This window comes from Lactuca saligna, chromosome 4, assembly GCF_052625555.1.
Source record: "Lactuca saligna cultivar CGN05327 chromosome 4, ASM5262555v1, whole genome shotgun sequence".
Lineage (NCBI taxonomy): Eukaryota > Viridiplantae > Streptophyta > Magnoliopsida > Asterales > Asteraceae > Lactuca > Lactuca saligna.
Genome location: NC_136420.1, coordinates 239297435 through 239441613, shown reverse-complemented (window position 1 = coordinate 239441613; position 144179 = coordinate 239297435).

The window sequence follows — 144179 nt, the reverse complement described above, 5'->3', positions numbered from 1 at the left end:
CCTCGGTATCCCAGTCACAAAACTTGGAGGGCACTCTCGAGATTGAAACATGCCTTTGAAAAATTCATTGAATCTCAAAGAATCTAGGAATTTCTAAAGACCAATAAAACCTAATATCTAATATTTCGGTTTTCGTGGTGGAAATTGGTGAATCGTCATTCACCTACCTTTCAAATATGGTATAGCTTAGATTACGGCATACCTCTTCTAAGTTATATTATATTGTGATTGGATCCTAGCCTTAATATTACATTTGGGTGTTTTATTAAGGACTCTCTTAAATCTATACTAAACTTGTTCTCCTCTTTCAGATGTCTTCAAATAATGCTTCTGGCTCGAATCCTAATGGCTCCTTTACTCTTATGAATCTGTGTGGGAAAGTCACCTTTGATGGATCCAACATCAATGAATGGATCAGAAACATCAGGATGATTACCCGCTACGAGGACAAAGAATATGTCATTGACAAGGAGCTTAAGGATATTGATGAGACCACTGCAACTCCTCAGGAGATCGCTGACTTTCTGGCACATGAAAGGGATGCTACGAAAGTAGCATGCATCATGATGGCCACAATGACAGCAAAACTCCAAAAGTCCTATGAGGATTTCTACCCTTATGAAATGCACCAAGATTTGATGGAAAGATACCATCAAAGTGCACGACAAGAGTGGTACGAAATCATCTGCTCCATGATAACAACCATGATGAAGGACGGGGATTCCGTCACGAGCCACATGCAGAAAATGCAAAGGTATGTGGATCGATTGCTGAAACTTAATGTGAACCTCCCTGAGGAGCTAGCAATAGATATAATTTTGCGCTCCCTACCATCGTGCTATGATCAATTCCGCATGACATATCACATGAATAAGGAAGAGGTCACTCTCAGCAAACTTCAGGGACTTCTCAAGACTGCAGAAACAGGTCTTAAGGGGAAGTCGGTTGCTATCACTCCTACTCCAAACTCAACTCCAGTTTTGGCAATCGGGAAAAGTCGAGGGAGGAAGAGAAAGAGATCTTCAAAGGGTACCAAGGCTCGGACCCTTGATGGCTCTTCTTCAAGTGGAACCAAGAAAGGTTTCATTACTCCTTCTTCTGACCCAAAAGAGGCTGAATGCTTCTATTGCCATGAAAAAGCTCATTGGAAGCGGAACTGCCCAAAATACCAGCAGGATGTGAAGGATGGGAAAGTCAAACCCAACCATGCAGGTATTTACACTATCATTTCTAATAACTCACCCCATTCGAAATTTTGGTCCTTGATATCGGTTGTGGTATTCATATTTGTTGTGACTTGCAGGGACTAAGAAGAAGTGAGGATGTGGAGCAAGGAAGAATAAACTTGATCATGGGGAACAGGAAAGCTTCACCTGTCACCAAGATTGGAGTTTATACTTTATCGCTAAGTAGTGGGTTTAGTTTAGATTTGAATAAGTGTTGTTACTCGCCAGGAATGGCAAGAAATATTATTTCCTTTTATGCTTTGTACAAACAAGGGTTTACCTTTTCGTTTAATAATGAAGTTGGTTCTATTGATGCTTTCTTTAATAATGTTCTTTATTTTAAAGCATTACCTTGTGATGGTGTGTATGAAGCTGTGTCTGTTGTAGATAACTCAGGAAATAATGTTTTGTGTATTGATTCTACTAATAATAATAACTTGGATAAAGCATCATTATGGCATTGTCGTCTTGGACATATAAGCAAGAAACGCATAGGCCAAATCCAAAAGGATGGAGTCTTGGAGTCATTTGACCTAAAGTCAAATGATAGTTGCGAATCATGCTTACTTGAAAAAATGACAAAGTCACCCTTCACAGGCTCGTGTGAAAGGGGTGAAGGTTTGTTGGACCTTATACACACGGATGTGTGTGGACCATTCAAACATGCCACAAGGGATGCTAATCGTTATTATTTGACTTTTACTGATGATTACAGTAGATATGGATATGTCTACTTAATCAAGCATAAGTCAGAGACTTTCGAGAAGTTTAAGGAATTTAAACAGGAAGTCGAGAATCAATTGGGTAGGAACATTAAGATGCTTCGATCCGATCGGGGTGGTGAGTATCTTAGATCAGAGTTCCTCGACTATCTAAGGGAATGTGGGATTGTCTCACAATTGACACCTCCCAGGACACCGCAGTTGAATGGTGTGGTTGAGAGGCGTAATCGAACCTTGTTGGACATGGTTCATTCCATGATGAGTCGAGCTTCGCTACCAATCTCATTCTCGGGGTATGCCTTAGAGACTGTCGCCCATATCCTTAATCTAGTCCCTACAAAGAAAGTTGCCAAAACTCCTCACGAGATGTGGACTGGTAAAGTACCTAAACTAGACCACATCAAGATTTGGGGTTGAGAGGCTTTCGTGAGACGCGAGACTCATGATAAGCTCGAACCCCGAAGCGAGAGGTGTATTTTCATCGGCTACCCAGAGCAATCCTTTGGTTACCTCTTCTACAGACCTAGTAACAATGTGGTCTTTGTAGCAAGAAGAGGAGTCTTTCGAGAAAGAGAGTTTATAAGCCAAGGAGACAGTGGGAGGCAAATTGATCTTGAAGAAATTCAAGAGTCAAGTGGTGATGGAACTTCAAACTCTATCCCTCAACTTGAGGAGGAAACTCCTGTTGAGCCAATTGACGAATCTGTACCTCTGAGGTGTTCCACGAGAGTTAGGAGTGCACCTGAGCATTACTATGGATTCCATATTACTGCAGAAGGTGAGACACTTATTAGTGATGGAACACTAGTAAGACAAGATGACCCTAACAGCTACGAGGAAGCCATGGCAGGCCCCGAGTCTGCTAAATGGAAAGAGGCTATGGATAGCGAGATACAATCCATGTATGACAATCAAGTTTGGAACTTGGTTAAGAATGTACCAGGTCGAAAGACTGTAGGGTGCAAATGGGTCTTCAAGAAGAAGACCGACATGGATGGTAAAGTACACACTTATAAGGCTAGACTGGTTGCAAAGGGCTTCTCTCAAATTCCTGGAGTGGATTATGATGAGACCTTTTCTCCGGTATCCAAGATTAAGTCTATTCAGGTTCTGTTAGCCATAGCCGCATTTCATGACTATGAAATTTGTCAAATGGATGTCAAAACCGCTTTCCTTAATGGAAAGTTGGCTGAAGATGTTTACATGAGTCAGCCAGAGGGTTTTGTCAGCAACGAGTACCCTAATAGAGTGTGTAAGCTTGAGAAATCCATTTATGGGTTAAAGCAAGCACCTCGCAGATGGAATCTTTGCTTTGATGAAAAGGTCAAGGAATTTGGATTTTCTAGGAGTGAAGATGAATCTTGTGTGTATGTCAAGGCTAGTGGGAGTATAGTTAGCTTCTTGGTATTGTATGTGGATGACATACTACTCATAGGAAACAACATTCCAACCCTGCAGGAAGTAAAATCCTAGCTTGGAAAGTGTTTCGCTATGAAGGACCTTGGTGAAGCTGCCTATATTTTAGGGATAAGGATCTTGGGAGATCGGAGTAACAGACTAATTGGACTTAGTCAAAGTACCTACTTGGATAAGATGCTGAAGAGATTCAGAATGCAAGACTCCAAGAAAGGAGAGTTGCCCATCCAGAGTAACGCCAAACTGAGTAAGACACAAAGCCCTAGCACTGAGGCTGAGATAGCACAAATGAGTCAAGTACCTTATGCTTCGGCTGTAGGATCGATCATGTATGCTATGACGTGTACTCGACCTGATGTAGCTTTTGCCCTGAGCATGGTTAGCAGGTTTCAGGGGAACCCTGGCAAGGCACACTGGACTGCGGTAAATAATATTCTCAAGTACCTACGAAGGACTAAGGACTGGGTCCTTACCCTCGGTGGGAGTGATGACTTGAGAGTTGTAGGGTATAGTGATGCTAGCTTCCAAACTGATAGGGATAATTTCCGCTCTCAGTCGGGCTGGGTCTTTACCCTAAATGGAGGAGCAATTTCTTGGAAGAGTTCCAAGCAAGAGACAGTGGCAGATTCTACTTGATAATCAGAGTATATTGCAGCTAGCGAGGCGGCAAAGGAGGCGTTATGGCTGAGGAACTTCATTGGAAACCTTGGAGTTGTACCAGCTATTAAAGAGCCAATGGAAATTTTCTGTGATAGTGAAAGTGTTGTTGCCTTAGCCAAGGAACCAAGGGATCACGGGAGATCCAGACACATCGACAGAAAATACCATTTCATTAGACATCGGATCGAAGAAGGACTCCTCGTGGCAAAGAGGGTATCATCAGATGAGAATCCGGCAGATCCCCTCACGAAGGGACTGACTCGGGTTAAGCATCTCCAGCATGCTTGGAGCATAGGGCTGAAGGATGATATTAGATTTAGTAGTTAGATAACCTCGAAATTTGTAAAGCGTAATTGACATCTAATGATGAATAAAAGTGTTTTATTTATGAGTAAAGAGTTGCTATCTCTTGTCGATCATTTACTATATTTCTTTTGCATGTTTTGACTTCCAGAATAGTTTTTGTTTGCTATAACATATTATTCAAACCTCCACAGTCGGTCATATGTCGGAAGTAGATATGAATCAAGACTGTCATGTTTGGTTGTAGAGGTCCTGGACAAGGCTACAGCAATCATGAGTGCTCAAAAGTTCTGAGCATTGGACTCAACCGACGCTCACTAGAATCACTACATGGAATTCTATCTCGAGTGATCGTGAGACGGTAATATCGTATAAGTCTTCAAACCTAGAGATATGATTTGTTACTTACAAGTTGGTTATGCATTGATTGTACGAAAAACGCATTGGTAACTCGATGTTATAAATCGCGCTCTTATGTATAATTCAATGAGTGGTAGAACAAACATATGAGTCGAAGTTTATCTGTTCCTTCTTGGATTAGAAGCTGATATTTGGGCCCCTCGATGACTTTGTTTTGAACTATGTACCGGGCCCGGTCAGAACTAAATTGATGTGTTCAATGAAGTTCTTTGTCAAACAAATCGGAAATCGGGAAACAAACTGTTGGACAATAAGTAAGACATTGTTCCGTGTATTTGTCCGACTGATATCTAGAACAGAGGATTATATGATCACTTATCTTAAATGGCGTACCATCATCTTCTCAGTTCCGAGAAACCTTGTAAAGAGCTACGATTGCCGATCGGTTCCTGAAGTCATACTTTCAGTAATAGTTATTAGACTTATCCAAGTGGGAGACTGTTGGATAAGGTGTCTAAGTCGATAACTATTTTTGGTATGTACTTGACCCGACCCGACATGGTCCATTTCGGTTGCATGGCACCGTGCAATTGGATAGACTAAATGAGAGAAATAACACTTGGAGATTATTAATATATTATAAGTTCTAATATATTAATAATATTATTGATTAGTTTGATCAAGAATTAATTTAGAATTAATTATGTGATCAAAAGATAACTAATTAAATATATGGGTTGATTATGTAAATCATCCATATCTTGTATAGTGGGCTAAGAGGCTCCATGGATTATCAAGTTGGGTTCTACCCATAGGATGCTCCATGGATGCTCCATGGGACTTACAAACCCATGGGTCATGGAAATGAAGAGTCATGACACATTAGGGTTTAACCCTAGATGTGTCAACACTATATAAGAAACATGTTCTCCACCTAAAATCGGCTAGACTAAGAAACAAGAGGGCTTGGCCGATTTTTGAGAAGTGTGTGTTCTCTCATAAGTTTTTCCAAGAGCATTTGGTGTTGTGTGAAGCATTTGAGGCATCACACTTGGGGTGCTAGGCTCACAAGGTTTCAAGGAACACAAACAACAACAAGGTAAGTTATTCTATCTATACTTTAAATTAAAATTGTTCCCCATGTATGCTAGATAGGAATATAACCTTGGAATTCAACTTTGCATGATAATTAAACAAACATAGATCCAAGGTTATTAGGGTTGCATGTACACTTAGGAAGTGTTAGAATGCTCAAAACCCATCAATTTAGTGAGCAGATCATGATTGTTCTTGATAAAGCACCGACAGCCAAAGATATGCAGAAGGGAGATAGTCGGCTTACAAGCATTCATGGCTTCATATGGTGTCATATTGAGGTGTAGATTGATGATGCTACAATTTTGAGTAAAGTAAACAGTGGACACAACTTCATCCTAGAGATAAAGTGGAAGATTTACAAAATTGAGCATCGATGAACCAGCTTCAACTGAGGTTCTGTTGCGTCTTTCGACCACACCATTTTATTGGGGGTATAGGGAGCTGAGAAATTGTGATCAACACCTTTCTCGGAGAGGAGTTTCTCAATGGTGACATTGTTTAATTTCGAATAATTATCACTTCGGATTTGACGAACAAGCAGTTTCACTAGAACTTCAATTCCTTTAATAAAAGTAATAAGTTCTGAGGCGGTTTCTAACTTGAGCCTGAGGAAGAAAACCAAGGTGAACCTTGTAACATCATCCACAATCACAAGAATGTATTTCTTATGATGTAGACTTTCTACATTGGGGAGTCCATATAGATCAATATGAAGCAGTTCTAACGGTTTCGAGATCGATTTTTCAATGATGATAAGATCACCTTTCTTCGATTGCTTCCCACACTCACATGCAGCACATAGATGATCATTTTCGAACTTGAGGAGACACAAACCTCTAACCATTTCACTGGAAACAACATCGTTCATATATCGAATGTTTATATGAGCACAGATTCGATACCATAGCCAGCTGACATCAGGAACTGCCTTTAACAGTAGACAGAGGTAAGGCTTTCCAACAATCATGCTGATGTCAAGAGCATACATGTTCTTGTTGCGATTTGACTTGATTAGACATTCTTTCCGGTCTTCGGACATGACATAGTTGTGTTTCCTGTAGAATTCAACTTGACGAATTGCATCAGTAAGTTGAGCCACACTGATTAGATTATGATTCAGGTCAGCTACATATGCCACGTTTGATAGATAGAAGTTTCCATTGGTGAGGATGTCATAACCTCGGATTTGAGAGTTAGAGTTGTTGCCATACATCACATAGCCATCATTTGGTGAAAGTTTGAGATCACGCAGAAAGTCTTTCTGCCCCGTTATGTGCATGGAACAAGCACTATTAATATACCATATTATATCTTGTTCCGAAGCACAAAGTCTCTGCAAAATTTAGTGAAATTTGGAGTTTTTAGGCTCCGAGTTAGGTTTTGGGACCTAGGCACGGGCTTTGGACTTTGGTAGTGACTTTTGAGCAACGGGTTTCTTGGAAGACTTGTTCTGGGATCCTTTGGGAAAGAAACAAAATGTCAATGCCTTTCCGTTGATCCATAAATCATATTCAACGATATATTGTTTTGGAACAATTTTTCTCGGACCGACTGTTTTAAAGGTGTAGGAATCACAACGTATCTTGAGGTTGCAAAATCTTTTTCATCAATCTTAGCTCTCCACTAAAAAAATCGAATTATTTGAAAATGTTTGAGTGATAGAATTTTTAACCAAAAGTTCTTTGTCTACTGTTTTTGATGGTGCATTCGGTTTTGAAAGTTGTTGTGGTTTAAAAATCATACCATCAGATTTAGCAATAAAAATAGAGGAAACAGTCTGAATAGAGTTATTTCTCTTGGATCAAGTATCAATAGTCTTTTTCAGAACGGGACTAACAACTTTTTTTTGAACAACAGGACTAGGAAGGATGGATGGCCTTTTAATAATCTTAATAGGCGTAATTGTTTTATGGCTCCTAGTGGTTGTGCTTATAGTCTGAGATACTTTCTTTTTGGAATTCTCAATGAACCTGGAATTTTATCTAGGCCTAATTTCCTTTTTGAGTGCATTTATGGCTTCTATCTTAGGATCCACGACATATTTTCTATTCAATGAAGGTTTCTTCAAGGAGTATGATGATGACTTGGAAGTTTGGCCAATAGATGGGTTGTTAAACTTGGGTTAGATTGGAACCAAGGTGGTTTTTGAAATCACTTGAGAGTCCATAACACATGAATCAGATGAATTATCACTTATGGTTTCTACATCAGCGTCATTTTCTAAGGATGCCCAAACAAAATTTGATTTTTCAGAGTCAGGTCTAGTTGTCACCAGAATAATTTACTCACCAAGGCAATTGTTAGGAGGACTTTGGTTCAGAATTTGAACTACAATGTTGGGAATGTTGGTATAAAATTATGAGGTCTGATTTAGGTCCAGGGGTATCAAAGGCGGAAAAGGTGTGGAATCAGGACACTTGACAACTATTGGTTGAAACTCAGGAATCGGGGAAGAAAAATTGTCCAAGGTCTCATGAAAGGGTGACAAATGTGAGACAAGGGTATCCGAATGTTTGTGGTTCGAAATGTCTCCCATAAAAGTTTGATTCAATAACTCCTTCAAGGGATGAACAATAGGTTTCATAAACTCGCTTCCGAGACCAGGTGCTTTAGACCAAGGATGAAGGAAATTGTGAGTCATCCTTTCATTTGCTTCAAGAATATCTTTGGAATTATGTAAAGCATCTATTTTTGGCATTGAGATGTTTTTTTATCAGAAATCAAAACATTTCTTTCAGAATAAGTGATTTCACCTTTGTCTTTTAGAATGATACATTCATCTTTTGACATTACAAGTTCATGTTCTAAATACTCTATTTTAAGCTTCTTATCCTCGAAATGTAATCTAATACGACTTAATTCACTCTCCATCTTCTCACTAGCTTCTATGGAAGACTCATAGGATGTGTAAATGATGTTCATATTTGGTTGGATCTGGGTTAGATATGGCTCACAAAGAGATAAATCAAAATTATTATCAGTAATCATAGATTTTACCTATTGAACGATTCTTCTACCGGGTAGGTCGTTAGTCTTAATGTAGCAGTAGTTTGGTTTAGCATTATCATCATCTTCCTCTGATCCAGATGACCAGTAGCCTTCATCACGTTCGATAGTTTGTCTAGCCATAAGACACATGTTTCTACCAGTACCCATATCATCTTCATCTCTAAATGACCAATATCCTTCCACATCTCTCGACACAATGATAACGAAAGCTTTCTTACTAGCAACAATCTCTTGGGATCGATGTTAATAGTATGCAGAGTCCTTGATCTTGGGTTTTTGTGGTGCATCAGCCAAGCAGTCTTTGGCAAAGTGCTTTGCATGACCACACTTATGACAAACAATTTCTGGTTTGTCAGACTTTGGAGTCTCGTGGGATTGCAAGGAGTGATTTTTTGTTGGAATGTTTGGCTTGTATAAAGGTGGAATTTTGGAAGGTTTACGATAAGGTTGGGGATAACTTTGATGAGGATCTTGGAAATAGTTGTGGAATGGTTTGTGAGTGGCATTGAAAGGATGTTTATATTTCATGGAGAGTACAACAAACTCTTGTTGAAAGCGTAGTTTGGAGTCCATTGCTTCAGGGTCGAAGCCTCCATCAAAATGATAGTTTTACATGCAAGAGCAGGTAAAGCTTGTGGAGAGGGTTGAGCAGGTGGGATAAATAGGATAACAACTTTGAAAGGGTCAGAAGTAGATATGTTTTGAACTTGAGGATCATAAGAAGTGATAAGAGCAAGAGGACCTCCTGAGAGTTCTCTTAAAGTTTGTGCAACATTTGATTCATGACCTTGAAGCTGATCAAAACAGTTGGTAAAGCTTCAGCTTCTTCAAAGATCCATTACTCTAAAGACATGATTTCAGGTTTCCCCATCATTTACCATGACTATTGATGAACTTGAGATTGTACTCTACAGGAGTTCGGACAATTCAATGAGTTGTCATGTTATTGACAACGATTTGGTATCTGTTAGAGGCTGAGGCAACTGATTCATCGTCAGTTGTGGTGAAAGTATCGAAATCCTTGATTACGAAAGTTAAACGCTTATCTTTCATGTTTTGTGATCCCTCGAACAGGTCTTGGAGAGTGTCCTACATCTATTTAGCATATTTGCACAACTTAATGTGTTCAAAGAGAGAAGGAGGAACACCAAACACCATTTCAAAAAATGCAACTTGATCTGTATGCAATTTCTCGATGTCATCAGCAGTAAGAGGTGCTTGATGTTGTTCATCCTGCCCCATCATAGTTGCAACATCATCTCTCATAGTTTGTCTCCTAGGAACATGTGGACCTTCTATAATGGATCTCCAGATAGCTTCATCTTTTTCTTTTCTAAGTAAGAACTTTTCCACTTTGACTTTCCGGTGATCATACTCTTCAACAACTAGCAATGGGGCACGACAAGGGCAATCCATGCTATTTGTTATTTTCATTAAATACATTTGTTGAGAATTAGGAGCAGCCACAGAATCTAAGATATAAGAGCAGAAGCGGCATATAGAAGAACTTATATCCTAAACACAAAAATGATTGAAATATCAAGGTAATTTCGAATCAAATATAATATTTTCTTGTGGATTTAAAGGACCACCAATCAAGCTCTAATACCAATTGTGAGTACAAGAATCAATGTGCAAGGAAACTATGAGTATAATCAAAAGCAAAGTACACAAGTAATAAATGAAGAAACTATGAGTATAATCAATGTAAACACTATAAATGAACAAGAAGAATGTTGTGAAGGGTTTTTAGTTGAGAGAAAAGTAAAAGAGAGTTAAGAGGAATATTTTCTATCTTTAAAGGAACAATCCGTGTATTTCTTGTCATTAAAATCACTCATTATATAGGAAAACGAGGTACATCGTACAAACTTTAATACATTCCTAGGACTGGATAATAAACAACTTTTTATAACTGACTATCTAACATTGAGTGTTTGTATCGATTGGATACACTTCAAGTATAAAGAATAAAAGCAAACTAATCTAAACAAATAAGAATAAAAAGTAAATAACACATGATATTCACCAAATTGTCTTTCACCAAGAAAGATTTTGTTTTCACCAAGAAAAGGAGGTTGTCACAAGGACAGACACAAAGACGATCAATGATTAAAAGATGTAGAGATACATTAGGATTTCACTCTAATGTTGAATATCTACTAATATATACAACTATATCCCTTGATTGAAGGGATTGTATCTTATCTATACTAAGAACCGATCTTCTGATGGGTTTTAGCCATAAGAACTTTCCTATGTGCGCATGCAAAACCCTAATGCTCGGATCTAGGCTTTCTAATTAAACATGCTTTAAATCCAAGACTTCTAATGCCTAATTAGGTTAAATAACAACATTGAAATAGATCTAGAACCATACCTTTGAATTCCCTGTTGATCTTGTTGTCTTGGAGCTTCTAGAGTCACAAATGTCACTCCTCTAATGGCTTACAAACACCAATAGCAAGAAAGATGATTTAGGAGAGAGGAGAGGGTAGGAATTCGGCCAGAGTATCTCTACTTTTTATGGTGTGTCGAATTCCCTCACCCCTAGGGTCTATTTATACTTGTAGACTCCTTAAGGATTGCAGCTTTAACCCTAATTGGATAACTTAGACTTTAAGTTAATCCATATCCTTTCCTTGATAACCCTATGGACGATTTTGGCTTATCCAAGCCCTAGAAATCGTCCATCCTATCTTGGATAAGGATTTATAGTCTAAAGTGTAACTATCAAACAATTGATAGTTTATACCCTTTTATTTAATTAATCTCTTTAAGTCACCAAATTAATTCCAATTAATCTATGACTTATATTAATCAAATAACCATATATTATTCCTTATAATATTTACTCTCTCTTAACAAATCATCCATCAAGTTGCTATGGTGAAGGCAACCCAAAAGGACTATGGACAACCGGGTCAAATACTTGTCTAATACAGTTGCAACCTTAGACACTATTCCAACAGTCTCCCACTTGGATAAGTCTAGTAACTATAAAAGTACAATTCGGTTTGCAATTGTAGCTCTCAAAGACGCTGTCAAACTCTGATCTAATCAATCTTGTCCTTTAGATAAGGGATCGTACAGTCCTCTGTTAGATATGATGCTGACAATCCTATGGAATGGTTAGTCTAGCATTTGATTTGTCGATCTCTGATTTATTCGACATAGAACTTAATCAAACACATCAATTCAGTTCTGACCGGGCCCGGCACATAAGTCAAATCAAGTCATCGAGTGGCCAAGATATCGCTTTTACCTTTTGATAAAAGTTACAGATAAACTTCGACTTATATGCACATTAACCAACTATACACAACAATGCGTTTTATAACACCAAGTTACTGATGCGTTTTCGCATTATCAATGTACAATCAATTAACAAATAATAAACCATGTATCTAGGTTTTAAGACTATATGATATTATCGTCTTGCGATCACCTTTTATATCGTATTCCATAAAGTGATTCCAGCAAGCGCGGGTTTGTTCCAATGCTCAAATCCAGTTCATAAGCACTCATGAACGTCGCAACAATCTTTTGCTATGTCTAATACCATTTAGACAATCTACGCACCAATTCACGACAATCTTCATTCATATCTACTTCCAACATATGAACGATTGTGGACAATTTGAATAATTCGATTATTCCTAATAAACTCAATTATTCTGGAAGTCAAAACATGCAAAGTGAAACAATAGTTAAACAATTAACATATGACAGTAACTTTACTTATAAATAAAACTCCTTTATTTAATCATCAAATGTCTATTATAAGTTTCTAAAACTATCTAATCTATACTAATATCATCCTTCAGCCCAATACTCCTAGCATGCTGCAAGTGCTTAACCCTACTCAGTCCCTTCGTAAGCGGATCTGCTGGGTTATCTTCTGATGATATCCTCTTAACTATGAGTTGTCCTTCTTCTACACGATGTCTAATGAAGTGATATTTTCTGTCGATATGTCTTGATCTACCATGATCCCTCGGTTCCTTGGACAAGGCAACCGCACCTTCATTATCACAGAAAATCTCCATGGGCTCCTTTATGGCAGGCACAACTCCAAGATCACCGATGAAGTTCTTTAGCCATATTTCCTCCTTCGACGCTTCGCTCGCTGCGATGTACTCTGATTCGCACGTTGAATCAGCTACGGTTTCTTGCTTGGAACTCTTCCAAGTTACTGCTCCTCCATTTAGGGTAAAGACCTAGCCCGACTGCGAACGATAGTTTTCCCTATCGGTCTGAAAATTGGCATCACTATACCCTCGCACCTTCAAGTCATCACTCCCTCCAAGGACTAAGAACCATTCTTTCGTCCTCCGAAGGTACTTAAGGATGTTCTTTACCGCAATCCAATGTGCTTTGCCAGGGTTCCCTTGATATCTGCTAACCATGCTCAAAGTGAAGGCTACATCAGGGCGAGTACAAGTCATAGCGTACATGATTGGGCCAACTGTGGAAGTGTACGGTACTCGGCTCATTTCTGCTATTTCAGCTTCAGTACTCGAACTTTGAGTCTTACTCAACTTGGCATTTCCTTGTATCGGTAGTTCTCCCTTCTTTGAGTTTTCCATACTAAAACGTTTTAGTACCTTCTCTAAGTAAGTATTCTTACTAAGTCCAATTAGTCTCTTACTTCTTTCTCTTATTATCCTTATTCCCAAAATGTAAGAAGCCTCTCCGAGGTCCTTCATAGCAAAACACTTCCCGAGCCAGGACTTGACTTCTTGCAAAGTCGGGATGTCGTTTCCTATGAGTAATATGTCATCGACATATAGAACGAGAAAGCTTACTATACTCCCACTGGCTTTGATATATACACAAGATTCGTCTTTGCTTCGTACAAATTCAAACTCTTTGACTTTCTCATCGAAGCAAACATTCCATCTGCGAGACGCTTGCTTAAGTCCATAAATGGACTTCTCAAGCTTACACACTCTATTTGGATGCTTTGGATTCACAAACCCCTCTAGCTGAGCCATGTAAACATCCTCAGCCAACTTTCCGTTAAGGAAGGTGGTCTTGACATCCATTTGCCAAATTTCATAATCATGAAATGCGGCAATTGCTAGCATCACTCTAATAGATTTAATATTCGCAACTGGTGAGAAGGTCTCATCATAGTCAACTCCTGGAGTTTGAGTAAAGCCCTTCGCAACCAATCGCGCTTTATACGTGTGCACATTCCCATCCACGTCGGTCTTCTTCTTGAAGATCCATTTGCACCCAACGGTCTTACATCCGGGCACATAATCAACCAAATTCCAAACTTGGTTATCGTACATGGATTGGATCTCGCTATATGTTGCCTCTTTCCATTTCGCAGACTCCGGGCCTGCCATGGCTTCCTTATAGCTATTAGGTTCATCAAGATTTACTAGTGTACCATCACTAATATACGTGTCCCCTTCGGTAGTAATATGAAAACCATAAAACTGGGGATGAACTCTAACTCTATCGGAACGTCTAAGAGGTAAGGACTCGTCAATCGGTTCAACCGGAGTTTCCTCCTCGGGTTGAGTGCCAGCGGTAGAGGTTCCTTCATCTATCGACTCTTGAATCTCTTCAAGTTCGATTTGCCTCCCACTGTCTCCTTGGCTTATGAGTTCTTGCTCTTGGAAAACTCCTCTCCTCGCAACAAAGACAACGTTGTCCTTCGGTCTATAGAAGAGATATCCAAAGGATGTCTGCGGGTAGCCGATGAAAAGACATCGCTCACTTCGAGGTTCGAGTTTGTTGTGAGTATCTCGTCTTACGAAAGCCTCGCAACCCCAAACCTTGATGTGTGCCAACAAGGGAGCTTTCCCCGTCCACATCTCGTGAGGTGTTTTGGCAACCTTCTTAGTAGGGACTCGGTTAATGATATGGGTGGCAGTCTCTAAGGCATACCCCCAAAAGAAGATAGGTAGTGAAGCACGACTCATCATAGAGAGAACCATATCCAATAAGGTTCGATTTCACCTTTCTGCCACACCATTCAACAGCGGTGTCCTAGGAGGCATCAATTGCGAAACTATTCCACACTCCTTGAGATAATCGTGGAATTCAAGACTTAGGTACTCTCCTCCTCGATCGGATCGAAGCATCTTGATTTTCCTGCCCAATTGATTCTCCACTTCATTCTTGAACTCTTTGAACTTTTCAAAGGTTTCTGACTTTTGCTTGATTAAATAGATATACCCATATCTACTATAATCATCGGTAAAAGTCACATAGAAGCGGTTCCCATCCTTCGTGGTTGATCTAAAGGGTCCACATACATCGGTATGTATTAGGTCCAATAGCCCCTCACCCCTTTCACAAGTATTCGTGAAGGGTGACTTAGTCATCTTTCCAAGTAAACAAGACTCGCATGTATCATCTTCCCTAAGGTCGAATGACTCCAACACTCCATCCTTTTGGAGTTGGGCTATGCGTTTCTTGTTGACATGTCCAAGACGGCAATGCCACAAGGATGCTTTATCCATACTAGTGGAAGAATCAATATTCAAAACATCATTTCCTAAGTTATCAACAATCATAACAGTTTCATATATTCCATTACACGGTATAGCTTCAAAGTAAAAGAAACTATTTAGATAAGCCAAAATAGAACCATTCTCATTATTAAAAGAAAATCTAAATCCTTGTCTATATAAACCATGAAATGAAATGATGTTTCTAGCCATTTCTGGCGAATAGCAACAATTGTTCGAATCTAAACATAAATTATTCCTAAGCACTAAAGAATACACTCCAATCTTGGTAACAGGCGACGATCTTCTGTTCCCCATGATTAGATTGATCCTTCCTTGCTCCACATCCCTACTGTTGGGTTTTGCGCAATCTAACACTTCCTAAGTGTGCATGCAACCCTAATAAACCTTGGATCTATGTTTGTCTAAATACATGCAAAATAATAATTTTCCAAGGTTTATAACCTATCTAACATGGCATGGGGAACATTTCAACATAAAAGAGTTAGAAGAGATTACATACCTTTTGGTGAGTTTGGTTCTAAGAAGTTTGAGGGCCAAGCACCAATAGTGTGAATGCCTCAAATGGAATCACAAACACCACAAACTCTTGGAAAACTTTGAGAGAGTATACAGCCTTGTATAAAATCGGCCACACACATGCACACACACACACTAGTTCACTAGTTTTCTCTTTTGCTCCATTTCATGCTCCATAAGCATGCTTATATAGTGTTCATGGTTAGGGTGAAACCCTAATAACCCATGTCTTTTCCTTTCCAAGGATCCATGGGTTAAAAGCTCCATGGATCATCCATGGACTCCCACATAAGCCTAGCCCATTAACAAATGAGTATTAGCCCACACTATATAAAACAAATAGCCCATAATCTAATTAGTCTTCCTTTTAATCTCTAGATTAATTCATAATTAATTTAAGGCTAAAACTAATTAAATAACGTAACTTCATATTAATATATTATAACTCATAATATATTAATAAACATATGTGTATAACTCTAATAAAATTATCCATAATAGTTTGGATGAGATGCAACCCAAATGGACCATGTCGGTCGAGTCAAGTATATACCAAATAAGTTATGGGCTTAGACACCTTATCCAACAGACTCCCACTTGGATAAGTCTAATAACTGTATTTGCCTATAACTTTAGGAACCAACCAGCAATCGTAGCTCTCAAAAACTCCCTCGAACTATGAAGAATCTGTCGAACTATGAAGCGCCATTTTAGATAAGTGATCACATAATCCTCTATTCTCATGATATCAGCCGGACAAACACATGGAACTATGTCTTGCTTATTGTCTAGCGGTTGTTTCTCGATTTTCCGATTTGTTTGACGAAGAACTTCGCTGAACACATCGGTTTAGTTCTGACCAGGCCTGGTACATGGGTCAACGAAAAATCATCGAGGGGCCCAGATATCGCTTCTATTTCTAGAAGGAACAGATAAACTTCGACTGATATGCTTGTTCTACTACTTATTGAATTGTACACAAATGCATGTTTTATAACATCAAGTTACTGATGTGTTTACGTGCAATCAATGCACAACCAACTCATAGGTAACAACTCATATCTCTAGGTTTAAAGATTTATATGATGTTATCGTCTCACGATCACTCGAGATAAATTCCATGAAGTGATACAAGTGAGCGTGGGTTTATACTAATACTCATAACTTATGAGTACTCATGAATGTTGCAGCAACCATTGCCATGTCTAAACACCTTTAAGGAATCTACAAACCCAATTCATGACAATCTTGATTCATACCTACTTCTGACGTATGATCGATTGTGGAGGTTTGAATAAATTAATTATTCTGGAAGTCAAAACATGCAAAACTGAAACAATAGTAAATAATTGACAATGATATTAACACTTTACGCATAAATAAATCACAAATTTTATTCATCATCAAACGTCGATTACATTTTACAAGTTTCAGGAAAACCATCTAATCTGTAAAACTAATATCGTCCCTCAGCCCGATGCGTCTTGCATGCTGAAAATGCTTAACCCTTGTCAGTCCCTTCGTAAGGGGATCTGCAGGATTCTCATCCGACGATATCCTCCTTGTCACAAGGAGTCCTTCTTCAATCTTGTGTCTTATGAAGTGATATTTTCTGTCAATGTGTTGGGATCTGCCATGATCTCTTGGTTCCTTGGCTAAGATAACTGCACCATTGTTGTCACAGAAAATCTCTATAGGTTCCTTAATAGCTGGTACAACTCCAAGGTCTCCGATGAAGTTCTTTAGCCATATCGCCTCCTTCGCTGCTTCACTCGCTGCTATATACTCTGATTCACAAGTCGAATCAGCCACCGTCTCCTGCTTGGAACTCTTCCAAGAAATTGCTCCTCCATTTAAGGTAAAGATCCAGCCCGACTGAGAGCGGAAATTATCCCTATCAGTCTGAAAACCAGCATCACTATACCCTAATACTTTCAAGTCATCACTGCCACCAAGGGTAAGGACCCAATCCTTAGTCCTCCGCAGGTACTTGAGAATGTTCTTTACCGCTATCCAATGAGCCTTGCCAGGGTTCCCCTGATACCTGCTGACCATGCTCAAAGCAAATGCCACATCAGGACAGGTACAAGTCATAGCATACATGATCGAGCCAACTGTGGAAGCATACGGTAATTGGCTCATCTCAGCTATCTCTGCCTCTGTACTCGGACTCTGAGTCTTACTCAGTTTGGTATTCCTTTGGATCGGTAAATCTTCTTTCTTGGAATTCACCATGTTGAACCTTTTCAACACCTTATCCAAGTAGATACTCTGACTAAGTCCAATTAGTCTTCTACTCCTTTCTCTTAATATCCTTATCCCTAGGGTATAGGTAGCCTCCCCTAGGTCCTTCATAGCAAAGCACTTCCCAAGCCAGGACTTAACCTCTTGCAAGGTTGGGATGTCATTTCCTATGAGTAGTATGTCATCCACATACAGTACCAAGAAGCTAACTATACTCCCACTAGCTCTGACATACACGCAAGACTCATCTTCGCTTCTCGAGAAGCCAAACTCTTTTACCTTCTCATCAAAACAAAGATTCCAGCTACGAGATGCTTGTTTTAATCCATAAATGGATTTCTCAAGCTTGTATACTCTATTAGGGTACTCTGCACTTACAAAACCCTCTGGCTGATTCATGTACACATCCTCAGCCAACTTTCCATTAAGGAAAGCGGTTTTGACATCCATTTCCCATATTTCATAATCATGAAATGTTGCAATGGCTAACATAACCCTAATAGACTTAATCTTTGCTACCGGCGAGAAGGTTTCATCATAATCAATACCTTGAGTTTGAGTAAAACCCTTCGCAACCAGTCGAGCCTTATAAGTATGCACTTTTCCTTCCATGTTTGTCTTCTTCTTGAAGATCCATTTGCACCCGACTGTTTTACAGCCTGGTACATTATCAACCAAGTTCCAAACTTTATTGTCATACATGGACTGTATCTCGCTGTCCATAGCCTCCTTCCATTTAGCAGACTCCGGGCCTACCATGGCTTCCTTAACACTGCTGGGTTCATCCAAATTTACCAGTGTACTATCACTAATAAACGTATCACCTTCCGTAGTAATATGAAAACCATAATAAAACGAAGGTGTGTTCCTAACCTGTGTGGAACGCCTCGGAGGTACAGACTCGTCAGCTGGATCAACAGGAGTTTCCTCCTCAGGTTGATTGCTAGTGTCTGAGGTTCCTTCGCCAATTGATTCTTGAATTTCTTCAAGATCAATCTGCCTCCCACTGTCTCCTTGGCTTATAAATTCTTTCTCGCGAAAGATCCCTCTTCGTGTTACAAAGACCACATTCTCACTGAGTCTGTAGAAGAGGTAGCCGAAGGATTTCTGTGGGTAGCCGATGAAAATACACCTTTCACTTCGGGGTTCAAGCTTATCATGTGTTTCACGCCTCACGAAAGCTTCGCAACCCCAAATTTTGATGTGGTCCAAATTGGGAACCTTCCCAGTCCACATCTCATGAGGTGTTTTGGTAACCTTCTTTGTAGGGACTAGATTAAGGATATGGGCGGCAATCTCTAAGGCATACCCCCAAAAAGAGATTGGTAACGAAACTCGACTCATCATAGAGCGAACCATGTCCAACAAAGTTCGATTACGCCTCTCAGCTACACCATTCAGCTGTGGTGTCCTGGGAGGAGTCAATTGTGAGACAATCCCACACTCCTTAAGATAGTCAAGGAACTCGGTACTAAGATACTCACCACCTCGATCGGATCGAAGCATCATAATGTTCCTGCCCAATTGATTTAGTACTTCCTGTTTGAATTCCTTAAACCTTTCAATGGTTTTAGACTTATGTTTGATTAACACATTTTTAAAGAAAGCATTAATACCACCACATTCATTATCAAACGAAAAGGTAAAACCTTGTTTGTACAAAGCATGAAAAGAAATAATATTCCTCGCCATTTTAGATGAGTACACACATTCAATGGTTTTAGACTTTCAATGGTTTTAGACTTGTTTGAATTTTTGGTGTTTGTATTCTTTTATTCTTATTAATAAAGTTTGCTGAGCTTTGGCTCTTTCAAAAAAAAAAGTAGACATATCCATATCTACTAAAATCATCAATGGTTTTAGACTTTCAATGGTTTTAGACTTGTTTGAATTTTTGGTGTTTGTATTCTTTTATTCTTATTAATAAAGTTTGCTGAGCTTTGGCTCTTTCAAAAAAAAAAAGTAGACATATCCATATCTACTAAAATCATCAATAAAAGTCACATAATACCGATTAGCATCCCTTGTGGCGGTTTTGAATGGCCCACATACATCAGTATGTATTAGGTCCAACAAACCCTTACCCCTCTCACAAGTTCCAGTGAAGGGTGATTTTGTCATCTTTCCAAGTAGACAAGATTCACAATTATCATCCGATTTAAGGTCAAATGATTCCAAGACTCCACTCTTTTGGAGTTGGCCTATGCGTTTCTTGTTTACATGTCTAAGACGACAATGCCACAATGATGCTTTATCTAGGCTAGTAGAAGAATCAATATACAACACATTATTTCCTAAGTTGTCTACAATCGACACAGTTTCATACACACCATCACAAGGTAATGCTTTAAAATAAAACACATTTTTAAAGAAAGCATTAATACCACCACATTCATTATCAAACGAAAAGGTAAAACCTTGTTTGTACAAAGCATGAAAAGAAATAATATTCCTCGCCATTTTAGATGAGTACACACATTTATTCAAATCTAATTTTAACCCATTATTAAGCAACAAAGTATAAACTCCAATCCTGGAAACAGGTGAAGCCTTCCTATTCCCCATGATTAAGTTTGTCTTCCCGTGCTCCACATCCTCACTTCTTCTTAGGCCCTGCAAATCAGAACATATGTGAATACCACATCCTGTATCAAGCACCCAAGAGTTAGAATATATTGAGTAATTAGACAATATGGTGTAAATACCTGCATGGGTGGGTTTCACTTTCCCATCCTTTAGATCCTGCAAGTACTTAGGGCAGTTTCGCTTCCAGTGTGCCTTTTCATGGCAATAAAAGCATTCAGCATCCTTGGGAATGGCAGAAGGAGTGGCAGAACCGTTCTTGGTCTTTGATGAGGAGCCTTCAAGAGACTTTCCCTTGGTACCCTTCGAAGGGTGCTTCCTCTTCTTCCCTTTGCCTTGCCCAATAGCTAAAACAGGGGTAGATGTTGGAGTAGGAGTAGTAGAGGTAACAACCGCCTTACCCTTAAGACCGGTTTCCGCGATCTTCAAGAGCCCTTGAAGCTTGCTGAGGCTAACTTCCTCCTTGTTCATATGATATGTCATTCGAAAATGATCATAACAAGAAGGCAAGGAGTGCAAAATGATGTCAATTGCCAACTCCTCGGGGATGTTAACATTCAGCTTCAGCAAACGGTCCACATACCTTTGCATCTTTTGCATGTGGCCCATGACGGATTCACCGTCCTTCATGCGGGTAGTTATTATGGAGGAGATTATTTCATACTGCTCCTGACGAGCACTCTGATGGTACCTTTCCATCAGGTCTTGGTGCATCTAAAAAGGGTAGAAATCTTCATATGACTTTTGGAGCTCGGCTGTCATCGTGGCCATCATGATACATGCCACCTTAGTAGCATCTCTCTCATGAGTCCTGAATTCAGCGATCTCCTCAGGAGTAGCAGTAGACTCATCAAGTTCTTTTAACTCCTTATCGAGGACATATTCCTTGTCCTCATAATGAGTAACCATCCTGATGTTCCTAATCTAATCCATGAAGTCGGAACCATCAAAGATGACCCTCCCACAAAGATTCATGAGAGAGAAAGAACCAGTTGGGTTAGAGCCTGAAGCATTAGTGTTGGAAGACATCTGAAAAGAGAGTAAGTTTAGATTAGATATATATAAGATCCTTAATAAGACACCCAAATGTAATATTAAGGCTAGGATCCAATCACAATATATTACACTTAGAAGAGGGATGCCGTAATCTAAGTAATAATATATTTGAAAGGTAGGTGAATGACGATTCACCAATTTCCACCATGAAAACGATTTGATTTATTAGGTTTAATTGGATTAGAAATTCCTAGATTCTTTTGAGATTCATTGAACTTTTCAATGGCATGTTTCAATCTCGATTGTGACCTTCAAGTTTTGTGACTGGGATGCCGAGGATCACAAAACAAGGTGTGAATAACCATGCTAATTCACTTGGTACCCTTAATATTATCACCTAATCAATGTGCCGGTTAACCACACACGCTCCATTGATCTATGACAAACATTAAGTCACCCTTCGTGATCCTTACTAGTCCTAGTTAATGTGTCGGTTAACCACACACGCTCCACCAACGACTTGGTAAGGTACAAAGCGTGAATTCCATGGACTAGCACCATGTTCACATTTTTCCTAAAATAACTAAGATTGGGAATTAAAAGAGTTTAGTTATTTTATAATATTCATTATACTTTTAATGAGGATTTAAAGTCATTGTTCTACCCGTTCGGCTAACGACCCTCCACTGGTCAAGCAAGCGGTGGGTAAGAGTATACACCCATTAAGTCGCCATTTTATAGGCAACAACCTTATACCCACCTTATAGACCGGCTTCGTGAATGAGGCCTACTAATGGTAAAATGACTTATTCTTATACATATATATAATAATTAACCATTAATGTTATAAATAATATAAGGGTTGAATTTTAACTATTAAAACTCTAAGGGTTGGAATTAAAGTTTATTAAAGTGTGTGAAACTTTACAAATTCCAAAACTTGAGGGCAAGTTTTGTAACTTTGCAAAACTCTTCATTTCATAACTTATGAATTAAAGGTTCATAAAACGAAGACTCTTCATTTTCATGTAACTTATGTGTTTTAAGAGTGTGTTAAATAAGAGTGACCTTTGGAAATCCATAACTTGAGGACAAATTATGCACTCCATTAAAACACATAAATGATCAAGAATTAATTCTAAACAATTCAACAAATAATTTCTATCATTTTCTAAATTCATAAGAACATGAACATGATCATCAAAAATTCAAGAATTATATGATCACATAAAATCATGGAATTTTGATATATGCTATTGTAAATGGATTAGAACAACCATTACACCAACTAAAATAAGTTTTATAGCACCAAAACAGTTTAGGGTAATGTTTCTAGTCCATTTCCAGCAGCAAAAGTCGAAAAACTACACTCTTTCGATCCTACTCGTCGAGTGCATGAACTCACTCGTCAAGTAGGTTGAAGTTTGCCTTGGACTCGTCGAGTCCCCCCAATGGACTCGGCGAGTCCACCGTGCAGACAACAATGATTTCGACTTTTTTCACTATTTTACATCAAGTATCAAACAAGCAAGCCTAGGCTCTGATACCACTGTTGGGTTTTGAGCAATCTAACACTTCCTAAGTGTGCATGCAACCCTAATAAACCTTGGATCTATGTTTGTCTAAATACATGCAAAATAATAATTTTCCAAGGTTTATAACCTATCTAACATGGCATGGGGAACATTTCAACATAAAAGAGTTAGAAGAGATTACATACCTTTTGGTGAGTTTGGTTCTAAGGAGTTTGAGGGCCAAGCACCAATAGTGTGAATGCCTCAAATGGAATCACAAACACCACAAACTCTTGGAAAACTTTGAGAGAGTATACACCCTTGAATAAAATCGGCCACACACATGCACACACACACACTAGTTCACTAGTTTTCTCTTTTGCTCCATTTCATGCTCCATAAGCATGCTTATATAGTGTGCATGGTTAGGGTGAAACCCTAATAACCCATGCCGTTTCCTTTCCAAGGATCCATGGGTTAAAATCTCCATGGATCATCCATGGACTCCCACATAAGCCTAGCCCATTAACAAATGAGTATTAGCCCACACTATATAAAACAAATAGCCCATAATCTAATTAGTCTTCCTTTTAATCTCTAAATTAATTCATAATTAATTTAAGACTAAAACTAATTAAATAACGTAACTTCATATTAATATATTATAACTCATAATATATTAATAAACATATGTGTATAACTCTCATAAAATTATCCATAATAGTTTGGATGAGATGCAACCCAAATGGACCATGCCGGTCGGGTCAAGTATATACGAAATAAGTTATGGACTTAGACACCTTATCCAACACCTACTTCTTCTTAGTCCCTGCACATTTTAACAAATGTGATAACCACAACCGGTGTCAAGAACCCAAGAAATAGCATGATTAGAATCGTTAGATTTAATTGTGTATATACCTGCGAAAGATGGCTTGATCTTTCCTTCTTTGATTGCTTGCAGGTATTCTGGGCAGCTTCTCTTCCAATGTCCTATCTTGTGGCAGTGGTGGCACTCTGCCTCCTTCGGGTTAGGATAGGGCTTAGTGGGATCAACTTTGGTCCCACTAGAAGAGGCACCATCTCGGGCTTTAACCTTGCGATAGTTCTTCGATGAAGCCTTCCTCTTCTTTTCCTTTCCGTGACCAATTGCCAAGACAGGAGCAGCAGACGGATTGGGAGTAGGTGCAACAGACTTGTCTTTGAAGTTGCTCTCAGCGACCCTCAAAAGACCTTGGATTTTGCTTAGGGTGACCTCCTCTTTGTTCATGTGGTAGGTCATCCTAAATTGGTTGTACATTGGAGGCAAAGAGTGAAGCACCATGTTGATCACCAAGTCTTCCCCAAAGTCAACATTTAACATGCGAAGGCGATTGACATACCTTTGCATCTTTTGCAGGTGCACGGTAAGAGATTCTCCATGACCCATCTTAGCGGAGATCATGTTAGTGAAAATCTCATAACGCTCTTGTCTCGCGTTTTGGTGGTATCTCTCCAATAAGTCTTGATGCATCTCGTATGGATACATGTCCTCGTAGGACTTTTGGAATTCAGAGTTCATGGTGGCAATTATGATGAAATGTACCTTCGTTGCATCTCGCTCATGAGTCTCAAAAGCGGTGATTTCAGCCGGAGTAGCGATTTCGGGGTTGATCTTCTCAAGCTTTTCATCGAGGACATACTCCTTATCCTCATAGCGAGCAATGGTGCGAATGTATCTTATCCATTCGATAAAGTTCGTTCCATCAAAGGTGACCTTTTGGCAAAGGCTCATCAACGTGAAAGAACTTGCAGTAGCGTTGTTTGCGTTCGACATCTAGAGAAAGGACAAAGATAGATTAGAATTAGAATCCCTAATTATCACCCAATAAGAAAAACTAGGGTTAGGATCCAACAATAACATTTACATATTAGAAAAGGGATGCCGTAATCTAACATGAAAATAAATTGAAGGTAAGTGAATGACGATTCACTAATTCTCCATTACAAAAGCTAGACTATTAGTCCTAAGTGTATTGAGAATTCCTAGGTTCGGATGAGATTCATTGAAACTATTCAATGTCTTGTTTAAATCTCGATATGCCCCTCTTGTTTGTGACTGGGATGCCGAGGATCACAAAGCGGGTGTGAATTACCACGCAAATTCACATGGTGCCTTCATTGTAACGATCACCTATTCGATGTGCCGGTAAACCACACACGCTCCATCGAACAATGATAAACAATGAATCACCCTTTGCCACCTTTGCTTAGAACCAATTAGTGTGCCGGTAAACCACACACGCTCCACTAACTTCTTAACAAGGGTGCAAAGTGTAATTTCATGGGATTGCATCAATTCACTTTTCCTAAAGTAACTAAGATTGGGAAATTTTTAAAACGTGTAGTTACTTTTTATTACTTATTATACTTTTAATGAGTGGATGAGGTTGCCCTATCCTACCCGTTCGGCTAACGACCCTCCACCAATCAAGCAAGCGGTGGGTGTGAGTGTACACCCATTAAGCGCCATTTTATAGGCTGCAACCTTATACCCACCTTATAGATCGACTTCGTGAATGAGGCCTACTAACAGTAAGACTAGCATTTAGTTATACATATATATATATTATTCTAGTAATATCATATTAGTATAAGGTTGTGTTTTAAACCTTTTAAAACGTACGGTTTTAAATTTAAGTTGTCTAAATTAAAACTTTTAGTCACAAATATAAATTTCAAAACTTGAGGGCAAGTTTTAAACATTTAAAACATGGAGGATCAAATAACAAATAATTCCAATTAACAATTAATATCCTAATTATCTATATTTGATTTATCCAAGATTTCTTTTAAGATAATTATCAAAACAATTAATCAATTATCATATAAGGAAATTAAATATTTTATTAGATGATAAATATCTTTAATTAGATCAAGATTATAGTCATATATATCAAAAAATCGGATTAGGGTTGATCTAATATGATTAAGGTAAGTTTCCATAAGATAAACATGAAAAAATCCCAGTTTTGGCTAATCCTGACGCCTGGACTCGCCGAGTACACAAAGGGACTCGCCGAGTCAGGGCAACTCGCCGAGTCCACTTTGGAACTCGCCGAGTCCATGACTCAGAAACCAAAAAATCGAATTTTGCAGGTTTCTTTCAGTTAATCAAGCAACAATTTAAAGAAAACCAAGATAGGCTCTGATACCACTGATGGGTTTTAGCCATAAGAACTTTCCTATGTGCGCATGCAAAACCCTAATGCTCGGATCTAGGCTTTCTAATTAAACATGCTTTGAATCCAAGACTTCTAATGCCTAATTAGGTTAAATAACAACATTGAAATAGATCTAGAACCATACCTTTGAATTCCTTGTTGATCTTGTTGTCTTGGAGCTTCTAGAGTCACAAATGTGACTCCTCTAATGGCTTACAAACACCAATAGAAAGAAAGATGATTTAGGAGAGAGGAGAGGGGAGGAATTCGGTCAGAGTATCTCTACTTTTTATGGTGTGTCGAATTCCCTCACCCCTAGGGTCTATTTATACTTGTAGACTCCTTAAGGATTACAACTTTAACCCTAATTGGATAACTTAGACTTTAAGTTAATCCATATCCTTTCCTTGATAACCCTATGGACGATTTTGGCTTATCCAAGCCCTAGAAATCGTCCATCCTATCTTGGATAAGGATTTATAGTCTAAAGTGTAACTATCAAACAATTGACAGTTTATACCCTTTTATTTAATTAATCTCTTTAAGTCACCAAATTAATTCCAATTAATCTATGACTTATATTAATCAAATAACCATATATTATTCCTTATAATATTTACTCTCTCTTAACAAATCATCCATCAAGTTGCTATGGTGAAGGCAACCCAAAAGGACTATGCACAACCGGGTCAAATACTTATCTAATATAGCTGTAGCCTTAGACATTATTCCAACATCTTCATCACAATGATACCATATCTGCTATATATTTGGTTATCTGTATCGTTACCTAATATACAAAAGATTACATAGAATAAACTATCTATCTTCATGCTGACATTGATAGTCTTTATAGGTTAGCGCTAATGGTGATGTATACGCTGATGCTAATAGATAGCGCGTAGAGTGTTTAACTCATCAGATCATAAAGTGTGACCTTACATCCACACCTAAAGGAGATAAAGGGACCAAAACTTCTACTTGTTACACAATGTCCTCTCACTTGTTTTGATAACTCCAAGTAGCAAAACTTCACAATTTTGTAAAAGTTATAAAAGCTTTATAAAATCATGGGGTGGCATTTTGTAACACCCAAAAACCTAGGTATACCTTGTGAACCCTAATCTTTGAGCAATTGTCCATTTTGGTCCTTGATAAAGGGAAGAGTGGTAGACGGGTATGTGGGGCGTACTAGAGTGTACGCTCAGCGTACTCGTGTGCGTGTTTGATCGCGGAGGTCCGTCTAGTATGTCGGGAGTACCAAGTTGTACGTGGGGCGTACCAGGCCTAAAATGAAGCACTAGTCTTAAGTGATCCCCCTATTTAAAGAACGTTATGGCCTCCTTGCTGGCCACCAATTCCAGAGACTTATCCTACCCAAAACCCTAACCCTTGTTCTTGTAGCAAGAGAGTGGCTTTGAGAGCTTGTGGTTGTGTTCTTGAGCATTAGAAGTGGAAATGAAGCTTTGGAGAAGAAGGAGTGAGAGCCCAAGCACTTGGATCTGAGCTTAGCAATGAGAGAAGCTTCATTTAGAGGTAGGAGCTACATCCTGGAGTTGAGATCAAGATCCCGATTGCGAGATTTTCATTCATTAGCATACGAGATGAGTCTTCTCATGATACTTTCCTTAAGTGGTAAATCTTATGTCTGACCAGAGGGTCTTATGTGCATAAACTGTGTAATGAGATATCCAACTATTTACTTGTGTTATGCATATTAAGTATTATATTGTGATGCTGAGTTGAGGGACCGGAAGGTCCATCTGAGTTGTGGGACTGGAGGGTCCCATTGAGACACATCGACCAGAGGGTCTAATTGAGTGATAGTCTCGAGTGGCTAATGTGTTGTGTGTGGTATTTTGGGGAACTCAGTAAGCTTCATGCTTACCGTGTTATGTGTTTCAGGTCTTATCAGGATCAGAGAAAGAGTTATGTTTCGAGGATCCTCGATTATTAAGCAGACAATTATGGAGATGCGTTTTGTAAATTAAATAACTGAGATTTTGTGAAATGCGTTATCAGAATTATATGAGTTTAAAATGGAAATTTTGTTTGGATATTTACGGTGTTACAAGTTGGTATCAGAGCCTTGGTTTGATGGATTCGGATGCACCTTCGGGTAAATCTGGACTTAAACTGAGGTTTTGAGGAAAATTTTCAAAAGAAATGATTTTCTAAAACGAGCAAGAGTTTCGAAGAGAAAAACGAGAAGGAACAGTGTGTACAATCAGCTAGACCCCAAACGGTGATTTCCTAAAATACCCTTACTTTTGTGTTAAGAGATATTTATGAGATATCATGCATGCTAGAGATAGGATATGTATTTCATAATTTAGGACTACAGTGGCTTGAATTGTGATGCCTTAGCCTAGGAATTGTTGATATTTGTGATTTGCTTTTGAGTATGTGCGGAGTGAGAGTATCCAGCAGAAATTCATTTTAGAGAGGGATTGGAGTAGAGGGGTAATCTAGGAGAGATATCTTGATGAGCATTTGAGGTGTCTACTGAGAGAGTAGTCAGATGCCCATGTGGGGTAAAGTTGCTTGATTTCGGTGATATATTTTAAGCATAACGAGAGAAAGTGGGTAACAACCTAGAGTGGTTTTACATGTTGGTAGAGGTTATTCGATGCTCGGATGCTGCTTGCTTCGTGCTTTGCGGAAATCTTGATGATGGGAGTCAGCTACTAAGTGAATATGATGATATTCAGGACGTAGATGGTTGGCATCATAAGGACTTCTTCAGCAGATGATGGCGGGGAAGTGTGAGAACCTAGGGAGAGCTTAGGGGAGGGTGAGCTTAGCCAGATGAGTACGTTGACAGAGGAGAGTATCTCGCTGGAGAGCAAACATGTGTGACGAAACTGGTGATTGATAAGGTTGAGCAACTACTTAGAAAATTTGGGACGATCCATGTGGAGGGTATGGGTAGATGTGGCAGGTAGTATGGGCCCGTACTATTGAAAGCAGAGGACCCATACTCGAAACAGGGAGAATTCCATAGGTTCTAAGTAACAGATTGAGAAGAGAGAGAACATGGTTCAAGTGCCATGATTCATAGTAGATTGAGAGGTGACCACTTGGTTCGAGTACCACGATTCGTGGCGATTAGTGTTTCTAGTTCGCCAACTATTTTGTGGTGATTGATCAGGCTGAGATCAGTTGTGATAGAGTGTCGGGCTAGAGGGCCATGTCGATAGATTTTTAATGGAGCATACCTGGAGAAGGAATCAATTTAGTTTCCAAGAGATTTATTGGTGAGATGCAAGTGGGAGTCGCAAGACACAAGGATGAGTAGAGATGAGGCTTTATGGAGAATTGCGGACTGAGTTGAGTAATCGTTTGATAGTTGAGATGTCACTTTTTGTGAAAAAATTTGCGTTGTTCCCGTTTCCTGGGAGAAGAAAAACGAGATATTGAGCTTCTGGTTTCAGAGATGGAGGTAAACCCCATGGAGTAGCATAGGGTTGCAAGCTTTTCACTAGACTATTTGGGAAATATGTTTGTTGTGAGGTATTCCTTATACCACAAGAGAGCGATTAGTGGAGACTGAGAGGATGACAAAAAAAGATGCCTTAGTCGAGTTAGGCATGCTTTTAGCAACGGTTTCAAGTGATCAAGAGGAGTATATTGGGGCGGTGGCCCTCGTTGTTATGCTATGTATTGGTTGTGGGAGTGAGGTCTCGTACTTTAATGATGATTCCTATGTTGGTAGGGTGGTTGAGGAGTTGGATACGAGGTGTGTGGTACTACATTATCTCCGGACCGAGATTCAGGATTGTTTTGGAATAGTTAGGGTAGCCGGTGGTGTGTCAGCCTGAGGCTTCAAGATGACTAGAGGCGGTCACGTCGAGAGGATTATGAGATTTTTTCCTGAGTTACGAGATATATGGAGTTGTTTGGATTCCATCAGGAAGATCATTGATGCAACTATGTGGTACATTCCAAAAGTTAAGTGTGATGCACCCGGAAGCTATCGGTGGAGTAGACTGTGGGTATGCCAATTGGTGATGGGTCGAACCCTGAGTGGGGGAGGATTGAGTATTTTATTAAGTGGATCAGAGATTTGCTTAGGTACTGTTAGAGAGCTCTTTGTGCAGACCTATGATGCGGACACAGGAAATCAGGGTTATTGGTGGATGAAGTGAGGTGCAAGGTGGGATGATGTACGTGTATGTACTTAAGAAAGGATGAGTGAATCCATGGTAGGTGGCCGTTGGTCAGAGAATTTATTGTGGCCAGGGATTTTCGGGTTTGCAAATGTTGAGTTCGAGGCGGTTGGGTCGCTGAGTTCAGGGGGAAATTGCTGAGATTTGTGGGCATCGGTATGGATTGTGATCTATACTCCAGAAGGGGCAACAATTGAATAGTCAACTAATTTCATAGTCGGTATGAGTAGTTTCGTATGGGTGGTGATTAGTAGAGAATCGAGCTTCAGATTTTTGTCAACATGTTTTTAGTCGATGGCGATTCCTCCATGTTTTAATTTGTGATATTGGGGTATTTTGAGATTTCGAGTAGCATGAGTGAAAAATCTGTGGTTGAGGCAAGACATCGTGAGATGTAGGTATAGTGTACCGAGGTACCCATGTATGATGTCCTAAATTTTTTTGGTAATGATGAGACTCGAGTTGTGGGATGTCGAGCGGAGTACCGGGTGACTTTTGTTCCAGTGGGGACCCCTTTGTTAATTGTTGTAAGAGTCGGATTGTTTAAGGGTATAACCGTGCAAAGAGAAGTGCGTTGCCTACAAGAACTTATATCAAGAAGTGGTGGTGCATAAACTGAATGGGTGTGTGCACTTATCTATGTTGGGTTGTAGAGCATGAGTTGGTGAACTCAGTGTGGTGTTGACTTAATGATGAGATTATGAGATGATACGAGAGCAAGTGGATCCGAGTGGGGGGATAATCATTTGGGATTATCGGGGAAAAACCATGGAGTGAGCCCAAGGCAAGTAAGTGAGTAAGAGGGTATTGTAAGACTACGGGGAGCCGTAGCATCAATGAGTCAGTGAGAGACGATTTCAGATGAGTTGTAGCATTCGCTTGGGGTAAAGCGAACTTCGTGACTTGTGTGTCACGATCAGCCGTGATAGTTATCGTGAGGAGGAAGTTGGTGAGATGTTTTGATTTGCTATGACTAACCTTTTGAGGCTCATCTTTTGGTTCGGGAGCCGACCTAGTGCTCAGTACTGAAGTGAAATCTAAGAGGAAGTTATGGCTTATGTCTATGGGTTTCATAGGATGCTTCGAAGTGAGTATAATGTTCTTAGAGTCTATTAATCAATGAGAGATTAACATTGTATTTTGCGAGGATGGTATGGCACGGAGACAGACCACTAAACTTTTCTAGTTCGGAAAGAGTTAAATCGAGTACCACAGCGAGATATGGGTACGTTCTTCTTCAGGGTCGGGGGTTCCTGTTGGGATCAGGTGTCTTTGGAAGAGATTTGTTGTATGTTAAGAGGTCCTTTCTTCGGTGGTGCTTTTCCGGTTATCGGTTCGATTTATTTGTTGATAAAGAGCAATTTCGAGGGTAAAACCTATTTCAAGTGGGAGAGAATTGTAACATCTAAAAACCCAAGTATACCTTGTGAACCCTAATCTTTGAGAAATTGTCCATTTTGGTCCTTGATAAAGAAAAGAGTGGTAGACGGGCATGCATGGCGTACTAGAGTGTACGCACAGCGTACTTGATGCGAATAAAACTCTAGATCGATTAGATCTTTCACAGGTATGATTATAGAAATCGAACAAGTCAAAAATAGTATGAAAGTAAATATAGGATGGAATCAAATGTATGCTTATGATTCAAAATAAAGTCACGCCTCAGCAGAGCTCGACAAAGAACTTCCGCTGTAGAGGCGAGGTAGGGTTTACAAAACTTAGAGAAAACAAATAATTAAAGCGATTACTTCTAAAACTGCATGCATGCGGCTTATATACTAAACCCTAGTACAAAACATGCATGGTTGGATAGGCCCAATAGCGACAATCAAAATTGGGCTAAGGATCGAGCCTTTGACGCAATATATTAATCCTAACAATCTCCCCCTTTGCATCAAATGAGGCGAGATATCATTTCTTCTGTGTTGGCTTCACTGTTTTGTAACTTTGAACAGACGAGGAATTATTGCGAGACTGTATGTCGAAACTATATGTACCACCTCAGCATGTCAGTGAATAATTTCTTATCAGCAGCACTGTTCTAATCACACCTCTGGATGATCTCTAAGATATGCTCCAGGCATGATGTTGAGAAGAGGTGTTTGTCAACAAGAGCGAACAGACATTTCTGACCTTCGCCCCTAAGGAACATAACAGTTTGGTAATCCGTATCAATCTTCCCCTTGACCATAGTGTTGACATTTCCTGCCTTGCCCATAGCTTTGATTGTAGTTCGTTTGTGAATGGCTGAGGCAATCTCCTGTTCCATCTTCGCCACTTCGAGTATGTAGCAAACAACCATACACTTGACATGATCAATTATTGGCTAGTACTCCTTAGGATTTGACAGAAGAATGTTGTTGAGGAGTATCCATTCATGGGGATTCAGGTTCAGTAGATCAGCGAGGGTGAAGTTGTGAACCGAGCCTTCAGAGCCTCGGGTCACTTTGAATTGAACACTAACAAATTTCCCCGCTGAGTAAGGCTTCAAAACCTTGACAATTGTAATCTTCTTCAAACTCCAGGTCAAGTACTGGGGTTGAGCAAACTCCAGGTAGAACTCCAGCAAATCCCTATCTACCTTTGGGTCTGGGGAAGGAACAACAGCAGTTGAGTTAAAGCAATGAAAGACAAATGCCTTTCGGGTGATTGGCATGTTGAACTGTGCGTTCTTGGAGTTCTCGAGCCCAAAAGACATAACTGGCTCAAGACAAAAAATGCTTGGCTCATCGATTGCGCATCTCTGGAGCGAAACTGCAGTCCACACAGGAAACATGGACCTTTTCTTCTCTAGGAGCTCCGTCTCCTTTTTCTTTCTCTCTAGCTCAGCCTGTTGTTTCTTGAGTTTTTCTTCCAGCTCTTTTTCAGAGAGCTTTGTCTTTTGAAAAGGATTTTTAGGATTTTTAGCATATACGTCATCCTCATCATCTATGTCATCTTCTCCATTTTTCTTGTTTTTCTTCCCTTTGTTACTAACCGAAGCTTCATTACCCTTTGGTTCAGTTGATGGTCTTTGTTCAGTAGGAGGTTGAGTTTGCTTTTCTTGAGTTTGCTTTTCTCCCCCTTGTTTCGGCTTGACACCAGTCACCAAAACACCCTCGATACAACTAAGTATGTCCAATACAGGCCTAAGTTTATCAGTTAGATGCTGTCGGGTGGTAATGGTGATGATTGGATCATGTGCTTCAAGTAGATGAAGGATGATGGAGTGAACATCAGCCACCAAACTCTGAACGACTTCCTTCTCTGACTTTAGATCATTGAGCTCCGTAGTAGTAGTACGCAGCTTGAGGTTTTGCATTTTCAGTTGTGAGGTGCGTTTGTCAAGCTCATCCATGATGCGATTCTCTACAGCCAATTCGGCCTCCAATTGAGTCAAACGGTCATTGACGTTAGCATGTAGAGTTGTGTTGGCTGCTTCAATTGCTTGTCGTGCCGCTTCAAGGTTTGAGCGTTCAGATTGAAGAGACCGTTGAAGGTTCTCAACTGAAGCGTTGACAGTTTGAATGTTCTTAGCAACAGCATCCTGCAAGGAATCTAAAAACAAGTGAGATTCAGAAACTAGTTTATCGACTTTTGCGGTCGCTTCCTTGCATTCTTTAGTCGAAGCATCAACAACGATTAAGGCTTGTTGACATTGGGAAGTAGAGGCTTCGATTGCTTTGGCTGCAGAAGTTAATGAGGCAATGTGTTCAGTAACAACGGATGAGAACAGGGCCTTCAATGCAGCTTTAGAATAAGCTCTGGAGGTAGAGGATGAGAGTAGTTGATCAAGCTTCTCATTTATTTCCTTGAGATGACGTTTCGTAACAGGCTCATCGTCATCATCATCGCTCTGCACTCGGTAAAGACTGAAATACGTGGAATCAAATTCCAAGTCCTCACCGCCTAGAATAGGGGTTGTTTCAGTGGATTGAGTGGGAGATAATGCTTTTGAAGTAGGTGGAGGTTCAGTTGTGACAGGTGGTTCGGTTGTTATTAGTGGAGTGCGGGCGGTAGAATCAGCACCTGTTGTGGTAGTGGTGGTTTCTGTGAATATAGGAGTAGGGATGGGAATTGTAGTAAATGGTTGAGTGGTTGGAATGGGAAAAATGGGAGGGATAGATACAGGGATGGTTACAGTGGAGGTGAAAGAGGGTCAGAGTGAACTGGAATTTCTGGGGTAGGGGAGCAAGGCGGAGTATCACCTCGGCCCGAAGCCTCATCATCAGAGCTTTCACTCTCAGATTCTGAAGGAGAAGCAATCATATGTTGGGGGGAACATATTCTGAATCTGAGTCACTCGAAGATTGTAGTATGAGCCTCCTAGCGGGCTTCTTCAGCTTCTTCGATTTAGGAGGTGAGGCAACAGCCCTATCAGACTTTCTCTTCTGAGGGGGTTTCCCTTTTGTGGGCTTGGAAACTTATGCCTCTTTTTTGGTTTCCGGTTTCTTACCCCTTTTAGCAGGTTTGTCAGCCTCGTCAATAGAGCGAACCATGGCTGGGGTAAGCTCCCTCGAACCTGAAGACGGATACTTCCTGTATTGTTGGAGAACGTTACTCGAGGCAGAGATAGGATCGAGCATGGCCTCTGGAATATATCTAATAATTGAGTACTTGGTGGGATTGGTGACAATAATTTTCATAGTATGAAAGGTAGCAATGGAGGAGAGAAGAAAATCCATCATGATTGGAACATGTAGGCGGTCCATTGCCCAGTTGGTGATGATTGCCCAAAATCTCCCACACGAGATCTCAGAGTGCCTGGATGAAGAGACCAAGCTTTGTACCAACTGCTGCCAGATGATAGTCCCAAAATCTAAATTGATCCCATGGTACAGCCCATATAGAACAGTCATGAAAGACTTGCTTGCGCCATCTGAGCTACCGCTTCGCTCAAAGAGTCCTTTGAAAAGCAGCATGAAAAGGCCATTCCATTGAGGATGAAGGCATGACTTCTTGAACTTTGTGATGGTGGTAAGTGTTTCGATATATCCCATCTGATAAAACATAGAAAACAATTGTCCAGTGGTGATGGATTCAGGATTTACCAGAGATTGAAATTGAGAAAGACCAATTAGGGCACAGAAGCGGTGCTTGGAGATAGAGGTCTTCTCATTGTGGATTTCAAGTGAATCCTTTCATGAACCTTGTCATAATAGGCAGTAGAGTAGACAAGAGAAAGGCACGACAATGGAACGAATTCTACCTTGGTGAGCGCTTTGACGAGAGGTGAGTATTTGAGACACTCAACGACGTACAACATGTAAGGCTCATAATCAAACGGAGTGAGATCGATGATTAGGTTCTGTTGGGGTTTGATTGTGAGAAGTTGTTGACGAACGGAAGTATCATGAACTGACGAAGAATCTGCCATTGTAGTTGCTTGAAGAAGATGATGAAGAGTAGGAGAGATCGTCGTTGTTCTTTGAGAGAATTCGGAAAGTGGTAAAGGTTAAAGAGTACCGTTCTAATCCCTTTTATACATACAAGTAGGAGAGAGAAAAATCCGGATGAGATCATGGATTATTTCAAAAATAGCGCCTGACTTGACGTGTGAACAGTTCGCATACCGAGGATGACGCAGGAAAGAGAAAGGTCTTTTCCTATTTGGCACGCCATTCCATAAATTATGCTTTTTCAAATTACCAAACCGATTGGATAAACGATGAGTTAGCTTCCACTTTATCCCAATCATCACTCTTAAACATTTGAATCGTCGTTTCCTGTGATGTTTTATTGAACACCATTAATAGAACCAGAGTGTGGAAAATTAAAAATTTTGTGCATAGAGTGTGAAAGATAAAGAAATAAAGCAAATGTTTTGGGATAATCTGTGATGCCTTAAATAGACATAAACCAATGGATTCTAGGCATGAATCACTTCCTTCAAAGTCAAGAGAGACATTGAAGTGCTTGCTTGGTTTCCCATTAAATAACGATCAATAACTTGTTAAGAAGTATTGAAAGGCATATTTTAAGTTTATAAAGGGTGGCTTTCGCTTCAATTCAAGAATTCGATACTCGACATGAGACCGAAACCGAATGAAGTACTTGTAAGATTATTGTGATCTGTTGAACAAGTAAGTAAGATATCTTTTATAGTGACAAAAGGAAGTATAGAAATCTAGAAAAAAAAATGGATCTTTAAGGGAAGAAAAGTCTTGGTTTTAGACAAATTCATAAAAGATCATGCAAAAATAAGAAGATATTTCTTTAGGTAACAAGTAAGCTCTTGAATATGATAATTCACCGTCAATTCATTTGAGGTGTTGAATTGTGGGTTTCACTTAGTACATAGTGGCATGAGACTAAGATCATTAACACAAATTTTTGTATAACCATAAACCTCAGTGGTAAAAGCTGAGAGTCTCAGGGATTATATTTGGTGATACGAAGTATAATGGAGAAAAATATTGGAGATGGTATAAGAAGCGAAGGTACCTCTGCTCTAAAGAAAAAGAGTGACCAAGCAGAAAACTCTAAACTCAATATGAGTAGAGTAAGGTAGCTCATGATTAGAGTGAATACTATAGCCTGAATTGGGAAAACATGATTTGTATATATCATGTTATTAAGGCTTCACATAAAATCTTTCGAGGCTTTAGACAACATACAACAACATGCTTCTAGGGACTCCTAACTACTAAACCATTTACCTGCATTAGCTTTGCCATCGAGAAACACACTTAGAAAAAATAAAAACGTTAGATATATATATATATATATATATATATATATATATATATATATATATATATATATATATATATATATTTGTATTTTGTGAGAATTGACCAACTGAACGAAAGAGAAAAATATTTTTGGAATTTTATATGTGGAAAAGAAGGAATGAAAAAGTTTACAAAAGAATATAGTTAAAATGCCTTGTTAAGAAAAAGAAGCGAACGAGTTCAGAAGGACCGAACCCGAAATATACCGAACGTTCGGTTCATTTCGATTCTTGGTTAAACTTCACCCTAAATAGACCGAACCCGAAACAGACCGAACGTTCGGTTCGCTCTATTTCGCTTGTTACCTTTACGAAAGCGAAGGCGATTTTGGTACAGATTCAGCTTGCATCATTCCTAGGCCTTGTAGAATCTTATTGAAGCTCGCTTCAGGTAAGGCCTTTGTGAATATGTTTTCCAGTTGATCAGTCGTTCTGATGAAGTGAATTTCTACGTTACAATCTTCGACGTGATCCTTGATGAAATGGTAACTCAGTGCTATATGCTTAGTCTTCGAACGTTGCAATGAGTTGTGAAAAATCCTAATTGCGCTTTCAGAGTCGCAATATAGTGGGATTTTCTTCATGTTTAGCCTGTAATCCCTGAGTTGACTTTGTATCCAAACGACTTGAGATGTGCAGGATGCTACAACATTGTATTCAGCTTCTGCAGTGGAGAATGAAACACAACTTTGTTTCTTTGATTGCCAACTAACCAATTTTCCATCTAGAAATTGGCATCCTCCAGTGGTGCTCTTACGATCTAAAACACAGCCACCTAATTCAGCATATGAGAATGCTTGAACAAAGAATCTCGAGTTGGCTGGATACCACATACCGAGAGAGAAGGTTCGCTTCAAATAGCGAAAGATGTTTCTCACAACTTGTAGATGAGGTTCGCTTCAGTTGGCTTGAAATCTTGCACAGTAACAGACTGAAAACATGATGTCAGGTCTACTGGTTGTAAGATACATCAGAGACCCAATCATTTGTCGATAGAGTGTCACATCAGCTGCTGGTTTCTCCAATGAGGGTGTAAGCTTAGTTCCAAAGGCCATAAGCCTTTCACTTTAGAGTCTCCCATCATCCCAAATTTAGCTAATAAAGTCTTGGTGTATGCCTCCTGATTAATAAAAATGCCCTCGGGTCCCCATCTAATGTTCAATCCAAGAAAAAAGTTAATTGGACCCATTGAGCTCATCTCAAATTTAGTTTTCATCAACTTTCTGAATTCAACTATTAAGCTAGGATTCTTGGAGCCAAAGATGATGTTATTAACATAAATTTGGACTATCATAAGGTGGTTACCTTCTCGCTTACGAAAGAAGGTTGGGTCAACCGAACCTTGTTTGAATTTAGACATTTTTAAGAAACGAGTGAGAGTTTCATACCATGCTCTGTGAGCCTGTTTGAGGCTATATACAGCTTTGTCAAGGAGATAACAATGATCTGGATACTTCTCGTTCACGAAGCCTGGCGGTTGCTCAACATATATGGTTTCTTCAAGTTCACTATTGAGGAAGGCACATTTGACGTCCATTTGATAGACTTCAAAGTTATTGTGAGCTGCATATGCAAGAAAGATATGAATAGACTCTAATCTTGCAACTGGAGCGAAGGTCTCTTCATAATCGATTCCCTCTTCTTGACAGTATCCTTTGACCACCAGCCTCGCTTTGTTACGAATGTGTGACAACTGTCAAATTTCGGTCAAGTCAAAGTCAACAAGTCAAACCGTTTGACTCAATTTGCCCTTGGGTACTAGAATTTACATTATGAAATTTTTACACGACTCTCTATTCTAATGAGAGATCATAAATCAAAAGTGCGAACATCTAGATCTCCTTAACCAAAAACTATGGTACGTGGCTAGCCAAACCGATAAAACAATGTTGCATACTCATCGGGAGTGTGTAAGATCCTTAAACAAGGCTTAACGGTGTTTACGGACCTTGCATTGTGAAGCCAGACACTCACAAATGCCACACTCGAAACCTCTCTCAATCGTTTTCACTCTATCTATCTCTATTTGAAATCTCTTTAAGTATGTGAAATCTCTCCCAAATCTCTCTAAGTATGTGAAACCTCTCCAAAAACTCTCTTTGTATGAGAAATCTCTCTAAGTATGTGAAATTTCTCCCAAATCTCTCTAAGTATGTGAAATCTCTCCCAAAACTCTCTTTGTATGAGAAATCTCTCTAAGTATATGAAATCTCTCCCAAATCTCTCTAAGTATGTGAAATCTCTCCCAAATCTCTCCAAGTATGTGAAACCTCTCCCAAAACTCTCTTTGTATGAGAAATCTCTCTAAGTATGTGAAATCTCTCCCAAATCTCTCTAAGTATGTGAAATCTCTCCCAAAACTCTCTTTGTATGAGAAATCTCTCTAAGTATGTGAAATCTCTCCCAAATCTCTCTAAGTATGTGAAATCTCTCCCAAATCTCTCCAAGTATGTGAAATCTCTCTCAAATATCTCTCTGTATGAGAAATCTCTCCAACAATGTCAAATCTCTCCCAAATCTCTCCAAGTATGTGAAATCTCTCTCAAATATCTCTTTGTATGAGAAATCTCTCCAAGAATGCCAAATCTCTCCCAAATCTCTCCAAGTACGTGAAATCTCTCCCAAATTTCTCTCCAAAGTTTCCCGTAACTTTTTGGAATCATTCGGGTCATTCCGACCCTTAACCGGGTCAAAAACGGCTTAAAACGGGGTAAAAACGAGAAAAATGGACATTAGCAACCGAAACCTCTCGAGGAGAGAGAGAAGCTTCTTAGGACCCGAAGGTCCTCTTAGGGACCGAGAGCAAGAGGACCGAACCTGTGACAACTGCCAATTCAGGTCATTCTTGGACTCATGCATCTTTATAATAACCATTCATGCACAACATGCCATGACCTAGTAGTATAAATTAGGTCAAAAATCTTGCATAAACTAGGATCCAACTAAGGTCTAGGACTAATATACTTGATACTTACAATTCTAGTAAGTTGCTTAGCTACAATAGGAAATGCCAATACTATAATTAGAATAAAGTTTCAAGCTTTGTTATAATTGAAATATGGTATAAAACTCTAAAAATAAATTAAAACATTCTAATTATACTTCAACATGTTGTTGAATATCAAACAATATTCCAAAAACCCTAAAGAGCCAAAAATCCAAAGTTATAAATTATAAAGCTTAAAAACTTTATAAAATTTGGCTATAAACTTCCTAATATCAAATTTTATTAATCAAATTATGGATTATACCAACGAACTAGAAATATAAATTACAAGTATTAATCATAAATTATTTGTTGAAAACAAGATTTTTAAATAAATCAAATTGCTTAATAAACATTTTATAAAAATGAATATTTTTATATAAAATATAGGAGGGAAGTTTATAAAGTTTAAAATTTAGGAGAGAGGAGGCCAAAATGCATGCAAAAACCGGCCATCACCTCTCCCCATGCCCTCTCTCTTCCCCAAAACACAATCATTAAGCTTAAACCCTTAGTCCACCTCTTCTCTCTTCACTCTCTTACTTCACTCTCTTCTTCCCCCTCTCTAAACTCACGAAAAATCCTCTCATTTCTCTGCAAAATTTCGAGATTGTGAAGCCCTTGAAGTGTTCTTACTTCTCTCAAGGTCAAAACCAAGGTAAACAACAACATCTTCTTCCATAGTTTCATGGTTAAACCTCTTTTTCTTCTTAGTCTTCTCTACTTTTCGGATTCTATGCCTTTCCATGGCTAGAAATCTTTACTCTCCCCTTGTGGTTTGTAGATTCTCACCATAACACAATGCATGTGTTAGAGATGGTGAAAATCCGGGATCAAACCCATGCAAGGAGTGGAAAAGATGCACATATGATCATGTGACATCAAAACCTAATATTTCATGTTCTTCTCCATTTCTTTTGTGTTCATGCATGAACAAAAGCATTTAAACCATTTCTAGTACATCTTGGATGCTCATTCATTCCATGCATGTGTTAGAAATCGGGCCTTACCAAAGACATGCATGATGTTCTTGTTGAAATACCCTAATAATGCACACAAGCAAACATGCAATCTGCCAGATTACTTTGTTCCACTTTGAACAGTCATAACGCAGTCATTTCTTAACCAAATCATGATATTCTTTTTGTATTGGTTAGTTCCATGAGTTAAATTTCAAACCCAACTGGTCTCACTGTAAAATATTAAATATCCGATTTTTAGCAGATTTTACAAAAAGGTTGCGCATACAGCTCTTTTTCTGTGATCACTATTTTTATCTTGCTTAAACAATGGCTTTAAACCCAACCATAAATCTGAGGAAATATACCTTAGAAACTTAACATATCTAGTGAATTATGGTTGAAATTTCGTGGCTTAAAACCTAACTGAATGGGCTACACAAATTCATGAACTTCAGCCACATTTACACTTCATGCATTATTGCATGCAACTTTTCTTAAATTGTTTGAAATCATTACCCTCATTTCTCTTCTGAATACATTTCTTAACATTTTTCCTTTTGAAAGCCCTTGCATGCATGAGATAATCTGGAAAATTTCAAGAGCTTTTGTTATTTCATTGATTGATTAGAATTATTGCTAAACCCAAGGGCATAAATCATATAAAATACTTCTGGAGGTTAATAAATCCTAAATAAATTCATGGATGATCCTTATGGGGAATAATGACCCCTCACCAAATTTCAGCAATTTTTGTTACTGTTTCATATGATTTCTAATTTTCTTTTATTTAGGACATGATAAATTACAAAACCACTTTATAGGATGTGAACATTGTATCTAACAATTTTCGTATACCTTACCTGTGATGGGTGACTCCAGAAAATAATTTCAAGATTTTCCATCATGTTTTACTATTTTTCCCAATTTTTGGTAATTATAATGGTCTAAAAATGGGAGAAATAGTTCTGATTATCCAAAATTCATGAAAATTTACCAGGATATAATATTATAGAGTAGGAGGTTACATAAAAATTTTGAATATTTTTCTCTACTGTAAACTATTTTTCTCTTATTTTCTAAAGTTAATTGCACTAAAATACACTTAAATATACATAAATATCCAAAACCAGTTTATACATTATGAAAACCACTTTTGATATTTTTCCCAGGATATTTATACTGTAAATGATGTTACAAAAATTTATGGTGATTTATTTTAACTGTTTAATATTATTTCTTTAATTAATGACTATTTAAAGGAATAAAGCAAGGAAAAATAGAAATACCCACTGAAAAATATCTTTTATATTTTTTTCCCAGCCTATTTATGTATAATAACAATTAAATAAAAAGTTTGGGTAATTTTGAAAACTGTTTTCTATTTACTTCAATTTTTATTGAAATAAATGCTCAAAAATCATAAAATATAATTAAACAGCTTGGAAATCCATTTTTATAATTTTCCCAGCTTAGTATTGTGTAATAACAGTTAAATAAAAAGTTTGAGAATTTTTATCCCTCGAATGCTATTTTCGTGAATTTATGTTGTAATAAGGACTTAAAAATTTGGAAAGTTTATATTCCAAGGTTGTAATTAATCGCCCGATATATAGAATTTCATTACTTCAGAAAAAGTGTAACTAATTGATATAAAATCCAATACTAAAACATAAATTGGCATTTCCCTATATGTAGAGTTTAGTATATTAGCATTAGATATCGACATGGAAACTCACTAGTGCGTGTGTTTGATGTCGTAGGATCCCGGTAGTAAGACGTTGGTGCATCCCGAAGTACCGCTTGTGTCTACACAAAACATCGTGAGTATTCACGCACTCCCCTATTTTCGGTTTTTATGTTTTGGGGTGGAAAAGCATGTCCAGAATTTAAATTGAATTGTATTTAAATTGAATTGTATCAAACATGATTGCTATTGTATTGCTATGTTTGTTTATGTATGTCTATGCAACACGGAACATGAGAACTTATCGTACTAAGGCCCTTCCCTTATCTCTAACCATTAACTCTTTGAGCCAATGGTCGTTATGGATACCGCTATTAGGAATTTACAACTCCTCACTCGCCCGAATCGCTGGAGTGCATGATACCATATTCATCTATGGAACGATAAGCATAGATCTCGATAGGGCTTCAGTCATAGGTTTGGTTGAGACTCATTGTTTGCTCATACACATACAAACTCGTTTCTCGTTATAGCAATAAACTTGTATTCATTAATAGCAATCAACTTGTTTATCATTGAAGCAATGTACTTGTATTTACGAAAAGCCTTATTGTACGCTCGATTTTTATAAACTTGTGATACTCACCAACTATTTTCATAGTTGACGCTCGTTTTACATGCTTTTTCAGGAAGTAATTAGTAAGTGGATGTAAAGATTCATCATCATAGAGCATGCTGCATCATGTTGAAGCTATTATGATGCTATATTTTGAACAATGTTATTTTGAAAAACTTGTATTTTGTTTCTTTTGAAGCTATGGGTTGTAAACTTTTAAATACTGGTATGGTGATGTATCTTTATCTTTTGCATTGAAACCGTTATCGCTGTCATACCTTGCGTTTCCGCTTTAGCGGGGTGTGACAGAACCCGAGCCCAGGAGGAACCGAACCCGAGAGCAGGAGGAACCGAACCCGAGCCCAGGAGGAACCGAACCCGAGAGCAGGTGGAACCGAACCCGAGCCCAGTAGGAACCGAACCCGAAGGTACTGTTCATTCGGTTCATTTCGGGTCTGACTCTCGCCTTCGCCTTCACCTTCGCCTTTCGCTTCCTCGCCCCTTCGTTTCCTTCTGTTCGTCTCGTTTCCAGCTACGGCCCCCAGCAAGGACCGAACCTCAGCCTAGGGACCGAGAGGTCTCGCTGGGAATGCCTTTCTTCCCGGTTTTCGCGTAGTTTTGCGTTTAAGGCCCGTTTTTTATTATTTTAATGTGGGATTTTCACTCAAAATCATATTTTAACATAATAAACCCTAAATATTCACAATTTAATCATATTTTCATAAAAATCTTTATTTAAATAATAAAAGCAAGTGGGTAAAGTACAAAGAGGTGGAGTGTTGACTTTGCTTTACCTTATGACACAAGCAACCACTCCCACACCCACTCTATGACCAGCCACACCTCCCCACCTTACCTAGGTCACATCAATGTCCTTTCCACTCAATTATCACTCTTTCCCACGTTTTTGAGAGCTGAATATTCATCCTCTCTCCTCACTTCTCTCATTTGCTCTCATTTCACAAGAAGATCAAACTCTTTCCTCTCTCACTTTCTCTCTCTAGAAATTCAAGATTCAAGGGCTGATCTTGAGTTTTTCCTCCACATTTGGTAACCATAATCCATTCTCTTTATGATTACCTCACTTATTTCCACTCAAATCATGGATATCTTACACAAACTTCATTATATTGGTGTTAGAGCTTCGAATCTTCAAGTGATTCTTCAAGTGTTCTTGGGTTGAACACTTCTCTTCTTCAACACTTATCTACTGAAATCACTCAAGGTGAGTTCATACCCCTACATTTTCATGTTTTCTCAAGTTTTCATGGGGGGGAATACAAGTTAAAACACTAAGAACATAACTAAAATTTTCTAACATCCTTCATCAGAAAAGTTCAACTCCATTCACGGAATGTTTTGGGCATCATAAACATTTTTGTTTTCAAAACTGTACAGGTGAAAATAGTTTAAGTTTTTAGCTTTAAAATGACTACTTGCACATCTCCATACGATTTTTCTACAATTTATGGTGATTTTTACAAAACTGCCTATCATTTCAAACAACAATCCGGACCAGTCTGTGATTTTGGACTTATTCACCCAAGTTGGAGGTCATAAAAAATCGTGATAAAAATTATGAGTAAACTAGACACATTTTTTGAACTCTCAGAATTTACGGATCTAGTTTTCGACTTCGTATGATTTTTCTATGATTTTTCCAAAGTAGGGCAGAATGGCTAAAGTTAGCCAACAACATGTAAATATCATAACACTTTGTATTATGTTGAGCAAAGTGTATAACCCTAAGTTCTAATTATTGAATGTGTTTCCTTGTTAGTTTTTCATCATGAACTGAAACTAAGTCATTTTAGAACACGTATATTAAACTATAAAAGTATAGTTTAATAAATTCATAACACTAATATATTTCCATAAAAGAGTTCATACATATTACATACATTTTAGATAAACTATAATAGGTATAGTTTATGATACATCACTCAAAACACTCGTACAGAAAGGGTACATTCATACAGAAAAGATTTATATTCACACACATTTCACGTAAACTTGTTAACCTATATTGTGAGACTCTCTCTCTCTCTCTCTCTCTCTCTCTCTCTCTCCCCCCCCCCCACCCCCCGTACATCCGAGTGCGGGATATAATTTCTGGTAGTTATAATCAGAATCTCCTTGAGGGAGAATGTGATACTTGTATATAGATCTATATTGGGTTTGACACCCCACACCTTGCTGCTAGCTACAGTGGGACCTGCAGGTCTACGGGTGACAAATGTCATTTCAGTTTTTGCGACGCCTGAGAACGTCGTGGCAGGTTCACATAGTCATAGTATGATTATAGCGACTCACATAGGGATATAACAATCCATAAGTTTACGGGATTTTATTTTTAAAACCTAAATGAGTTTTATGTCAATTTAAAATCACTTTTTATCTCTATGAGTACAGATATTACTATACACTTTTTGTTTTGGTAGTTACGACTACACATCATTTGAAACCACATTCATACCTTTAAGTATGGTCAATACTTGTTATTACTTGGTCCTCTAATTTAGGACTACATATATATAAAGTATTAACAAACATGAGAACATACAGAAATTTAATTTAATTCAAACGCGTCCATGTCCATTTAAGTACATAACATTTTCTATTAATAAGAAAGGTTACTTATACATTTTGGTCTTCAGTCATAAGACTACATTACACAGATTTTAAAGAAAATATCGGATTTTCTGGATACATATTCTAACGCTTTTACAAGGAAAACAATTTACTTTTCTAACAAAATCTCTTATGAACTCACCAACCTTTGTGTTGACACTTTTCAAAACTACTTGTATTCTCAGGAATTCAGTGAAAACAGGAAATCAACAACGTTTTGAGGATGGGACGATAAATCGTCAAACAGTTCATTTTGTATCATAATGTAATTGATGTGAATCATGTAAACATGTGCTTTGAAGTAACGTTTTCAATTATATTTGTGATGGTTGTATTTACTTTGAGCACTATTATACTCATTGTTGTGATACTCTACATGAAGTCCTCCACCCCCGGACGTTTCCGCCATCCTTGGTTAGGGGGTGTGATAGAATGACATTCCCCTCCTTGTCCATCTTGTTCCCAAAAACCCATTTGAGACCGACAACCGAAGCATCCTTTGGAGTTGGAATAAGATGCCATACTTTGTTTCTTTCAAACTCATTTAATTCATCTTGCATGGCTTCAACCCAATCTGAAAGATCAAATGTTGAGTTAACAGTCTTCGGTTCAACTTTGGAAAAAAAAGGAGTTGAACATGCAAAACTCAACTTTAGAAAAGAGTGCAACCTGTTTCTCTTTGATTTGAGAACGAGTTAACACTTTTTCTGAAGATTCCCCGATAATTTGACTTTGAGGGTGATCTTTGGTCCATTTGATAAGTGGAGGGAAATTTGGATCATAGATTGGATCCAATTCAGCATTTATTTCTTCCTCTAGCTCGGACAGAATGTCATCATCACTGACATTGGTGTTCTCACCCTCAAAGAATGACGTCTGTTCGGTATCTAGATTGGTGTTCCCTTCCTTGAGTGGACTCTCAAAAGAGCTTGAAGAACGAGGCGATTAGCTCTCTCCCTGGAACGATGAACCTTGATCATGAAAAAGAGATGGACCCTCCCCCTCAACATTATGATGGTCACTTGCAAGTTCGCTTGCTTTTGGCCTTTCGGTTTCTTTAGATTGATCATCAGCCATCTTTTAATCAGCATCGTCAGTAATTTGTTTTAGATTATCAACTTTGTTGTCTTTCTCCGTTGATTCAGAGTCAATTGCCTTTCGAGGCTCGTCAAACAAAGGCAAGTATTGCTCGAAAAGATTTGAAAGAAAGGCCGTAACTTGACCATTCTATGGAAATATCTCTTGTGTTGCGCCTTTTGTTGATTCCGCCTTGTTAACATAACTATCGTCAAAGGTGACATAGTATGTTTCTTCGGTCTTATTTGAGCGCTTATTGAGAACTCAATACGCCTTGGAGTTCAGGGAGTAGACTAAGAAAATACCTTCATCAGCCTTTGCATCAAACTTGTTTCGATTCTCTCCTGAGTTGAAGATGAAACATCTTAAACCGAACACATGAAAGAATTTCACATTTGGTTTTCAATTATTCAAGATCTCATAAGGGGTAATGGAGAATCGCTTGTTCAAATATGATATATTTTGAGTATAACATGCCGCAGCAATTGCATCAGCCCATAAATATAAAGGTAAGGACGCGAAGCATAGCATTGTTCAAGCTGCTTCACACTGAGATCTGTTTCGCATTTCAACGATGCCATTCTGCTGTGGAGTATAAGGGGCTGAGAAATTGTGAGTTGTCCCCTTTTCGGCAAGAAAGTCTTCAAAATCTTTGTTCTTGAATTCCAAGTCATTGTCGCTCCTCACATTAGGAACTACCTTTCTTATCTCTGTCTCTATCTGTTTAATAAAGAGCTTAAGCTTTGGAGTGGCTTCAGACTTTTGCTTAATGAAGAATACCCATGTAAATCTTGAGAAATCGTCCATAATAACCAAAATGTATTTCTTGCCCCCAATGCTTTCAATGGACGATTGACCACACAGGTCAATATGTAGTAGCTCCAATGGTTCTATCACCTTAGTATTGATAATAGAAGGATGACTCTGTCTACTCTGTTTTCCCATTTCACATGTTGCACAAAGATGTTCTTTATCAAATTTTAGAACTGGAAGACCTCGAACATGATCACCTAAGACCAACTTGTTGATATCCTTGAAATCCTGATGAGATAGTCTTCTATGCCATAAATAGCTTTCACCAGAGTGAGCCTTTTTGAGTAAGCACACTGCTGGTTTACCTCAAATTGGGTTGAGGTTCAAAGGATACATTTCTCCCTTTCACTTTGATTTTAGCAGAACGTTGTTAATTTTCGTCTCAACAATCTCTGAGCCTTCATCGCAAATGATACTTTCAATCCAGTGCCAACCACCAGCTATGATACACTGATAAGATTGTGTTGGAGTCCTTCAACATAAGCTACTTTCCTTATAGATAACTCACCATTAGTGATCATTCCATAGCCTTTGATAGTACCAAATGAGTTTGTAACAGCCCAAAATTCAGGTACAACCAATTAGCCTCCATCTTTTAATTATTTGTCATTTTTGGCCTTTGTGTTGGGCGAATACGCTGGGCGTCCAAGGAGTACGCTGCGCGTACTCGCGCGCCTTATTGAACGCGTTATCACCCGGGTACACTGGGCGTACCCAAGGTTACGCCGGGCGTAACCGGTCCAGACCAAAAACCCTAATTTGGGTTGTTGCCTATAAAAGGAATGAGATAGCTTGGTTCCTCAGCCACCATCCTTCAGAAAGAAACCCTAGGAGAGTTGTTCCTTCGTTCATAGCTTGGGTGTGAGTGCTCTAAGCTTTAATGTAACGACCCGTTCCCGGTATGTTGATTTATTGGTAATTATAGTGAGTTTTTCAAGAGGGACTCGGCGAGTTCATGGCCTGACTCGCCGAGTAGGGTCGCGCCTGAGGGCACGTGTGAGCCGGGGACTCGGCGAGTCCATATCCCTGACTCGGCGAGTCCATCCGTCTGGGTGAAACCCTAAATCCCCGGGTTGCCCACTATTTATACCATCTTATAGCCCCCATTCTCACCTCCCTCACCCTGAGAACACAGTGAGAGAACCCTAATCCTCCCTTGAAGAGCTTATATGTGTTTTGGTGCCATTTTGTGAAGGTGTGAAGAAGGAGAAGAAGCAAGAAGCAAGGGGAAGTGTTGTAGTGCAAAGATCCAAGGCCAAATCAGAGTCAATTGAGGTATTTTCGGAGTTCCATCTTGTTATATGCTTTAAACTTCCATTAGAGCTCTCCTAAGAGCTAGTTGATGCTTGTTCCAAGCCTTACACTTGCATGAGCGTCTTATTAAGTCGGAATATCCATGGATCTGAATGTTGGGGTGTTGTAGAGCCCAGATCTACTGTCTTTTTGGAGTTATATTGCATGATAACCATAGATCTACCCATTTTATGCATCTTTTAGCCTTATTTCCCTTATTCATGAGGTTGTACACGTAAAGTTGGAAACTTTACGTGGTAAATCAGCTTATTGGACCCAGATCTATCAATTGTATGTGTTGGATTCAAACAAAATCAAGTAAAAATCAGTTGCATGGTGGCAACTCGGCGAGTCGGAAGAACGACTCGACGAGTTGGGTCGCGAGTCCCGAGTTCTTCAGTTTTATCAGTGTCGAGTGGACGAGGTGAGTTAGGGAGTGGACTCAGCGAGTTGAGGGTAAACTCAGTGATGGAGGGACTCGGCAAGTTGTTCATCAACTCGGCGAGTCCAAGGCAATCTTCTTAGGATCAAGAACAACTCGTCGAGTTTGTTCATCCGACTCGGCGAGTCGGATGAAGATTGTCTGAGTTCTTGGATCAAGAGGGTACTCGTCGAGTCGATGCCAGACTCGACGAGTAGCAGCGAGTAAGAGTGAAAAGTGAGAGTAGGACTCGGCGAGTTGGGTGGCCAACTCGGCGAGTCAGTCCAAATAAGAATAACTTTGACCGAGGGTAAAAGAGTCATTCTACCCCAAGTGCAGTGTTTAGTATTTGATTGAGTGTGTTTATGGACTTGTAGCCGAGGAGATTCAGGAGCAGCAGCCGTTAGCTTCCCGAGCCACACACTCAGCAGCCAGCTTACGAGGTGAGTTTCCTTCCAGTAGGAACGGGTCTAAGGCCACAATGCCGGCCCGTTCAGTTAGCAGTAGTTTCCGGATTTAGGTCCGATGCAGTAGTTAGTATGTTCGATGCCTTCGTGGCTCGAACAGGATTTGTGTGCTATGTTTTATGTGTTAAGTATTATGTGTTCCGGGCCACGGCCCGATGTAGCATGTCGTATATGTGTTATGCTAGTTGATGTGTTATGCTGTGCCATGTTCAGTCAGTCAGTTCCGGACTTCGGTCCGATGCAGTTAGTTCCGGACTTCGGTCCGATGCAGGGGACAAGGTCCCAGTCAGTTCCGGACTTCGGTCCGATGCAGTTAGTTCCGGACTTCGGTCCGATGCAGGGGACAAGGTCCCAGTCAGTTCCGGACTTCGGTCCGATGCAGTTTCCGGGCTTCGGCCCGATGCAGTGGGCAAGGCCCAATATGTGTTTATATGTTATTGAATGGTATGTGGTAGTTTGGGGGAGCTCACTAAGCTTCGTGCTTACAGTTTCAGTTTTGGTTTCAGGTACTTTCGCAAGCAAAGGGAAGAGCTCGGGTGACAACATCGCACACACCACAGCATAGCTTTTATCCTGCGGATGTCTTTTGATGTTTTGGATTGATGTAGTATGATACAGTTTTCCGCACAATATTTTGTTACGTTTTGGGGATACATCGCGTATGTTTTATGTTATGATACTTATATTATGGTTTTGATTATATTGAAAAAAAAAACGAAAATTTTTGGGTCGTGTTTTTGGGTCGTTTCATTTAAGGTGTTATTTCAAGGTAGCAAAGGAGAAGAGGAGTCCATTGTGGAGGCTAGAAGTTGGTGTAAAAGTGTAGATCCGTGGATAGCAAAGTTTGGAGCTTCTTCCTGAGGTAAAAAGTTCAGATCTTGCCTTGTAGTTCTTATGGTATGCTTCTTGGACCAATTTCTAGGGTTTTGGTCCCAAAGATGGAGACTTTATGAGCAAGTAGTCTCCATCGGCTTAGATCTATCATATTCCAGGTCTATTTGAGTTGTATGTTCATAAAAATGTGATCTTGGATGTAAATAATTAGCCATGCATGAGATCTAGATCTTTGGAGTTGAAAAGAAAGGTATTAGAGAGTGTAGGAGCCTTTACAGCCATGCCAAGGCTTAAAGGTTCCGACTTTATGGGTTAGGAGACTTAAAGAGAGTCGGATCTAGAAGTTGAAGAAGTGTCTTGATCATTTAAGACCAAAAATATGGTTTGGCTAAATCTGGGACTTACGCTGGGCATAACTCCCAGTACGTGCAGCGTAAGGGGTTGAGACCCCGATTGCGGTTCATCGATGTACGCCCCGAGTACAGAAGCTGGTACACCCCGTGTACTATGGTCTGTTGACTTTTGTTGACTTTTTGGGTTTTGGTCAACATGTGGACTTTGAGTCAAGGAGGGGTGAAATGGTCTTTTACCCCTCTGTGGGATAATGAAAAGGGTGTAGCCTAGTCTTGGAAGCCTATATTAATTAGAATGATATTTCGTTATGATTAGGCGGGGTTGGGTCTTCTTTTCGAGATTCGGAGATAGCAAGCACGTGAGATTCTAGACTTCCTGCAAGGTGAGTCTTCTCACTATACTGTACCCGAAAGGGTATTTATGTGTGACCGGAAGGTCGGATATGTTATGAGTTGTATGCATTACATATGAATAAGTTAACCGTTTTTATATGCTATGTATGCTATGCTTGATATGGGCTGGAAGGCATTATGTTATGGGCTGGAAGCCATTTATGTTATGGGCTGGAAGGCATTGTGATGTGGACCGGAAGGGCGACGTGGGTAGGACCGGAAGGTTTACCGGGTCGGGACGGAAGTCGACTGAGACACATGGACCTGAAGGTCATGGCCTGGAAAGGCGTATGTGTGTAATTAGTATTTTAGGGAACTCACTAAGAATTTATGCTTACAGTTGTTGACCGGAAGTCCCCTGAGACACATGGACTGAAAGGTCATGGCCTGGAAAGGCGTATGTGTGTAAGTAGTATTTTGGGGAACTCACTAAGAATTTATGCTTACAGTTGTTGTGTTATGTGTTTCAGATACTAGCGAGGACCGTGGGAAGGCGCTGGCGTGATCTGTACACACTATCGGAGGATTTAGTTTATGATCTTGGGATTTATATGATTTGTATTATGTTATGATACATTGGATTTGATGACTTGATTTGGATGAAAACATGTTTTAAGAAATGAATTTTTTTTTTTTGAAAATTCACGTTGTTACAAGTTGGTATCAGAGCAGATACAGCAGGTCAGGGCGAGATTGTTGACCGCTCAGAGTCGCCAGAAGAGTTATGCGGATAGGCGTCGGTCCGAGCTCGAGTTTTAGATTGGTAACCTTGTACTCTTAAAGGTCTCTCCTTGGAAAGGAGTGATTCGATTCAGGAAGAGGGGCAAGTTGGGGCCTCGATATATTGGACCTCTCAAGGTAATCGCGAGAGTAGGCAGGGTAGCCTACCGTTTGGATCTACCTGCGGAGCTCGGTCAGATTCACGACACCTTCCACGTGTCGTAGTTAAGGAAGTCTATTGCCGACGAGTCGGCAGTAGTACCATTAGAGGATATTCAGGTGGATGCAGGCCTGAACTATGTTGAGAGACCGGTGGCAATTAGGGATCGAAAGGTTAAGGTTCTGACGAACAAGGAAGTGACCTTGGTGCAACTGCAGTGGCAGCATCGGAAGGGGTCCGAGCTGATGTGGGAGTCCGAGTCGGTGATGCAGGAGCAGCATCCGAAATTGTTTTCGGTATAAGACTTCGAGGACAAAGTCTGGTTCTAGTGGGGGAGAATTGTAACAGCCTGAAATTCAGATACAACCAATTAGCCTCCATCTTTTAATTATTTATCATTTTTGGCCTTTGTGTTGGGCGAGTACTTTGGGCGTACAAGGAGTACGCTACCCGTACTCGCGCGCCTTATTGAACGCATTATCACCCGGGTACGCTGGCCGTACCCAAGGCGTAACCGTTCCAGACCCAATACCCTAATTTAGTTTGTTGGCTATAAAAGGAATGAGATAGCTTGGTTCCTCAGCCACCATCCTTCAGAAAGAAACCCTAAGAGAATTGTTCCTTCATTCATAGCTTGGGTGTGAGTGTTCTAAGCTTTAAGGTGTTATTTCAAGGTAGCAAGGAGAAGAGGAGTCCATTGTGGAGGCTAGAAGTTGGTGTACAAGTGTAGATCCGTAGATAGCAAAGTTTGGAGCCTCTTCCTGAGGTAAAAAGTTCAAATCTTTCCTTGTAGTTCTTATGGTATGCTTCTTGGAACAATTTCTAGGGTTTTGGTCCCAAAGATGGAGACTTTATGAGCAAGTAGTCTCCATTGGCTTAGATCTATCATATTCTAGGTCTATTTAAGTTGTATGTTCATAAAAATGTGATCTTGGATGTAAATAATTAGCCATGCATGAGATCTAGATCTTTGGAGTTGAAAAGAAAGGTATTAGAGAGTGTAGGAGCCTTTACAGCCATGCCAAGGCTTAAAGGTTCCGACTTTATGGGTTAGGAGACTTAAAGAGAGTCGGATCTAGAAGTTGAAGAAGTGTCTTGATCATTTAAGACCAAAAATATGGTTTGGCTAAATCTGGGACTTACGCTGGGCATAACTCCCAGTACGTGCAGCGTAAGGGGTTGAGACCCCGATTGCGGTTCATCAATGTACCCCGCATACAGAAGCTGGTACGCCCCGCATACTATGGTCTGTTGATTTTTGTTGACTTTTAAGGTTTTGGTCAACATGTGGATTTTGAGTCAAGGAGGGGTGAAATGGTCTTTTACCCCTCTGTAGGATAATGAAAAGGGTGTAGCCTAGTCTTGGAAGCCTATATTAATTAGAATGATATTTCGTTATGATTAGACGGGGTTGGGTCTTCGTTTCGAGATTCGGAGATAGCGAGCACGTGAGATTCTAGACTTCCTGCGAGGTGAGTCTTCTCACTATATTGTACCCGGAAGGGTATTTATGTGTGACCGGAAGGTCGGATATGTTATGAGTTGTATGTAGTGTATATGAATAAGTTAACTTTTTGTATATGCTATGTATGTTATGCTTGATATGGGCCGGAAGGCATTATGTTATGGGTCGGAAGGCATTGTGATGTGGACCGGAAGGTCGATGCGGGTAGGACCGGAAGGTTTACCTGGTCGGGACGGAATTCCCCTGAGATACATGGACCGGAAGGTCATAGCCTGGAAAGGCGTATGTGTTTAAGTAGTGTTTTGGGGAACTCACTAAGCATTTATGCTTACAAATGTTGTGTTATGTGTTTTAGGTACTAGCGAGGACCGTAGGAAGGCGTCGACGTGATCTGTACACACTATCATAGGATTTAGTTTATGATCTTGGGATTTATATGATTTGTATTATGTTATGATACATTGGATTTTATGTCTTGATTTGGATGAAAACATGTTTTAAGAAATAAGAATTTTGTTTTGAAAATTCACGTTGTTACAGAGTTGTTGCCGTACTTTACAATGCCACCACCTTTGAGAGAACGAAAATCCCTCGGTTCTTCCATCCTTCCTATCATCTGACGTGAGCAGCCACTGTCAATGAACCATTCTTCGTCAAACTACTCGTTACGAATAACCTGCAAAGCATTAAGAAAATTTAGGAACCCAAAGTTTCTTGGGTCCTTGTGAGCCTTTTACAGGACAAGGAATAGTAAGAAAAATATCAACCATGTATGTGCGTTTAACTAAAGTTGTTTCATCTTTTCTTTTTATGGTAAAAACTTTAATTTTGGTTGATTTAGTAGGTTTGGAATATGTTGTGTTGACGTCATCATTCTTTTGAATCTCTTTTGAAAGATTGTTATTTTCAGGAAAGAGTTTTCCTTTTCCCTTTGAATCATTTGAAGGATGAGAATTTGAATGGGAGAAATTGGATTCAGAAGTGACTTTGGATCCTCTGTTTTTCTGATTGGACTTTTATGGATAGGGACCGAAACGGCTATTTCAGTTGCTATTGGGTGACGGACCAAAACCACTCTTTTAGTTGTTATTGGGTGAAGGACCGAAACCGCTCTTTCAGTTGTTATTGGGTGAAAGACCGAAACCGCTTTTTCGGTTGTTATTGGGTGAAGGACCGAAACTGCTCTTTCGGTTGTTATTGGATGTGAGACCGAAATTCTCCTTTTGGTTGTTATCGGATGGGGGACCGAAACTCTACTTTCGGTTCCTTTCGGTCGAGGGACCGAAACCACCCTTTCGGTTCCTTTCAGTAGATGGACCGAAACCTTCCTTTTGGTTCCTTGATTCCTCTTTCGATTTGTTTTTGCTTTCTATCCTTATAAAGTGAGGATTTTGAGATTTCCAAAATTGTTTTCTTTCTGAGAGATTCTTCTTGTATCTCAGATTTCTTTGATGCTTTCTTTCAGCTATCTGTTTTGGATTTCTGTGAATACTGGCCTTTCCTTTTGAAGTTTGAGCACAACATTCACTTTTTGTTGATGATGTCTCACTAGTGGTTTGCACAGGTTCGCTCAATGGTGTTTTGGATCCACTTGTGTTCGGCACATCATATCTTGTTGGCTCATTTAGAGGTTCGGGTATGTATCTACCTTTCACTCTCCATGAATTTTTCTGAGATAGACCCTTCGTCTCATCAATGTTGTCTATTGGGGTCGACCAGAAAAATTCGTCACATCCGCGAACATTGTCTTCTTCTACCATAAGTGTTAACTCTGCAGTTTGTTGTGGAGTGACACCTGGTACTATGTAGACTTGATTTGGAGTGGTTTGTACCTTCTGGTACACAACAGCTTTAGCTTTGAGAACTTTGGTTTTGTCAGTAGAGGAGCGAGCAAACTCAACAGAGTTTTCAGAAATTAGGTTTTTGCGTGACTTAGGTTCGCTTTTGACAAATTCAGAACAGTCCACCAAATCCTCTACAGAGATTTCACTCAGATCATCATCCTCATTAAGTTCAGATGCATTTTCAACATCAATTTTATTTTCTAAACTTAATTTGGCATTCAACGAGTCAAATTTCTATACAGTTTCGGTTCTTAATTTTAATCTATCATTTTCGTCTAACAGATTTTTGAGCATGTCCCTGTGGTCTTTTGACTTTGTGTAGGATTCAATTTTGTCCAGACCTATTTTATATGCTGGAGAAACCTCGTCAGAAGATACAACGCTTTCACAGTTGTAGGCTTCAGCATCGATTTCATCCTCCGTTAACTCAAGGAAGGGTAAAATCATGCGATGTATCTTCTTCCCTATTTCACAATCAAGATGCAACTTAGTGATGTTAAAATAGAGTCTTTTAGCAATTAAGCAAAACACATTTCGCTGTTTAAGAAGTTTAAGATTGTCTCTTTGTAAATAAATTGAATCATCCTTAGATCTAGTTAACTCCTTCTCTTTCTGCTCGATCCACATTCTCCTTTCCTCACTCTTTGATGAAATCCTGCTGATTTGATCAGTTATGTTAGAATTTGTGGCACGGGTTTGGGTGAGACTGCTACTTATACTTGAAAATTTAGATTTTAAGCTATTTAATTCCTTTTCATAGTTAGTAACAAAGTATTTTTAGAGAAGGAAGAATGTTTTGTACCTTTTTAATCAACTCATCACATTCGTTGATCTGTGTATTGACAGGTTTGGCAGCGAGACACCTGTCCTCTCGCTCCCTTTTGTCTTCAACTCCCCCGTCGGTTGTGTATCCTCTCATTTGAGACACACCTTCGGTTACCACAAAGCACCTTCCTGTAACACATTCTTCATTTTCCAGCATAGCCTTCCCATGAGTGGGCTTTCGGACTTCATCATCCTCGGGAATCTGAGGACCAAACTTCTGCACCACCAAATTTCTCACAGTTGTTTGTATCCTGCACAATTAAAGCATTCATGGTAGTATTGTTAACAACAGACTTTCTTTTCTTAATTGCCTCCAGCCTTCTCAGGAGACTCGCTTCCTCATCTTCTTCATTTGTCTTCTCTTCTTTCTTTCTCAGCATGCAATCTTTTGCAAAATGATTCTTGCCTCCACAGTAATGGCAGTCGAATCTTGAGTCTCCTCCAACTTTCACTTCCTTCTTTGACTCTTCAGACTTTGACCCTATCTTCGGTTCTTCCTTGATCTTTTCAGCGCTGTAAGTACCCTACCAGTTTCGGTTCTTGTTGGCTGGGAATTTCTTCTTAATAAATTTTATGGGTTTAGACACCATCAAGGCATATTCTTCACCGGTTAGATCAAAATTTGCAAGATCCAATTCATCATCTTCTTCAATCGAGCTTTTCCTTTAGAGATAAGAGCTAAAGAACCCAGACTGAAAACCACGTTCGTTTCCTTAGATAGTGCACTTTCATTAGATTTCAAAATACCTACTGGTTTCGCCAAAGAATATGACTTGAACTGTTCATGAGCTTTAACTGTAGATACAACAGCTATCCATTCGGATCTGAGACCGTTCAAAAAAGTAACCTTTTATTCGATAACCTTCCTTTCGATCCCATGCTTTATCATATTACTTAAAAGATGATTGAAGCGATCAAAGGCTTGAATAAGTTTCTCTTCAGGCATCTGCTTAAAGTCTTCAAATTCAGACATTAAGAGAGTTTGAATTGAATGTTCCAAATCTTCGTCAGTGGAATACAATTCTTTTTAATCTATCCCAGATTTCTTTAGCCTTGGCACAAGAACTTACCAAATGAAACGTATCTGACTGCAGTGCAAACCTAATCATCCTCAGGGCTTTGATGTTGCATTGAAACTTTTCCTTCTCATCTCTAGGAACGTCTTTGATGTCGTTAACAAGCTGATTGTACTCCTTCTGAGTTTTGACAATCTTAGAAGTGATTGAGTGAGCAAATGGGCCAACGGTGATCGCTTCCCAGATCAAGTATCCATTATCCTCCGATCCAATCACATAATCTTCGAAGTGATGCGTTCATAGTCTTGTGTATACAAGATTGGTATCCTTGTTGTCGAACCAATGTTGTTGGAGATGTTGATTGGATTGTCTTGTGAATCATCCATGGACATTGTAATGACTTTTGATCGATAACCTGTAAAAGATCAGACTTGTAATATATCGTTAGGGTTAGATCAGCAATTAATGAGATACGTCAATATGGAATGACACTCAATTAATATCAATCGATGTGGAATTAAAAACCCTAATAACTTCTTCTACAGAAGAGATGATGTGTATGAATTACACAGTCTCCTATTCTGATACCAATTGATACGAATAAAACTCTAGATCAATTAGATCTTTCACAGGTATGATTATAGAAATCGAACAAGTCAAAAATAGTATGAAAGTAAACACAGGATGGAATCAAATGTATGCTTATGATTCAAAATAAAGTCACGCCTCAGTAGAGCTCGACAAAGAACTTCCGTTGTAGAGGCGAGCTAGGGTTTACAAAGCTTAGAGAAAACAAATAATTAAAGAGATTACTTCTAAGACTGCATGCATGCATATTATATACTAAACCCTAGTACAAAACATGCACGGTTGGACAGGCCCAATACCGGCAATCAACACTAGGCTAAGGACCGAGCCCATGACGCAATCTGTTAATCCCAACAGTACTCATGTGCGTGTTTGATTGCGGAGGGCCGCCTAGTACGCCGGCGTACCAAGGTGTACACGGGGTGTACCAGGCCCAGAATTAAACCCTAGTCTTAAGTGAGCCCCCTATTTAAAGAACATTATGGCCTCCTTGTTGGCCACCATTTCCAGAGACTTATACTCCCTAAAACCCTAAGCCTCGTTCTTGTAGCAAGAGAGTGCCTTTGAGAGCTTGTGGGTGTATTCTTGAGCATTAGAAGTGGAAATGAAGCTTTGGAGGAGAAGAAGTGAGAGCCCAAGCACTTGGATCTGAGCTTAGCAGTGAGAGAAGCTTCATTTGGAGGCGGAAGCTAGATCCAGGAGTAGAAATCAAGATCCCGATTACGAGATTTTCATTCATTAGCTTTTGAGGTGAGTCTTCTCCTTATACTTACCTTGAGTGGTAAATCTTATGTGTGACCATAGGGTCTTATGTGCATGAACTGTGTAATGAGATTACCTACTATTTACTTGTATTATGCATTTTGAGTATTATATTGTGATGTTGAGTTGAGGGACCGGAGGGTCCATCTGAGTTGTGGGACCGGAGGGTCCCACTAAGACACATCAACCAGAGGATCTAATTGAGTTATAGCCTCAAGTGGCTAATGTGCTGTGTGTGGTATTTTGGGGGACTCACTAAGCTTCGTGCTTACCGTGTTATGTGTTATGTGTTTCAGGTTTTCTCAGGATCGAAGGAAGCCACCAGCTCGATTGTACACACTAGAGAAAGAGTTATGTTGTTAGGATCCTGGGTTATTAAACAAACTTATGGAGATGCGTTTTGTAAATTATATAAATGAGATTTTGTGAAATGCATTATGAGAATTATATGAGTTTAAAATGAAAATTTTGTTTGAAAATTTACGGTGTTACACATTTGATCCTCCAAAACAGTTTTTATCTTTATCTTGTTACATTTTATAAAAATAAACTACACACACACACACTCAAAAATTATATAAACAACAATTTGTTTTTCATAGAGAACTTTTTTGTCTAAAAAAATACAAGTAAACTTCTAATCATAAAAAGTTACAATTATAAACATTTTAAAGTTGTTGTAGAAAATATTTATGGATTCTTACAAAAGGAAAACCATCAGTGTTTTCCAAAATCGACGATTATACCAAATAATATAATCGTCTAACCAAGCTTGCTAAATGGATTTCCTACCAATTATTGGGTTTTATTCAACAATCAGTTTTTAAAAACACTATAAATGGCAACGGAAGCTTTAAAATTGTGAATAAACTTAAAACCATTTTAAGCCACCAAGGATCAGTTTGCAAAGCATGGAAAGATTAATACAACCATAGGAAGAAAATAATACAACGTTTGAAGAATTTGATTCCTCTTAGGAGGTTGGAAGTCTATGAAGAATGTAGATGTAGAAGTCTAGCTTAGTTAGAAACACCAACAATTATTCAACATGACATGGATGCTAGTCCTTATTGTGTATTTTAGTTGTTCTTAAGACTTAAAGGTACATATTAAATAAATATTAAGGAGAAGCAACTAATAAGAGCTCTAATCTTCACTACATAGTGCATGAAGGAAGAGAAGGGAGAGCATCAGTTGCTCTTGGTAATAGGAAGAAAAAGAAGAAGAATTATATAGAAAAACTAACTAGTATATCTCTCTTCCACTCCTTTATACACTAAGCCATATGAAGAAAAAATCATACCTTCTTACAAGTCAAATCATGGCAAGTAAGGTGAAAGAGTTTAACAAACAAGAAACACACAAGCCATCCTTGTGTGTACTTTTGGTTTTGAATAGAAAAGTCAAAACTATATTATCCTTTCTCCTTACTTCCCAACCAACAATTTATATGTCACATATTGATGATTACTTAAAGTGTCCAAATAATTGTACGTAAATTATAAAGTCATACCATATGAATTATGACTATTTTTATTCTCTATAATTATTATTTCTTGGAAGCAATAATTTCTTTTAAGACGTTAATATATTATTTTCATAAAATAATATTTTTCTAATTAAATACAAGAAATATAAATATTTATTAATGATCAAGTTCTTATAAAGAATATATTAACATGAATATTTTGTTCGTGTGAACCTTTAGAAGCATATATTATCTAGCAAATATCACCCTATAATGTTTCTTAAGCATAAAGATCTTTTAAGTATGTCTAAATCTAATAGAAGTAATTAGAATCCTTGTTTCAATGAGAGAATCAAGAAGTTTGAATTTCTAGATACAAAGATGACCCATATGTCTATATATATATATATATATATATATATATATATATATATATATATATATATATATATATATATATATATATATATGTCAATGCAAGTGAGAACACTATTGTCCCCCATAAGGTATATGGATAATATACAGCTCATAGGAAACAATGTGCTAACTTAGAAAGTGTAAAAACTTAGCTTAGTTTATGATATATGCACCTTGAATCACTTAGGAGAAACAGCACACGTACTGAATGTAAGGATCTACGAAGATAGATCTGAACGATTCACTAGATTAAGCTAAAGTACATGAAATCTCAAGGAAACTCAAGATGTAGAGCTCCAAGAGAGTTCAAGCATATAAAGCATGGCATGACCTTGGTTTCTTACATGTTTCCTCTTATGATATCGATCATGTATTACTTGAAATATATAGATCCAATGACTCATATGCCTTAAGCATGACATGTCGGATCATATCAATTTGGAAAAAATCGATGTACATCTTTTGGTGTCCTAAAAAGACAAAAGAGCTGATATTTTTAGTATGTAAGAGATTAATGTAAAGGGTACACTGATGCTAAGCTCCACACCAATAAAGATAATTATGTTTGCAATCAGTATTCCTGCTTTTACTTCATAGTGAAGTATTATATTGGAAGAGTACCAAGTAGTACCCCATATTGGATTTAAGAATAAATTTAGAGTGTATTGCAACTAGTTAGAATGCAAGTGAAGCTATGAGACTAAAAGAGGTTCATTCGTGACATCATTGTTGTAATTAAATCATTGATGATCCTTTTAAAGGTTCTTGTGACTATAAGGGTGACCTTACCTCGAGTATGAATCCGAAGTCATACAAGCTGAAATGAAACATACTTAGTAAGTAACATCACATTTTATAGTTTTTCAAATGTGAAGACATCATAGTCAGTAGATTTATATCAGAAGATAATCATTCCGATCAGTTCCCTAATCCAATGTCACCGACTAAGTCTATTAGTTCGACAAGGTCAAGAAGAATTAGATTTGTAAATAAATTGGCTTAAGCATACTTATTTTAGTTGTTTTAAAATTAATAACTTAAACTTTATAAGTCTTAATATGATTTAGAGATTATTAAGTGGTGATCTTAATATATGATGGAGATCAGTCATTTCAATTAGTTTATCATTGTGCTCTCATTATTCATGTTTTAAACCCACTTCCCGAGTATAAATTTACTCAAACCTCTGCAATCAATCGTACTCTTGGAAGTGAGTTAGTGATTTAAGATTTTCATGACCGTTAGTGGATTATCCATAGTGATTGGACATAGCATAGTGATTTCACTAACCCTTATGAGTACTTGAAATGTTGATTTAAGTATTGGAACAACTCTCTCTTAGAAAGGTACTTTATGGATCACGCCATGAGTAATTCTAAGATGATAATATCTCTTACTATTCAAACTGAGATGCATATAGGTTTTTGCTTTACAAGCCTATTGTGTATTGGTCTGCTCCAACACTATTTGTAACTAGTAGTCATAAAGTGCATGTTTATGTATGATATGGTGAGTAGACAAAAACTATGTAGTCAAAGTTTATTTGTTCCATCTCTTAACATAGAAAGTGATATCTATGGGTCCCTCAATGATTTCGTGTTGACATCTAATATGTTTGGACGGGTCCTGAATTAAATTTATATGTTTAATTTAGTAGTTGGATGTAGTCATAACAAATATCTATCTGGAAACGTAATTTTGAACACTAAGAGTGACCCTTATCTATGTATCATGTTCATATAAATATCTAGAACAAAGGAATAATTGATCACTTATCTAAGGGTTGAATCCTTATTAATTCATGGTTTGACGGTTGCATTGGCTAACTAACTTTCTATTGATTTTTATAGAAGTATTGGACCTTGTGTAGTAGATGACTTATCCAAATGAGAGACTTTTGAAAATAGTGTCCAAGGTCAATAAATCAGTGCTAATATTTCTAAATAATTACAAGGTCCTTTTGGGTTGCCCTAATGACATAAATGAGACATTAAAACAAATAGAAATAAGGAAAAAATTAGTTTATTAAATTATTTTCTTTAATAAGTTAATCAGGAACTATTTTGAAATTAACTATTCAAGGGATTGAATATTAATTATTTTTTAGATTGACTAATTGGAACATTCTAGAACCCTTATAGGATTAAGGGAAATCGAAAATCTCCATACCACATAGGATGGGAGATGCATTTTGAAAATCATCTTCATCCCACATGGAATGGTAGGTGAAACTTAGAAATGGCTTTAAGGATATAAATAGGGTGTTAAGGGTTTCATTCCACCTTGCACCTTGGCTTGGCTTGAGATTTTTCCTACTTCTTCCCTCTCTTTTTATAGGATGAATTTCTTAATCCTTCCTAGGGTTTATAGAAGTTTTTCCCTCTCTTATTTTTCTTTTGTTTCTCTCTTTGGAGTCTAGGGTACGATTCTATTAGATGGGTTCTATGTTAGGTCCTCCATCCAAGCAACATGGTTGGATCATGGAGGCTCAATAAAGGTTCAAGAAGATCAAGATCAAGCTATGAAATAGGTTAGTAATTTTGTCTTTCTTAGTAGAATTACAGTTTTAAATAGGTTTCTATAATTAGTAAGACCTAGATCCTAGGGTGCATGTACATATAGGAATTGTTTTGATTAATTCGCTACGCTGATCTTCTGTGTATAGATTTATTAAAACCCAAACACATTATCACCCATCTACCAAAAAATAACATCAGAAACCAAAAATAAACCATCAAGTTGTATGATTTTCAGGAAAAAAACAAACAAGATGAAAATAACATCTTCTTGAAGCAATCAAAAAAAAAAAAAAAAAAAAAAAAAAAAAAAAAAAAAAAAAAAACGGACTCAGTAAACAGAAGACAGAAACAAACAACATGATTCATACATTTTACAATCAAACAAACAAAACTAGAACATGACCTCTGGTATATTTAAGCAATCAGAAATCAAATCTAACTTCATTCAATGAAAATTTCAAAATACTCACAAATATACACAACAAAGTTCACAAACTCTAAACTAATCAAATAAGAACCGGTAGACTGTACCTAAACAAAGCTTATAGAAAATCGAACCTGTATAAGGCATAAATTAGAGATTAGAGTTCAAAAATCAAACATGTTATGGAATTCAAAAATCATACCTATGATGGAACATCACCGGGAGTCGCCACCTGGAGTGGAGTCACTATCGGAGATGAAGATTTGGTCAGAGATGGCAGAAGATGGTGTGTCCATGTTGTTTTTTTTTACCTAGGGTGAATTCGTTTGTTAAACTTCTTTCCTCAGCAAGAAAGCGTTAGGGCATGTTGGTTTTTTTTATTAAATTTCTAAATAACCCTAATTTGATAAATACATTTAAAAGTATATCCACTGAATAAATAATTCTTTCAAACACACCTAATTAGTTAAAAAAATATTTCCTGGTAACCCGTCCCTAATTCTTATCCATGTCAACCATCATACATGTAACCCACAACTAATTCGTTTTCTAACTTTCAACTTTTACAGGTATAATGAACTTTTTTGCTTTTTATAAAATTTACCAAGTAACTTTATTTCTTTTTTTTTATAGTTTTTGCAAAAATGTTATTTTTTCAAATATGGTAGAAAAAGTTTCTTTTTGTAAATCCTTCACAACTTTGTTTATAGATATTTCTTAAAATTTAGTTTATCTTAATACTACTTTTATATTTTTTATAATACCTTTTTACAAAGGTAATTTTTATATAATAATTTTCCACAGGGGCGTTACCTCCTCTAATTAGAAATATTTCAACATGGGCATAAAAGTAAATGGAAACATCGGAAGTCTCGTTCACGTCGTATAGTCGGCAATCTGCACATAAGTTGATGATATTTAAAAGAAAAACTTGTGATTTACATTTTTATTAATATGACTAGAAGGCTTTCTCACACATTGCGTGGGGCGGAAGGCGTTCGTTTTGTGTGTATGTTCATGTGTTTCACACATTGTTGTTATCTAAAGTATATTGCCTGAATTGGCATCCACAGTAAAGTACATTGCTATTATGTGTAATTCGCCATCAATCGGATGAATTCAGCTTGTCCTTATTACCTGCCAAAACTACATCAAGACCACTATTAACCTTCTTAGTTCTATGGTAGTCCCCTATTAAACTTTTGATATGTAAGGAATGATAAAATAGGAAAGCAAGATAAGGCAAAATAGTGCATTTCAGTGGAAAGGGTACTTTTGGTATTTTTTGTTAAAAGTTGCTATGACTAGATTTGAGTGCCCGAGATTGTCTGTGAGAGTAGTATGTTTTCTGATTTGATTTTCTTTCTTTATCATTTGTTATGATACTCTATCCTATTGAATAGCTGGATCCCTTAGCATTGTAATAGGGAAACAAAAAAGGACAAATAACTCATGCCTCACAATTTGGCCTAATTAGGCATACATATGACATGACTAAATAAATAGCAAGAGCATAAACAGGTGACATGGAATAGATAATTTTTTTTTATCAAAAACAAAATATAATGTTATAAGACCATAATTACACATACCTTTTTTTATTATTACAATAAGCAGCTGTTTTGTAGACTCAGTATGATCAGTGGATCCATTTATCTATATTGTCCTTTCTGTTGATATATCAATAGGGGATTGGTGAAGTGCTGTGACCTTATAATAATATACACAGTAATATTTTTTCAGCTATAAGTTATAATATTTTCAATTGTGATATGATAGTCCTGAAAAAAAGACATTTATAAGCCCTTAAAGAATACGGAAATTAATTAGACTTGAATATGAGCCCTTGCAGTGGCTTGCATATGCTTTGGGGTCTCCCCCTTTTACCAACAATAAGAGAAACCTAGAAACATAAACATAAATAATACAATTAAAGACTAGTTGCAACTGAACTAAAGTTCAAACTAAAATTAATAAAAATTAACCTCAAACCTGGGTCTATTGCATACATTAAACACTTTCTATTTATAAGAAGTGTCAACTTTTGACCAGATAAGCCACGAAATATCATTGGAGCTTCTTCATGGTATTTTTGTAACTCATTTTGAATCGTCTCTTTTATAAGCTGAGTGATTTCCACAGGGTCACCCTGGATGATTTTTTTTATTATTTTTTGATTTTATCTAAAATAAGAGTATTGTAAATTCTGATATGGTAAAATTAAGTAGAAAACATTACTAACTTTGCTTTCAATATTTATAATCTCATTAATTTCTTAATTGATAATAAACGGTTTCATATCATTGTTGATCAAATTGCAAGATGTAACAAATAAAATGTTTCTTATGAGATTAAATATGTAAGTTATGAAGAAAAGAGGAAATAAGTTAAATACCGTAAGTTATATTTATTGTCATTTCTAGTTTGTCCCATGTGCAACAGTTTCAATACATGATGGTACCCCTTATTGAAATTTATCTTCTAAAGAAGTGCATCTAATTAAATTCAAACTCGCCTCAATCAATATGGCCACCTGATTTCAGTTTTATATGATTTTAAGATAAAATATAACATCACAGAACAAAACATGATACAAAAAATAGGACATAACAAAACAAAACAATACATGAAAATACATTATAGGATAAAATAATATTCACATGATCAAGATCTCATTTTTATGGTTCCTCACCATTAGATACACTTAAAAGGACGGCTATTAAGCTTTGGAGAGAATCAACTCATAAAGTCTCAAGCTTGGGACCAAAAACCCTAAAATGGGCCCTAAAATGCACAAGGCAGAAAGAGAGGGAAAGTTAGGAGCTTTATACCTTCAAATGGTGCTCAAGCCCCAAGGAAGCTCAAATCCACAGCTTGTTCTTCGACTTCACACCCTTTCATGCCTTTTCTTGACTCTCCAAAGTCCACAAGAACACAACAAGCTCATTCATGGCCACCACAACATCAAAGACGGATATTAGGGTTGAGAGGGTCTCACCACTGAGGAAGGTGGCCAAAAATGAGACCATCTCTTTCTTTAGATAGGGACACTTCATTTAATTAGGGTTTTCCTCTGTGCCTAGTACGCCCAGCGTACCCCCTGGTACGCCCAGCGTAGTAGGTGGCTCAGCTTAAGAAAAACGTGCGTATGTATGCTAAGTGTACGCATTATGTACGCCCAACGTACTTGGTTGCCAACTTCCTGAATTTAAGGGCTTAACTTGTCAACCCTCCAAACTTCATGGCTTCCAAGATAAAACTTTGTTTCCACCATCCTCCTACATATCGAAAAGTAATGAGATCCCTTATCTTTCAAGCATCTCGCCTCAACTGATACCTTCTCTCACCTGACTCGTGACCCACCAACCCGAATCACGAACAATCCGAAACAGGATGTTACAATTCTCCCCCACTTGAATTAGATTTCGTCCTCGAAATCGCCCCGTATCCATATATAAATTTATACTACCTCGGAACAGTACCACCAAAAGAATCTCATACCATACCGAAATCTTCTTCTATAAACAACTGAACCCACACAGAACCCCCCAAAAAATCAAAACTAATCCAACCATTCCGACGCCGACACGCTCAAACCCAAAATCTGGAAACGCTAGTGGCCTGACCTGCCGCCAGACCGCCCACTCAAACGATCACCATGATATCCACCCTCGAATGCCAAACCGCGATAACTCACTGCTCCTCTGATCCATCACCACAACTGGTCCTTCGACACAATTCAGACTCACATCCACTTTGATATCCTCCAGTGGAACCATTGCCGACTCATCGGCTATACCCTTCCTCAGATGACACGTGGAAGGTATCATGAATCAGATCCAACTCCGCAGGTAGCTCCAAACGATACGCTACCCTGCCTACTCTCGCGCTCACCCTAAACATCCCGATATATCGGGGACCCTACTTGCCCCTCTTCCTGAATTAGATCACTACTTTCCAAGGAGATACCTTTAGGAGTGCAAAATCACCGACCTGGAATTCGAGCTCAAATCATCTCCTATCCGCATAACTCTTTCTGGCGACTATGAACGGTCAACAACCTCTATCTAAACTGTTGAATCTGCTCTGATGTCTGAAGCACTGTCTCTGTACTACCCATCAATCGTTACCCTACCTCTCCCAAAGAAAAAGGGGCCCGACTCCTCATGAAATCTCTTCCAAAACCTGGAAGAGAAGTGCACATCTCGATCTGAAGCAATCGGATCCGACACTCCATGCTACGATACCACCTCTCTTTCGAACAATTCTGCTAGCCCCTCAGTAGAAAACTCTCCCTAACTTCACTCTCGTATCAGCTCTCTTTGCCCAGTGATACATAATACACAAGGTCCTCTTTACTCCAACCGGATATTATACTCTCGATAGAGTCGTATCATGTTCCCCATGGCATTTCCTGTATCCGCGGACCGATCCTACCCAGGTCTAAGATATCAGGTGATAGCAATAATCCTTCCTCTTAGCACGAAACTCGTCTCATAATTCTAGAATCTCACTTCGTGTACGCCATTAATGCCAACTCAACTCAAGAGTTCGATTTGTACCAACGTTGGAACCTCATGCCCCAACGGAACGTTTATCCCCTGACTCAACCTGCGCCCAGCGCAGATACCACCTTTCCAATTCCCTTATGATGTGACAATGACCACTCAACTCAAATATAGTGATTCCCATCAAGGGCGGAGACCCGAGTCTCGCCCCTGTTTCAACCACCAGACTCCCAAAAACTCAATACTAGAGTTACTCAAGCCCAAAATCCTCATGCATCGTACTCTAATAAAAGAGTATTCCCTAATAACCACCTCTTGCTGACTAGATAATACTACGGCTCCTCGTAGCATCACAACATCTTCTGGCTAGCGAGTACCACGACCCCCCATAGCATCACCACACCCTCCTCTAAATAATGAGTACTATGGCTCCCCGTAGCATCATAACATCCTCCTCTTCTAAATAATCCCTCTTAATGACATTACCCGAAGGCTCACACTGGAGTCATAGATACTCAATACACCACCTGTCGTCACAACTCAAGACTTCTTAAAATTAATTCGGAAAACAAGGCATTATACTCAGATCCCTTGAACCATCATTACAATACATTCCAAAGTCCTGCCTCAACCACTGACTTCGATTTTCAGCATCTCGTAGGTACAACAATACATTCTCTCCGAATCTCGTAAATAACCCATCATTTTACCCAACGCACAATCTCGGTGTATGCAAACACTCCATCAGAACACGAAGGAATCGCTAACATTTCAGAATGTGTCGATGACCATCTGAAGTCCTTTCCTTTACTTCTCAAAACCCATACAAGAATACACATACCGACCCGGGAGTTGGCCGCCCGATTATCTCCTAAACACCTTAAAAGGGCATATAACAATCCATGCACCGAACCATAAGTCCTCCGTTGCCAATACCCTCCCTACGAGCTTACCACCTTTAACATCCCTCACCACCACCAGATTCCTAACCAATGGCCACCTGCCGTGGAGACACACGTCCATACTCATAACGTACCTCATATCTAATCTCACTCTGCACTTCGCCTTGACCAATAATAACCCTGGTCTCATGATTCCGAACCGCAGGTCTCTATATCTAGCTTTCTAACCGCCCTTGAGCAAATCTTTGGTACGCTCTATAAAGTCCGGTTCTCCACCACTTAGGGTTCAAACCATCATCAATTGACACACTAACAACTATCCCATAGATAGTTTCTACCAGAACATCGCACCTACTCTTGGAGGGCGCTACACGACGCCCCATGATCTCCCTACATAGGGACCAAGCAACCCCAAATTTCATAAATCTCTGATGAAGTCCCCAAGAACTTCTCGCCACGACTGCCTCTAATTCCTCCAAAAATCTCATACCATCCACTACCGAACATCTCAGTTATCCAGTAATAATCCAAACTATCAAACTGGAAATTCCGAATCATCATACTCCTCATCCTTGCATTCCCAACCAACGCGTGAATCATCCCAAGAGCAGGGTCACCACTCCCATACACACTTCCTCACATAGACATAAGGGTCATCACCTCGATATACTCTTCTAGGTCACCCATTGCTGCAGTTAGCATATGTCCTACTATACACAAGTAGGGTGCATCCTAATCTCTGCCCATCTCCATCCCATTAACAACCAGCTCATGATGTACCATTTCTCGTGGCAGACACTCTGCCAAAAACTCTGGTGGTAGATCGCCATCAATGACAGCCTGCAGGGTTTACTCCTAACCCCAAAAACCAAAGTCTCATACCTTTTATGCTTCCCCACAGGAAGCCAGAATAGCACCACTCAGGTCACAAAAGTGTCCCCTTTCTCTCGGCTGCTTGCTCCTCGCAAGCCGTAACCATCTCTACTCATCTTTGAGTCTTGTGACTACATCTGACATCTTACCAAAAATATTTGAAATGCTCTCGGCCTCCTTCTCAAGGGATGCCTCTTCCGGCTCAATCATGGCCCTCAGGCTTTAAATCTCATCGCGCGTAATCTCCGCATATTCAACCATGTCCGGATAACCGGGGAACCGCAAACAGCATTCACTATGAACCATTGTACCCAGACCACGACGTCTATTCCCAATCCGCTTTGACGCATGGTATTCGAACCATGACACTACTCCTTGATCTTTCATCCCTACTTGTTTCCCTAGTACCCTAAGGATTCTTACTTGGACTGCTTACTGATACGGTGTCTTCGGTGGTATGGGCCCTATACTACCGCTCACACCGCATCAGTATTCACCCCAAGTCCTCCTCCTAGGATCCCAGATCACAAGCACTCTGATCTCGCTATGCATAGTCTAATCTCCCGTAGACCTTTCGTAAGCTCCTCACTGCTACCTACTCACTCTCAAGTATCTCATAGCAGCAGAAATTTCCTAGGCTAAGGCATCACAAATCAGGCCACTCTAGTCCTAATATGATTACCTAGCTTACTCTATCATGCATCTTATATCATATCATAACTCATAACACATAATGTACGAGTATTTTGGGGATTCACCGTTTGGGCGCTGGCTGACAGTACACACCTTCCACTCTGTTTGCTTCCAAAACCTCTTTTTCTTTTTAGAAAATTTTAGTTTTATTTGAAAATTTCTCAAATTCCTCGGTTTGAGTTCAAATACGCCCGAAGGTGCATCTGAATCCCTCAAACCAAGGCTCTGATACCAACTTGTAACACCGTAAATTTTCAAAATAATTTTTGCATTTTATAAAAAAACATAATTCATTTATTATTCATAAAAACATCATTTTTTGAACTCATTTCAAAACATATACAAATCCTAAGATCTCATAGCATAAAAATCTCGTGTGTGTACTGATCAAGCCGGCGCCTTCCCGCGAACATCACTGATACCTGAAACACATAACACGACAACTGTAAGCATAAATGCTTAGTGAGTTCCCCAAGATACTACTTACGCACATACGCCTTTCCAGGCCCTGACCTTCCGGTCCATGTGTCTCAGGGGACTTCCGTCCCGACTCGGTAAACCTTCCGGTCCTACCTGCGTCACCTTATGGTCCACATCACAACGCCTTTCGGCCCATAACATATACACCTTCCGACCCATAACATAATACCTTCCAGCCCATATCAAGCATATCATGCATAGCACATATAACGATTAACTTATATTATACAATGCATATAATTCATAACATATCCGACCTTCCGGTCACACAATAAAAACCCTTCCAGGTACAGTATAGTCAGAAAACTCACATGGCACTAAGAATCAACCTCCAATCATGCTGCTTGCCAAACACCGACTTCTAACTCTATGTCAAATCTGACAATTAACCCAATCAGGAACTAAGTCCAATTTCTCAATCACCAGGTCTAAAGATAGACCAACTACTAGTCCATTACGATCCTAACCCATTGGGCCCACCAAGGTCCAATAATAATTAAGTTTTCTCCAAGGCCCAACCTCATCCTACAAGACCAGCCCAACATGAGGCCCAAGACATCAATTAGATTCTCATATCACAGGCTCCACTAAGCAGGCCCAAGGATTCCAACCCATCACTTAAAGCCCAAAACATCACCTAGTCCAAAAGCCCACAGAGGGGTTACGCGGGGCGTACCTCTCTTGGTACGCTCAGCGTACTCAAACATGCACAAATTTGATCGGGGACCTCAGCCTAGTACGTGGGGCGTACTAGGATTACGCTGGGCGTACTCTCAGTTTTGCTTAAATACATTTCTGGGTCTTAACCCGTTAAGACCTTGACTTATATTTTGGATCTGGACTTGCTAACATCTCTTACTCCATAAAGTCATCGACTTTAAGCCTTTGCATGGCTGGTGAGGTCACAACACATAAAAACTCTTACTTTCATAACCCAAAATGCTCACAACATCATGCACGGGTAGATTCACACAATCAAGATCTCATTTTTATGGTTCCTCACCATTAGATACACTTAAAAGGATGGCTATTAAGATTTGGAGTGCATCAACTCATAAAGTCTCAAGCTTGGGACCAAAAACCTTAAAATGGGCCCAAAAATGCACAAGGCGGAAAGAGAGGGAAAGCTGGGAGCTTTATACCTTCAAATGGTGCTCAAGCCCCAAGGAAGCTCAAATCCACAACTTGTTCTTCGACTTCACACCCTTTCATGCCTCTTCTTGACTCTCCAAAGTCCACAAGAACACAACAAGCTCATTCATGGCCACCACAACATCAAAGACGGATATTAAGGTTTGAGTGGGTCTAACCACTGAGGAAGGTGGCCAAAAATGAGACCATCTCTTTCTTTATATAGGGACACTTCATTTAATTAGGGTTTTCCTCTATGCCTAGTATGCCCAGCATACCCCCTGGTACCCCCAGCGTACTAGGTGGCTCAACTTAAGAAAAACGCGTGTATGTACGCTAAGCATACGCATTATGTACGCCTAGCGTACTTGGTTGCCAACTTCCTGAATTTAAGGGCTTAACTTGTCAACCCTCCAAACTTCATGGCTTCGAAGATAAAACTTTGTTTCGACCATCCTCCTACATATCGGAAAGTAATGAGAGCCCTTATCTTTCAAGCATCTTGCCTCAACTGAAACCTTCTCGCGGCCGACTCGTGACCCACCAACCCGAATCACGAACAATCGGAAACAGGATGTTACAGTTTAGAAATCAATAATAGTCATGATTAGATTATCAATTGTAAGGCAAGTAATTGCCATGAAGCCTAGTCGCTCGTTGACTTGTTTAGGTAGCTCACAATATCTAATGATATCAAAACTAGAATATGTATACAATTTAAAATGTCTATTATACCCTTTCTTTACATTCATTCTCGTAAACTGTGAATCATGGTGGAAAAGTGTATCTTGAAGGGGCTTTAAGTAGAATACCTATCACCTTGTTTGCTATTCTCTGTGAAATTAAGATTCCATTAGTTTATCCTTTGATTGCAGCATACCCTCCAATGATAAATGCCCTTAAAAGATTAAGAGTGGCTGCAAATTTAGAGTATTCTCTAACTAATCTTTGAGGGTTGGGTGTTCTTGATTTTAGATGAAATGCATCACCATTTACATTATCCCCTCTGTAACTTGGTAGTTTCACACAATCTTTCTCTTCAAATAGGCCTGATCAAGACTTAGCAAATTCATTAGCCATTCTTCCTACCTATTTAATCAAATACACAAAATCATATCCCTACAAATAAAACCAAAGTACATATATTAGGCAAAAGATCAACCCAAAATGGTTTAGAATACAAGACATCTCATCAATTCCCAATAATCCATTCTAGAATAGTGATTTATAACATAATAGAATAAATCACACAAACGTATTGTAGAAATACGTAAGTTAAACTTGAAAGATTTTCCTCCTTTAAACCAAAAGAAGAGCATACTATAAAGAAATTAAAAGTTTAGGGTTTACCTATGAAAGCAATTGATTGTGAATCTAATTAAGAACTTAGAGAAAACTTAATTTCTTGACTCAATTCACCTTGATTTAATGTTTGCAGACCCTAGTCAACAATAAGAAATCAATAGAGAAACTCACATTTTCTATGTCGACGTCCGTTGCTTATCAAGAACTAATTTGGATTCCTTTTTTCGTCTTTTTTCAATCCATGTTGCTTTTCACCCCTCTCTCAGTCGATTGCAAGTGTTCTTAGGTTTTCTTTAGGGCTTAAATCGAGAAATTCATGAGGCTAGAGTCGGAGTCGGCAAGCATCTGCTTCCCTTTTCTTCTTGCGACAAGTGAACTCATCGATGCCGACCACCTTCGTCACCAATATCGTAGGCATGCTTCGTCGATATTTTTTTTTGGATGGAAAAAATAAAGATAAAGAACGTGTTGCAGTTCCAGGCAACAATAAAAAAAGCGATGATATACACGTGTGAAAATTAGAAAAAACAACGTGGCAGCAGGTGACATGTGCAACAGAAGGACCAAAATCAACCGACTTTAAAGTTAAGTCAAAAGCTGATGAATAGTACCCGGTTTAGTTGGGTACTATTCATAAGTAAACTCAAAATTAATATTATATATATATATATATATATATATATATATATATATATATATATATATATATATATATATATGAGATTTAACAATAACAACTAATTTACTAAAAATAATATCAACCAACATAAATGGATGATGATTATCTTAATGTTTAATTAAAGTGGTATAGAAATAGCCTCGCACAAAATTGAAGTCAAAGATTGATATTTTAGAAAAGATTGCATAATCAAGGGAACTCTTTGATATAAAAGAGCCTCATGGAGAGAGGGAAAGGAGAAGATGTTGGACCTCGAGAAAATTGTTGAGCTTGACCTAAAACAAAAATGCAAGGTCAAATGGATATGTGATGGGGATGAGAAATCAAGATATTTTCACAAGATGCTCAAAAACATGAATAGAAAAAATAGAATCCTCGGGGTAATGATCAAAGGGGATTGAGTCCATGACCCAATTGGAATTAAATATGACATCCACAGTTTCTATGCAAACAAATTTCATGAAAATTGGCCTGACAGGCTGAAGTTTTTAACCCCAAATTTTCAACAACTATCCTTGGCTCAGAGTTCACTCTTGGAATCTCCATTTTCCATGGAAGATATAAAATCAATGTTATGGTGTTGTGGTGGAGAAAAGGCGCCTGGTCCCGATGGGTTCTCTTTCAAAGTTATTAAAACCATATGAGAAATAATTAAAGGGGATATCTTTAGATTTCTCAAGCACTTTGAAAGATATGGTTCCATTGCTAACGAATGCAATTCTTCTTTCATCGCCTTAATCCCAAAAGTACCGAACCCACTCAACCTTGGTGATTACCGTCTCATAATACTCATTAGTTTCATGCATGAAATCATTTCCAAAATACTTGCAGTTCGTTTAAAACGGTCGGTTGGTTCCGTGGTAGATAAGGTACAATGGGCATATATTGAAGGGTGTAGTATCTTAGATGGCCCTCCCATAATGAATGAAGTTAATCTTGGGCTAAGAAATACAAAAAGAAGATATTCTTCTTTAAAGTGGACTTTGAAAAGGCTTTTGACTCCACAAATTGGAATTATTTAGATTTCATCATGTGTCAAATGAACTTTGGAACCAGATGGAGACGATGGATTTCAAGATGCCTCTCATCTTCAAGGGCTTCAGTTCTAGCTAACGGATCACCTATCGAGTAATTCTCAATTTCTAAAGGAGTTCGTCAGGGAGATCCATTATCCCTATTCCTTTTCATCATGGCAATAAAGGGTTTGAACCTTGCTATTAAAAACGTCTATGATAAATCCTTAATCCACAGTTTGAAGCTTCCAGGGAACGAACCATCCTTATCCTATTTGTTCTATGTCGATGATGCGATATTTGTTGGTAATTGGGATCGGGTCCACATTAAGAATCTTTCAACAATATTGAAGTGTTTTCATATTGCCTCAGGTCTTAAGGTCAATTTCATGAAATCCCAACTGCTTGATGTTGGCATCTCTTCATTTGATCAGCAGGATAAGACCATAGTCCTGGGTTGTACGGTTGGTACATTTCCATTCACTTATTTGGGAGTTCCAGTCGGGGCAAATATGGGTTTGAAAAAACATTAGAAACCAATTGTTGATAAATTCAGATCCAAACTTTCGGATTAGAAGGCAAAGTCACTTTCGTCTGGAGGTTGAATTACCTTAATCATATGTGTCTTAAATAGTCACCCCACATATTATATGTCACTCTTGAAAGCTCTCCAAGGTGTAATCAATTCTCTAGGAAAAAAAATCCGTCGTAATTTTCTTTGGGGAGGATGTAAGCTAGAAAAAAAGATACACTAGGCATCATGGTAAAAAAATACTACTTCAATTGTGGATGGAGGTTTGAGAGTTTCTACCCTAAAAGCACAAAACTTGACATTGTTGATCAAGTGGTGGTGGCGATTGATGAATGAAAATGGAAGTCTTTGGAAAAGTGTCATTAATTCCACAGATAATCTAATGAAAAAACTTGCAACATATATTGCTAGAAAGACTTCAACGGTGTATGGTGTTATATTCATAAGGTTGTTATAGCCCTTGGGAAAGTTGGTGTTGATAGCCAACATATATTCCAACTCACTCCTGGTTCAGATGTGAAGATATTGTTCTGGAAAGATTGTTGGTGTGGTTCAACTCCGTTTTAACAAAATTGTCCTAATTTGTACAAGCATGTAAAATGTTGTCTTCTTATAGATCGTTTGTCTTCCGATGGCTTCTCAAGGAGGTGGACCCACATAGTGCCATCTACTTCACTCGGACTCCACGAATCATTACAACTGTATAAGGATATTTGTTCGTTTCCCGCTACGTCTATGTAAATATTTCTTATGAAAAAAAAAAAAAAAAAAAAAAAATGTACTTTCACCATTTTAGGGATGTTTGTTTTCTAATCAAATTGATTCCGCAATTAAAGTGGTATAAGGTAAATTGTATAAGGCGTCTAATTGATTCCTCAATGAAAGTGGTATATGTATCTACATTATTTTGAATTTTAACATACTTAATCAAATAAAGACATTGTTTTAGTCCGTTCATTTAGATCTGATTTTTCCAATTTTTATATAAAAAAGATCAAAATGGGCCAAAAAAATTCTATTTTTCTGATAATCAAAACCAAGCTATTGATTTTTTATAATAGTTTGGTTTTACGGAACTTTTTAATCTTGATTCGATTTTTAATATTTTTAGTTTTTGTATCCCAAACTATAAAATAAAGAACATCACTATGGTAGCGTTTAAGACGTGGACCCGCCGGAACTTAACTCGACAAATTACTTAAATAGACATTTAATTTAAATAAAATAAACAAAATGAAAACACAAAATATTCAAAAAAAAAAGAATATGGTCTATTTTTCAGCAACATTTCACGTGGAGCAACGTGTGGGGGACTGGGGGGAGGGGGCTTTCTGTCGACCTACACGTACCAAGATGAAATATTTAAATTTCCAGTCTGGCGGATTATGAATACCTGAAAACATTTAGGGTAGAAATGGTGAAAAGTGTAGAAGTATGAGGATGATATTAGAAATTGAATTTAGGGTCGAGGACGTGTAGATGGGGAATCCTTGGTGTGGTTTCCACGTTTGGCGCTTTAGTGTCCTCGAACTTTTTTCTAGATAGCGGAAAAACGTAAAGAATTTTATTCAAATAGTATTTTTTTTTTTAATAAAATTTTAAATTGTTTTTTTTTCTTTGTGTCTAAGTCCTAAGTAAAAGAACTGATATATTCATGACTCTTAAGAAGTTTAAAATAAGAACAATCCTTTTGTTATTATTAACTTTTATATAAACAAATATTTGTATGTTTTCCTCTAAAAATCGCAGGAAAATATTTCGAAGAAAAAAAAAAAACAAAAAGTCTTATTTTTCTTTCATTCCTTCAGTTTTCTCAATAAGCTAAAGAACAAATACATGTTTATATATTTGACCTATTATAACAATAGATCAAAGTAGGTTGCTTGCAAAATCCCGCAAGGAATATATGTATATATGTGGACATGGGATAAATAAATTATACGTACAATTAAATTAGCTTTTATGAAGTATTTGTACACTTGTTAAAAGAATGGAAAATGTTTTGATGTTATCGTATTCATTATAATTAAAACAAACGACACTAGCCATAAGCCATATTCATTATAGAGCCAAATTACTGAATTAGTATCAGTTTTGCCGAAGCAAATGGAAACACGTATAAGGTCTCTTAAAATGCACCCGATTCATAAATCATAAAGTCAGTCGGCCAAATAGTTTTATATCTCGACAGAGAATATAAAATAACGTCGAGACAAAACAGATTAAGCTTGGTTTTGATTCTGCCTGTATATGATAAATTTCAGCAAATCTAATGAATAAATATTTAAAAATCACGTCGAGACAAAATATGTCTAAACATGGTGCATTTATTAATGAATAATGATATAAAAAATGGTTCCGTACACATATAAGGTCTCTTAAAATGCACAGATACATTCGCCATTTATTATATGGAGGTGATTTTTATACGAATCAGATCCCTTTATTATAGAGTAAATTACAGATATGCCCTACTATTTGATTAAAGTTGCAGCTTTAGTCAAACTTTTGAATAAAATATAGGTAAAATCTGCACACAAACACACACTAATAAAAGGGTAAGGGTCGTTCTCAACACGACAATTCTTTAGGAAGTTGTAAAAAAGTTACGGGGTATAATTATAAAGATTTAAAATAATAAAAGTTACAATTGAATCCCCTAGGATTTAGGTCTTAAAATCAATAATATATTGTTATCAATAAATTGTACAAATACATCATTCTAAATAAAAGTTATTAAACAATCATTCAAAACTTGATCATCCATCCCAACTTACTCTCTCTACACTAGCTATAGAAATCGGAAAAGATATATCTTATGTAGTTATCCAATCTCATGCATTAAAAATGTGATACAATTTTTTTAGTTGGGGTACTACAAGATCCCTAAGAAAACCTTTTTATATATAAAAAACAAATAATTTTATAACGAAAGTAATATTAACCGAATACAACTTGTAATGTTATTTTATATCGAAAAAATTCAAAAGTTTTTTCAAATCACAAGAGTTTTGGAGAATGTCTTAGTCAAATAATAAGGTTAGCTTTTAAATTCTATACAATTGTAGATACGGAATCTGGTTATGATATATGAAATGGATGTTTGATAAGGTTCATGTTTGACCTACGGTGTTTGTTTAGGATGTTGTAAAAAAAACATGTTAATCAATTATTATTGGTGTTTGATATTTAAATATTAGACATGTACATGTATCTACCTTGCATTATATTTAAAAGATACGACTTATAATGTTATTTTATGCGGAGAAATATTTTAGTTTGATGATTTTTTAAATGAAAAGAGTTTTGGAGAATGCCTTGTGGGATAATAAGGCCATGTTCTTATTATATACCATTGGTGTTAAGGAGTAAGGAATATGGGCATGATGTTTTGAATGTACGTTTGACACGGTTCATATTGATGAGCGGATGGTTAAAATTATGTTTTAATTTAGACATTCTGATACAAATATCAACATAAACTTCTTTCTTTGAACCCACTTTGCATATTTACTATTGTGTTGATTTTATTTCCAGACATAGGAAAGTTCCAACGTTCTAAAAATGTGTTTTTTAGAATCAAACATTTTCATGCATTCATAATAAGTGTTTGGCAAATTTTGGTTGACGATACCCGCCACCAATGTAAATAAATCAAACAAACTAACACAGTTTCGATGACATGATCATATCTATGTCTATAAAAGTTTTGATAAACAATGTAATGAAATTCAACATAATATTGCTATTAGAAGCTTTTTACATTCTAATTTTCTTTTCGGATAAGCCTCATTCAAATTCTCCATCATATTTACTTTTCCATGCAACATAAATGTGATTAATTACATCACATTCTTGGAGTGTTTCAAATTGAATTTTCACAACGGGCAAACCTTACATGTATTATCAAATCATATTGATCTATGTTAAGTATTCAAGTGTTTTTCATTAGTCCATTTACCAAAAAAATAATCAATGATTGAAGGAATGTTGTTTAGTTTCTAAGACAGTAACCCTCCAAAACCTAATTTTACCACCATTGTCCTTTGTTCATTTGCGAGTGGTTGCACTCATAGGAACATTATAGTTAGGGGACATTCTTGTAGTTACTTGTGAAATATAGTAGAACTAATATCATCTTCAATCTCCATTCTACATAAATTTTGTGCTTTTGTTTTATGGCGATGCATCTTTTTTCCTTCATTTTTTATTTTCTATGTTAACTTTGTCTTTGCCTTTTTTGTACCTCAGAATTTCACACGCAGATCCTAAACCACTAAAAAAACATATTAATATAAAAAGTAAATACTATGTAATTGAGCTTATATTTTCCATTATATACTGAATTCAACTACAAATATCATATAATCAACAATAGTTCAATATATAATGAATAATTTAAAAGGAGAATGCAATTTAGAATGTAGTTTAGTACATCATAATTAACTTTCAACACATAAACTAAAAGATTGGATGATAACATAAGACATAAGAAACTAAATCTTAATAAATAAAATTATAAATACCTAACATTTTTAACGTATTCTTGTTGCTTCTTTTCATGATTATTGAGACTTAAGATTACATCTTCAATACTTTCTACCAACATATTAGACCTATCATTTTCTTAATGCATATAGATCAAAGTTGTAACATCCCAAAAACCATAATAAATTTTTGCATTTTCAAAATACATTCTCATAGAAACCATCAAGTATCCAAACCACTGTTTCAAAAAATAACAATAAAAATCAGAATATCAATAACCTCTCAAATAACAATACTAAGGATGATGTGTATGATCACACCTTCACTTTACCCAGATCCTCTAAAGTACCTAAACCATTTGAAATCCATAAATATATGTCAAAACTTAGAGAGTTCCCTCAAAATACTCCACACAACAATACACATACAATGCATGCATATATAAGCCTGCAATCTGACTGGACCGCCTTGCAAGGCTTACAATACACCTGGATCGCTCTAACAAGCCTACAATCTAACTGGACTGCTTCACAAGGCTTACTGTTGTTTTGGTCAAAATTCAACCAGATTGTATGAGAGGCTGTGGTGTTGTGGTTAAAGTGATTAACGAAATTAGAACAATGTTGCACAAGTGGTTTACAAGGAAAGTCGTTGATCCTTGATAGGATCTCTGACATAAACCTTAGGATGTGATAATAATCATCTGCCTTATTCGATTTTATTTATTTGGATGGAAATTACAGAAAAATGATGAAGATACGAATACAAGTGTTTTAGTAGCTTAAGGTGTTTAAGGTGTACGAAGATTGTGCGCGTTGTGTGTCATTCACAAGTGTATTTATAGGCTAGGTTAAGTAACTAAAAGTCTGATATTTCGGGGATCCTGTTGAACTGCTATTTGCAATGTGCTTTGACTTGGTATTCTAGGGTTTTAAGCTTGGTTGGAACATTTTTTCGTTGATAATGAGTCTTATGTTGACATTTATGCATATTTGAGAAATAAAAAGGAAATATAGCTCTTAAAGTTGTTAGGAAATAATAATGATGATGTTCAGGATCCTGAGACTCCTTTAAGATCTAGGATCCTGGATAGGTTTAAGGATCCTTAGATATCTTTGAGATCCAGGATCCTGGATAGCATTTAGGATCTAGGCCCTAACAATTACCCCCAAATAATACATGCAACATATTTGAATTAATTTCAAGTATTTAAAGTGAATAATTTAATTATTGGAAATAAAGGATTTGAAATTCAAACTCTAATGGATAGAATTGTTTCGTTCAAAATATATGATTATGTTATCAAATCTCTTCTCTATCCTTTGCGATCCGTATTAATAGGGTCTAATGGTTATCGATGTTCTGTTACTTCTTTTAGCTCTTTTTCAAGCATTATCGGTTATCTTGAAGGTAAATCTCTTTTTCCTTTCTTCTAATTTTTTTTCTTGATGATCATGTGTAAAAAGGCACTTCGTTCTCGCTCAAGCATCCTTACTTTTTCTGACAAAGACTTCCTTGATCAAAAGATCATGTCTTACGAGGGTACTTTCTGTTTTGATGATAACGACATTGATTCCTTGAAATCAATCGGAGCTTTTCATGTTGATGTCATTTTCAAGCCTTTTGATGCTAAGGCCAAACCTGGATTCGTCTTTCCTACTTGAGTTTTTTTTTCCTGAATATCCTTTCTCTTTGGGCTTGACATACCCTTTTTATGGCATCATCTCTGATTTCTTCGAAGTTACAAAAATTTCTTATTCTCAAACTATGGCTGTGATCTGGAGGATATTTTTTTGGATCGATCGAATGAATCAGTCTAAAAACATTGACATAGTGTTAGTTGAATTTGCCAATGTTTATGATCTTCTAACTTTTGGATCTCCTCATTTCTTGCTCAAAGTCAAAACCAAAAAATCACATTTAATTTTTAAAACAAAAAGATGGTGCCTGGAAAGAAAGGTTTTTCCTTGTGAAATACAACTCTATCCAACAAAGATCTCCTGCCAATAAAATAGGTTAAAAAGGGTAGGATTTTATTAAGTTATGATAAGCATCCTGAAATTCACATTTCCTTATTTGTTTGTTTTCTCGTATCTTTCAAGTTCGAGGAAGTTGTTCCAGCTGTTGAAGATACCAATGAGAAGATTGAAAGCTTTCTTGCTTTGCTTGAGGCTAAAAGATCTTGCAAGTTTGACCATTCCAGCTTCCAAGAAGGTTCTTCCACCATTGTTCTGATGTCTACTAGTAAGGATCCTTCTTTTTACTTTTTTCATTTAAGGGATCTCGAACCGATGAGGTTTCTTTGCAATTTTTAGGATCCAAGGCTACAGAATCTAGCACTCCGCTTCTGCTTCTCGGAACTTGATGAGTCCATGTCTAGCAGTCAACTTTTGGCCATGAAGGAGAAGACATCCTCCTGCAGCACACCTTGGAGATGATTGTTGAGGTTAATAGCAGTAGCGTCGAAGCTATCTGGGAGACGAAGATTAAGTTCGTGAAGGATACGGTGAATGCAGGATCTTGGAATATGGCTGGTTGGCGTGAAGCTCTAGCCAAATTGACTGGTAGGCACATTAATGCCATTCAAGATCCTGCAGAGAAGAAGAAGAAGAAGGGAATGAAGGAAGAGATGAATGAGAAAGAGGATACCTCGGTTGGGGGATATCAAACCTTAAATTAGGTTTGATTAATTTTTAAAACAATTTTAATTTTTTGGTATGTAAAACAATATTTTCTTTTATTGGGTTGGAGAGCAACCCCTTTTAAATTTGATTCTTTGGTTTTTCTCTTTTCTTTCATGGTTTCTTTAGTTGTAGAAATAGGATAATGAAATTTTCAAAAGCTTTTCGGGTAATTAAGATCCTAAGAAGTTTAGAGTTTATACAATCTATTAGGATCTTAATAATCTGAAAATAAATAACCATGTAATCGGGAATCCTATAATATCTTGGATCCTTAAATTTTATTTAAAAAATATTGAAAGTTGTTGTAGAACTTTTTCAAAGAAAAAGAACAATAAATGACAATCTTAGGTGTAAGGATAGATAGAACCTGATGTCAGCTTAAAATCTAATTGATCTTTTGGTCATCTCTCTAAACATTACTTTGGATAGGTTTTATAATCTTGAAGAGAGTTCTTCCATATGTTTTTAGGAGATTATCCCAACTTTAGAATTTATTGGGAAAAGTCTCAACTCAGGTACAAAGATCTGATATAGTAATTCACTGAGGAAGATCCCAACTTAGTGTTTTACTAGGGAAAATCCCAACTTAATAAATATTAGGGAAGATCCCAACTTAAGAAATATTGGGGAAGATACCAACTTACAAAATACTAATGAAAATACTGGGGAAGATCCCAACTTAGATTATATTGGGAAAAATCCCAAATTCAGAAACTGGGGAAAATCTCAACTTCAGATAATAACTGGGGAAAATCCCACCTTCAGATAATAATTAAGGAGAATCCCAACTTTAGATAATAACCGATGAAAATCCCATTTCGTAAGATAACATGATAATGTTATAAACCTTAGAAATATACTTTAGGATCTTAATATATGTTCATAAATAAGAGGTTTGCCAAGTCACTAAAGCATGAAATGATCCCCTCATTCACATCCCATAGTTAGATACCATGTATCCAAGCGAGGTTGAAACCTAAACTCGTGAGAAAGATGTCATTAACTCTTTAAACCTTAGGATCTTAACATGTGTTCAGAAATAAGAGGGTATCTATGTTACTAAAGCATGAAATGATCCCCTTACTCACATCCCATAGTAAGATACTGTGTGTCCAAGTGAGTTGTGGAAACCGAAACATGGATGAAAGAGTTTATTAACTCTTTAAACCTTAGAGGGGATTAATTACCTTAATCGGAGGATAGATGATCAGTCTCTATTCATAGTGGCTAGGACCCTTGAGTTTCTGCATGTTGAAAGCATTAGCTTGGGATGGGAGTTAGCTTAGCTAACATCCCTTTGATGCTTAAGTCAGTAGTGTTCTTAGAATAAAAATAAACAAAGAAAAGAAAGGAGGGAAGGACTAGGTATGTACCTCGACTTAGTTATGATGAATTATGACTAAATTGACTTACATAAAGTATGCTTCAAGGTGTGTAGCATTTCAGGATCTTAGCAAAAGGCTTCCTTCTACGGTAGCTAGCCAATATGCCCCAATTCTTGCTTCTGAATCAATAAGATAGGCATCACACTTTTGAGCATTTAGGAAGGCATCTTTTTTTATGGTTGGCCAATAGTATCATGTTCTTAACACTTTAGAACACAAGGATCTGCCCCCAGTGTGGCTTCCATAATCCACTTCATGTATGTTTTTTAGGACTTCCGTGGCTTCTTAATCTTAGATATGGACCTGTCATAGACTTCTTGTATAATACTCCATGGATCATCACAAAGTGTGAGATCCTCATCCTGAACGCTTTATCAATTTTTTCTTCTTTTGGGATTATACCATTCTGGACATACTCTATGATGGGTTATGTCCAAGATCTTAAATGTCTCTGAGGATCTTGACCGTTTGGATCGGGATAATGAATAGTAGGATCCTGGTCATAGGATCGAGGAATTGGGCCTCCGATTGCTGCTATGTTGGTCATCTAATCATGGTTGTTGGGGCCATCTAGTCTCATGGAGGGATATTCTATCGTGAGGATCATTATATGGGTTATTGGGATCCTAGTCTCTAGTGGGATTCTAAGTTGGCTAATATGTCTGCCTTGATGTTATCTTTTCTAGGAACTTGATTCAGACTAAAAGCTTCAATTTTTTAGGCTAATTTTTTAGGAATTAGAACGTCTAGTGCTAATATTTCGCCTTTAACTACATACAACCCATTAAATCCGTTAGTTATTAATAACAAATCAACATATACCTAAAGATCATTGATCATAAGATCCTTGGATAGTTGTAGCCCCATGATTGGTACTTTATACTCTACTTTGTTGTTAGTTGCATTAAATTCACAACTAATTGCCTAGGGTAGGATGTCCCCCTGTGGCGATTTTAGTATGATCCCTAGTCCAGTTCCCCTTTGGTTTGATGCTCTTTCTATGAAGAGAGCCCATTTTCCTTGATCTTCTTCTTCTAGAAGTTGTCGAGATTCTGGTTCTACTTCTGGCTAAGGATCCTCACTAAAGTCAGCCACAAAGTCTGCTAATTCTTGTAACTTTATTGAGGATCTTGGCTCATATTTGATGTCATATGTGTTCAGATTCACTAACCACTTAGCCATTCTACCTGACATTTATGGATTTCTCATGACATTCTTAACAGGGTAGCTAGTTTTTACTTGTATGATTTTCAAAATATTGTCTTAGTTTGTTTGAATCTGTAACTAGTGCAAGTATTAGTTTTTCAAGGTGAAACTACATGGTTTTAGGATCCAAGAGACTTTTACTTACATAGTAACTAGGATGTTGTTCACCATCAAGATCTTTGGCCAGAACAACACTTACAACATTCAAAGATATTGAAAGATATAGAAGGAGTGGTTCCCCATTCAAATATCATTGGCCAGGACTCGCTTCTATTCTCCTCTTGGCGACCTTGTAACCAAGGAACTTTTCTGTCTTCATTCCAAAGTGACATTTGAATGGATTCAGCTTCATGTTGTATTCATCTAGGATATTGAAGGCTTCTTCAAGATCCCTAAGGTGATCTTCAGCTTTTTTTGGACTTGACCACCATGTCATCTATGTAGACTTCCATGGTGTCCCTTAATTTGTCCTTGAACATCCGATTCACCATTCTTTGATATGTTCCACCTGTACACTTAAGACCAAAGGGCATAGAAATATATACTTATGGGAGTTATGAAGGTGGCTTCCTCTTGATTAGATGGTTCCAATTGTTGGAACCCTGCTGAGGCATCCATAAATGTTAATAGTTCATGGCCTGCCATGGCATCTCTCATAGAGTCTTTAGTGGAAAAGGGAAAGGATCCTTAGGACATGCCCTATTAAGATCCTTGTATTCCACACACATTTTCCATTTACCATTCTTCTTCTACACTACGACCATATTGGCCAGCCACCTTGGGAACTTGACTTCCTTGATCATCCTTGTTTTGAGAATTTTTTCCACTTCCTCTTGAATGATCAGGTTCCTTTCAGGTGCAAAATTTCTTCTCTTTTGATGAATAGAACTGAAAGAAGGATCTATATTAAGTTTGTGAGTTATAGGTTCTATTTTATACCCATCATATCTTCGTGTTTCCATGTAAAGGTATTTCTTCTATTTTTTAGGAACATTATTAGGTCCTAATCAATTTCCTTTGGTATTGAGGGTCCTATAAGTACTTTAGCGTCAGGATCCTCAAGTATTAGGGCACTTCATTTATGTATTGCTTTTAGTGTGCCTCGTTCCTCATACTTTAATTTCTATGCTTGTTGCAGTACTGTTGAAGATTTCATTGAGGTATTATAGCATTCTTTATACTTTTGTTGATCACTGGTGATCTTCACTGTCCCCCAAAGGGTAGGCATCATGACGCATTGCTGGCATGTTGATGGTACTACTTTCATGTCATGGATCCAGGGTCTACCTAGTATAACATTATAGGAATTGTAGCACCTGGTTCTTGGTATGTAATTTATTTAAGTATTTTGCATTTTTGGCATTGGACTCAGCGAGTTGAAGGACCAACTCGTCGAGTAGAAGCGGGACAGGAGGCAGGATTTAAGTGATGGACTCGTCGAGTCGGGTCCCGGACTCGACGAGTAGGCTCTGACTGGACAAAAACCCTAATGTGAGGGTTTGCACCCTATTTAATCATTTCATTCAGCCACCACTCGTCCCTATTGCTCCCAGAAACCCTCCATAGCAACCCCTAAGTGTTTTGGTGCAAGATCTAAGGCTTTTGAGTGATTTTTGTGGGTTTTGACCTCAAGGAAGAAGGAAGAGCATAGAAGGATCAAGAGGAGACTGAAGGATTCGAGTTTGGTTCATCATTTGAAGTCTTCGAAAGGTATAAAGTATGTACCTTGCTTTCTTGTTTGTTAGATCCCTTTTTGGGGAAGATTTAGGGCTTTTTAAGCCATATGAGGTAGCCAACCATGATTGCAAACATGGTTGGGGGTCAAGACTTCGGATCTAAGTCTTGGGAGGAGTCACAAGGCAGATTTAAGGAAGGTCCCATTCAACATAAGAGCCATTTTAGAGCCTTTTAGGCTCAAAAGTTTCATGCATGCATGTATAGTTCGAGACTTTACGTGCTAGATCAAGCTTAGGGGCTTGGATCTATCATTTGGTCAAAGGTTGTACATCAGAAATCGAGGATTTAGGGTGTGGACGTTATTGACTCAACGCGTCCGTTCTTGGGACTCGACGAGTCCAAGGTATAAAGTCCCATATCTGTTGAGGGTCAAAAGAACTCATTTGGGTGTTAGAAGGGTTGTAGAAGGTCCGAAGGAGTGACCCAATATATTGGACTTAGCCTTAGACCTGGAGTTCATGGGACTCGACGAGTGCTAGAACAGACTCGGCGAGTCCAAGGCAATCTCCTTATGGTTGAAGATGAACTCGATGAGTTGTTCATCCAACTCGACGAGTCAAGGATAGAACTTGTTCATCAGATGAAGGTGAACTCGACGAGTTGTTCAAACAACTCGACGAGTCGGATGAAGGTTCATTTGACGTGCATATCGAGGAGGAACTCGTCGAGTCGTTGCTAAATTCGACAAGTCGAGTCATGGACAAGGAAGGTTAAAGGGTTAGGGACTCGACGAGTTTACGGCCCAACTCGGCGAGTCGGTTCAACTAGAAGTTGACTTTGACTTGGACTTGGTTGGGGGTAAAATAATCATTTTACCCTAAGAGTAAATATCAAATTCTGACTGAGTGTTTTGTAGGGATTATAACCGGAGGATTTCCGGAGCAGCACCAGATAGAGGTTTCCCGCATAGATTATCAGCAGCTACTCGTACGAGGTGAGTTACCTTCCAGTATTGGTGGGTCTATGACCACAATGTCAGCCCACCAGTAGGAGTTGTATATTAGATGATTGTCTTTGTGATATTTATCTAGGGTTGCTACTACCTGATATGTTATAAGCTAGTATGATATGATATTAGATGCTAGTAGCAGTAGGGGAGATAGTCCCTAAGGTTACTGGTTGATAGGGCCAAAGGGGGTGGTTATACCCAGTCATACTAGATAGAATATGGTTACGTGTTACATGCTATGTGGTAGTAATAGGTGGTGAAATAGTCCCCAGCATCCGGTCGAGAGGACCAAAGGGGAGGCCAGCACCCAGGTATGCTAGGCAGTACCCGTTTGAGAGGACCGCTAGGGAGGCCAGCACCCAGATAGGTTAGGCAATATTCGGTCGAGAGTACCGAAGGGGAGGCCAGCACCCAGGTATGCTAGGCAGCATCCGGTCGAGAGAACCGAAGGGGTAGGTCGGGCACCCTGATATGTCTGAGAGTATGTGTATGTTATGTGATTGTATGGTATTCGGTACGATGGGGGAACTCACTAAGCTTCATGCTTACAGTTTACAATTTTGATTTCAGGTACCTCTTCAGCGAAAGGGAAGGAGTTGGTGCGGTAGCAGCACATCATACGCACACTCTTTGGTTTCCGCACTATGGATATTCTGGGATTGTACTCTGACATGTTACTAATTTTATGACTTGGTTTTTCAGACATGATACATTGTTTTATGAGATGATGTGATTCCACAGTATTTTCTTATGAATGTTTTATGAGTCAGTTAATTAAAATGAAATTTTTGAAATTAAAAATTGGGTTGTTACAAGTTGGTATCAGAGCCCTGGTTTGGGGATTCGGACACACCCTTGGGAGTGTCCGGACTCAAATCGAGGGGTTAAAAGATTTTTACAAGAAATATGGTTTCCTAAAAAGTAAGATAAAAGAGTTTCGGAAAAGAACAAAGTGTGTGATGTGCGCGACCGGCCGAGCTCAAGTAAGTATTCTCTAAAAGTACCCATACAAGCTTATATTATGTTTATCAGTTTCAGTAGAACAACATGCTAGAATAGGACTAAGGATCTAGGAATGATGTTGTATGTGTGTGCTTTATGTGCTTCAGCTTATAAGGATTGTATGCTAGTATTGAGTAGATAGTAATAGGATAGCATGTTTAGGTTATGCCTAGTAGTATGAGCTCAGCATTGTATTCTAATACAGTTTTTTGTTACAAGGATAGAGTTGCTTGAGTAGTTTCCTGTGTCTGAATGCTGCTTGCTTCGTGCTTGTAGGACTCTGAACGATGGGAGTTAGCCATTAGGTGAGTACGTCGCGTCATATGTGATTAGGATTGAATAATCTTAGAGTGCTGGATTTGGCCCTATTACGTAGCTCTCGTTTGAGTCTAACCGTTGTAGGGACGAGTCCTTTACTTGAAGGATTATTGAGCCTCACTACATATGATGGTACTCAGGTGGTGGCTAGTTGGCATCACAAGGAGGCCTTCAGCAGCTGAAGATTGGGTTGGGTGGAGTCAGAGATTCCCTAGGGTAAGCCTAGGATGAGAGTAGCAGATATTAGCAGTGGTAAAAGGGACTTGGTGGAGTCAACACAGTCCTTGAGGAAAGTACGAATAGATGTGGAAGGAAGTATGGGCCCATAATACTGAAAGCAGAGGATCCGTACTCGAATTGAGGAAGGCTGAGGAAAGACCTGAGAACTTGTAGTGGGTGTGATCCATCTAGATGTATCAGTATCACTGACGGTTGTCATGATGTATTGCAGAATGGTGATACTACATCCGAGGCCAGTAGTTGGCAGCTCAGAAGAGGGGTCGAGTTCGGGATCAGGCTCCGAACCAATGGATGAGAGGCTACACAAGTTTATCGTATCTGAGATCACTAGAGGCATCCTTGATGCGACCCCAGTCATCTTTGGGTCGATCAAGGAAAGGATTGTCGAGCTGATGGATGATCGCCTTAGGGCTTTCAGGAGTGACATGGCGACCAGCTAGTCAGGAGCCCACACACTATCCTTTAAGGACTTCATGGGAAGTGGTGCGCTGGATTTCCATGGGAGGACCCCATTGCTTCCAGATGATGGATTGCGTACATTGAGTCTGCACAGCTGACCAGCTTCTACCCCGAGGGGTCAAAGGTGAAATATGCAGCATGGTTTTTGAGAGACAGAGCTATAGATTGATGGGAGTCTGTTGGTGACTCATTGGGAGCCTCGGCTGTTGAGGCTATGACCTGGTCAGACATTGTGACCAGATTCAGGGCGGAGTTTGCGCCAGGTGTAGAGCTTCAACAGCTGGCCAAGGAGTTTTTGGACATGAGACAGACTATGGAGACTGTGGCGGAGATCAGCACCAAGTTCTGGGAGAGGGCGTTACTAGTGCCCCAGTATGTGGGAGGTGAGGATATCAGGAGGACCCGGTACCATGACATGCTACGAGCCGACATTCGAGAGCATGTTAGTTTTTCAGCTTGCCCTACCCTGGATTCCATGATTTCCAAGGCAAGGGAGAGAGAGATCGATCCGGAGCATGTTCGGAAGAGGAAGGTTGAGGAAGGGCTGGTGACTGGGGCTTCGAGGAAGAAGCCCAAGGGATTAGATGCTTGGCCAAAAGGCCAATAGGGGAGAGGCCGCTGTAGGAAATACGGCAAGACGCACGAGGGAGCGTGCAAGTTGGGATCGTCATGCTGCTATAAGTGCGACAAGTTGGGGCATTTCAGTAGGGACTGTACCGCCCTTGCACCAGTTATTCAGACGTCTGATTTGCTATGCTTCCACTGCAACCAGGGGGTTACAAGAAGGCCAACTGCCTCCCAGTTGATAGCAGCAGTGCCAGTGAAGGCGCCAGCACCAGCGACCCTGTGGATTACTGATGGACGGTAGGCCAAGGCTGAGGCTCCAGTGGTGAAGAGTTGGGCCTTCCAGTTGACTACCGAGGAGGCACGCGCTGCACCCGATGTGGTGAAGGGTATGACTTCTTATTTATGCTATTATGATATGCTACTGTGATTTTGATATGTTATGTATGTTCTCTTTTTAGGATCGTTCCATGTGAACGGTATCCCAGTTTAGATATTGTTTGATTCGGTGCTACTCGATCATTTGTCTCTCTAGCGCTTAGCAAGAAGTTTCCTGAGTCTTCAGGCATGTTGGATTTCCCTCTAGAGGTCGAGATTTTGGACGACCGGTCAGTGCGAGCATCATATGTCTTCCAAGATTGTGTTATGAGATTGTTCGAGGTGCGTTACCTGGTAGACTTGGTTCCCATACCTTTGTGGGGGAACAATGTTATTATCGGGATGGATTGGCTAAGCCTCAATGGGGCAGTGATAGATTGCGCACATCAATTGGTGCGAGTCAGGAGCCCACGAAGGGGAGAGTTAGTAATTCAAGGCGAGAGGCCACAACGACGGCCAAATTTATGTTCGACAACGAGGGCAAGGCGTTACCTTCAGCAGGGTTATGCAAGATATGTCACTTATTGTGACACCCCGAAACCGAAGGCGGAAACCTCTCGGGGCGGAGGTGACTTCATGTGAATATCACAACCAATGTACATAGTAAGCGAAGTAAAACACAAAGCATTACATTACATTACATAGATTTCATTTAGTTGAAAATTAAAGTAGTACAAGTTTCATAGATACATAGTTTAAACAAAAGAAAGACGTGACTTCCATTCACTCCGTCTTCTGCAAAAGGATGCAGGGTACCTGTCTAAGTAGAACCTGAGAATACAAGCAGTTTGAAAATCAACATAAAGCTGGTGAGTTCATAAGCGCTTTGTTTTGTGAAAAGAACGAGTTCCTTTAGTTTCCAGAAAAAGTGGTTAACCAAGAAAATCCCATATTTTCTTAAAAGTTAGTTACCAAATCCAATAAGTAATTTAAAGGATGTACACTGAAAACATGATTTTTCTTGTAAATTATAAAGTTTAGCTATCTGAATTGTTACATGCTTCTAGTTACATACTACTGTTACCCAGGAAAATCCTATATTTTCTTGAATGTGTGTGTGTGGGAAGTCTCCTGAAAGTCTGATTATCCTTAAATGTACATTAGTTTTAACACATATATAAACTAATAAATAAGTATAACGTGTTCATAATCTTGATTGCGAGTCCTTAACCATACTTCAGACTAGATATGACTCGGGTCGTGGCCAGTATCCTTTTTATGACTTTCGTCACCCTCGAACCTTTCGGTTCGGTTGTAGCTAGCAGCCAGGTACGGCATTGTCAGTCCCGTATAGATCTATACACTCAAATCATGCTCTCCTCTGCTCGGAGATTCTGGTTACAGGGGTAGTCCTCCACTCTCGCGCCACGGGACGTGTTACAGAGGACGCGTCTCTAATCTTTAATATTTACTCTTTACTTCTCGTGCCTAGCGGAAGTAGTATCTATGACTAACTAAGTTCTAATGGAGCATTTCCTTTACACTCGAGCCTAGGTGTTTTATTAAGGACATTACAAATGTTTTATGTTTTCTATCAATATAAGTGTGAACAATCGATTGTGAAACATAACAGTAATAATAAGAATTGAAATCGTTTGAACAAACAATTCTGCAAGTTAAAACAGTTTGTTAGTAGGTTTCCGATTCTTAAAAGTGTGTGAATTATGAAGCCATTTAAATGAAATAATGAATTTAAGTACAAGATATTCTTGTACTTTTGCTTGTATTCCCCCATGAAAACATTTAAAAACCATTGAAAAAGGGTAGGGGTATGAACTCACCGAACGCGGAATGTGACAACTAGGATGCTAAATGTCGAATCGAGGCTTGAATACGAGCGAGGTTCCTATGTAATATTAAATAATACACAAATATATCTAATTACATTTAAATTCACTAATTAGCTACACTTAAACATTCCAAGATGCGAAAACACTCCATATCGAGTGTTTGGAGTGACCCGGGTGACGTTTCTGGACATGAATGGCTAGGATATGGCGTTTACTCTTGAAGAGTAAACTTTAAGGAGTGTTCACGGCCCTATACAACTATCCCCATGAGTTTACGGCCGTAAACTCATGGTGGGTGTTCTTATGAGCTAAATAGCCTTAAATCAATTGAGAGGTGTTGCTAGGTTTGGTTCTAGGGCATTTGAAAGGGACTAAATCAAACATATGGACTAATTGGTGAGTTCACGACAGTAAACTAAGTGTTTACGGCCTTAAACTGTCACCCACATCATCCTTAAGTGTTTTGAAGGTTAATGATTTATCCAAATGATTCTACTCAATTATACAAGCCCAGGGGTGAGTTTAGGGCATCAAATGACCCATATTTAGGAGTTTACAGCCCTGGAGCATATGCTATGGCCGTAAACTATGAAATGGAGGGTTTTTGTTATGTTTAAGGCCCCCAATTAATTTTTGGTTGGTTCTAGGATTTATTCCAAGGCTTATGAGGTGTGTAAGTTGCATTTTAACACCCAAAAAGGAGTTTACTCGCCATGAAATGGTGTTTATAGCCCAAGCTTGTTATTGGGCAGTAAACTCATGTTTACTCCTCAAAAATGATATTCAAGGCGTTCTAAGTCCAATCCAATAAGTCCTTAAGCCATATCTAAGCTCCTATGGTGATTTGGATGGGTTTTAAGGCTTAAAAACGGCATTTACATGTGTTCATGGCCTAAGGTTGTTCCAGGGCCGTAAACACATGTTTATGGTCCTATTCCATGATTTGAACACGAAAATGAAGGCTAAGTATGTTATACTAGGAGCTAGGATGATTACCTTGGTGTTTTGAAGCTTGAAATGGATGATTTTGGATCAACAAGTTGGATTTGAGGAGAGAGGTTAGAGAGAGAGTGAAAAGGCTCCAAATGTGCCTTAATTCACTTTAAATATGGTCTGAATTGGATACACGGTGGAATTCTACCTGATACCGACGTTAACTGATGCTTTGGGTCGCACGCGATTAAGTTGTCGTTACCCGATATGGTCGAAATTAAAAATTTTCAAATTACTAGTTTGGGATGTTTTCACATGTTTCCAACATGTTTGGATACTTACCAGGTCAAAATAAAAGTTTTAACTTAATTGACCTAGTTCGAAGACGAAATCGGAACAACTCGCTTAAGACGAGTTTTATTAACGAAACGGTCACGACGAGGGAACAAAATTTCGGGTTGTTACATTATCCCCCCGTTAGAGGGAATTTCATCCCGAAATACAAGAATTAAGATACATGATATGGAAAAGGATACGGATGTGTCTCCTGTATCGGGTCTTCGCGCTCCTAAGTGAATTTAGGTTCTCACTTGGAAGTCCAGCGAACCATCATTAACGGGATATGGCTTTGTTTCATACGTTTGATCTCTCGGTCTATGGTCTCGATTTGTTCAAGAGGAATTACTAAGGTTTCATCGGACAATTACTTCTAAAGATTCGGAATGTGGGAGACAGGTTGGACATTTCTAAGTTCTGAAGGTACTCGGAGTTCGAAGGCTATGGGGTGGATCCTAATGAGGATCTCGAAGGGTCTAATGTACCACTAGTTAAGCTTTCCGTGCTTTCCATAGTGTGTCTTGTCTTTCCAGGGGGAGATCATTAACAGGACACAACCTCCAACCTGGAATTTCAGAGGTTTCCATTGTATATTGGTGGAATTTTTCTATCGATCTAGTGAGGTTTTCAATTGTTCTCGGGTCTAGATGATCTTCTTGACAACTTCGCGGATGATTTCAGAACCAGTGTGGGTACTACCGGGGAATCGACGCTTGGCTAGCTGCGTGTCTTCTACCTTGACCTAACACAAGGGAATCTGCACTTTTTACTCCAACAAAAGGGGTACACCTTTCCGTGTCGGGGTGGTTATGGGTTTTGGTGATTCTGGAAGAATTTTCTGAATAGGTCTGCAATAATACCTGGCAAAACCCAAGAATTGACAGGTTTTCTATGGGTGTCTTCGGTGCCGACCAATTCTCTATTGCTTTGACCTTATGAGGATCCACGTGTATGTCTTCATTGCTCACTACATGACCAAGGGAAAATGCTTTGACCGAACGGTATCAATACGAACTCCTAGCGATCATCTCGAGTCCTGAATACTGTCTTGGAAACATTATCCTCATGAACTCATAGCTGATGGTGTCTCGACCTAGGGTCTACCTTCGAGGAGTAGCTAGCTCCTAAATTTTGTCGAAGAAGTCATCTACTTGGGAAAGAGAATATCGTTTTTGACGGTCAACTCAATAAATCGACTGGATAAATCCTGCATTTTTGTTGGGGCAAAAATGGTACGGAGATTTGGCTGCGAAGGTAGTTCCAGGGATTAAGTCGATACGAGACTCGACTTGATGTTTGGAAGGAAATTCTCGGGAGCTCTTCGGGAAGATACCAGGAATATTATAGTTTTCGAGGACGCTCTAGAAGTCTTTAACTTCTTGTTTCTCGCTGATTACATGGACTAGGAATACCTAACACTCCTTTGCAGAAGTTTTCGAGCTTTGATACAGGAAATGATGTGAAGATTTGGGCCAGGCTTGACACCATATATCATGAGGGTCCGGTCAGAGAGGAAATTGAGATGAATAACTTTTTCATAACAAAGTGTATCAGTATGATCAGGACTCAACTGATACATGCCAAAGATAACATCAAAGCTCTTTATTGAAACAGACATTAGGTCAATGAGGAAAGAATGATTACTCGAGATAAGGATACAGTTCAGAGATAAGTCGTTAGTGCACTCATTCTCACCGGTAACCATCTTGATGACAAATGTTTCAGTTATTGGACAAGGACTATGTTTACGAAGATATCTCAATGAATGACTAATAAAACATTCTTGACACTAGATTCGAAAAGGATGCGAGCATAAGAATTGTCGAGAATAAATATACCTGCGGCGGTGGTGGGATCAACGGTTTCCTCCTCTTGCCTTATAGCTAAAACCATCTCGGCGTTGTTGACTTTGTTGGTGGTTGTTGCCTTTGGGCAGTTTCGGTTGAAGTGCCTGATTTTTCCACAACCAAAACAGGCTCGATCAATACTCGATCCGAAAGCTTGATTGATTAGTGGGGATGGTTTTCTGCAGGTTCGAGTAAGGTGGCCCTTCTTGCCATAGTTGTTACAGAGTTTTTCGCGACATGGTCCTGGAGTATAATGATGGTAGCCGCACTTGTCACACCAAGGAAGATTACCCGCATACCTAGTGATAGGTGCTTGAGCTGTAGGCGCAACAACTGGAGTAGCGGTAGCTTGAACTGTAGATACAACAACTGGAGTAGCGGCAGCTTGAACTACCATAGTTTCACGCCTCTTGGAGGGTCCTTGGGAACTCTGACCCTTTCTCTTTTTCCAGAAAACTTTCTTACTCTTATTACGCTCGTTCTGATGCTCCTGAACATTTTCATGGTTTTGGGGGTTGGTGTTACTTCCTGGTCCACTAAACCTGTTAGAGCACAAATATGTCACTATGGCAGTCACTACGGCAGACACAGCCAACTGGATCATCATTGGATCAAATTGAGGAGGAGGTGGTGACGGAGGGTTGTTGTTACTTGAATTGGATCCTTCCTTCGAAGACATTTCGATCTAAAGTGATTAGGAAAAAGAGGATGGTAAGTCCTCTGCATTAAATCAAGAGATATGAAACAAGGGATATCTCTTTAAGACAAACATATAATTCTATTAAGCGATAGAGCAAGAATGAATTATCAAGGCAGATAAACTATCGCTAAAGGAATCATCGAGGGGAAACGCTTGAATGAGGATTTTCTACAACAAAGTTGGATCTAGAAATAGTCCAATAGTATTTCATAATTCGTTGCGACGAGGATTCGTTGTTTGGGATATTTGCGTAAGTTTTAGGCATGCTGAACACCACATTCACTCTCAGGCACATGTTGGCCATGTCTCGAATGAATATAGTTGATCAAGCTATATTGACCCTAGACACGACTACATAACTGCCCAGGTCTAACCGCAGCATAAAACACCCATTTACTTATGTTTTGTTCTACTTGTAGTTACGGATTTCGGCAGTTAGGTATACTTGTATGTTTTTGAAAATACTTATATTTCAAAGTATACTTTTAGTTCAGAGCACTTAGGCCCCTTAATGTTTATAGTCTTATACCATGTAAAGTTTGGTATACTTAGTTCACTATAAACAAGGGCTCGGATACCAATCTGTCACACCCCGAAACCGAAGGCGGAAATGTCTCGGGGTGGAGGTGACTTCATGTGAATATCATAACCAATGTACATAGTAAGCGAAGTAAAACACAAAGCATTACATTACATTACATAGATTTCATTACATCAGTTGAAAAGTAAAGTAGTACAAGTTTCAAAGATACATAGTTTAAACAAAAGAAAGATGTGACTTCCGTTTGCTTAGTATTCTGTAAAAGGATGCGGGGTACCTGTCTAAGTAGAACCTGAGAATACAAGCAGTTTTGAAAATCAGCATAAAGCTGGTGAGTTCATAAGCAGTTTATTTTGTGAAAAGAACGAGTTCCTTTAGTTTCCTGAAAAAGTGGTTAACCAAGAAAATCCCATATTTTCTTAAAAGTTAGTTACCAAATCCAATAAGTAATGTAAAAGATGTACACTGAAAACATGATTGTTCTTGTAAATTGTAAAGTTTAGCTATCTGAATTGTTACATGTTTCTGGTTACATACTACTGTTACCCAGGAAAATCCTATATTTTCCTACTTGTGAGTGTGTGTGAATTGTTACTGATTGTGACTATGTTCAATGTTATCCCCAGGAAAATCCCATATTTTCCTGAATGTGTGTGTGTGGGAAGTCTCTTGAAAGTCTGATTATCCTTAAATGTACATTAGTTTTAACACATATTTAAACTAATAAATAAGTATAACGTGTTCATAATCTTGATTGCGAGTCCTTAACCATACTTCAGACTAGATATGACTCGGGTCGTGGCCAGTATCCTTTTTATGACTTTCGTCACCCTTGAACCTTTCGGTTCGGTTGTAGCTAGCAACTAGGTACGGGATTGGCAGTCTCGTATAGATCTATACACTCAAGTCATGCTCTCCTCTGCTCAGAGATTCTGGTTACAGGGGTAGTCCTCCACTCTCGCGCCACGGGACGTGTTACAGAGGACGCGTCTCTAATCTTTAAGATTTACTCTTTACTTCTCGTGCCTAGCAGAAGTAGTATCTATGACTAACTAAGTTCTAATGGCACATTTCCTTTACACTCGAGCCTAGGTGTTTTATTAAGGACATTACAAATGTTTTATTTTTTATATCAATATAAGTGTGAACAATCGATTGTGAAACATAACAGTAATAATAAGAATTCAAATCGTTTGAACAAACAATTCTGCAAGTTAAAACAGTTTGTTAGTAGGTTTTCAATTCTTAAAAGTGTGTGAATTATGAAACCATTTAAATGAAATAATGAATTTAAGTACAAGATATTCTTGTACTTTTGCTTGTATTCCCCCCTGAAAACATTTAAAAACCATTGAAAAATGGTAGGGGTATGAACTCACCGAACGCCGGAATGTGACAACTAGGATGCTAAACGTCGAATCGAGGCTTGAATACGAGCGAGGTTCCTATGTAATATTAAATGATACACAAATATATCTCATTATATTTAAATTCACTAATTAGCTACACTTAAACATTCCAAGATGCGAAAACACTCCATATCGAGTGTTTGGAGTGACCCGGGTGACGTTTCTGGACATGAATAGCTAGGATATGGAGTTTACTCTTGAAGAGTAAACTTTATGGAGTGTTCATGGCCCTATACAACTATCCCCATGAGTTTACGGCCGTAAACTCATGGTGGGTGTTCTTATGAGCTAAATAGCCTTAAATCAATTGAGAGGTGTTGCTAGGTTTGGTTCTAGGGCATTTGAAAGGGACTAAATCAAACATATGGACTAATTGGTGAGTTCACGATAGTAAAATAAGTGTTTACGGCCTTAAAATCTCACCCACATAATCCTTAAGTGTTTTGAAGGTTAATGATTTATCCAAATGATTCTACTCAATTTTACAAGCCGAGGGGTGAGTTTAGGGCATCAAATGACCCATATTTAGGAGTTTACGGCCCTGGAGCATATGCTATGGCTGTAAACTATCAAATGGAGGGTTTTTGTTATGTTTAAGGCCCCCAATTAATTTTTGGTTGGTTCTAGGATTTATTCCAAGGCGTATGAGGTGTGTAAGTTGCATTTTAACACCCAAAAAGGAGTTTACTCCCCATGAAATGGTGTTTACAGCCCAAGCTTGTTCTTGGGCAGTACACTCATGTTTACTCATAAAAAATGATACTCAAGGTGTTTTAAGTCCAATCCAATAAGTCCTTAAGCCATATCTAAGCTCCTATGGTGATTTAGATGGGTTTTAAGGCTTAAAAATGGCATTTACATGTGTTCATGGCCTAAGGCTGTTCCAGGGCCGTGAACACATGTTTATGGTCCTATTCCATGATTTGAACATGAAAATGAAGGCTAAGTATGTTATACTAGGAGCTAGGATGATTACCTTGGTGTTTTGAAGCTTGAAATGGATGATTTTGGATCAACAAGTTGGATTTGAGGAGAGAGGTTAGAGAGAGAGTGAAAAGGTTCCAAATGAGTCTTAATTCACTTTAAATATGGTTTGAATTAGATACACGGTGGAATTCTACCCGATACCTACGTAAACCGATGCTTTGGGTCACACCTGATTAAGTTGTCGTTATGGTCGAAATTAAAAGTTTTCAAATTACTAGTTTGGGACGTTTTCACATGTTTCTAACATGTTTAGATACTTACCAGGTCAAAATAAAAGTTTTAACTTAATTGACCTAGTTCGAAGACGAAATCGGAACAACTCGCTTAAGACAAGTTTTATTAACGAAACGGTTACGGCGAGGGAACAAAATTTCGGGTTGTTACACTTATGTCATGGACTCCCGAGAGGCGTGTAAGGTGACAGTGGGCGATGTGCCTGTGGTGCGATAGTTTGCAGACGTATTCCCCGAGGAGTTGCCTGGGATACCTCCAGAGAGATAGGTAGAGTTCAGGATCGACCTAGTCCCTGGTGTGGCTCTGATAGCCAAGGCACCGTATCGGTTGGCTCATCCCAAGATGCAGGAGTTTTCTACGCAGCTGTAGGAGCTGCTAGACAAAGGATTTATCAGGACGAGTAGTTCATCTTGGGGAGCCCCGATTCTGTTTGTTAAGAAGAAGGACTGGTCGCATCGGATGTGTATAGGTTATCGGGAGCTAAACAAGGTAACAGTGACGAACCGCTACCCACTCTCGAGGATTGATGACCTCTTTGACCAGCTACAAGGAGCATCTTGGTTCTCCAAGATTGATCTGCATTCAGGATATCATCAGATGAGGGTCAGAGAGGAGGATGTACAGATGACTGCGTTTTGGACGCGCTATGGCCACTACGAGTTGGTGGTGATGCCCTTCGGGCTCACCAATGCTCCTGGTGCGTTCATGGACCTCATAAACCGCGTGTGTAGACTGATGTTAGACCGGTTTGTGATAGTGTTTATTGATGATATCTTGGTTTACTCCAAGATGCAGGCTGAGCATGAGGAGCATCTGCGAGAGGTTCTGGAGACTTTGAGAAGGGAGCACTTGTATTCTAAGTTCTCCAAGTGTGAGTTCTCGTTGCGCGAGGTGTAGTTTCTCGGGCATCTTGTCAACCAGAACGGGACTTTGGTGGACCCGGCCAAAGTGGAGGCCATGATGAGATGGGAGGTTTTGAGGTTTCCATCTAAGATTCGGAGTTTCCGTGGATTAGCCAGCTACTATCAGAGATTTATCTAGGATTTCTCCAAGATAGTCATATCCTTGACCAGGCTAATGAGGAAAGTCATGGTCTTTCGTTGGGGGCCTGAGCAACAGACTGCGTTCAAGATGTTGAGACAGAGATTGTGCGAGGCACTTATCTTAGCCCTGCGGAGGGCATGGAGAATTTTGTTGTATATTGCGATGCGTCCATCTCGAGTTTAGGTGCAGTATTGATGCAAAGAGTACATGTTATTGCTTACGCTTCGAGGCAGCTGAAGCCTCACGAGGCGAACTACCCAACGCATGATTTGGAGCTGGGGGTTGTTGTGTTCGCTCTTAAGATTTGGCATTATTACCTCTATGCGGTCCATTGTACCATCTACAAGGACCATAAGAGTTTGATGTACCTCATGGATCAGCCAAATCTATACATGAGGCAGCATCGGTGGTTGGATGTGGTCAAGGATTACGACTGCGAGATCCTTTACCACCTGGGGAAGGCTAATGCGGTGGCCAATGCGCCTAGCCACAAGGTAGCGCTGATCAGGGATATCTGTCTGAGGATGACAGTGGTGACTCCACTGTTGGAGCAAATTCGAGAGGCCCAACAAGAGGCCATGAAGGAGGAACATCGGAAGAGTGAGTGTATTGTAGGCCAGGTTTCCTCCTTCGATTATGATAGCCGAGGGTTGTTGACCCTACACCGTAGGGTGTGGGTGCCATACCACAGGGTGTGCGCCACGTTCAGATGGAGGAGGCGCACAAATCTCGATTCTCCATTCATCCCGGGGTGATGAAGATGTACCGACGAACAAGAAGAGAAAGTTTTGGAACATAAAAGAGCGCCACCAATCTCAAAGATCCACTAAAAGACATCAACCTATGCCCACCCCTACCATTACAATAGTAGTCACGACACATGCCTCGACACTAGCCACGGGGTCTACCACCCAAACGCCGGCCATACCATATGAGGGATCACTCCCAAAGTGCAACCAATGTGGCTTTCATCACAATGGGGCTTGGCGGGAGATGCACTGTAAAAACTGCAAAAGGAAAGGCCATACCATCCGTTTCTGTAAGGTCCTGACCCAGCACCACCCTTCAATCACCTGCACCAAGGTAGGCCCAGTATGCTACCTATGCGGTGAAACGGGACACTTCAAGAGAGAATGTCCAACTGAGAAGAATGACGAAGGAGCAGGAGGAGTGTGATGAAGACACCAACATGAGTAGCAAGGGAACCATGTTAGGACTTTTGTAATGTTACAACGACAAAAAGTTTAAGTACTATATATTTGTAATGAATTTGGTATGCTTGCTAAAGTCACCGTCTTTCTAAAAAGTAGTTAAAATACTCTCTCTCATAAAAATCAAACCAAAGACATTCATATATGACCTTAGGATCATTACCTGTAAGTTGTGATGACCTTGTCCACACTGCTGGGTTAATTATAAACAAGATACTAAAGATTTAAAGCGAATAATTCCTTCTCGAATTCATGTTCCAAGTCTAGTGGTGGTACTTGGATAGAACCATTCACTCGACGATTTCACCAACATCAACTTACATACAACGTTCGTATACCGCTCGATCGTAGGGAGTCCTATCAGGGATCAGGATATCAAGTATCATTACTGGCTATCGAAACACACCCACTACCAGTCTAGACACTGTGGTATGAATCATCTATAGTAATCCTAACATCAAACAAAACAGAACGCACGGAAAAGGAGCACAAGATACTCTATCACTCTAGTGATCTCTTTTTACGAATACAGCTTAACTCATGTTATCTAAAAGATATTGTTGTCATCATCCAATTTTGATTAATATAGCCCTCATCTTCCCGATTTAACGACTACAAAAGGACCCTTCGCCTAACTCCCCGAATATCGAAACCTTCTTCTCTCATAAACATCCAGCACGGACCTCCGGTTCATCTCTCGCTGTGAAACTCCAAAACGTGCACCAGAGGAGTGTTATACTTCGCGAAACCTTGTCACAAGTATTTCCAGGAGACCTTTTGGGAATGTCATGCATACAACAGACAAGGTTCAAGCACGGAAGCTTGGGACGGATACAACCAGGTGCAAGTCCTACCATGAACTTTGGGCCAAGGTCGCCTAGGAGGACGTGCGAATGTGCTACCATCCGAAAAGGCCTATTCGCGTAAACCAAACCCACATGCTCCCTACCGAGCTACAAGAACTTTCAGGTCAAACCTATCGAACTACCTAACAATGAAATTGAAGAACCAAGCTTCTCACCCTGGAGAGCTCCGGTCTTACTCTTCAAATAAAAAGGAAAATTGCTCATAGTTCCATTGACCACATTGGCCCCAACAATATCTCCAGTAGAAACCTTTACTATCTACCTCGCATAAACGAATATGCCGACCAACTGCTAGGAACGAGGTACCCTTCAAAAATTGGACCTGAGGTCTGAATATCACCAGTCGCGAGTATTAGAGAAGGATGTCCGAGGACAATCCTCCAAATTCGATACGGACACTGCAAGTCCGTAGTGATATCCCTCGAATAGGACTAACCCGCTTGTAGTATTCATGAACTTAATGAATAGGAAATGCCATTCTTACTAAGATCAGTTCGTCATTGTCATTGTAAATGACTTGCTTATCTATCCTTGTAGTAAGAAGGAAACTAAGGAGAGCAGCTACAACAAACCACGGAAGCAATACGATCAGAGAAGCATTACTCGAAGTTCTCTAGATACGAGTTTTGGAATTGAGGAGTCCAATTCTTAAGACACATCATTATCAAGGTGGAAATTCTTAAGGACCATTTCAATTGATCAAAACCATTAAGAAACAGTCAGCACCAAAGGTGTTAGCAGGAATACACCAAAATTCTGGGTCTCGCTGACCTACCGTCTTAGTTCCTTTGGAACTTCTAGTAAAATACGGAACCCCCTCCCAACTTTGACCCTGAAGGGAGCAACCTTTGAATGGGAAGAGAAGCAAGAGGGAGAAACCTTTAGAACTCTAGAATAAGAAACCAAATTCCTCTGGAAGCCTTACTCTGGGAAGGCTTACTACGCTTCGGAAAGCGTGGAAAACCAATACCCCAGATATTTATGCCTTTCGAGATTCTTGTCAGAATCAGCCCTGTAACTCGCTACTTCAATCTACTCCCATGAGCTTTATAAAGTACACTTTACCCGACACGTCCCAAACTCACAAAAGTAGCTATCCGATGAGACCCTTGCAATTCCCCTCGACAAGATTGAGTTCCACAAGAGCCTCATCTTCTTGGAAGAACCGTAGTGACTATGGACTGAGGTCAAGCGGATGAAACAACGCTGCTTCCCATTAGTGAAAGTTCACTGGAATACTAACCAAGGACCTGGAGTCACTTGGGAGCGTGAGAATCAGTCGATTAGGAAGTATCCCCACCTTATGGCTCAATTATTCATGCCTACTCTTTGCCTAAATTCAAATTTCGGGACGAAATTCCCTCTAACGGGGGGATGATGTGACAACCGTCAATTTCCGGTCAAGTCAAAGTCAACCGAAGTCAACAAGTCAAACTGTTCGACTCATTTTTCCCGTGGGTACTAGAGTTTATGTTAGGTAAATACTAATGAGAGATCATAAATCAAAAAGTGCGAACGTCTAGATCTCCTTAACCTAAAACTGTGGTACGTGGCGAGCCAAACCAATAAAACAATGTTCCATACTCATAGGGAGTGTGTAAGATCCTTAAACAAGGCTTAATAGGGTTTACGGACCTTGCGTGGCGAAGTCGGACACTCACAAATGCCACACACGAAACCTCTCTCAATCTTATTCACTCTATCTCTCTCTATTTAGAATCTCTCCCAAATCTCTCTCTGTATGAGAAATCTCTCAAAGAATGTAAAATCTCTCCCAAATCTCTCTAAGTATGTGAGATCTCTCCCAAAACTCTCTTTGTATGAGAAATCTCTCTAAGTATGAGAAATTTCTCCTTAAACTCTCTTTGTATGAGAAATCTCTCCAAGAATGTGAAATCTCTCCCAAATCACTCTCTGTATGAGAAATCTCTCCAATAATGTGAAATCTCTCCCAAAAATCTCTTTGGATGAGAAATCTCTCCAAGAATGCGAAATCTCTCTTTGTATGAGAAATCTCTCCATGAATGTGAAATCTCTCCCAAATCTCTCTCAAAAGTTTCCATAACTTTTTGGAGTCATTCGGGTCATTCCGACCCTTAACCGGGTCAAACACGGCTTGAAACGGGGTAAAAACGAGTAAAATAGGCTTAAGGGCCCGAAACCCCTCTTAGGACCGAAAGTCCTGTTAGGACCGAAACCCTAAGCAGCCAAGACTCAGTAGCCGCATCTGAGAAGAGAATCCTCTCGGACCGAACCTGGGAAGAGAAGCCTCTCGGGCCGAAACTGAGAAGAGAAGCCTCTCGTGCTGAAACTCGGAAGCAAAGCCTCTCGGGCCGAAACTCGCGAGACCGAGTCTCTCCTCTTGGTTCCTTCTTCTTTGCACTCTCGGTCTCTCCTCTCGCACTCTCGGTCTCTGCTCTCGCACTCTCGGTCTCTTCTCTCCACCTCTCGGTTTTCACTTCTAGTCTCGGTTCCGAGCATCAGAGGCCGAGACCTCTGCCAGACTTCGGAATTGCGACACTTTTCACCCATTTTTGATATTTTTAACATTTTAAGCTCGTTTCTCAAGATTTTAACGCGGGATTTTCACCCAAACGCGTATTTTAACATAATAAACCCTAAATATTCATAATTAAATCATGTTTTCATGAAAATCCTTATTGAAATAATAAAATCTAGTGGATGAATAATTAAGGTGGAGTGTTGACTTTGCTTTACCTTATGACACAACCACCCACTCCATGTCACTATTGACCATTAGCCCATCCCTAGTCACTTCGTATGTCCTTTCTCATTATTTCCAGCCATTTCCCATGTTCTAAGAGATGGAACATCCATCCTCTCTCCTCACTTCTCTCATTTGCTCTCACTTCTCTCAAGCTTCCTCTATCAAATTCGAGATTCAAGGCTGATTATCAAGCTTTCTCACACTCTTGGTATGTATAATTCATCCTCTCTATGATTATTTCACTTCCTTCTACTCCAATCATAGATTGCTTACACAAATTACATCATTTTGGTGTTAGATTCTTGAAAATCTTCAAGGCATCTTCAAGTGTTCTTGAGTTGAACACTTCCCTAATCCAACATTCATCCACTAAAATCACTCAAGGTGAGTTCATACCCCTACATTTTCATGTTTTCTCAAGTTTTTAGGGGAGGAATACAAGTTAAAACACCAAGAACATAACTAAACTTTTCTAACAGCCTTCATCAGAAAAGTTCAACTCCATTCACAGACTATTTTGGGCAATTTAAACATTTTTGTTTTCAAAAATGTAAAGGTGCAAGTAGTTCACTTTCTTAGCTTTAAAATGACTACTTGCACATCTCCATACGATTGTTCTACAATTTATGGTGATTTTTACAAAACTGCCTATCATTTCAAACACCAATCCGGACCAGTCTGTGATTATGGACTTTTTCACCCAATTTGGAGGTCATTAAAAATCATGATAAAAATTATGAGTAAACTAGACACATTTTGCGAACTCTTAGAATTTACAGATTTAGTTTTCGACGTTGTATGATTTTTCTATGACTTTTCTAAACCAATGCAGAAAGGTTAAAGCTAGTTAACAGCATATAAATTTCATAACACTTTGTATTATATTGAGCAAAGTGTATAACAATAAGTTATAAATACTGAATGTGTTTCCTTGTTAGTTTATCATCATAAACTGAAACTTAGTCACTCATTATAAGGTTATTCATTCATTTAGAACACGCATATTAAGCTATAATAAGCATAGTTTATGGATTCATTATACTAATACATTTTATAAAAGAGTTCTTATATATTATAAACGTTTTGGATAAACTATAATAGGTATAGTTTATGATACATCACATAACACACTCGTACAAAAAGGGTACATTCATACAAAAAGGTTTTACACTCTCGCACACTACACGTAAACTTGTTAACTCAGAATGTGAGACTATCTCTCCCCGTACGTCCGAGTACGGGATCCCTATTCATAACACTAATACATTTTCATAAAAGAGTTCTTATATATTACAAATGTTTTGGATAAACTATAATAGGTATAGTTTATGATACATCACATAACACACTCTTACAAAAAGGGTACATTTATACAAAAGGATTTTGCACTCTCGCACACTACACGTAAACTCGTTAACTCAGAATGTGAGACTATCTCTCCACGTACGTCCGAGTACGGGATCCCTATTCATAACAATAATACATTTTCATAAAAGGCTTCTTATATATTACAAACGTTTTGGATAAATTATAATACGTATAGTTTATGATACATCACATAACACACTCGTACAAAAAGGGTACATTTATACAAAAAGGTTTTACACTCTCGCACACTACATGTAAACTCGTTAACTCAGAATGTGAGACTATCTCTCCCTGTATGTCCGAGTACGAGATCTCAATTCCTGTAAGTTATAACCAAAATCTCTTGTAGGGAGAGCGTGATAATTGTGTATAGATCTATATTGGGGTTGACATCCCACGCCTCGCTGCTAGCTACAGCTGGACCGGCAGGTCCGCGGGTGACAAGAGTCATAGGATCAGGGCGTCTAAAAGACGTCGTGGAGGTTACCTCTAGTCATAGTATGGTTATAGCGACTCACATAGGGAGCTAACAATACATAAAGTTTACGGGATTTTTATAAAACAGAAGGGGTTTTATGTCGATTTAAAATCACTTTTATATCAATAAATACATATAATACTGTACACTCTCGGTTTAGGTATTTATAACTACACATCATTTGAAACCACTCTTATATCTTTAAGTATGACAAATACTTGTTCGTTTTCGGTCCTGGTATTTAGGACCACATAAATTTTATAAGGAAAATATTGGATTTTTCTTGGTAACATAGATCTCTATACAAAGATCAATTTTTAAACTCTTACTGTAAAAAGCTTATGAACTCACCAACGTTTGTGTTGACACTTTTTCAAAACTACTTGTATTCTCAGGAATTTAGTGAAACAGGAAATCAACAACATTTTGAGGATGGGACGATAATTCGTCAAACAGTTCATTTTGTATCATAATGTAATTGATTTGAATCATGTAAATATATACTTTGGTGTAACTTTTCAATTATATTTATGATGGTTGTATTTACTCTGAGCACTATTATACTCGTTGTTGTGATACGCTACATGAAGTCCTCCACCCCCGGATGTTTCCGCAATCCTTGGTTTGGGGGTGTGATAGATTGGTATCAGAGCATTGTCTATAGTGAACTCAGTATATCGAACCACATAAGATATACAAACTATAAATGCATTGGGACAAAGGTCTCTGATTTAAAGTTTTCACATCAGTTATACTTTTAGAAATAAATAGTTTCTCATTAAAAGTATACATGCATGCATACATAATAAGGTCAACATCATTCTAGAATAAAATGAAAATAATGATTGTTGGATATCACAGGTAAACTCGAGGATGTATGGTCAGTCTTGGGAGTGGCATAACCTGATCAACTATGTTGGTCCGAGGAGTGATTAGCACATGCCCAAGAATAGTTGTGATATGGCAACAAGTCTAAAAACTTACCAACACTACAACAATGAGAACATTAGAACAGAACATGAGTTTAAAATACTATAGGAGTATTTTTTAATATCATAACTTATATGAAAACTAAATGGATCCTTAATAATAGGTCTATAGTCCCTAAGTGGATACTTTAAGGTTATATATAACTGAGAAATCATAGACTTAAAATTTGTGGTCATTAGCTTACTTCCTTTTCCTTGTTTGGATGTGGACCTAGGGTGGGATCACTTATTCAAAGGTCTATCGTATCTTGTTATATGTAATTAGTATGCACTATGTCATTATAGAAGTAACTAATAAGGATCACCCCCTATAAGCAATTGATTATAGAGTTAGACCCCTAGTAATTATCTCTTCCGCCCCTATTCTCGCAAGTACAACATAGCAAGATCCTACTTACCGGAAGACCCATACTTTCCTAATCCGAACTCGTGGAATGGTGAATGGTTATGAGAAGATCAGAAGCGGAACTAGAGGTAATCGATCCTCCATGCATAGCAAGGGTTCCGCGAACCGTTTCGACTATATCGAACGTGTTCCCCGTTGGGCAATCGTGATCGAGGGTTGAATGTCGACATCAATGACAAAAACCACCATGTGGAGACCAACGAGGGTGCTATGACCTCAACCACGGGGGACCAACTGAAAGAGCCCTCCCGGTGAAGACCCGGCGGATCGCGAACATCGGGGATTAAAACAGGAAGACTAAAATCCGAGTTCAGAAAATTGTGCGCTACTACGGACCCTACCATATCTCGTACCCATGACTCAGAATTAGACTACTATTCCTGAGACCAACTCTCTTTTTAGGACCTTATCGCCACTCGTGAAGAGGAAAGAGAGTAACAGAGTAGACACACAACATTCAAAGAAAGGATGATTGCAACCAAGCGTTGATTGGCAAAGCTACAAGATTGCAATGACCTTGCCTCAGGCATCACAAGGGATGGATCGTCGTACGTAGAGTTCATACCGCTCACCAGACCTGGTAAATTAGCTTCATAAGTATGCGCTGGTGCTACTCTATTGTAGGTAAAATCACGACACTACAAATTAAGTGGTCATACTAATCGAGAAATCTAGTTACTATCAAAACCCGCCCATGCACAAATGTGAGGTAGACCTGCATCGAGGTCAAAATTTTCACTGAGACCATGATTACTAAAGTCATATTAACAAGATGGGCTTAGGATGTACCTAACAGACTTGAAGGTCTATTTAGCCTTAATTATATAACTAAGCATACATCAATAGGTCATGATAAGGACCTAGCTTGGGTCAAGTATAAGGTTTCACTTGGATACAGAACTACTAAAATACATGAGTTTACCATATAAAGAATCTCGTAACAAATTGTTTTCAGAACACCCTCAACAACCGAATTACGTTACAAATCGATATGAGATAAACTTAGTTAAAAAAAAACTTGCGACATATAGCCATTCTAAAAACTCATTATCGTCTCACCTTTAAACGTTTTGTTGAGAAGTTTATTCTTCATAGACCTATGGGCTGCGATCATACCAGCACTAATACACCGGGTCCCATCAAAACTCCTCAGCCAAGTGTGTTCGGACAAACATGATTCTAAGATGAGTAAAGCTTAACGCCCGTATGAAACCTACTCCTACCTACTGCCATAACTCCATCTCAGGAGCGTTAGCGGAAACACTAGGAATAGTTCAGTAATGTGCAAAAATTTATATGCGTAAATATAAATTGTAAGGATGCACTTAAGATAATCATTTCCACTAACGAAGTCGTTTTTTGTCATGAAACAGAGCTATGTCTTCACCAAGAGGCAACCAACCAACTAGCAAGGCGCCAACACTGCAGATAGACGCTGCTACTTTTCAGGCTGCAGTCAGGGCAGCCGTGACAGCCGTCATGGCGCAATTCAATGCTAACAACATCAACAGGAATGGAAGCGGTACTAACAATACAAATTGTGGTAACAATCAGGAACACCAACGGGTGTCTACCAACGAAAATACCTCAAGACACAAACCTACGAACAAGAAGAGAAAGTTTTGGAACATGAAAGAGCGCCACCAATCTCAAAGATCCACTAAAAGACATCAACCTATGCCTACCCCTACCATTACCATAGCAGTCACGACACCTGCCTCGACACTAGCCACGGGGTCTGCCACCCAAACACCGGCCAGACCATATGAGGGATCACTCCCGAAGTGTAACCAATGTGGCTTTCATCACAATGGGGCTTGCCAGGAGATGCACTGTAAAAACTGCAACAGGAAAGGGCATACCATCCGTTTCTGTAAGGCCCCGACCCAGCACCTCCCTTCATCACCTGCACCAAGGTAGGCCCAGTATGCTACCTATGCAGTGAAACAGGACACTTCAAGAGAGAATGTCCAACTGAGAAGAATGATGAAGGAGCAAGAGGAGTGTTGTGAGCACACTAACAGGAGTAGCAAGGGAACCATGTTAGGACTTTTGTAATGTTCCAACGACAAAAACTTTAAGTACTATATATTTGTAATGAATTTGGTATGCTTGGTAAAGTCACCGTCTTTCTAAAAAGTAGTTAGAATACTCTCTCTCATAAAAATCAAACCAAAGACATTCATATATAACCTTAGGATCATTACCTGTAAGTTGTGATGACCTTGTGCATATTGATGGGTTAATTATAAACAAGATACTAAAGATTTAAAGCGAATAATTCCTTCTCGAATTCATGTTCCAAGTCTAGTAGTGGTACTTGGATAGAACCATTCACTCGACGATTTCACCAACATCAACTTACATACAACGTTCGTATACCGCTCGATTGTAGGGAGACCTGCCAGGGATCAAGATATCAAGTATCATTACTGACTATCGAAACACACCCACTACCAGTGCTAGACACTGTGGTATGAATCATCTATAGTAATCATAACATCAAACAAAACGGAACACACGGAAAAGAAGCACAAGATACTCTATCACTCTAGTGATCTCTTCTTACGAATACAGCTTAACTCATGTTATCTAAAAGATATTGTTTTCATCATCCAATTTTGATTGATATAGCCCTCATCTTCCCGATTTAACGACTACAAAAGGACCCTTCGCCTAACCCCCCAAATATCGAAACCTTCGTCTCTCATAAACATCCAGCACGGACCTCCGGTTCATCTCTCGCTGTGACACTCCAAAACATGCACCAGAGGAGTGTTATACCTCCCAAAACCTTGTTACAAGTATTTACAGGAGACCTTTCGGGAATGTCATGCATACAACAAACAAGGTTCAAGCACGGAAGCTTGGGACGGATACAACCAGGTGCCAGTCCTACCATGAACTTCGGGCCAAGGTCGCCCAGGAGGATGAGTGAATGTGCTACCATCCAAAAAGGCCTATTCGCGTAAACCAAACCCACATGCTCCCTACCGAGCTACAAGAACTTTCAGGTCAAACCTATCGAACTACCCAACAATGAAATTGAAGAACCAAGCTTGTCACCCTGGAGAGCTCTGGTCTTACTCTTCAAATAGAAAGGCAAATTGCTCGTAGTTCCATTGACCACAGAGGCCCCGACAATATCTCCAGTAGAAACCTTTACTATCTACCTCGCACAGACGAATAGGCCGGCCAGCTGCTAGGAACGAGGTACCCTTCAGAAATTGGACCTGAGGTCTGAATATCACCAGTCGCGAGTGTTAGAGAAGGATGTCCGAGGACAATCCTCCAAATTCGATACGGACACCACAAGCCCATAGTGATATCCCTCGGATAGGACCAAGCTGTTCATAGTATTCATGAACTTAATGAATACGAAATGCCATTGTTACTATGATCAGTTCATCATTGTCATTGTAAATGACTTGCTTATCTACCTTCATAGTAAGAAGGAAACTAAGGAGAGAAGCTACAACAAACCATGGAAGCAATACGATCAGAGAAGCATTACTCGAAGTTCTCTAGATACGAGTTTTGGAATTGAGGAGTCCAATTCTTAAGACACATCATTATCAAGGTGGAAATTCTTAAGGACCCTTTCAATTAATCAAAACCATTGAGAAATAGTCAGCACCAAAGGCGTTAGCAGGAATACGCCAAAATTCTGGGTCTCGCTGACCTACTGTCTTAGTTCCTTTGGAACTTCTTGTAAAATACGGAACCCCCTCCCAACTTTGACCCTGAAGGGAGCAACCCTTGAGTGGGAAGAGAAACAAGAGGGGGAAACCTTTAGAATTCCAGAATAAGAAACCAAATTCCTCTGGATGCCTCACTCTGGGAAGGCTTATTATGCTTCGGAAAGTGTGGAAAACCAATACCCCAGATATTTATGCCTTTCGAGATTCTTGTAAGAATCAACCCTGTAACTCGCTACTTCAATCTACTCCCATGAGCTTGATAAAGTACACTTTACCCGACACGTCCCAAACTCACAAAAGTAGCTATCCGACGAGACTCTTGCAATTCCCCTCGGCGAGATCGAGTTCCACAAGAGCCTCATCTTCTTGGAAGAACTGTAGTGACTATGGACCGAGGTCAAGTGGATGAAAGAACGCTGCTTCCCATTAGTGAAAGTTCACTGGAATACTAACCAAGGACCTGGAGTCACTTGGGAGCGTGAGAATCAGTCGATTAGGAAGTATCCCCACCTCATGGCTCAATTATTCATGCCTAATCCTTGCCTAAATTCAAATTTTAGGATGAAATTCCCTCTAACGGGGGGATGATGTGACAACCGTCAATTTCCGGTCAAGTCAAAGTCAACCGAAGTCAACAAGTCAAACCGTTCGACTCATTTTTCCCGTGGGTACTAGACTTTATGTTAGGTAAATACTAAACAACCCGCAATGCTAATGAGAGATCATAAATCAAAAAGTGAGAACATATAGATCTCCTTAACCTAAAATTGTGGTACGTGGCGAGCCAAACTGATAAAACAATGTTGCGTATTCATAGGGAGTGTGTAAGATCCTTAAACAAGGCTTAACAGGGTTTACGGACCTTGCGTGGCGAAGCCGGACACTCACAAATGCCACACATGAAACCTCTCTGAATCTTATTCACTCTATCTCTCTCTATTTAGAATCTCTCCCAAATCTCTCTCTGTATGAGAAATCTCTCAAAGAATGTAAAATCTCTCCCAAATCTCTCTAAGTATGTGAGATCTCTCCCAAAACTCTCTTTGTATGTGAAATCTCTCTAAGTATGAGAAATCTCTCCCAAAACTCTCTTTGTATGAGAAATCTCTCCAAGAATGTGAAATCTCTCCCAAATCGCTCTTTGTATGAGAAATCTCTCCAAGAATGTGAAATCTCTCCCCAAATTCTCTTTGGATGAGAAATCTCTCCAAGAATGTGAAATCTCTCTTTGTATGAGAAATCTCTCCAAGAATGTGAAATCTCTCCCAAATCTCTCTTTGTATGAGAAATCTCTCCAAGATTGTGAAATCTCTCGCAAATCTCTCTCAAAAGTTTCCGTAACTTTTTGGAGTCATTCGGGTCATTCCGACCCTTAACCGGGTCAAACACGGCTTGAAACGGGGTAAAAACGAGTAAAATAGGCTTAAGGGCCCGAAACCCCTCTTAGGACCGAAAGTCCTGTTAGGACCGAAACCCTAAGCAGCCAGGACTCAGTAGCCGCATCTGAGAAGAGAATCCTCTCGGACCGAACCTGGGAAGAGAAGCCTCTCGGGCCGAAACTGAGAAGAGAAGCCTCTCGTGCTGAAACTCGGAAGCAAAGCCTCTCGGGCCGAAACTCGCGAGACCGAGTCTCTCCTCTTGGTTCCTTCTTCTTTGCACTCTCGGTCTCTCCTCTCGCACTCTCGGTCTCTGCTCTCGCACTCTCGGTCTCTTCTCTCCACCTCTCGGTTTTCACTTCTAGTCTCGGTTCCGAGCATCAGAGGCCGAGACCTCTGCCAGACTTCGGAATTGCGACACTTTTCACCCATTTTTGATATTTTTAACATTTTAAGCTCGTTTCTCAAGATTTTAACACGGGATTTTCACCCAAACGCGTATTTTAACATAATAAACCCTAAATATTCATAATTAAATCATGTTTTCATGAAAATCCTTATTGAAATAATAAAATCTAGTGGATGAATAATTAAGGTGGAGTGTTGACTTTGCTTTACCTTATGACACAACCACCCACTCCATGTCACTATTGACCATTAGCCCATCCCTAGTCACTTCGTATGTCCTTTCTCATTATTTCCAGCCATTTCCCATGTTCTAAGAGATGGAACATCCATCCTCTCTCCTCACTTCTCTCATTTGCTCTCATTTCACCAAGGATCCAACTCCACTTTTCTCTCAAGCTTCCTCTATCAAATTCGAGATTCAAGGCTGATTATCAAGCTTTCTCACACTCTTGGTAAGTATAATTCATCCTCTCTATGATTATTTCACTTCCTTCTACTCCAATCATAGATTGCTTACACAAATTACATCATTTTGGTATTAGATTCTTGAAAATCTTCAAGGCATCTTCAAGTGTTCTTGAGTTGAACACTTCCCTAATCCAACATTCATCCACTAAAATCACTCAAGGTGAGTTCATACCCCTTCATTTTAATGTTTTCTCAAGTTTTCAGGGGAGGAATACAAGTTAAAACACCAAGAACATAACTAAACTTTTCTAACAGCCTTCATCAGAAAAGTTCAACTCCATTCACAGACTATTTTGGGCAACTTAAACATTTTTCTTTTCAAAACTATAAAGGTGCAAGTAGTTCACGTTCTTAGCTTTAAAATGACTACTTGCACATCTCTATACGATTGTTCTACAATTTATGGTGATTTTTACAAAACTGCCTATCATTTCAAACACCAATCCGGATGAGTCTGTGATTACGGACTTTTTCACCCAAGTTGTAGGTCATTAAAAATCATGATAAAAATTATGAGTAAACTAGACACATTTTGGGAACTCTCAGAATTTATGGATTTAGGTTTTGACTTTGTATGATTTTTCTATGACTTTTCTAAAAGAACGCAGAAAGGTTAAAGCTAGTTAACAGCATATAAATTTCATAACACTTTGTATTATGTTGAGCAAAGTGTATAACAATAAGTTCTAAATATTGAATGTGTTTTCTTGTTAGTTTATCATCATAAACTGAAACTTAGTCACTCATTATAAGATTATTCATTCATTTAGAACACATATTTAAAGCTTTAATAAGCATAGTTTATGGATTCATAATACTAATACATTTTCATAAAAGATTTCTTATATATTATAAACGTTTTGGATAAACTATAATAGGTATAGTTTATGATACATCACATAACACACACGTACAAAAATGGTGCATTCATACAAAAAGGTTTTGCACTCTCGTACACTACACGTAAACTCGTTACCTCAGAATGTGAGACTATCTCTCCCCGTACGTCCGAGAACAGGGTCCCTATTCATAACACTGATACATTTTCATAAAATAGTTCTTATATATTACAAACGTTTTGGATAAACTATAATAGGTATAGTTTATGATACATCACATAACACACTCGTACAAAAAGGGTACAGTTATACAAAAAGGTTTTGCACTCTCGTACACTACACGTAAACTCGTTACCTCAGAATGTGAGACTATCTCTCCCCGTACGTCCGAGAACAGGGTCCCTATTCATAACACTGATACATTTTCATAAAATAGTTCTTATATATTACAAACGTTTTGGATAAACTATAATAGGTATAGTTTATGATACATCACCTAACACACTCGTACAAAAAGGGTACATTTATACAAAAAGGTTTTACACTCTCGCACACTATACGTAAACTCGTTAACTCAGAATGTGAGACTATCTCTCCCTGTACGTCTGAGTACGTGATCTCAATTCCTGTAAGTTATAACCAAAATCTCTTGTAGGGAGAGCATGATAATTGTGTATAGATCTATATTGGGGTTGACATCCCACACCTCGCTGCTAGCTACCACCGGACCGGCAGGTCTGCGGGTGACAAGAGTCATAGGATCAAGGCATCTAAAATACGTTGCGCAGGTTACCTCTAGTCATAGTATGGTTATAGCGACTCACATAGGGAGCTAACAATACATAAAGTTTACGGGATTTTTATAAAACAAAAGGGGTTTTATGTTGATTGAAAATCACTTTTATATCAATAAATAAAGATATTACTGTACACTCTCGGTTTAGGTATTTATGACTACACATCATTTGAAACCACTCTTATATCTTTAAGTATGACAAATACTTGTTTGTTTTTGGTCCTGGTATTTAGGACCACATAACTTTTATAAGGAAAATATTGGATTTTTCTTGGTAACATACATCTCTATACAAAGATTGATTTTTAAACTCTTACTGTAAAAAGCTTATGAACTCACCAACCTTTGTGTTGACACTTTTTCAAAACTACTTGTATTCTCAGGAATTCAGTGAAACAGGAAATCAACAACGTTTTGAGGATGGGACGATAATTCGTCAAACAGTTCACTTTGTATCATAATGTAATTGATTTGAATCATGTAAATATATACTTTTGTGTAACTTTTCAATTATATTTTTGATGGTTGTATTTACTTTGAGCACTATTATACTCGTTGTTGTGATACTCTACATGAAGTCCTCCACCCCGGACCTTTCCGCCATCCTTGGTTTGGGGGTGTGATAGACATTCAGGTTGATGACAGCCTGAATTACATTGAGTGGCCTGTAGCGATCCTCGACCGGAAGTCGAAGGATCTAAGGAACAAGAGGGTTGAGCTAGTGAAGGTGCAATGACAACATCAGAAGGGCACGGAGATGACTTAGGAGCCGGTGGATGAGATGACGGAGCATTACCTAGAACTCTTCCAGGAACGAGCAGCAGACTTTGAGGATGAAGTTTAAAATAAGTGGGGAGATTTGTAGCACCTGGTTCTTGGTATGTAGTTTATTTAAGTATTTTGCATTTTTGGCCCTGGACTCGACGAGTTGAAGGACCAACTCGCCGAGTAGAACCGAGATGGGACGTGGGATTTAAGTGATGGAATCGTCGAGTCGGGTCCCGTACTCGACAAGTAGGCTCTGACTGGACAAAAACCCTAATATGAGGGTTTGCACCTTATTTAAACATCTCATTTAGCCACTACTCATCCCTATTGCTCCCATAAACCCTCCATAGCAAACCCTAAGTGTTTTGGTGCAAGATCTAATGATTTTGAGTGATTTTTGTGGGTTTTGACCTCAAGGAAGAAGGAAGAGCATAGAAGGATCAAGAGGAGACTGAAGGATTCGAGTTTGGTTCATCATTTGTAGTCTTCCAAAGGTATAAAGTCTGTACCTTACTTGCTTGTTTGTTAGATCCCTTTTTGGGGAAGATTTAGGGCTTTTTAAGCCATATGAGGTAGCCAACTATGATTGCAAACATGGTTGGGGGGTTGTTGTGTTCGCCCTCAAGATTTGGCTGTCATTACCTCTACGGGGTCCCTTGTACCATCTACACGGACCATAAGAGTTTGAGGTACCTCATGGATCAGCCAAATCTAAACATGAGGCAGCGTCGGTGGATGGATGTGGTGAAGGATTACGATTGCGAGATCCTTTACTACCCGGGGAAGGCCAATATGGTGGCCGACGCGCTTAGCCGCAAGGCAACACCGATCAGGGATATCTATCTGAGGATAACAGTGGTGACTCCACTGTTGGAGAAAATTCGAGAAGCCCAACAAGAGGCCATGAAGGAGGAACATCGAAAGAGTGAATGGATTGTAGGCCAGGTATCCTCCTTTGATTATGATAGCTGAGGGTTGTTGACCCTACACCATAGGGTGTGGGTGCCATACCACCAGGGTGTACGCCAGGTTCTGATGGAGGAGGCACACAAATCTCGATTCTCCATTCATCCCGTGGCGACGAAGATGTATAGGGATCTTCGTCTGGACTATTGGTGGCCCTGCATGAAGCGGGATGTAGGATGGTACGTGGAGCGGTGCTTTACCTGCAGGAAGGTCAAGGTCGAGCACCAGAGGCCACACGGCAAGATGTAGCAGTTAGATATTCCACTATGGAAATGGGAAGACATTACGATGGATTTTATCACAAACCTTCCCAGGACCGCACGGGGAGTGGATTCTATTTGGGTCATCGTCGATCGATTGACCAAGAGCGCCCATTTTATCTTGATTGAGGAGAGTATTTCGGCCGAAAGCTTGGCCGATATCTATATCACGAAGTTAGTGGCACGACACGGGGTGCCAATATCGGTGATTTCAGACAGAGATGTTCGGTTCACTTCCAGGCTCTGGAAGAAGCTTCATGACGAGCTGGGTACTCGTCTGCATTTTAGCACCGCCTTTCATCTGCAGATGGATGGTAAGAGTGAGCGGACCATCCAGACTCTGGAGGATATGCTGCGAGCATGCATGTTAGACTTCAGAGTTATTTAAGATACCTACCTTCCATTGGCAGAATTCTCCTATAACAATAATTATCATGCGAGCATTAACCGTCGTCCCTTTGAGATGCTGTATGGGAGGAGGTGCAGGACCCCGATATGTTGGGTTGAGGTTGGATAGAGGGTAATGGGGAGCACCGAAGTAGTGCTCAAGACGACAGAGAGGATTCAGCAGGTCCAGAGCAGGCTTCAGACTGCTCAGAGTCAGCAGAAAAGTTATGGTGATAAGCGTCGATCAGACCTGGAGTTCCAGGTCTGGGATATGGTTCTAGAAGGTGTCTCCATGGAAGGGCGTCATTCGATTCAGGAAACGGGGCAAGTTGGGCCCCAGGTACATTGGACCGTTCAGTGTCTTAGCCCGGGTGGGCAAGGTGGCGTATAGGATGGATCTGCCAGCCAAACTCAGCCAGATCCACAACACTTTCCACATCTCTCTGGTACGGAAGTTCCTAGTAGACGACTCAGAAGTGGTACCCTTGGAGGACATTTAGGTTGATGACAGCCTGAATTACATTGAGTGGCTAGTAGCGATCCTCGACCGGAAGTCGAAGGATCTGAGGAACAAGAGGGTTGAGCTAGTGAAGGTGCAATGGCAACATCAGAAGGGCTCGGAGTGGACTTGGGAGCGAGTCGACGAGATGATGGAGCATAACCTAGAACTGTTCCCGAAACAAGCAACAAACTTTGAGGATGAAGTTTAAAATAATTGGGGGAGATTTGTAGCACTTGGTTCTTGGTATGTAATTTCTTTAAGTATTTTGCATTTTTGGCCTTGGACTCGATGAGTTGAAGGACCAACTCGCCGAGTAGAAGCGGGACGGGATGTGGGATTTAAGTGATGGACTCGTCGAGCCGGATCCCGGACTCGACGAGTAGGCTCTAACTAGACAAAAACCCTAATGTGAAGGTTTGCACCGTATTTAATCATCTTGTCTAGCCACCACTCGTCCCTATTGCTCCCAGAAACCCTCCATAGCAAACCCTAAGTGTTTTGGTGCACGATCTAAGGCTTTTGAGTGATTTTTGTGGGTTTTGACCTCAAGGAAGAAGGAAGAGCATAGAAGGATCAAGAGGAGACTGAAGGATTCGATTTTGGTTCATCATTTGAAGTCTTCGAAAGGTATAAGGTATGTACCCTGCTTGCTTGTTTGTTAGATCCCTTTTGGGGGGAGATTTAGGGATTTTTAAGCCATATGAGGTAGCCAACCATGATTGCAAACATGGTAGGGGGTCAAGACTTCGGATCTGAGTCTTGGGAGGAGTGACAAGGAAGATTTGGGTTGCTTTTGCACCCAAGGAAGGTCCCATTCAACATAAGATCCATTGTATAGTCTTTTAGGCTCAAAAGTTTCATGCATGCATGTAAAGTTCGAAACTTTACGTGCTAGATCAAGCTTAGGGGCTTGGATCTATCATTTGGTCAAAGGTTGTACATCAGAAATCGAGGATTTAGGGTGTGGACATTATCGACTCAGCGAGTCCGTTCTTGGGACTTGACGAGTCCAAGGCATAAAGTCCCATATCTGTTGAGGGTCAAAAGAACTCATTTGGGTGTTAGAAGGGTTGTAGAAGGTTCGAAGGAGTGACTCAATGTATTGGACTTAGCCTTAGACCTGGAGTTCATGGGACTCGACGAGTGCTAGAACAAACTCGGTGAGTCCAAGCCAACCTCATGGTTGAAGATGAAATCGATGAGTTGTTCATCCAACTTAGCAAGTCAAGGACAGAACTTGTTCATCAGATGAAGGTGAACTCGACGAGTTGTTCAAACAACTCGACGAGTCGGATGAAGGTTCATTCGACGTGCATATCGATGAGGAACTCATCTAGTCGTTGCTAAATTCGACAAGTCGAGTTGTGGACAAGGAAGGATAAAGGGTTAGGGACTCGGCGAGTTGACGGCCCAACTCGGCGAGTCGGGTCAACTAGAAGTTGACTTTGACTTGGACTTGGTTGGGGGTAAAATAGTCATTTTACCCTAAGAGTAAATATCAAATTCTGACTGAGTGTTTTGTGGGGATTATAACCGGAGGATTTCCGGAGCAGCACCAGACAAAGGTTTCCCGCACAGATTATCAGTAGCTACTCGTACGAGGTGAGTTACCTTCTAGTAGCGGTTGATCTATGACCACAATGCTGAGCCACAAGTAGGAGTTGTATGTTAGATGATTGTCTTTGTGATATTTATCTAGGTTTGCTACTACCTGATATGTTATAAGCTAGTATGATATCATATTAGATGCTAGTAGCAGTACGGAGATAGTCCCCAAGGTTACCGATTGATAGGGCCTGTGACAACCGTCAAAATTCGAGTTAGTTCTAGATTTGAATAAACTTAGTTACACATATAGGCACTACACATATTAGACTTAGTAACTAGAAGCTAAGTTATAACCTAGTGGAATCTTGGAAACAGATAGAGACAATGGATAATGTGCTTGGATTTCACATTGGTATGTGAATTCTACGACTACATAACTGTAGTGACTATCCATATTCGGGTTACTCTTTGACTCGAATAACATTTCATGAATCATATACACACATCATGCACTTGACCTAGAAGTAGAAGTGAGTTCAAAGTCTCGTAGAAACTTAAGTCAAAGTTGAAGACTGGGACTAGTATACTTGATTCCTCAATTTCGCTTGAATCTCGGAATCACTACATAAAATGCCAATAAACCGATAAAAATAAATTATAAACATTATTTATAACTATAAAAGAGTTATAATACCATAAGATAATTTAAAGTCTTAAATATTTAATTTATTTTGATATTCAAAGTTTATTAAACTCCAAAACCCTAAAAGCCCTAAAAACTCATACTTATAAACTTTAACCTTCAAAGTCCTATAAAAACAATTATGAACCTTATAATATTATCTTATCATAATAATTCTTATGAAATACAATTCATTGAAAAATAAAGATTTATTTATTTTCATTTACCCTTGATTTATAAGTCAAAAATCAAGAGTTTTATGCATAAAAACTAGGTTAAGGTGCACATTTTATAAAAAGTTGGATATTTTTATAAAAGATTTGATTTTTTATAAAAGAAACAAGAGAGAGGGAGCCTCTCCTCCCCTAAAATCGGATTCCCCCTCCCCATATCTCTCTCTCACACTCTCATTCTCCAACACACACACATATCTCTCTCCTTTCTCTCTCTAGAAAACTCTCTCTACCTTCTCTCTACTTTTTCTCTCCAAACACCACTCCATTCTCTCTTCCTCCCTCTAAGAACCAAAAAAATTTCCAGAAAACAAACCCAAGAACACTCCTCAAACTTGAAATCTTCATCATCTTGTGGTATTCTTGAAGGTAAAATCGATTTCTACTTCACTTTTCCTTCAAATTTTGCTCTTTTTCTTACACTTTCTCCTTCTTCATCTTCTTCAAACTTGTTTTCTTTGTGTTAAAATGGTTTTTTTAGAACATCATGGATGTGTTTTAACACCATGCATGTATGATAAACAAGGTTGCATGTTCATGATCTTAGTGCAAAAATCGATTTTAAGGATTAAAACATCAAACTCAAGTTAAGAGTTTTTAAGAAACAAATTTTTGTTCATAAATGAATGTATATATTTTGATAAGTTTTAATCTTTTGATCTCTGGAAAAATAACTAGAATATAAGTTTATCATGATATCTTTTAAAATATTTCAAAAGATTTACTCAAGGAAATGATGAAAACTCACTTTTTTAACCAATCATCATGCATGCAATCTGCCAGATTTCTTTACTTGACTTTAAATTGCCATATCTCACTCATTTCTTAACAAAATTTCGTGATTATTTTTCTGAAATATAATATTTTGAGTTAAAGTTCAAACACAACTGGTCTCACTGTAAAATATTAAATATCCGATTTTTGGCAATTTTTACAATATGGTTGCGCAAACAACTCTTTTTTGGTGATCACCATTTTTGCCTTGCATGATCAATGGCCTTAAACCCAACCATAAATCTGAGGAAAAATAATTTAGAAACTTAACATATCTAGTGAATGATGGCTAAAATTAAGTGTCTTAAAACCTCATTGAATGGGCTACACAAATTCATGAACTTCAGCCACATTCACATCTCATGCACCATTGCATGCAACATTTCTTAACTTGTTTGGATTCATTACCCCGATTTCCCTTCTGAATAAATTTTGAACATTTTTCCTTTTGAAAGCCCTCACATGCATGTGATAATCTGGAGAATTTCAAGAGCTTTTATTATTCCTTTGATTTATTAAAATTATTGCTAAAACCATGGGCATAAATCACATAAAATACTTCCAGAGCTTAATAAATCCGGAATAAATTCATGGATGATCCTTATTGTGAATAATGACTCCTCACCAAATTTCATCAATTTTTGTTGCTGTTTGATATGATTTCCGATTTTTCTTTTGTTAGGGTATATAATAAATCACAAAACCACTTTAGAGAGTGTGAAAATTGTATCTAACACTTTAGAGAGTGTGAAAATTGTATCTAACTATTTTTCTATTATTTTCTAAAGTTAATTACACTTAAATACACTTAAATACACATAAATATCCAAAACCAGATTATACATTATGAAAACCACTTTTGATATTTTTTCCAGGTTATCTATACTATAAATGATGTTACAAAAATTTTTGGTAATTTATTTTAACTGTTTAATATTATTTTTTCAATTAATGATTAATTAAAGGAATAAAACAAGGAAAAATAGAAATACCCACTGAAAAATATCTTTTATATTTTTCCCAGCCTAGTTATGTATAATAACAGTTAAATAAAAAGTTTGGGTAATTTTGGAAACTATGTTCTATTTATTTCAATTTTTATTGGAATAAATGCTCAAAAATCATAAAATATAATTAAACAGCTTGGAAATCCATTTTTATATTTTTTCCAGCTTAGTAATGTTTAATAACAGTAATATAAAAAGTTTGGGGAATTTTCTTAACTCATTGCTATTTTTCATGAATTTATGGTTATTCAAGAAACTAAAATGGTGAATAATAGTTAGACAAATCAAAAATTCAAGAACATTTATCTTGAGGTCTTTGACTTCAGTTAAAACTGAAATGCAAAGTTTGGGATATTTTAGAATTAAATTGATTTAGTTTTGAATATTTAATCATCAGAACACCTCTAAAATGTTAAATATTAACATTTCAATAATGGAAATTTTCCACTTAAATTGTTATATAACAATTGATTCTTTGAAACTTAATTTCCACAGAAAAATGTTTGTAACTTATCGATATTAAATTTTGACACAATATTGATATAATTCTATTGTAGGACCATGTCTACTAGTGTTAGATTTCGATTAGAGACTCACTAGTGAATACCATTATTGTAGGAATCGATACTGATACGAGTGGAGCATAATCAAGGCACCATTTGCATCATCTCAATGCACATTGTGAGTATTCACGTACTCCCCTATTTTTAGTTTTTATGTTTTGGGGTGGAAAAACATGTCCTAAACTTTTTATGTTCGTTGTATTTATTTTGATTTGTATGAAACTTGGTTGCTATATTTCGTATGTTTGTGTATGTTACTTTAATTCATGAGGACTGTATCGCGGTTAAGTCCCTGGAATCTCTAGACACAACTCATTAACTCTTTTGAGCCTATAGTTATTATGGATAGCGCTATCAGGAGGTAGACCACTCCTCACTCGCACGATTGGCTTGAGTGCATTTTACCATTATATACACTATGTTTGCGATACACATAGTAGTCAATAGGGCACGATTCGGTCATTAGGCTTGGGTTGTGAACTCATGAATGGAAACTTGATGCACGTACTATTCTTTATACACATACGAAACTTGTGTTCCCATGTTAGCAACGACACTTGTATACTTATTTTAGCAATGAAACTTGAATACTTATTTTAGCAACGAAACTTCTTTCTCATTATAGCAATAAACTTTGTTTCTCATTATAGCAATGAACTTTGCTTCTCATTATAGCAATGGACTCTATTTCTCATTACAACAACGAACTTTTACTACTGGAAACTTATATACATGTTTTAGCAATGAAATTGTTTGCTCCTTGTAGCAACGAAATTGACAGCTTATTTTAGCAATGAAACTTGTTTACTCGTTTGAGTAACGAACTTTATCTTCCATGAAAATATGAATGTTGCATCTTATTCGGGCAATATACTTTATTTCTCATGATAACAACGAACTGTGTTTATAAACTTATTTACTCCTAGCAATATACTTTTATTATTGGAAACTTTTATCAAAACTTTGATTTCAACTCATGAACCAATATTATTTTGTTAAACTTGTGAGTACTCACCAACTATTTTTATAGTTGACGCTCGTTTTACATGCTTTTTCAGGAATCATTGAGTAAGTGGCACATAGGGACACCTCAATTTTAGGAGCATTTGCATGTGTTGTATTTCTATTTTCATTGTAATTTCTTTTAAAAGTTGTTCAAACCCGTTGTAAATTTGTAATGGTTTTCAATACTATGCTTGGTGTTGTCTTTAAACTTTTGCTATGAAACGCTTTGTACTGCCACGCCTCGTGTTTCCGCTTTAGCGGGGTGTGACAGGAAATAGAATCAGAGCCGAAGGTTATAGAGAATACCGGTTTTCCTTTGGAAAACCACAACTATAGCCAAAGATTTTCTAAACGTTTTTAAAATACTGAACATACTACTAGTATGACTAATTTGAGTACACATTATTGGACTTTAACTAAGTATAGCCTGGCCAACTATGCTTAATTAAGGAAACATAATGCGATGCTTGAAACGGTTATAGTAGAATTATGTTCAAAACGATTTTCAGCTTGAACTTTGAACAACAAAATTTTTTGGTGTGCGTATGTGCATTGCATACTATAGGCATTCATCTAGATACACTTAGAAACTAAGTGCACTTTTATAACAATGCCTTTATTTAGAAATATTCTTACCCCTTATCAAGTGCTAGGTTAACCACTTAGGTTATATCAGTAGCTGCTCTAGAAGCAATGCACATAGTACTAAGAATGGGTATTCCTTGGTAACTATTGACTTTAGATGTAAGATTAGTAGCTAGATATGCACTAGTAATAATCTTAAGTCAAAACCTATACAAATTATTCCTTAATACCTCTTCATCGTCTTCGTATTAGCGTTACAACAAGGAAAAAGCGTTTCGATATCGACACGAATAATAATTGGAGCATCGCGTAAGGAGATAGATTAATCGCCACTAAGCAATCACTTGGATATCATTGGCGGGCAATCCGGATTCGACTCACAAGGAGACACGGAGGTTTAACCTATACGTGAGACTTCTCTACTACGCTACGAATTTAGCTTTAGGTTGTTTCCGCCTTGAGCTTAAAACTTAACAAAGGATATCCCTTTGACCTCTATAAAAGGTCATAAACTGCATTGACACCATAAAACGTTTTACTAACAATTTTTCTTGTCCTTTATCTCGGGTAAAAGACACCGGCACTCGCCTAAGACTTGCATTAGTATTTAGGTACGATCAGCTACACTAACATACTTATTCCTTACTTCTTAATCTTCGATCGAAAAGTTATTTCGTTTCATCGGTTTTATTTATCATTGATAAAATATTTTATAACTACTTCATTCAACTTAGTAGACATTTCCTAACAATTTAAGCCATATTCTCGCTAAAACTCTTTTGACAACTTGCTTTAACTTAACGCTTTTCTTCAAAACTCAATTTAACCAATATTGGTTTTTAACCTTGCTATTTCAATTTCATTTCAAATCCATTTCAATGGATATATGTGCTTTTGAGGGCATATAAACCATTTTAAACCTTGCTTACCATTTTAGCACGTTTTCGAAAAACTTACAGACATTTTCTTTTATAAAAGTGTTTAAACCCTATGTTATAAAACTTAAACATATGACATTAAAATTCATAGTATGTGTAAAAGCTTCATTGAATCTTCAAAACACTTTTGCTTTGACACATTTAACCGTTTTCTCTTTTAGACATTGTAATTTACTTTAATGTGTTTTCTCGAAAACATAAGATGATATTTATGCAAATGTCTACTTAAAACATGTTTATAAGACATATCTAACGCTTGTTATACAAAACATACCTTATTTGTGCACTTTGCTTCAATATAGTTTTATAATCTATGAAGTTTTTTTTTTAAATTATAGCATTTGAGAACTTAGTGTTCATTTTTAAATTTCTAGTGATGCGCTTTCGACAACGCGAAATTATTTTTTTAAGTATACCGAGTTTTACCTTATCCGTTTTAACCATTGTTAGACTTAAGCCTAAAAGGCTCAAGACTGTCAGATTTTCAATTACCAGTTGTAGTGCTTCTTCTTTTTCACAAATGGAGTTTAACTTAATAGATAACTTATGAATTTTTAGCAAAACTTAGAAAACACTTTAGAACTCCTACATATCTATTTAATCAACATACATCGAATATTTAAGTCTGAATTATATCTCAACCTGTTTTTAAATGTACATATATGTATTGTTCTTTGAATTTTAACAATAGCAATAATTGTTGTAATCTTCCTTTTCTTTCCCCCGAACTTTATTTCTCGCTCTCCTTCTGATTTTAGATCTCGCACGCCATAATGTTAACATGATACATCGTCTAACTTTGTTTCTATCTATTTTTCTTCTCCTGGTATCATATTCGTATATATAAAGACTAGAAGTCTACCATTTCATTTTGAGCGATTAATACGTGTATATTCATGAGGCATACCATTGATTTAGTCAGCTTTGACATATTTAAATACGTCATTTATCATATACTTTTTATTTATATTTTGAAATCTACTCTTAAACAAGTAATCCCTATTCACATTTGCTCTTTCGTTTTAAAGTCAGAAACTTGATTTAAAATGCAATTTTCATTGAATTTTTCATTATAATTAATGCACAAGATGAATACTCTTATGCTTATCATTTTCCTATATTCAGAAATTATATGTGAAGGATATGTTTCCTTATGTTTTTTTCTTTTCTTTCAATACATCAAAAGTTTTGAACTTTACGATTATCTATTCTCTAAATGATTGTTTTCGTAGAACCACTAAACTAAGAATGAACTATTTCCAAAGATCAACATTTTTACACATTTCTTAAAAGAGCATTTTACTTTGCAATTTTCAGTGAGTTCCTAAACTCTCAAACTTGTTTTCATAAGTATTCGGACTCCTCATAAGCTTGAATTTGTCCTGACTTAGACAATTGGATAATTTCTCAAAAGTTTAATATGAATATGTCTATATAAATTCCCTCATTGATGACTTAAACCTTTAACCTTGATTAATCTTTATATTATTTTACTACTTTATTTGATTGCCACACATGTATCTTCATTATCTTGGAGTTATTACACATTTTGATAATAGTGAGATTACTTATCATTTCTAATCACTCAAATTGTTATCTAGACAAGGTGATTTATTTTATCATAAACTTGCATCGCCTCCATTGCGACGATGACTTTCTAAATATATATATTCTTCAAATATTGCTTTATTATAGTAAGAGTAACCGTGGTAGTAAATGTTGCCTCGGAAATCCTCGATCGTTTCGTAACTTATTTTATAGACGACACTTAAATAGTCTATACATTTGAGGTGTAAAAAATTTCTTATGTAGCCTTTAGCTTAGTTGATACTCCTTTCTTGAGAGGAGTGCGAGCCGATCGGTGAGATGCAACATAATTGTTGCTGGAAAAGCGAGGGTACTAAAGAGTGCTACACAACACTGATGTCATGACGTTTCTGTCATCTTGTAGGGATGTCATCGATAATCATCTTTGCAGTATGTTTTGCATGAGCATTAATAACCATTTTGAAGGTGTTTCTTGCTTGAGCTATTCCTAGCTCGATTCCCCCTCCCCCCCCCGCCCAATCTGATGTGGGTAGTATAGGTAGTCGTAGCATACTATGGTGTACATGCAAGATTGTTGTAAGAATACACAATGAGGTTGTTTTCTAAACAACCAGACTATTGCTAAGAGCCAGACAACATTGATGTTTATGGATTATAGTTGACAGTGTTGTTGTATATAGCATTCTTCTTGAAGAGTAACCTTGTTATAGTAAGATGTAATATAGGAAACGCCTTATTGATCATCTGAGCATCAGAAAACATTGATGATTATAAGAGAAGAGACACCAAATGTGGTGCTAAGCATGGCATAAACTTATGATGCGCGACTTACGATGCATAACAATATGCGACTTATATTACGCGGCTTAGAAGAATAGTTCAAGCTTAGCAGCTAGCGATCATTGGGATGTCACGCGGGAGAGCATCGCGTGGAATGGATCGGGCGTAGCTGCCAGCGATCGTATATACATCACACGAGAGAGCATCGCATGAAATGGATTGTGCTTGGATTCCAGCGATCGTAGATACATCACGCGGGAGAGCATCGGGTGGTTTGGATCAGGCTTGGCTACCAACGATCGTAGATACATCACGCAGGAGAGCATCGCGTTAGTTTCTAGCAATCGTAGATAGATTGCATGAGAGAGCATCACACAGAATCATATAGGTAAAGTTTACAAGCCTTTGAGCCTCGTTGGCAGAGCATGTTGTTGATGGAGTGAGGATGAGAAGCCAAGTGACTCGCGACAAGGGTGCTGAACTTTACATGCGGAGCTTGCCGCTATAATGGAGTTGAGCTGAGAGGCCAAGCGAGTCAAGGCAAGGATGCTGAACCTCGCATGCGAAGCTTTCCACTATGATGGAGTCGGGTTGAAAAGCCAGGCGAGTCAAGGCGAGGACGCTTAACCTAGCGGTTAGAGCTTGCCGTAATTATGTACTCGGGCCGAGAAGCCAAGCGACACAATAAAAGGGTGCTGAACCTTGCATGCCGAGCTTGCCGCTATGATGGATTTGGGCTGAGAATCCAGGTGACTCAAGGCAAGGGTGTTGAACCTTATATGATTGGTCGTAGCGGCCGACAATCTATGTGTGTGTCCCAAGTGATCATTCAAGGCTGAAGTGTAATGGCACCTGATGCTCTACTGCACCTTTAGTTGTAGTGACGATTGGTGCATCATTGTCTTAGCTGTCTACCAAAGCTATACGACGATGCTACTTAGAGTTGGACAATCCAGCTGTTGTCAAGTGGTACGTAGCGGGACTGCCATCGAGAGCTGGTCACTAGGGCCGCTAAGAACTGAGCATCGAGCTGCTAGCGATATATGAGCAACACGATAACTTAGAGATGGGTAAGCAGACCACCGAGGGTTGAACCACGAGGCTGCTCTTTCGATTTGGAATATTAATGTCACCCCGAGAGTGCACTATCATCAGCTCTTCATGTACCTTAACTCTACCCCTTTAGAATAAAAATCACTTATGCATGGTATCGTACGAACCCTCACCCCCCCCCCCCCCCCCCCCGCCTTTTTCTTAGAGGAGGCGAAGAAAGGAAAGATGGATGTATATGTTGGGTTTTGAGCATTCTAACACTCCTAAGGTGTACATGCAACCCTATAAACCTTGGATCTATGTTTGACTAAGATACATGCAAAATTAATTTCCAAGGTTCATAATCCTATCTAGCATACATGGGGAACTTTTAAACATAAAGTAAGCTAGAACAACATACCTTGTAGTAGTTTGGATTCCTTGAAAACCCTGTGAGCCTAGCACCCCAAGTGTGATGCCTCAAATGTCTCACACAACACCAAATGCTTTTGGAATGACTTGAGAGAAATGTCATACACTTAAAAATCGGCTATTCCCTCTCACTCTTGCTTAGCTGAATTATTTTGGTGACCATGTTGATCCTTATATAGTGTGCTACAATTAGGGTTACACTACGTAAACTCTAATTTTCTTGACCTTTCATTTCCATGACCCATGGTGTCACACCTCGAAACCCAAGGTGGAAACGTTCCGGGGCGGAGGTGACTTCATGTTGAATATCATAACCAATGTACATAGTAAGCAAAGTAACAACCATTATATTACATATGAAATTTACAATTGTTTAAAAGTAAAGTTGTACAAGTTTCTTTTCGGTTTCTGAAAAAATTAATACGCAAGAAATTCCCATATTTTCTTATACATAAAGTTTAGTTAACTCTTTTGTTACACGATTCTAGTTATGTACAATTGTTATCCCAGGAAAATCCCATATTTTCCTAAAAGTTGGTTATCAATCCGAAATGTAATGTAAAAGATGTATACTGAAAACCTGGTTATCCTTATAAAATGTATTAGTTTTAACACGTATATAAAACTAATAAGGACAAAGTAAACTAGTTACTGAATCCATTATTACTAAAAAGTAAATCCCTGTTATGTAAATTACGAGTTCCATAACCATACGATAGATTATATATGGAAATAAGTAGTCCATCTCACTTTATGACTTTCATCACCCTTGAACCTTTCGGTTCAGCAGTAGCTAGCAGCCAGGTGCGGGGTAGTCAGCCCCGTATAGATCTATGCACTCATTTCATGCTCCCTATTTAAGAGATTCGTGTTATAGTGGCGGTCCTCCACTCGCGTATCTCTGTGGAGTGTTCTTCGAGGACTTGTCTCCAATTTATAAGAATAACAATTTTACACATAATAATACAGAAAGATCCCATTACAAATGATGATCCTCCACTCGTGTATTTCTGAGGAGTGTTACCGAGGACAAAACAATGTACTAAGTTTCATGTTCAAAGTTCAAATGTTATGCTTTTAACTATTATAATGTGTTCTGCAAGTTCAAACGGTTATCTGTTATGATTGTCAGTGTTAAAATCATATGCAATATGAAACACAACACATATAAATTTTTCTTGAGTACAAATATTCCTTGTACTTTGCTAGTATTCCCCCCCCCCCCCCTGAAAACAGTGAAAAACATTGAAAAAGGATAGGGGTATGAACTGACCAGACGAGAAAACGTGATGGTTTGGATGCTAAGTATCGGTTCGAGGCATGATAACGTGTGAGGTTCCTATGTAATATGAAATGATATACAAATGTATCTAATTAGACTCTAAATCACTAATTAGATATGATTATACACTCCAATACGAGAAAACATTTCAAATCAAGTGTTTTGAGTGACTTGGGTGACATCTATGGACATATAGAGCTTTGGATAATGTGTTTACTCTTCAAGAGGAAACTCCCTATGGAGTTTTCAGCCCTAAGACAAACTCCACATGAGTTCACGGCCGTGAACTCATGAATGAGGGTTTTATGATGCTAAATGGTCAAATAACACTTGGGGAAGGTTGCTATGATTTAATCTAAGGCATAGGAATGGATTAAATCAACAAATGTACCATTTATTGGAGTTTATGACAGTAAACTAAGAGTTTACGTCCGTAAACTCTCGCATACACAATCTTTTGATGTTTTGGTGGTCCTAGGTCCTTACAAGAGTTTCTAGCTAATTCTACAAGCCATGGAATGAGTTTAAGGCACCATTTGACCATGATTTAGGAGTTTATGGCCTAAGAACCCATTCTTGGGGGGTTTACGGCCGTGAACTCCCAAATGGAAGGTTTTCATCATGTTTAAGGCCCCTAAATCGATTGTGGTTGGTTCTAGACTTCAATCCAAGGCTATTGGTATGTTTAAGTGGCATTTAAACACTTGAAAATGAGTTTACTACCCATGATAATGAGTTCACGGCCCAAGCATGTTCTTAGGTAGTAAACTCAAGTTTACTCCCAAAAATTTAAGTTTAAGGTGTTCTAAGTCCGATCCATTAAGAGATTTAGCCATATCTAAGCTCCAAAGGTGATTTGGGAGGGATTTTTGGATCTAAAACCCAATTTATATGTGTTCATGGCCCAAGAGCATTCCAGGGCCATAAACACATGTTTCTGGTCCTAAATCATAGCTTGAACATGGATTTGGAAGCTAGAAAGGTTGTACAACAAGTTAGGAAGGTTACCTTGATGAAATGGAGCTTAAATTTGATGATTTTGGACTTAAAACTTGGATTTGAGGAGAGAGGTTAGAGAGAGAGAGAGAGAGAGTAGTGAGAGAGTGCAAAAACTTCAAAATGAAGTCTTTTGATCTTTAAATATGTCCTAAGTTCGGGATACGGTGGAATTCTACCCGATACCGATGTTAGACGTGGTTTTTGGTCGCGCCCGATTAAGTTGTCGTAACCCGATATGGTCGATTCTAAAATTTTTCCAGTTACTAACATGGAGTGTTATTATAAGTTCTAAATGCGTTTGGACACCCATTAAGTCATAATAGCAACCTCAAATTTATGACTTAATTTAATAACGTAAACGGAAACGAATTTGAAAACGACGAATTTATTAACGAAATAGGTTACAATAACAGAAAAAATTTCGGTTGTCACATTATCCCCCTGTTAGAGGGAATTTCGTCCCGAAATTCAAGATTAAGATACAAATGATGGATCTAGAAATAGATGTGGATACTTCTGTTTCATCGAGTCTTCACGCTCCCAAGTGAATTCTGGCCCCCGCTTGGCATTCCAGCGAACCTTCACTATCGGGATGCGGCTTTGCTTCGTACGTTTGATCTCTCGATCCATGACTTCGATTGGTTCCTCCACAAAGTTTAGGTTTTCGTTGATCTCGATCTCATCCAGAGGGATCACAAGGGTTTCGTTGGATAAACACTTTTTAAGGTTCGAGACGTGAAAGACGGGGTGGATGTTACTAAGCTCATGTGGTAGTCGGAGTTTATAAGCTACCAGACCGATCCTAGAGAGGATCTCGAAGGGTCCAATGTACCTCGGATTAAGTTTCCCACACTTTCCAAAGTGTACCATGCCTTTCCAGGGCGAGACCTTCAACAGGACACGGTCTCCAACCTGGAACTCCAGAGGTTTCCGTCAATTATCAGCATAACTCTTCTGACGATCTCGTGAAGCTTTCAATCATTCCCAGATTTGAATGATCTTTTCAGTGGTTTCGCGAATGATTTCAGGACCAGTGAGAGCACTGTTAGGGAATTGACTCTTGGCTAGCTTCGTGTCCCCTACCTCAGTCCAACACAGAGGAGATCTGCACTTGCGGCCATAAAGGGCTTCAAACGGAGCAGCCTTGATGCTGGTGTGGTAACTGTTGTTGTACAAGAACTTGATCAAAGGGAAATGTGTGTCCCACGATTTTCCGAAATCGATGACACATGCTCTAAGCATGTCTTCCAGGGTTTGGATAGTTCTTTCACTTTGTCTGTTGGTCTGAGGGTGATAGGCCGTGCTCATATCTAGTTTGGTTCCAAGAGCCTTCTGGAGAGACTGCCAAAATCTAGAGGTAAACCTGCTTTCTCGATCAGAGATAATGGATGCAGGTACACCGTGCAGTGGGACTACCTCTTGGATGTAGATTCGCATGAGTCTTTCCATTTTTAATGATTTTTTGATCGGAATGAAGTGAGCGGATTTTGTCAAACGATCGACAGTTACCCAAATGGCATCGTACCCACTCGGACACTTGGTTAACTTGGTGATGAAATCCATGGTACTTATCTCCCATTTCCACTGGGGAATCTCGGGCTGCTGGAGCAGACCCGAGGGTTTCTGGTATTCAGCTTTCACCTTGGCACAAGTGAGGCACTTGCCCACGAATGTAGCGATCTCGACTTTCATATTTGGCCACCAGTATTGTTTCTTGAGATCCAGGTACATCTTATCCGAACCCGGGTGAACAGATTATCTGGTTTTGTGTGCTTCCTCCATGACAACTTCCCTAAATCCTCCGAACTTTGGGGTCCAAATTCGGTCCATGAGACAGTAGACTCCGTCACCTCTGATCTCAGATTTCTTATCCATTCCCCTCAAGGCTTCGCTTGAAATGTTCTCTGGTTTGAGAGCCTCTAACTGTGCGTCTCGGATTTGCATGGATAAATGAGAATGGATAGTCATCGTCAGTGTCCTCACTTTACGGCTTGAACTTTCCTTTCAGCTAAGGGCGTCTACTACCACATTGGCCTTGTCGGGATGGTAGCGAATCTCGCATTCATAATCGCTGAGCATCTCTACCCATCGCCATTGCCTCATGTTTAAGTCCTTCTGATTGAGGATGTGTTGCAGGCTCTTATGGTCAGTAAAGATCCTACACTTGGTTCCGTAGAGATAATGTCTCCAAATCTTCCGTGCAAAGACTACGGCTCCTAACTCCAATTCGTGTGTGGTATAGTTGACCTTGTGTGCCTTCAGCTGTCTTGAGGCATAAGCAATTACTTTTCTTCTTTGCATAAGCACACAACCTAAGCCCTGACTAGACGCATCACAATAGACAACGAAGTCTTCTGTCCCTTCGGGTAGAGACAGAACAGGCGCGCTGCACAAGGCTTGCTTTAATGTCTGAAACGTTGTTTCTTGCTTTTCACTACAACAAAAGGGGACACCTTTCTGTGTTAGAGTGGTTAGGGGTTTGGTGATTCTGGAAAAGTCCTGGATGAATCTCCGATAATAGCCGGCGAGACCCAAGAATTGATGGATTTCTGTGGGTGTCTTTGGTGCTGACCAATTCTCTATCGCTTTAATCTTGGAAGGATCCACATGAATACCCTCCTCGCTTACCACGTGACCGAGGAAAGTCACCTTCCGGATCTAGAATTCACACTTGGAAAATTTTGCGTACAACTTTTCGGATCTAAGGGTTTCCAACACTGACTTCAAGTATTGTTTGTGATCTTGTGCGCTTCTAGAGTAGACAAGTATGTCATCAATGAATATAATGACGAACTTATCTAGAAAAGGGCGACACACCCGGTACATCAGGTCCATGAACACTACCGGTGCACTGGTTAGTCTGAAGGGCATCACTACGAACTCGTAGTGTCCATACCGAGTCCTGAATGCTATTTTGGAAACATCACTCTCATGAACTCGTAGCTGATGGTACCCTGACCTAAGGTCTATCTTTGAGAAGTAGCTGGCTCCTTGAATTTGATCGAAGAGGTCATCTATTCGAGGAAGAGGATATCGGTTCTTGACGGTCAAGTTATTCAGTTCACGCTAGTCGATACACATCTGGAAGGATCCATCTTTCTTCTTCACAAACAAAACCGGAGCTCCCCAAGGTGAGGAACTCGGTCTGATGAACCCTTTGCTGAGTAACTCGTTGAGTTAGCTAGATAACTACTACATTTCTGCTGGAGTAAACGATATGGAGACTTGGCTATGGGGGTAGCTCCAGGAATTAGGTCAATGCGAAATTCGACCTGACGTTCAGGAGGAATTCCTGGGAGCTCTTCGGGAAAGACGTCAAGAAAGTTGCGGACTTTGGTGATGCTCGCGAGGTCTTTAACTTCCTGTTTCTCGTTAATGACATGGGCTAGGAATGCTTGGCACTCCTTCCGCAAAAGCTTTTGAGCTTTGATGCAGGAAATGATACGAAGATTGGGACTAAGCTTATCGCCATAGATCATTAGAGTTCGACCCGCAGGAAGATTGAGACGGATGGCTTTTTCGTAGCAAAGGATATCAGCATGATTGGGACTCAACCAATCCATGCCAATGATAACATTAAAACACTTCATGGAGACTGGCATAAGATCGATGGGAAATGAATGATCGTTCAGGGTAAGAGTATACAACCTATGAATATATCGCGAGCGCTTTCTTTTTCGCCATTAGTCATCTCGACGGTAAACGTTTCGGTTAATGATTAAGGATTTTGTTTAAGGTTATGTTTGAATGAATGACTAACTAAGCTTCTTTCAGCACCTGAATCGAAAAGAATACTAGCATAAGAGTTGTCGAGAAGGAACGTACCCGAAACAACGGTGGGATCGGCGACTGCCTCCTCCCATCCCATGGCTAGGACTCTCCCGATATTATCAGCTGTCGCCTTCTTGGGGCAGTTTCTCTTGAAATGCCCAACTTCTCCACAATTATAGCAGGCTTGACCAACACCTGCTCTAGAAGATTGATTTGCGGATTGGGCTGGTGCTTTGCAGAATCGGACCGTATGCCCCTTTTTACCACAATTGGTGCATGAAAGCTCACGGCAGGGGCCGGGGTTATGGTGGTATTGACACTTTTCACACTGAGGAAGGTTACCGACATACCTGCAAGTAGGTGTTTGAGCTGTGGATCCCACAGTAGAAGAAGCATCAACAAGGGTAGTGGCAGCATAGACTACTACAGTCTGCTGTTTCTTTGAAGATCCTTGATAAGGTTGGCCTTTCTTCTTCTTCCAAAACTTTCTTTTCTCACCACTCCTCTTGGTCGGTTCAGGAGTGGTGGTTGTTTCCTCAACATCATCACTGTGGTCAATCAGGGTCTGGGTTAAACTTTTGGCACTGTCATATGTATCCGGCCTCGTAGATAAGACATTTCCTTTTGTCGGTTGGGTCAGCCCCCAAATAAATCTTTCTATCTTCTTACTCTCCGGGGTAACCAATCCCGGATAGAGCAGCGCCAGGTCATCAAATCTCGAGGCGTATGCGGAAATATCGGAACCCTTCATCTTCAGGTTCCAGAGCTCGTGCTCTAACTTCTATATTTCTCCCCGAGGGAAGTACTTAGCTAGAAGAAGTTCTTTCATGGAATCCCATCCCATAGCATTGGCTACAGGTAGGGTCAATAATTTGACTCGACCATTCCACCAAGTCAACGCTTTATCGATAAAGGTACAGGCGGCAAACTTTACCTTGTCGGACTCCGAACAAGCACAAATTTCAAAGATAAATTCGATTTTCTCGAACCATCAGGTGAAGGAAGTGATACCTCCAGTGCCATCAAAGGATGTGGCATTCATGAAATCTTTATAGGAACCCTCCTTCCGGTGTCCTTGGCTGCCTTCTTGGTTTTGGGTTTAGGTACCACCTCCCGAACCACCAAAACCATCGGAGTTCCTTTGAGGCATAGCAGCTGCCACTGCGGCAGTAACAACTACCTGGAATATCACAGGATCAAATTCAGGAGGGGGTGGTGGTGGAGGGTAGTTGGTCTTTGAGTTGGGTCTCTTCCTTGGAGGCATCTTGATCTAATAAGATCAGGAAAGAGAGGGTGGTAAGTCCTCTGAATTGAATCAAGAGATATGATATATATATATATATATATATATATATATATATATATATATATATATATATATCTATATATATATATATATATATATATATATATATATATATATATATATATATATATTTCGAATAAGCGGTAAGGCAGGAAAGAGTTATCAAAGAAGACAATTTATCGCTAGAGGAATGTTCAAGGAGCAACGTCTGAATGAGGATTTCTACAAGGATGGGCTCGATAAATACTCCCATAGTATTTCATGATTCGCTACGATCATGGTTCGATGTTTGGGGTATTAGGGTAAGTTTTAGGCATGCTGAACACCACAGTCACTCCCAAGCACATGTTGGTCGTGTCTCGAATGAATATAGTTGCCCAGGCTATATTGATCCTATACACGACTACATAACTACCCAGGTTTAACCGAAGCGTGCAACACCCATTTACTTATGTTTTGTTGTACTCGTAGTTACGGATGTCGACGGTTAGGTATACTTGTATACTTTTGAAATTACTTATACTTTAAAGTATACTTTTAGTTCAGAGCACTTAGGCCCCTTAGTGTTTATAGTCTTATACCATGTAAGGTTTGGTATACTCTATTCACTATAAACAAGGGCTCTGATACCAATCTGTCACACCCCAAAACCCAAGGCAGAAACGTTCCGGGGTGGAGGTGACTTCATGTTGAATATCATAACCAACGTACATAGTAAGCAAAGTAACAACCATCACATTACATATGAAATTTACAATTGTTTAAAAGTAAAGTTGTACAAGTTTCCTTTTAGTTTCTGAAAAAGTTATGACCCAAGAAAATCCCATATTTTCTTATATGTAATGATTAGTTAACTATTTTGTTACACGATTCTAGTTATGTACAATTGTTATCCTAGGAAAATCCCATATTTTCCTAAAGGTTGGTTATCAATCTGAAATGTCATGTAAAAGATGTATACTAAAAACCTGGTAATCCTTATGAAATGTATTAGTTTTAACACGTATATAAAACTAATAAGTACAAAGTAAACTAGTTACTTAATCCATTATTACTAAAAAGTAAATCCCTGTTATCCAAATTGCGAGTTCCATAACCATACGATAGACTAAATATGACAATAAGTAGTTCATCTCACTTTATGACTTTCGTCACCCTTGAACCTTTCCGTTCGGCTATAGCTAGCAGCTAGGTGCGGGGTATTCAGCCACGTATAAATCTGTACACTCAAATCACGATCCCTATTTAAGAGATTCTGGTTATAGTGGCGGTCCTCCACTCGCGTATCTCTGTGGAGTGTTCTTCAAGGACGTGTCTCCAATTTATAGGAATAACAATTTTACACATAATAATACAGAAAGATCCCATTATAAATGACGATCCTCCACTCGCGTATTTCTGAGGAGTGTTACCGAGGACAAAACAATGTACTAAGTTTCATGTTCAAAGTTCAAATGTTATGCTTTTAACTATTATAATGTGTTCTGCAAGTTCAAATGGTTATCTATTATGATTGTTAGTGTTAAAAGCGTATGCAATATGAAACACAACACATATAAAACAAGTTTTGAGTACAAGTATTCCTTGTACTTTGCTTGTATTCCCCCCTGAAAACAGTGAAAAACATTGAAAAAGGATAGGGGTATGAACTCACCAGATGAGAAAAAGTGACGGTTTGGATGCTAAGTATCGGTTTGAGGCTTGATAATGTGCAAGCTTCGTATGTAATATGAAATGATATACAAATGTATCTAATTAGACTTTAAATCACTAATTAGATATGATTATACACTCCAATACGAGAAAACACTTCAAATCAAGTGTTTGGAGTAACCCGGGTGACATCTATGGATGTATAGGGCTTTGGATAACGTGTTTACTCTTCAAGAGTAAACTCCCTATAGAGTTTTCAGCCCTAAGACCAACTCCACATGAGTTCACGGCCGTGAACTCATGGATGAGGGTTTTATGATGCTAAATGGTCAAATAACACTTGGGGAAGGTTGTTATTATTTAATTTAAGGCATAGGAATGGATTAAATCAACCAATGGACCATTTATTGGAGTTTATGGTAGTAAACTAAGAGTTTACATCCGTAAACTCTCCCATACACAATCCTTTGATGTTTTGGTGGTCCTAGGTCCTTACAAGAGTTTCTAGCTAATTCTACAAGCCATGGAATGAGTTTAAGGCACCATTTGACCATGATTTTGGAGTTTACGGCCTAAGAACCCATTCTTGGGGGGTTTACGGCTGTGAACTCCCAAAGGGAAGGTTTTCATCATGTTTAAGGCCCCTAAATCGATTGTGGTTGGTTCTAGACTTCAATCCAAGGCTATTGGTGTGTTTAAGTGGCATTTAAACACTTGAAAATGAGTTTACTACCCATGATAATGAGTTTACGGCCCAAGCATGTTCTTGGGCAGTAAACTCAAGTTTACTCCCCAAAAGTTAAGTTTAAGGTGTTCTAAGTCCGATCCATTAAGCCATTTAGCCATATCTAAGCTCCAAAGGTGATTTGGGAGGGTTTTTAGGATCTAAAACCCAATTTATATGTGTTCACGGCCCAAGAGCATTCCAGGGCTGTAAACACATGTTTATGGTCCTAAATCATAGCTTGAACCAGGATTTGGAAGCTAGAAAGGTTGTACAACAAGTTAGGAAGGTTACCTTGATGAAATGGAGCTTAAATTTGATGATTTTGGACCTAAAACTTGGATTTGAGGACAGAGGTTAGAGAGAGAGAGTAGTGAGATAGTGAAAAAGCTTCAAAATGAAGTCTTTTAGGCTTTAAATATGTCCTAAGTTCGGGACATGGTGGAATTCTACCAGATACCGACGTTAGACGTGGTTTTTGGTCGTGCCCGACTAAGTTGTCGTAACCCGATATGGTCGATTCTAAAATTTTTCCGGTTACTAACATGGAGTGTTATTATAAGATCTAAATGCGTTTGGACACTCATTAAGTCATAATAGCAACCTCAAATTTATGACATAATTTAATAACGTAAACGAAAACGAATTTGAGAACGACGAATTTATTAACGGAACTGTGACAACCCCAAATATATTGTCGTTACAAACCCTGTTTTCACTAACGGAATGCGTCACTATATGATATCTTCGGTAATGTCTGGAGTTATCAATAAACAAATATCTAGTTATTTATATGTTCCGATATTATCATAAGTAATTATAAGTTGTAAAAGTTAACACCGTTTAACTAAATAGAGTTATATTACTTTTCAACCACTTCATCCGGGTAAAAAGTTTTAACCCCGTTAAACTTTAGCATCGGGTACCCGTGTATCGGGTGCAATACCTGAGACATATATAAACAAATGGACACTACAATTGAACTATTTTACCACACCTTCACTCTCTCTCACTACTTTCTCTCTCTAGACCCGAAATCGACCGCAAATCCTCAAATTTCGGCATCCAAACGTAAGGACTCACTCCCTATCTTATTCTAAACATAATTCATTGTAGTTAGAGGCCAAAAATCATAGAAAACAAGGACCAAAAAGGAGTTTACAGCCTAAGAAGCCCCTTAGGCCGTAAACACCTAAAAACTTGCCAAAAACCTCATTTTTCCTTCCTTTAAGTTTATGTACCAATTAAGGGATATACCTAGGAGAGTTTGGACATTAAAACACAAGAGTTTGAAGCTTAAAAAGGAGTTTACGGCCCAAGCTTATGCATAGGCCGTAAACACCCCAAAAACCCCAAAAACCCTTGTTAAAAGCCCCAAAAACTCATATAGGGTGTTTGGTAATTTAGTCTTGACACTAGGAAATGTTTAAGTACATTAAACAACACCATTTGAGGAAAAAAAGAGGAGTTTACGGCCAAGTCTAAGCTTGGGCCGTAAACACCCAAATTTTTGTGTCAAACAAGTCCCAAAACATATCTAAGGCATGTAAAGAATTTAGCTAAGACCCTAGGATGTGTGTTATACCATTAAACTTCTCATTTTGAGGCCAAAAGAAGAGTTTACAGACAAGGATATTCTTGGGCCATAAACTCCCCAATTTTCATGCCAAAATGTCCCAAAACTCCATCTAAGGCCTTCTAGAATTTATCTAAGGTGAAGGGAAGTGTGTTGTACCAATTAAACATCCATTTTGAGGGACTTAATGGAGCTTACGGCCCAAGCACAAGTCTTGGCCGTAAACTCCCCAAAATGTCACAAAATGAGGGTTTAATCCCTCCATATTAGTTCAAGACACATACCATTAAATTAAGGAAGTGAAATAAGGCCTTAAACTTGCATTTTGGAAGTCCACATGAGTTTACGGCCAAGCCTAGGGGGCTTACGGCCATAAACTCCCAAGGAGTGGCCTTTGGGCCATAAACTCCAAGGGAGTGAGCTCATGGACCCTCCCGTGAATCTTTCTTAGCCTTATACCACTCCTGGGAACCCCGTCTAGGCCCTAAAACCCCGAATTGATGCTAGAATGTCTAAATACTTAAATGGAAAGCATGAAATGATTAATTTCGTGTAAAACACATATTTTCATATGACATTAGGGTCCTAAAAGGTGCACAAGTCACTATTTGGAACAAAACGCTCAACCGACACTTTTACCCGATTTACCCGATTCACCCGATTTACGCGATTTCAGGTGAGTTCATACCCCTTTAATGAACCTTTCAAATGTTTTATATGTTTTAGGGGGGGAGTTACAAGTTGAATATACATGTTTATGAAAAGGTATACAAGACAAATTTTCATATTCCAGAATTAATCACATGTAATTCACTACTTGTAGTTCAAATCACATGTGATTTATCACTATGCTTTACAAATAAATCATTTGTTTTCAAAACTATTTTGGATAAACAAACAAGTTTTAAATGTTTCTTTTGTACAACACTTTTATTTAATAAATCTCCTTATAAAAATGTATCCACACTGATATATTTATATAAGTAAGACTTGAAGGACTTAGGACCGATAGCTCGCCTTATTTCCTGTTCTTGTTTGATTGTGGGCTTAGGGTAGTGGTGATCCGTCCGACTGTCGTTGATTTCTTAGTTATATATCTCGTATATTAGTCCGGATTATAAGCATTTCTTATTTCATTAGATGCCTAAATCACTAACCTGAATAGAACCACACACACTAAGTTAACTATAATAGGTATAGTTAAGGTCTCTATCACTCGTTTTAACTACTACTCTACACTACTATAATTCTCTCTATTATGAAACTATACACTAATAAGAGAATACAATACGAGTTATACAAAAGACTACTACACTATAATACAAGAGAAAGTACTAATCATGAGATAAATCATTAACCCACTACGAGATACTCTATTCGCTACGCACTACGCCCGAAGTTTTCCGATAGGAAGACGACACTATATGTATAGATCTATACGAGGCAGATGCTATTACATCCCGACTGTTAATTTCAGTCCGAGCTGCATAAGTCCAGGGATGCCTACACTCCACTACACTATACATGATAGGGAGGGTCATGGGGGTGCGCTATTACTCACACTATTGGTAACATACAAGAAATACACTATAACCGCACTAAAACCCTAATCAACAGATGAAGTTAATATCCCGAAGTAAATAACTATCTAATACTAAAGGAAGCTGCACCACTATTATTTACTTCAAGTATAACTTACCATATTGCTTTACTTATTGGTGAGTCACTATTATACTTCCACGTTAAATGGTTTTCAAAGACGAAAATGTCATATCTCTTAATGGTTTTCACTTACTATACATTTCTGGAAAATATAGGATTTTATAGGTTTTACTACTACTTATGACTATAAACTTCAGCTTTCATACTAACGATTCTAATGCTTTTTATATAAGAACTCACACTAAACTCTTA